Genomic DNA, 123,117 nt, shown 5'->3' with positions numbered 1-123,117 from the left:
TTTGGTTCTACTGAAACTCCATGATCATTGTGGTCTTGATTTGCATTTCCCTAATGATTAGTGATGTTGAGCATCTTTTTATGTGCTTATTGGCTATTTATATACCTTCTTTGGAGAAATGTCTATTCGCATCTTTTCCTCATTTTTTGAGTTGGTTGCTTTTAGTTGAGTTGTAGAAGTTTTTTATGTACTCTGGATATTAATCCCCTCTCAGATATATGATTTGCAAGTATCTTCTCCCATTCCATGGGTTCTCTTTTCACTCTGTTGATTGATCATGTCCTTTGATGCACACAATTTTTTAATTTTTTTTTTTATAAATTTATTTATTTATTTATTTATTTATTTTTGGCTGTGTTGGGTCTTCGTTTCTGTGCGAGGGCTTTCTCCAGTTGTGGCGAGCGGGGGCCACTCTTCATCGCGGTGCGCGGGCCTCTCACTATCATGGCCTCTCCCGTTGCGGAGCACAGGCTCCAGACGCGCAGGCTCAGTAATTGTGGCTCACGGGCCCAGTTGCTCCGTGGCATGTGGGGTCTTCCCAGACCAGGGCTCGAACCCATGTCCCCTGCATTGGCAGGCAGATTCTCAACCACTGTGCCACCAGGGAAGCCCCAGGAAGCCCCCAATTTTTTAATTTTGATGAAGCCCAATTCATCTGTTTCTTCCTTTTGTTGCCTGTGTATTTGATGTCATATCTAAGAAACCATTGCTAAATCCAGTGTCATGAAGCTTTCCACTGTATGTTTTCATCTAAGAGTTTTGTAGTTTTAGTTCTTAAGTTTAAGACTTTGATCCATTTTCAATTAATTTTTGTATAGGGTGTGAAGTAAGGGTCCAACTTAATTCTTTTGTAGATGGTTATCTAGTTTTCCCAGCACCATTTGTTGAAAGGACACTCCTTTCCCCACTGAATGGTCATTGCACCCTTGTCAGAAATCATTTGACCATATGGGCCAAGGGTTTATTTCTGGTGTCTCTATTGTATTTCATTGGTTTGTTTGTGTATCTTTATGCCAGTACCACACTATTTTGATTACTGTAGCTTTGTGGTAAGTTTTGAAATTAGGAAGTGTGAGACCTCCAACTTGGCTCTTCTTTTTCAAGATTGTTTTTGCTCTTCTGGGCCCCTTACAATTCCATATTAATTTGAGGATTGGCCTCTCCATTTCTTCACAAAGAGCTATTGGAATTTTGACAAGGATTGTGTTGAATCTGTAGATTGCTTTGGGTAATATTGATATCTTAAAAACAGTAAGTCTTCTGATCATTAACATGGGATGTCTTCCTATTTATTTGTATCTTCTTTAATTGCTTTCAGCAATGTTTTATATAAGTTTTCAGTGTACAAATATTTTGTCTCCTTGGTTAAGTTTATTCCTAGGTATTTTGTTTGTTTGATGCTATTGTATGTGGAATTATGTTCCTAATTTCCTTTTTGGATTGTTCACTCTTTTTTTTTTTTTTTTTTTAAATTCATTTATTTATTTATGGCTGTGCTGGGTCTTCATTTCTGTGCGAGGGCTTTCTCTAGTTGCGGCAAGCGGGGGCCACTCTTCATCGCAGTGCGCGGGCCTCTCACTATTGCGGCCTCTCTTGTTGCGGAGCACAGGCTCCAGACGCGCAGGCTCAGTAGTTGTGGCTCACGGGCCCAGTTGCTCTGCGGCATGTGGGATCTTCCCAGACCAGGGCTTGAACCCGTGTCCCATGCATTGGCAGGCAGATTCTCAACCACTGCGCCACCAGGGAAGCCCGGATTGTTCACTCTTAGTGTATGGAAACAAAACTGATTTTTCTGTGTTGATTCAGTATCTTGCACATTTGCTGAATTTGTTTTTTAGTTCTAACAGTTATTTGTAGAATCTTTAGAGTTCCCAAATCTTGATGATTTTACATGACATAAGATCATGTTATCTATGAACAGAAATAATTTTACTTCTTCCTTTCTAATTTGAATGCTTTTTAAATTTATTTTTCTTGCCCAATTACTCTGGCTAGAGCATCCAATAGCATGCTGAATAGAAGTGGTGAAATGGGCATCTTTCTCTTGTTCCTGATCTTAAGGGAAAAGCTTTTTTTAGTCTTTCACCATTGAGTATGATGTTTGGTTTGGGCTTTTCATATATGGCCTTTACTACACTGAAGAAGTTTCTTTCTATCCTAGTTTGTAGAGTTTTTTTGTTTGTTTGTTTGTTTATCATGAAAGGCTGTTGAATTTTGTCAAATGCTTTTTCTGCATCAATTGAGATGATTATTTTTTCCCCTTTATTCTGTTAATGTGGTCTGTATTACATTGTTTTTTGGGGTCTTTTTCTTGATTTTAAGGATGTTGAACCATCCTTGCATCCCAGGAATAAATCCCATTTGGTTAGGGTGTATGATCATTTTAATATGCTGTTGAATTTGGTTTCCTAGTATTTTGTTGAGGATTTTGCGTCAATGTTTACAAGGGATATTGTTTTGTAGTTTTCTGTTCTTGTAGAATCTTTGTCTGGCTTTTGTCAGGGTAATGCTGGCTTCAAAGAAAGGATTAGGAAGTATGCCCTCCTCTTCAGTTTTTGGGAAGAGTTTAAGAAGGATTGGTGTTAATTTTTCTTTAAATGTGTTGTAGAATTCAGCGCAGCTATCTGGTCCTGGGCTTTTCTTGGTTTTTGATTATTGATTCAATCTCCTAAATAGTTATAGATCTACTGAGATGTTCTATATCTTCATGATTCAGTTTTGGTAGGTTGTATGTTTCTAAGAATTTGTTCAGTTAATCTAGTTATCCAATGTGTTGGCACACAACTACTGCAGATGTTATAGCAGTGAACAAGGCATACACCATTCCTACCTCCAAGGAGCTCATATGCCAGAGCAGGAGACAGAAAACTAATAACTGTCTTGGGGGGAGATGTCAGAAAGGACATACTAATTCAAGGTTGGATGCGTGCGTTTCTATCAGATGAATCCATCTGATGAATGCAAAGAAAATTCTAAGAGCTTCTTGGGCTACTGGGACCATGGTGATCAGAACCAGAACCAATTGAAATGAACAGTAAGCCACAGGAATTTTGAAAGCCTTCTGGATTTTTCTGATGGGTACGAAAGTGTGCCCTTCTTGTTGTCCATCTCTAGGATGGCCCTGTGATGTTTGGAAGCAGTGAGTTTGTAGACCAAACTCACTCAGCTGGATGACCATATAATTTATTATCCAAAAGGGTGCTATTAATAAAATACCAGAACAGGGGCAAACAAGGCTATCCTGGTCAAACTGGGACCAGGGTGGCCCTCCTATAGCCCACACTGGGTCACTCAGGTCTGCAGGGATGGACATACACAAATGCCACGAGGGGGTGTGGCGCGATGAGGTCTGGCTAGGTCTGCTGTGGGTGCCGGTGCCTGCCAGATGCAGCAGGCTAAGGCCAACCAGGGTACCCACCCTGATGCAGCTCAAACTCTGCCTGGGTAATTCCCACCTGGCTTCCAGGTCATTCGTCAGAGGATTCCCTGACACCTTCCTCCACCATAGTAAGTTCCTCCTTTCCTCTGCATTTTCCTTCATAGAGCACATTATCATTGCTGTTGCATTTTCACATGGGTTTATTTTTTCTCGTTGCATTTCCACATGACTGTCCACTCAGGTGAAGTGACACAGCACAGAGAGGTCTCTATTCTGCTCATGGCTGAGTCCTCAGCAACAAGCACAACGCCAGCCCCAGTAGACCCAGATGACCAACAGGTGGACAGAAGGACTGATGGAGATCCAGGAATCTCTCAAAGGAGGGAAGACCTAATATCTTTCTTCCCAGATGCATGGGTTTGGGAGCACTTGTATAGGATCCAACATGGTCGCTGGGTTGATACCAAGTGAGGACGAGACCCTCAGCCTGAAATCAGCCTCCATCTGTCTGAGAGGCAGGGCCATAGTTCTTGCTACCAGGCAGGTTCATTCCAGGTAGAACCTCTCACATTCAGGTCTGCCTGGGCCATTTCCAGTCACTATTCTGGGTGTCAAGAAAAAAGAAACACATGCAGCCAGAGCTAAGTCACACCCAGCTAAGGGTCTGGGGTGGTGGTGCCCGCCCCCCGCCATGGTTTCAGAGACCCCTGGGCAGAGTACAGTCTGCACTTAACAGGACGGCAGCATGCAGAGCGTATCAGCTTCCTGCGGCTGCCATGTCAAGGTACCACACTGGGTGACTTAGGACCACAGAAGTGTGTCGTCTCAGGGTTCCAGAGGCCAGAAGTCTAAGATAAAGGTGCCAGCGAGGCCATGCCCCCTCTGAAGGCCCCAAGAAGGGTCTGCTCCAAGCTTCTCTCTAGCTTCTGGTAGCTTCTTGGCCTGTGGTAGCATCAGTCCAGTCTTCACATGGCCATTTTATTCCTTTGTGCGTATCTGTTTCTGTGTCGAAATTTCCCCTTTTTATAGAGACACCAGATTTGTTGGGTTAGGGCCCACCCCACTCCAGCAGGACCTCATCCTAACCTAACTAATTACATCTGCAATAACCCTATTTCCAAATAAGGTCCCATTCTGAAGGACTGGGGTCAGGGCTCCAAAATATGAAAGTGGAGGGGACCCAGTCCAGCCCATAGCACAGGGTGAAGCATCTAGTGCAGAGCTACTCTGGCCCTGTCTACAGGTCCTCGGGTCATCTGTGGCCCAGTCTGTGCTAGGGAAGCTAATAGAGCAAGGAGCAGAGGACAAGCATTCAACAGCCTAGGCCCACATGGGCAGGGCAAAGACAGGGCTCCAGGCAAAGTGGTCTCTGCAAGGTTCATTCGACTAAGTGGGGATTAAGGAGTAAAAGGGGGTAATAAATTAGTAATTCTCAGGAAATCTGAGGGTAGAATAAGTTCCCTGGAAGAGAGAGCTACTCCTGAGGACACCTACATCAGGAAAGAACTGGCACCCAGTGCGGCAACAGGCTCCCTCTGAGGCCAAGAGGGGGGACGAGGAGGGAGGCGTCCGAAACTCTTTGTCCTTGCAGGCAATCATATGGATGAGGGTACAACTGCTGAATTATTTCTTAACATTCTTGCCTTGGCCTGGGATTTTGGAATCAGGAAAGAGCCAGGGCATTAGATGTTCTCTGTCAATTAGAAAATAGTAAACCGAGGGCACAGTAAACCTAAGAAGGGATATATCACCCTCGCTGGCAATCGAAGCAATGCAGATGAAAACCAGAAAACCATTTTCTGCGTCCTTCTAGCAAAGAGTCAGGGTCTGGTCAGCACCAAGGACCAAGACAACCTACCCTCACATCCCACCCTTAGGCAGTCCTTCTGGTGAAATGCTAACCACCTGTAGGGTGTGCATGCCTCCCAGGCTGTGACCACCTGGAGACTGGTCACAACCTCTGAAGGGCCACCAGCGTGCCCAGAACCCTCACCCTGCATCACTGGCTTTCCCTCTCACTCATGAATTCTCTCCATCCACTGCTTCCTACCCCAGGCCTAAGCCTGACCTCATTCTCCACAGACCACCATCCTTCTCATCCCCCATCCCAGAGGCCCTCCCTGCCTCGGAACCATCGCCCCGTTTTATTTTCCTCATCTTCTTGTCTGAAATAGTCTTATTTGTACACATGTATACTTCCCCCAGCCCCCAATCGTAAATGCCCATGAAGGGAGGGCCCTTGCTGTCCTCTGAGCCTCAGGGCCTAGGGCAGTACCCAACACAGATGCTCCATCAATACTGGGGGATGCCAAAGTAAAGCCATGTCCAGCCACACTGGGCAAGCAGGTACTTCATGGTGCAGCTACCCGTGGAATCGTGGGGCTATGGCAGAATATGAAATGGTAGAGAGAAAGAGCCATAAAATATTTTGTAGGTGGGGAGAAAATGTTACAAAACATGTGTAATGGTTTATTTTCTGCAAAAAAAAATTATATATTACATAGAAAAATGAAAGATAGAGGCCAAATATTAACAATATGGTGATTACGAATATTAACAATATTAACAGTATAGTGATTTTTCTTCTTTTTGTTTACTTGTATTTCTTAAAGTTACTCCAATAAACATATTACTTTTGAAACCAGAAAAAAAAAAATCAGTAGAAGCTATTTTTCAAAAAGGAAGAAAGGGAAAAGAAACCATCAGCCCAGGAGAGTATGTGAATTGTCCTAGGAGCAACGCTGGGGTCAGAATTCAGTCCCGAGCCCCAGAGTGCCACGCACAGCTGCTGGCGCCTCGCCTATTTCTGGATGCCACTCAGGCCATCCCCCGTGATCCTAGTGACGTGGGAGAGATGGCCAGCCTGTCCCCAAGCAAGCGTGGTGTCCTCGGCCTCCCTTTGCTTCCTGCCCAGGCCTGTGCCTCCGTCCCTATCCCCTCTCCAAAACACAGGGTTATTCTTCAGCGGGGAGGACCTGCTCCAGAGAGGAGGGGGCGGTGGGGAAGGGGAAGGGCAGCATCATGCAGTTGTCATGATGGGGAGGCACTGCTGGCATCTGGGGGTAGGGGCCGGTGGCACTGAGAATACAACCCTCCCTGAAAAGACATTCCAACGGAGGAAACTTGACAGGCGTTTGCAATTGACACTGGATTAAACGTGCTGGTGAGTCCTCACTGGAATTGAGGTTTCTGTAAAGCGGAAGCCCCCCCTGCTCCCCACTGCCTCGCAAAATGAGGGCAAGCAAGGACTGGGGGACCATCGTGGCCCTTGGTACTGTGGACCAGAGCATGATACGAATGCAGAGGAGCTCGAACCTACGTCCCTGAGGAACGGTGGGGCCAACACGATTGACCAGACAAGTGTCAGGGAGGAGAGGTGTGGGTGCTTCCTTTATTTCCTCCAAATCCCAGAGCCACAGCCTGTAGGAATAGAGGGTTAACAGCATTTGGAGTCTGCACACCTGTCAGAACCAGGAGAACACTCAGGGCTTGCTTGGAACAAACTGACTCAGGACAGTGCCTCGTCAGTCCCGGGCACCGGGGACCGTGGTGGGTCCCACAGAGGCATAGGTGGCTCCCAAGCTATAGGGACATGCAGTGCCGGTGCCCAGCCCCAGAACCGGAGGGTTTTCTTTTTTTTTTTGTAAGACCAGTGTAAACAACAAACATTTATTGGTGTCACTTATGGTAGAAAAAGAGTTCCTACACCAGATGCACATGACCCAATTGTTAAATAGGACATTTTCAAGGTGAACACACATCCTAACCCAGATTTTTCACCTACTTTTGATGATAGCCAATTCCTCCTCGCCCCCCACCCCAAAACATGTGAGCAACTGCTAATGAAAAACAGTAAACAGCTACTTGGGCTATAGCATTTTCAACTCCACTCCAAGATGAAGATTCCAATCACATTCGAGACTTAAGTTCTCTTAATTTTCTCCTAAGGAAAGTTCCTGAGTCCAGTTATTTACAATATTACAGCACTAGCGGAGCAGTGTCTACAACTCATCGTTGTCTGCTGGTTCTTCATCACCAGTTTGGGGAGGGCCTGCATTTCCATAGTTTGCTAATAATTGGCTGAACAATTTCTTCTAGCTCCTTCTTTTTAGCTTTGAAATCTTCGATGTCAGCACCTTGGTGACCGTGTAGGGAGCCCGGCCCAGCTCTCGCGGTCCCCGAGGATCCGGTCAGCTGTCTGCGCGCGGAATTCGGCCCCAGGAGTTGGCAGTGTGGACACCGAACCGGCCCCCGCCGACCTCCCGCGGTCGCCTCGCGCCTGGCCTGGGTAGCAGCGCTGGGACGCAGCGGAACGCGGGCCTCAAGGGTAGGAGGAAAGAGGTGCGCGCGCACCGTCAGCGCAGGGAGGAACGGGCCTCCCCTACACAAGGCCCCGCCCTGCCCCGCCCTACGCATGGCCCCACCCCTCTCCACGCAAGGCCGGAAGCGCGCATCCCGGGCGCGTCTTCCTCTGACTAGGAGGCCGGGCGGGCGGGGCCTTGAGACGGCCCTCCCCTCTCCGACCCCGGCCGAGAGCGCGCGCCCGCAGTCCCAGCATCTTTGATAACACGTCTTCTGACACCGCCCTCTGCGCCCCCGTCTCTCCCGTGTGGCCACTCCCCTCCAGCCCACCCCGCGGAGGCGGGGACACAGCCCCACCTCCCCGCACCTCCCGGAGAAGCGGTTCCGGAGGAGCTGGGCGGGCCATGTGTAGGGGCATGATGGACTAAAGGGCGCCTCAAAGGCTCTGAGCGTGGGCTCCAAAGGGCACGGACTCAGACCCTGTCTCCACCGCTCACTAGCAGTGTGGCCTCCAATAAGTTAAAAACCTTCGGTGGTGATAACAGTGTCATCCTGATAGCATTGCTGTGAGCATTAATTGAGCTAAAACACCTAGAACAGTGCTTCTAAAAAAGCACGTCCTGTTTTAGCATCATCATTGAAGGTGTTATTAGAACGTGAGAGATTTACAATGGATGTTCACAAAACAAGGACCAAAATGTATTAAATGCCTACCGTTCACCCCTGTCCTGTGCTAAGCACTCAGAACTCAATGATGTAAAAACATATGGGGAAATGGCGGAGAAGAGACAAATTTGCCACGCACAAGAATTCCAAATAATTTACTAGATAACTAAAGCATGACTCCCCACTCGTGAGTCACTCGTGAGCCACATGGTGGCTCTATCGAAGAGCACAGTATGGAAAGGAGTAGGGGCTGGCAACCTTACAGTGAAGAGACCTGACCAACACTAACTCAACCAGATGATCAAGGTCGCTATCAATGGTGATAAGGCATGTTAATTTTATGTAGCCTAACCCCAGTCCACTCATGAAAAAAAAAAAAATCAGACAAATCATAGTTACAAGACATTCAACAAAATATCTGACTACTCCTCAAGGCTGTCACAAGGTCACCAAAAACGAGGAAAGTCTGAGAAAATGTCAGAACGAAGAGCCTAAGGAGACATAACAACTAAATATAATGTGGTAGATACTAGAACAAAAAAAGACATTAAGTAAAAACGAAACAAATCTGAATATAGTATGGATCTGGTAAAAAAAAAAAAGCGGTTTAATCAAGATCAAATGTATTTCTTCCTTGGGCTTTTTTTTTTTAAATTAAATTTCTATTTCTAAGCCTGCTCTATCAGAGAATGTTTTTTTGTAACTATGAAATTCAGACATCAGCGTAACTTGCATTTTGACCACATATGTTTCTTTAGAGCTAGAAACCTGGAATTACCTGCAATGGGCAAAATATTTCTAAATTTTGGTTATTTGACTAAGCTCTTCAGTAGCTGTTTCAATTTGAATTAAACCTCAGTAAAATGTATGTTTTTACAAGGAATTTAAAAGCCGTACCATCTTTATACTAAAAGAATAAAGATTTTTATTAAGCATTGTAAGTTGCATTCAATAGCCTTCAGATACACCACACCACAACCCATCTACAATCAGTCAAACCCAACAGCAGTTCATTCTTGCACAATCCATGAGTTAGGGCAAAACTCCCTTCAACTTACAGTAAGATCCTACTCAGGTCTTGCGGGCAGGGATTGGGGAATTACATCTCATTTCTGATCACTAATGTGTGATGAAGAGCATCAGGAGAATTATATGAAAACGAATAAGAAGTGATTCTGATTTCAAAGTACATTGTTTGGAAACATTAACAAAAACATCAAAATGATATAAGTATACCTGCTTCTACTAAATTCTTGATGGGAAAGTTCTCAAGAACAAGCAATTTGTTTCCTGCTACAGAAGGGGGGGTTGTTTTTTTTTTTTTTTAAAAGATCAAAGGGATTTTTTTTTTTGTTTTTCACAGAATTTCATATTTTGCTAATATGAAGGCATAAAACAGCAACAAAGAACAATAATGCATACAGCAGTGAATACACCAGGGTAATGTTGATATTCGAAACAGCTAGATAATTTGGGGGGTTTTAGAATAAATGCAACAGAGGTCAATAATCACAAAATTTTAAGGTTAGAGCAAGATCAGTCAATGACTAAACAGAGTTAACATCTTTTATAGGACTATTACTGATTATTAGCATTTTTGTTTTGCAAATGGGCACATACTGGTAAGAATGGAAGAAAGGACAATAACATGCATAATATTAACTACACACTTTAAAAATTATGAACCATGCAGAAGTTTAGCTCAAGTAGTAGCACTAATGGTCTACGTCCGATTCAAAACCACATAGTTCATTGATCACAGATGCATGGTATTAAGTCACGAAAAGTTTCAGAACACAGTGTGTTGATTTTGAAAGGTCATTTGCATCTTCTATGATTTCAACTTTATCTCCATTTAACTTGCTTGTAAAGTATGTATGATGTACTGTATATTTAAAATCAGCAGAACGGCAATATTACTCTATAGTTTTTTTAGTTTTGATAGTTGCACTTTTTTTTTAACACAAAAGAACCACATCAACAGTGATGAAATTTAAGTAAGAAAGAAAAACTGTGGTTGTGCCTAATTTCTTTCATAATCATAAAATCAAAGCCTTAGACAAAGCTTTCTTGTGAACAGTAATGCAAAAATCAAAGATAATGGCATACATATGGTGCCAAATGCTAAAAATGATATTTTAAGCTATATATACTTAAAGACTGCCAAAATTTGTTTTCTTTATAGTTCAAGAAACACAGCTATAGGCTTTTGTCATTAACCAGTTTAAACTTTGTGTGTACTTCATTTTAAGTGTGGGAGTCAAATGCTCTTCATTTTCTTTCTCTCTTTTTGTTTTATTGTAGCATTTTGACTACAACTGGTTAAAACTAAAAATGTGTTGTTTAAATCTCTGATATCAAAGAGGGATCCGAATTTCCAAAGTCCTCATTTTTCTCTTACGGAAAGGAAAAAATGTACATAACTGTAGGCTCTCTTTCTCTCCAGATATTCCTAAATCCTTACCCTTCCAGCATCCTTCACCCTCTATAAAAAATAAGTTTACTCTTCTTTCTTTAAGACAGCTGCCTCCAGAGCATCAGCTCTACGGCAAGCACTGTCTGTACTTAGTGCATTTAAGTGAGGATTTGTATTGCACGTCTTAGAGTCATTGTTCAAGGCACTTTCCGAGTGGCTGGGGGCCCTGGTGTCGCCCGCGTTCCCATTCATCTGGGGAGCCGGCTTCTCCTCAGCCACCGCTCCGTTTTCAGCCAGGGACCCGTCTGAAGACACAGCGGAGGATTTAGATTCCCCGGATCTCGACTTCAGTTCTTTGGCCACTTCTTCTGCTGAAGCAGCATAAGGAGGCTTGCCCTATTTAAAATGAAGCACAGCAAGCGATAAGGCAGTTTTTGATAAACAGCGGGAGAGAGGAGACACCAGCTGAGGCCTGATGACACTCACTGCAGATTTAAGAACAGAACACAGCGAGTGCATGGCTGTGTCTCTCATTGTTATGTACTCTCCACCCTATGCATTTTATACTGTGTATACTCTCTATACATTCCATTATATACTCTATATCCTCCATAATCTATATTCTCTAAACTCTACATATTCTATTGTATACTCTATATACTCTCTACATTCTATTATATACTCTATGCAAGCTATTCTCTATATATTCTATTATATACTCTATACATTCTCTATACAGTTGACCCTTGAACAACATGGATTTGAACTGCGCAAGTCTGCCATTATGCGGGTTTTTTTCAATAAACACATACTACAGTACTACATGATCCACAGTTGGTTGAATCTGCGGATGTGGAACTGTGGATATGGAGGAGGGCTGACTGTAAAGTTATATGTGGATTTTCAACTGCGCAGAGAGTCGGCATTGTCCGAGGGTCAACTGTACTCTCTATACTTTACAGTCCATATACACTCTATAATCTATCCACTCTATACATTCTATTTTATACGCTATCCATTCTGTCATCTAAATTTTCTATACTCTAAACATTCTATTATATACTCTATCCACTCTGTAGTCTATATACAGAGTGGAACTGGAGGTACCTATCACCCTTACTTTAGAGACACCCTCTTGTACACCACGGGCTACCATGTTCCCCATTTGGGCTCAATTTTACACAGACCCAGACCCAGAAGGACTGTTCAACAGACCCAGAAGGACTGTTCTCATTTTAGTTTTCAATCCTATAGTTCAGAAACACTCATGTAAACTTTTCTAGAAGTCAATACTACTGTGATTCTCTTGGAACCTTGAGAAGCATAATATAAAAATACAGGAGGGCCAAGAAGCGGAGAAAAATAATACTGAAGACTTCAATTACATGCTTTCAAATCTCAAAACCCTCACTCTCTCGAGGAAAAGTCCACTTGCCAGACTAAACACACACTTGTGGCAGAGTATTGCCAGTGGTGATTAAGCAGTTCCCCCATGGGTGCCTGCTACATGAAATGTGTTGAGGCGCCTGCTTATTAGGGAACCTCCCTATAGTTATGAAGGATGCAGGAAGACTAAGACAGAAAGCCAGTCTCTACCTGTTTGGAAACAGACACTCCCTCTCTCTACAGCTAATTCTTCCCATAAGCGTAGGCCGCTGCAAGGAGTCCCCCACCACTATATGCACCACAAGCACGGGGCAGCACCGCCTCCTCTGTCCCACTGACACATCGTATCAGAACTGGCCCCATCAGGATGGCAGCAACAGAGAAAGGAAGGCCAGAGACTCTTAGGAAACAAGCTGCCCTTCATCATCTGTCCTTCTCAAGGTGCAAGAATACTACTTTCACTTAAAAACAAGCAACAGGAAGTACCAAGGAATCCACACATTATGGCAATAAAAGACGGAACAACATCCCTAAGGACAATGAAATACATCAGAAAGGCATGTCAATAAAAGACCAAGACTGCTTCCTTTGATTTTAAAACAGGCTGTGACAGGACAGGTTGAGGAAGAGGAGCACAGATTAAACCAGGAAAAGCCATAAAGTGAGGTGAAAAACTTTGGGAAGAATTTAAAATAAAGAAAAAATAATTCGAGAAATGAACACTAAACTAGAAGAAACAACGCCAAATAAACATCATAGTACCTGAAGGTGAAAGAACAAAATTTTTAAAATCAGAGAGATGAAGAAAGGGAAATGCAGATCAAAACCACAATGAGATACCATTTCATACCCACTAGGATGGCCAAACTCAACAACAGATAGTAGCAAATGTTGACATGCATGTAGAGAATTGGAATCCTCATACATTGCTGATAGGAATGGAAAATGGTGCAGCCATTTTGAAAACAGTTTTGCAGTTCCTCAAATGCTTAAACACAGAGTTACCATATGACCCAGAAATTCACTCCTACATGCATACCGAAGAGAATTGAAAATGTGTAGTTAACAGTTAACAGTACTCTTATATATTTGAAAGTTGTTAACAGTAGTTAACAACACTCTTATAGTTAACAGTACTCATATATTTGAAAGTTGCTAAAAGAGTATATCTTAAAAGATATACTCATCACAAGATATACTCATCACTTAAAAGATTTCTCATCACGAGAAGAAGAAATTTGTGATTATGTGTGGTGATGGATGTTAACTAGACTTACTGTGGTGATCATTTTGCAATAAATACAAATATCGAATCATTATGCTGTACACATGAAACTAATATAATATTATGTGTCAATTACATCTCAATAAAACCGGGGGGAAAAAACCAAACTTGTACATATATGTTCATAGCAGCATTATTCATAATAGTCAAAAAGTGGAAACAATCTAAATGTCCATCAACTGATGAACAAGTAAACAAAATGTAGTGCATCTATATAATGGAGCATCACTCAGCAATAATACAGAATGAAGTCCTGGTATGGGGCACAACATGTGCATTTACATGAAATGTACAGAGAGCAACTCCAGACAGAAAGCAGATCCACCAGAGACCATGGGGGTGGGTGTATGACTGCTCATGAATAAGGGGTTTCTTTTGGGGTGAAGAATGTTCTGGAATTAACGGTGATTGCATATGACCTTAGGAAGAGACTGAATTATACACTTTAAACAGGTGAATTGTATAGTATATGAGTTACATCTCAAAAAAGAAAGGAAGAGACGAAAAGGAATCAAGAGTATGCCAAACACTGAAGACAGACCCAGAAGGACTAGTACAACAGGAGCACCAGAGATGAAAACAAAGCAAAGCAAAAGAACTGAAATGAAAAACTAGTAATTCAAGAAAATTTTCTGACATAAAACAAATTTGAAATTGCATTTGGAAAGAAAGCATTGCATACTGAGTGCACTGACCAAGAACAACCAGCAGCAGGGCATGTCACTAAACTTTGATGGAAAAACGAAAACAATTTAGGCATTTAGGCCAAAACAGCAAATGACTTCAAAGGGAAAGACAATTCAATTATTATTAGCCTTTAACAGCAAAGCTTTATAACAGAAGAAAATCATATAATGTGTAAGTCACTTGAGAAGATGTGAACCAGTATTTCTAATTGCTAGGAAAATAAACTGTTTTCAAATTAAACACTGTTTTCCTAAGTCTTCCCTAGGAACCCACTAAAGAAAGAGCCTTAGAGGGACAAAATGGACCAGCAGACTCAAGGCTGGTGGGGCACGGGACACAATTATCTACGAACCCTGGACAAATGTGGCTGAAAGGAGTATACTTTGGACAATGTAGACCATAGTAGCAAAGCTATTTTTCAAAACTGTGAGGATGACGGGGGAAAATGGGGGAAGCATATACCAACATTTTCTTTTAATTGTTCCCAGTGATTGTGCTGTTGATGGAAGAATTAGCTATTCCTAGCAGACTGTGTATGAAATGTGGGATGAAGTAAATAATGAGTTATGGGATGTTCTAATTTAATCATCCTCCGGGTTCTTAGGAACCAAGATTCTCAGAAGGGAAGAAAAGACATACTGATATAAACAGTAAAGGTTAAGTCAAATTCCTGAAATCCTAAATTTGAATAAGAAGAGTCAGTTTAATTAGGGAGGAAAAAAGCAGCAGATTACATGTATATATGTTTGTGTGTGCATAGTATACGTGAGTGTGCATGTGTACACCTTTTCCCTCTAGCTCTGTTCATAGGAAAAGCCTAGAAATGGTGATTTGGTGTAGAAGAAAGAACATAGAGATGTAACAGAAATGAGACTAAATAAAAGCCTATAGTCCTCAGTTTGAACTGGAAACATCAGTGTGAATTCATGAGAATCATACCTTTAAAAAATACAATAAAAAGGCATATCGGTTGTGTGTGTGTTTACATATATAAAGAAACAGGACTCTGTGTGTCTGTGTACACAGAACACTAGGAACCATGACTGACCCTATGGCAGCCAGGGTCCATTGGTGCTCCTACTTGAAATGCCATTTCTCACTAAAGAAACTGAGAAACTAAGAGAAACGACTGTCACTGGTCTGCTGGGCTGGGTGATACACCACATAGGAAGCTACTGAAGACTAGAGGTCACGGCAAAGGGCTCAGTGGCCAAGGATGGGTGAGGTGAGCTACAAAAAACCATGTGTTGACCTAGTTCCGGTAAGGGCTGTAATACTCAGGCACCAAACAGAAAGCAATGGGAAGCATCTTTTTATAAAAATACCCCAATAAATAAAGAAAAAGAAATGACTGAATGAGAATATCTTCATTTTGCAATCTGCAGCATATGAATGGATTAACAGGTCCTAACATAAAAATAGATAAGCAGACATGAAAGCACTCACTACAGTCTTGCCACAGGGACAAACTGAAGTCCGAAGCAGCATCCAGATCTAGCTACCAGCGGGCAAGAAAGGTCAGAGCCACATGGGGAACAGCACCATGAGTATGAGTGTGCACTCGGCAAAAGCCAGAAGTCTGTAGGTGAAATAACCTGGGTTGTCCTTCAATAGATAAATGAAGGAAAAGAAACGGAGGGAGGGAAGCCTGGTGATTCAGAGAGACTTAGAAGACATAGCAAACTATAAGAAAATGAACACAATTCAACATCAGTGTCTAGGAACGCACATGTGAGTGATAAAACCAGAAAGAGACAAGGGAGAAATAACTGAGTGTAAAACTCCAGGGTTGTAGTTATTTTGTGCAGAGGGAGGCAGGAGGTTAGTGTTGGGATTGGGCCCGTGAGGGGCTCTTGGTATGGCTGGGAAAATGCTATTCATCACACAGGTGATGGCTACATGGCTATTTGACTTATAACTCATTAAGCTACATTTGTGTGTGTGTGTGTGGTTTTGGGTATCTAGGTTTTATATTAAAATAAAAATAAAAGTGCTTAAGCAACATAGGGACACATATTCCCCACTACCAGCTTAGGAAAGGCCCCTGTATCCACCATGTATGCCCATAACGTACAACCAGAGGCATTTTTATAGGACGAGCTCTGGAGAACCAGTAAGAATGAAGTTCTCCTCCCTCTTGTAAACCTGTCGAGAGGCCGAGAGTGCCTCTAGCTCAAAAGGGCATTTTGGTGAAGGCTGAGGAAGGTCAGGGTGGGGCTACAGGAGAGCCAGAATGAGCTGAGTACCTCCCCCTTGCTGGATGCTGTGCTGCAAAGAGGGGCTGCCTGGGCCTGCTTTCAGGAAAGAGACTGCCTCTGCACTTGACTTGCTTGATGTATTTCATCAAAACAGAAGCTACCAAGACGCTAAGATCACCTGGCAAAGGCAGAAGTTTTATTTTCTCTTGGCCAAGTAAGTTTCCAAATATGGGTTATTAATAAATGAGTCACAAGAGTGTACTCCTCTTAATGTTTACAAGGACACTATGGGAAAAAACTGTACTTTGACTAAACGCCATAATTCAGTAAGTGAGACAACATAATACATTGTTAGGGCTGATTGGTGTTTTTAAAAGATTGTTCTCAAGGGGAAGTTCATCAGAATCCAGGTCCTAAAATGGAATATCCAAAGCTGAAGAAAGTTCTAGCTCTTTCATGAAGACAGACGTGACTTTATTTTCTCATAAGCTGATCCTTTCAGGGAACAGCTAGTCACGATGGTCCAGGAGGAGAAAAAGATGCACTGTTCCAGGATTTAAAGTCACAATTTTCTTTTAAATCCTAAATGTGATTTACCTACGTAATGTTTTATAATATAAACAGCATTAATAGCTCCTGGATTATTCTCAGCTAAATTCCTATGTACAGCATTGTGAACACGAGATCATGCTCTCTTTACCACAAGTGATGCTAAAATGATCTGGGTCTGAGGGAATGTACATTTGGTAAGCACCATGTGCCGCTATTGTGTTAGAAGCTCAATAGCTACAGAAACATTCTGACACCCCTCCTGTCTGGACACAGGCACTGAAACACTGGCCTGGGACGATCAGGCACTCAGGAGTGAACTGGTACTAGCACTATGTTGTGTTATTACCTGAATCGCACCCTGGTTTTTATAGCCTCTGCCATAGTACCTTCCACCTCTTCCAAATGTTCTGATCACTGGAGTGGAAATAACTCCTCTTGGACGCCTAGACACATAAAAGAGGACGAAAACAAGCAGACTTGAATCTGTTACAGATAACATTTAAACATTTAAAATAATATCAGATGGATTTAAAGGTGTCTAGTCTATGCTATAGGAAGCACAAACTTTATTAAATCATGGTCACGCCAAAGATTTAGTCCAAGTAATCAATCTTATTTTTTTGGTATATATCCAGTGTATTCAATTTTAAAAATAATGCACTTCAAAAATGATTTTTTAAAAACATTAAAAAATGGTTAATTGAGTAATTTTTGGATAATTATTTAATAATGGTTTAAATAATTACATAATGCTATATATAATGGATTCCTATACAACCACTAAGAATGATGTGAAAGAAGAATGTATTTAATGAGGTAAAAATGTTCCTAGTAAACTCATGATTAAAGTAACAAGTAAGAGGCTGTTTTTTTAAGTTTATACAAATACATTTTCATTGTTCAGAACTTACCCTCTTGCTGGTCCTCCAACAGAAACTACCTGTAGGGGGAAAGGCCCACGGCCTCCACGGCCCCGTCTGCTCCCAGCCCAGTGGCCAACCACGGTGCCGGCTATTTCTAGCTTCCCTCCCTGAGAAGGTATAGGTTGGATTCCTGCACAAAAGTAGATGAAAAAAAAATCTTTACAATCACAGGACTAGCAAAGAGAAATAAGCAAGCAATTTCTTTTCAAATGTGGTTTCCATTTCATATGAAGCCCCTTTCTCTTGCTTTGTGAAGACTTGTTTATTATGTGAACTATCTATGTGCACAAGTTTGATTTTAATGGTTTTATTTTTAAGCTGTTGTTAAAAATACACCTGAAAGTAAGACAACTGTGTTGGCTATTTAAAGAACCCATGACAACTGAAATAGGTTACAACTGCAAAATGAGCACGGCTGTTAGGTAGAAATAGATCCAATAAAGTATTGGGTGCATATGGCACACCTTCTATATTACCAAGATGGAAATCTGCAAACTCAGAATGTCTTTCTCTTTGGGTAATTACTTACAAGTTTACTACCTTAACTAAACATTACAGAAATTAATCAGTAAAGCTAGCCTGTTACTTCTTATTGCATTATTAAACAATAATTTCCTTAGACAGGGTTACAAATATTCTTTGTATTCACTAACTTCTATTAATTACTGGTAGCCTGCATATTCTAAGGTTTTCTGACTTACCTAAGAAAATCCTCAAACAATTAGTTGGTACCAAAATTTCTGATAAAAACCAAACAAGACAGAACCTCAAGCATCTTCTTTTCTGGCACATGGAATGGATTATAATAAATTCTCCATCATCTTGGTATTAGCCATGATGATTAACAGCCAAGTAGCGCTGTTCAACAAAATCTACAACAAGCCTTACATTTTCTAGTAGCCACATTAAGAAAGTACAAAGAAACACATGAAATAAATATTAGTAATATATATTTTAGGGAGTTCCCTGGCAGTCCAGTGGTTAAGACTCTGCGCTCCCAATGCAGGGGGCATGGGTTCGATCCCTGGTCGGGGAACTGAGATGCCGCATGCCACATGGTGCAGCCAAAAAAAAAAAAAAAAAAAGTATATTTTATTTAACCCAATATACCCAAATTAACATTAATTTCAACATGTAATCAATATAAAAAACAACTACTAATGAGACATTTTACATTCTTTTTTCTGTATTAAGTCTGTAAAATTAGATGTGTGCTTAGGACACAGCTCAGTTTGGATGAGCCACAGTTCAAGTGCTCGAGAGCCACATGTGGCCAGTGGCTACTATACTGGACAGCACAGATCCGAATTCCAGACACAATTTGGTGGAAGTTAAGAAGCAGGTTCCTCTTGTCATTTCAGACTAAAAAACCACTTCTGACCAAACAATGTTCATAGTCAGAACTCCCCCCTCCTGCCCTCCCTGCCACCACAGTATTTTATCACAACTGCAGGCCAGCATAAGTTTCCAGGTAAGGGTTGCAAGAAGCTGAAGCCGATTGTGAAGCAGAGAACACACGTTACTGTGCACTGCATAATGCGCAGTAACAGGAGGAAAAGCACCCTGGACAGCCGGGAGAACTAAGGGGAGGCAGGAGAGGGGCATGCAGTAGGAGAGGAGAAGTGGCTCCTACAGCTACAGAGAGAGGGCAGCATTCATCTGTAAGAGTCTTACTGCTACAAAAGATGTCTCTAGGTAGCTTCTGTAAGTACGCAAGTAACTGAGCTGGAAAAATATTCCCGGTCAAGAAAGGCTTGCCTATCCTAAAAGTTCTTCAAAATTGTATTTGAGTGATCCTGTAACGTAGACTTGATAGCCATGTTTAGAGCCGCAGTCCCAAAATGTGGGATTTATGACAAAGTCACAAGTCATGGGCTTCAAAGTACAGCAAAATCACAAGATAGTATTTCAAGACTAAATGTTAAGACTTTTTCTCTCCCTCACAAGCCTAATACAAATAAGAAGAGAAGCAATGGGAATTTAAAATAGACTATTTATATATCTGATATTAGATCTTTCTTTAAAAATGTTTCTATGAAACAAACTGTGATAAAGTTTTTTATGCCAAGAACTGTACAATGCCCTTAGAATCTTCTATACAAGCATCATCCTCTTTACCCAGAGGGGGCTGTTAGGGAATACGACAGGAAAAAAACGTCACTGGGTATTACTGGGCAGCCTGTTCTATCACAGGAGACAGTGGTTAGGAGGCCAGGTGCACAGAAGAAGGGCTGTGTGTGGACACACACTGGCCCCTCTGGAAGGCAGAGATGGGCCACAGCAAAGCTGCTGCAGAGACCTGGGGGCAGGCAGAGGCTGGGAGAAGAGCAGCAGTGAATGCCAGAGTGGGGACCTATCAGGAAGGATATGGTGCTGGAGTCAGGACAGACGAGGAGGAAGAAGAGCCAGAAGAAGCGGGAAGCTGCTGGCGAACAGAAGCTCTAGGAGGAGGTGTGGCATAATTACCGCCCTGTGACTTGCTAGTCCTGCTGCTGTCACTGCCTGAGAAGGCTCCGCAGTGTCCTGCTGCCGTCGCCACGCGGAAGGCACGGTAAGCGCCTGTCGCTACAGTTTCCCCATAGGGGCCTCCAAAGCCACAGACTCCTGTGGGACCCGGGTGGAGAGAGATGGGAGAAGCCATGAGGAACTGGGTTCAGGGAGAGCCACCAGTGGGCTTTCAGGTAGAGCAACCCCCATGTCCTTCAGCTGTTGTTCTTACACCATCAGCTGCCAGGGAGGAGACTCCTGACCCCTCTTGTCACCAACAACACTGAAATGTCGCCTTGCCTGCTCTTGCAGGAGCCTCTGGAGACCGAACACTATTGTTGTGGGCTCTGCCACAGGCTTGGGAGGTGGCCTTGGTGGAGGAGAGCTCCGCTGACGCCACACATGAGAAAATCTTAAATCACAAACGTGGGCAGAGTTTTCAGCTGCACTGACCAATTTTAAAATCTTATCTCTGCAATAGCTTTTGTAGTTCCCGCTCCCTTTCCCATACATAATCTCTTCCGGGATCAAGTTTGCTCCTTTCTAATGTGAAGAGATGTTGCTGCAAACTTCATAACTAAGCCTGTCAATTATTTACAAGGTCTCAACACAGCAAGATATTGCCCACTAAGAAGGCCTGCACGCTGTACGTGCGTCTGTCTCCCCACTCTAGCAAGTCCCTACATACAGCGGTGGACACACTCACCTGCAAAGCCCCGCCCTCGGCCCTGTGCTGGTGGGACGGGCCCGAAGTGCCGTGGGTACACGGAGGTGGGGTAGAAAGGCAGCGCCGCTGGCGGTGGGAAGGGGAGCGGGTGGCTCTGCCGGGAGAAGTTCAGCCCTTCCAGGATGCTCTGCCGCATCTTTTCTACCTTGGCAGCTTGCTCGGCCTGGAAGTCAAGGACTGGCATGTGAAAACTTCATTCACAAGGTTTCAATTGAATTGGAAAGAACAGGAAAGAAATGAGACATGCTGACCACTGTGCCATGCCTACTTATTTACCCATAAATAACACAGTCACAATCTGCTCAGTGACACTTGTTTACAGAATGCAAACATGACCCCAAAAGCAAAAATGCAAAAAAAAAAAAAAAAAAAATTAACAGATACCTCTTCATCTCGTAATCTTAATCTTATAAAACAAGAATTTAAATTTCTACTTTCTCAGCATATCTTCAGGTGAGAACCATTTACTATAAAGTTTATTAACTGAAAATGAATTTGGTTCTCAAAATCAATGACTAAGTCCCGACAGATCATGCTCACAGCCTTCCTTCCACTTGTGGACCAGGAGGTAGATGATGCCTAGTTCACATCTTTAAAATTTACTTTCCTATCCATTTAATTTTCGGTCAGGTATTTACTGTATTTTACAGAGAAGGAACTGAGGCAGAGAGTGATAGATGCTTTTTAAGGGAAGCCTGGAGCTCTTTGAGACTGGACAGGACAACAGCCCAACTGATCTGTCTGTGGGGCTGTCTGTGAGATGACTGTTCAGTAACCTGCACAAATGTGGACAATACAACTTGTGTTATGTCAAATTCCACTGTGAATAAACATCAGAAACATTCAACTTGAGCGTCTTTTGTTAATAAATACATAAATATGTACACCAGCAACCAATCTTTAATCAGAGAAATTGAAAATCTGCTTACTCTGTAAATCTGTCTTTAGACTGAGCTTGACTAAATAAAGCAGCACGTGGGAGAATGCATGTTTTGTAGTCTAAGGTTAAAAAGCTTGCAGCACATGTGAGTTTCTCTTATACAAAGGGACAAGATAACCTCATAACCTACTTCACTTTATTTTTAAATCAGGATTTTTAAAAAGTACAGTCAATCCTCATTATTCATGAGTTCCACATCTGCACACTTACCCACTTGCTAAAATTTACTTGTAACCTCAAAATCAATACTCCTGGCATTTTCATAGTCATTTGAAGACATGTGCTAAGTGGGATAAAGTTTGAGTTGCCACCTGAGCTTGAAGAAGACAGCACTGCCTTCGTGTTTCAGCTGTTATACTGTAAACGTGTGTCCTGTTCACTGTCTCCTTAGTGCCACATTTTTCGTGTTTTTGTGAATGATTTTGTTGTTTGAAACGGCCCCAAGAGCAGTGCTGAGTACTGACTAGTGCTCCCAAGTGCTAGGCTGTGATGTGCCTTACAGAGAAAATGCACGTGTTAGTTAAATGAGCTTTGGTGAGGCTGAGTTATAGTGCTGTCGGCCATAAGCCCAACGTGAGTGAATTAGTAGTATATATGCATTAAGAAGTATTTAAACAGAAACACACTTAAAACAAGGTTATGTATCGACTGTTTGACAAAGATGATGTGACGGGAGGCTTGCAGGAACCTAACCGTATATTTCCCCTAAGAGCAAAGGTTCAGTATTTGCTAATTCAGTGTTCAAGGCGAATATATAGAATATAATTACCGTGAATAATGAGAACCAAGTGCACATCCTGAGCTGGGCACTGAGCTGGCATTTAGTTACACACTGGGCTGGGCCCAATCTAAATCAAATTCCTGTCACACAGGCTCATTACAAATTCGGTAGGAAAGACGACAGATTAGCCAGTGAGCGTTATTTCATTCTGGTTGTAGGTGGCCACCCGCTCCTCCCTGCCCCAACCAGCCTGCTTTCTTGCAACTGACCTGACCATCACAGAGGTCGATGAGTGGGGTCTTTTCCCGGCTTGCTTTGAGGAGTTTGGACTGGAAGAGCTTCCCATCAAAATACATCCAAGGACAGCAGTGTTCCCAGGGCACTGGCTGGCCACACGCGTCGTTCGCAAACAGGGCCATGTCCACGCCACTCATGAAGAGAGCTGACAGCTGAATGCCGCGGGGGTCGAGGTTCTCAATCTTTAAATGGAAAAGAGTGATTTCTATGGAGTAAGAGTACTACAGTATCCAATTCTTGCAATGTCTGACTACAACTCTCCACACGTAATGAGCACACCCCTCAACCAAATGCCCCATAAGCAGCCCTATCACTACCTTACGGTGACTTAACACTGACTTGTCTGAACAGAAAGACTTATGTTATTTAACAAATTTAAATTTAAGAGACTGTTTTATAAACATACTGAAATATTTCAATTTGGAATTTGTAAAGAGTTACACAAGTATAAAGTAATACTGTATTTAAGGTGGACACATGACAAAGTAACAAATTATTAATAGTCTCCTTAGCAGTTAAGAAGCCCACAATTCATTTACGAAATAAAATTTTACACTGAAGATTCTAAACACTGGTAATATATTAATAGAAATGTTGTAAAAAGGAATATTCTACTAAGATTCTGCATTTTTCGAGCAGTTATCTTAAAAAATTACTTGGTATAATTTCATTCTAAAGTTTGTACTTTATGTTTACATTATTTTATATGTTAATATTTTAGATAGCAACTTATTAATGAGACTGTCAAAATGTTTTAGGAGAAATGGATAGCTTATAAATGAAAGAACACAACAGCAAAAACATTGTATTTGAACCATGCAGACTACCAGAATCTAAAGACTTGTATCTGTGGGTTCTGCTCACTCAGTCGTTAGTGTTGTGAGCCTTCCTTTGTACACACAGCCCTTTCTTCTAGCATCTAATGTGTAGGATAAGAAACACTGACAAATACAGTCAACTCTTGATTATCTGTGAAGGACCTTGTTTGTGGATTATCCAGGACTGAGTTTTAACTGTCCTGGTTTCTGTCTTCCCACCTTCCACGCTATTTTCTAAGGTGATGGTATCTTGAGAATGCAGTCTTTATGGGTACCAAACTAAGCAATGCCTAATTGTGGCAGGTAAACTGGCTTTTCATTAAAGATAAAAAAGATGACTCCAGTGCCAAATACTAATGAATTTATGATTATCTGATGTTTTGTGCTGTCAGTGTCAACATTCCCCATTATCAGCTAACACTGTGTTTTCCAACCCCCTCCCCCCCCCCTTTTTTTTTTTTAAATTTGAAGTCAATGCAGTAAAGAACTTCCTGAACCTGGAGAAGTCTGTCCACCCCTCCCAGCCCACCTCTGCTGGCTCCTGCTTCTCTAATGTAGTGTCAGAAAATGGAACTAATAAACATGTTCAGTTGAGGGCAGGTGGGGTCAGGATGATAGAATTTGATGCCTTTTTACATTTATGAGCAGAAAGGGGAGAGAAAGAGGGTCAAAATGGAAAAAAAAAAAATAAAAGTCACCTAACTTACTTAGATCCCCACTGGCCTTGCCTTTCTCTGCACTGCAGAAAGGAAGTGGAAACTCCCTTCTTCTGAGTCCTGAGGCAGAAAGAGGGAGTTTCTCCTCCCTAAACACTGACGCTGTGGGAAAGTGGCACAGCAGCGATGCCAGTCCAAGCGCGGAGGCTGCCTGTGCAGAAACCCATCCCCCGGCCCCTCTGCAGGGACGATGGCAACCAGGCCTCTAGCCGCTCTCTCACTGTCAGCCCACAGCCTTCCAGGCCAGAGGAGGGAGGACCAGGTCAAGGCTGAGGGGAAGGGAACGATGGTGCCGATGGATGCTGCTCTAAAGACGTCTGCTTTATAACAAAGTGCCAGCAGGGTCCTTCTGGTGAAATCCGACACTGCTGTCATTTCTTAGTCACTGGTGGTGTTGGTCATAGCCACCCTTAGCCCTTATTTAACTAATATAGCTCAAAACCATTTTGGGCAGATGGCCATCTGAGTGCTGAGGCTAAGAAATGGGAGCCAGTGCGTGGAACACGGAAGCACCCTAGTTAGAACAAGTAACCTCCCAGTGAGCGGATGGGAGGAATGGATAAATCTACATTATCCACACACATATATATTCATTTTAAATGGCCTCATCATTAGTTGAAGAACTGTGTTTTTACGGGTTTAAAAAATGATTTTCAAGTCAATTTGTTTTAGAAATAACAACTACCATTAATTCAATAGAGAAAAATTCTTAAAATAAAAACTGCCTAAATAATGTGAATAAAATCTCAATTGCTGTGTGGATTTCACTTCATTCAAAAAAACTTTTAATTACTTTACGTGGTGTTTTAGATTTCATTCCCTAAATGTTAATTACACACATAATACTATCTAATATTTACGGGGCACTTAACAAATATGTATCGGACACCACTCTAAGTATTTTTCCATATACTATTTCATTAACATCTCAACAATCTTATGTATGATACTGCTGTTAGTACTCCATTTCATAGATGGAGAAACTGAGTCACAGAGAGCTCAAGGTCACAAAACTGATCTGGTGGCACCAGAATCTGAACCCTTGATCATAGAAATGGTTGCAATATTCACATTCCAACCTCATTCTCTTATACCACGTTAAGATAAAATATTCACCATTATTCAAAGTTCCTCAACTAGAAAAATAGTGACAAAATTTTATGATCTTACAGGAAATACAAATATAGAATGTATCTCTGGCCAATTAGTTCAAGAACCAAATTCCACTGAGGTTACTTGGTCCAACTTCTAATTACTGGGCAACAGACTCTTACTTTGATTTGTCATATTTACCTATACGCACAACAATTCTTACAGGTATCACAGACATGCTGCACGTCCCTACTACTGTCTTTAAAGCTCTTCATTTTCCATCTTTTAATTCTGCACTTGGCATGTGAAACTGTTAAAAGAATTTAAGGCAATTATAGGGATGTCAAAAGCAAGGGAGAAAGAAACTGGATAAATATTAAAACTGTGCAAAGGTCCTTCTCCTCATCCTTCACCCGCCCTCCTCCAAACACAGCGTCAGTGCTGATTTTACCTTAGTCATTATGTTTGTGCTGGTAACCTAGGAGAAGCGCCACAAAAAGAAACCAGGGAAAAAGTGAGGGCTGTCAATCATTGTCATGGATCCTCAAGGAGCCACGCAGAACACTCAACTGTTCAGGGTCATGGCGGGAGGACAGAGACCGGACAAGACGAAACTCTTGCAAATTCATTTAAACCAACGGTTTCAACACCTTTTCCCACCAAACCTCCTAACAGAATAGCCATCAAGAGGCCAAACTGTTCAAAATTAGGTCTTCTCTTTCTCTTCTCCTATTTATTCTCAAAGCATATAATGGACAAAAATGGGAGCAGAAAAACAGGATCTGGGCAATCCACAAACTGGATAACGGCCCCTAAAACAACAACAAAAATCAAGAGTTGACTATATCCTCAACAGGAAAATGGTATTTTATAGAAAAGCATCGTCATTGCTTTTGAAATATCAAAACAACTTTAATGGTTAAGTGAGAAAGCAATTTTGAAATTTACTTTTCTATCACTGAATTTTGGGACCCTCAGTCTCTGTATAGGGATTTTTGTTCATTTAAATAATGATTATTCCCATCAGTTCTCTATCTGATAGCTGAGAGGATCTCTGATCTTAAAAAACCCCCAACTATCTTTCCCCCCAATGAATGCTGTTATTTTCCCTTCCAGCTCTTTCAGAATTTATGGTGCTCGTGAATGAAGCACTAACGATGCAGGCTGTCCTTGGTGAAAGGAACACAGACCTCCAGACCAGCAAGACCCAAAGGGATAGTGGTGGGCCTGAAGTAACTGCACATAAAATGGGTCTTTCTAAACACAGCTCTAGAAACGCCTGGCTTTAGATGAAGAATCAGGAGAAAATTATGAAAGCACTAAGACCTCAAAAGAACCAAAATGAAAGCTTAGAGTGCGACTGTCTTTCAAAAAGTTATATCCTATGTGTTGATCCAAAAATGAAAAGGATATGGGAGAAGATGAACTTTGAGTAAAAGCAAGTTGATGGTGAATAAGGCTTGGTGGGCATACCTGATACCTGGCGGTCTGATTTTCAGAACTGGGATGTCAATACTGATGTAATAATCTAAATAAGAGAAACAGGAAGTAGAGGTAGAGGGATGGCACCACACTCTAGTAAAAGTATTTACAACACCCCTGAGCACAGTCTGCTGATGAAGATGCTGGTGATGGCACCACACGCTAGGACACAGGGAGGGAGAGCCTGCACTTAGTACCAGCCTCTTGGGGGGACACCCGGCCAAATATTCTAGAATGAAAACTTAAATTCAAAACCATTTAAAAAAATAATTTCTGCCTAACAAACAGAAAAGCTTAAACTACAAAGAATACAATTTGAGGTAGATTCTCCTAAGTTTGGCTGTCTTTAGTTTAGCTTGTTTCAAAGTCATCAGAAGCCTAAGGCGACCACAAATGACATGGGCTCCACACAGTTCAGGGTCAACACCGGATTACTGAATTTAACTCAGTAATTTAGGGGAAACCAGAGATTTATTGAGCCCCAACAATAGAATACTGAAAACCCATCAAATGAGCCTAAAACTCTTCTGCAGGGAAAGAACGCCTTCATAAAGAATGGCAAAAAGATCTAAAAGTGAAGGCGATTTTGTCAAAAGAGATTACTTGATTACAAATCAAATTTTGTAAAAAACAAACAAAAAACACAAACAACAACAAAAAAAAACCCAAACCAATGGCAAAGAAAAAAAACAAAACCCTGTACATTAAAAAGAAAAGGCAGATCCACTAATTTAGCTAACTCTGAAAAGTCTTGAATTTTCTAAAATTTAGTGTAGAAATTAGAAAGCGAGTACAGCCATGTGGACACAGTGACTAATAAAAGTGCACTGAAAAGATAAGCACACCAAAAAATCAGGTGACAACATGGAGAAAATTAATACTGTCAAAACAATTAAAGAAAAAAAGGAATACTAGAAGGGAAAATTAAAAGGAATACGATGTTAAATGCTGACTAAAAGGGCACAGGGATGATGATATAACATTGTTCTTCAAGTGGTTTTTTTAAAAGGGATTTACAACACTAGGAGGGCAAAGACTATTTTTTAGAGAAAACGAATGTTGTATTTAGGAACAACAGAACGAAACAAGAAAAAGAATCCTGGCCAGATGTTAGTAAATTCTTAGGACCAAGCCCTCCCAGGGTTTGGGATCCCCACCTGAAATAAAAGGCAAGTTTATTTCCTGATGTGGAAAACAAGAATAAACACCCATTGGTAAACAAGGGAAAATCTTTATCGAACAAAAGTAGACTTGACTGGTTCCATAACCGGGAAGGAAATTCCTTTTGCCCTGAAGGCTCTAAGTTCACGTCATTTTTATTACTAGTTTATTAGTGCACTGAGTGACTCCTCGGTGAGGTTAGCTGTGTCTCACAGAACTCCAAAACAAGACTTCCCAAAACAAGGAATGAGGCTTGTCAATTACCTTGAGCTCCTGCAGCTGATCAGGCTCATAGAGTTTGGGGGACAACGCCTGTGCCAGGAAGGCATCCAGCTCCTGGCGACGCAGTATCCGTGCTCCAGGCCATTGCACCATATACCTACAGCGGGTAGACAGAGAAGGCCTGGTGTCAGGATGGAGCAGTCACCAGTCACATGCATAACCTGGTGTTCAGGTTCTAAGGAGACTCAGGATGACACAAGCTAAGGAGGCCTATATGGATTTCTTACCCAGCTTTTCTATTTTCACTGGATGATGCCAATTACAAGTGAAAACCTAATCCATCACCTGGGCTGATCAGAATGTTCGGAGTAATTAAAAATAACACTAAATTTAAACACACTGCAAACCAGCTGGTAAGTGATTTTTTGATACAACTTTACTTTTGTGAGGTAAAAGTTAAGCACAAGTTTTACCCTGAAACCCTGAAAATATATGTTAAGCGCAAATTTGTATGATTTATCTATTTTAATTCAAGACAGGATACCTGGGAGGCAGGCCCTAGGTCCAAATAAGCAAGATTTACCTCCTGATGAAGAGTAAGTGTTGTGCGAACCGTCTGCACAGAAGGGGCTCTGGCAGTGGCAGGTGAATGCTCTGCAGTGGAATAGGAAGGGACAGCAGGGACAAGAACTAAAGCTTCAGCCTTCAGAACTGGTACCTGCAATCCCTGGGGACACACAGACTTACTGGGGCCACTCTGGTGTGAGCAGCTAAAGGGAAATCAATTTCTACAACTTCAACTTCCATTTGTACTATCTGCCTGAGAACTGCCAGGTGTCCACAGTCCCTTTTCTCTGCCAATCATTTTCCCTTTACTCACCTTGCCGCACGGCACTGCCCCAGTGACAACCTCCAGGACATTAAGCAAAGGCACAATCCCAAATAGTATTTGGGTGTGAGAGAGTAAAGGGCTAACCACTAAGAACTTAGTCATAAGTCTCATTGCATGTCCAGTCTCTGCATTCAGCAAACTTGAAGGATGACCTAGCCAAGTTGCCAGATGATCACCAAAAATAACTTCTGGAGATACATAGATCCCTATGTGATCTCTGGCAAATAGCTTAAAAGGAGTCTGGAGAACTGTGACATGCCTAACAAAGCTCTTTCCAGTACTGTCTGCTGAGAAAGTTTTCTCAGTGCTTAAAATTTAAGTCAACAAAAATCAGCATCAGAGTTGGTACAGAGCCCGCTCTCATTTCTGTAATAATTAACATCCATCCACAGGAACATAAACTTAAAAGGTGAAGGAGGAAGTTTCATCCAGTTGATTAAGAGAAGTATTTTCAATAAAAATCCCAATAGAAAAATGAAAGTGCTTGCTGGTGCCAGGAACTAGTCTGAGCATTTACACACACTGATTCCTCAAATGGTCACAGCAACTCTGAGGCAGGAACCATTACTATCCCATTGTAGAGATGGGGAAGTGGAGGCACAGAGCTTATATACTTCATGGTAAAATTATGTAGTAGAAGCAGGAAGGGCATGCAGTTTCAAGGTAAACAAACAGTGGATGTATGGTATTTAGATTCGAGTGATATAAAAGTTTTACTTCATTAAACTGTCAACATTTACAATGACAAAAATGACACCCTTTGCAACTGTTTGAGTGCCAAAAATCTTAAATAAAAGTCTTACTGAGTTTTTACCAGGGCTTGATGCAAGAAACAGCAAATCTGAAGAAAGTCTCCCTACTTTTCTCTGAAAAAAATTACTGTGGAAAGATTTTGCTCAATATACAATGTTCTTTGCCTAAGTATCCATGTTATACAACCCTTTTATTTCTTATTTTTAAAAAATTGTGGTAAAATACACATAACATAAAATTTACCACTTTAACCATTTTTAAGTGGATAGTGCAAGGGCATGAGGTACATTCATGGTGTTGCACAGATATCCTCCCATCATCCATCATTACAACTCTTTTCATCCTGCAGATCTATGAAACACTAACTCCCCTCCTCATCCCCTAGCCCTAGGCTAGATGTTTCTTTAAAAATTATGAATCAGAAAAAGATTGTTTTGGGGACAGGCTGGTTTTCTTAAGATCTTTCCTGGTTTTTCTGGCAGCAAAGACTCTCAGCAGTCAGTTCAGCTGCAACAATGAAAAGTCTTTTGGGTTAGAATACCTACCATTTCCTCCATTTGGTTTTCCATTTACATTTTAACAAAGTCACCCTTTATCTCTTTTTCAATGTAAGTCCTCAGAAAGACTTTCTGGATGTAGAAAGAGTATGAAGTGTGTTCATAAAGATATGCATGTACATAGATAGACAGCTTAAATACCATAGAACATGGATGGCACCGATGGCACTGCAGTCGGGGGCAAAGGTGAGAGCAGCAAAAACTGACCCTTGCTTATCTCACGTGTTCACGCTCTTCCTATCTGTGCACTGACAGTGTTTTCAATCACTCTGTGTTTCTCAGTTTTCTCTAGACATTCTTTTCCATGTCTTCTTCCTGGGTCGGGCCTTAAGTTTCCTCCCCTGGAAGTCTGAGGGTATCTGCAGTTCCCCCTTAGTCACCTCTCCTCTCACTACCCTTTAGAAGCACGGAAGCTGGAACAGAAGCAGGTCTCCACGTCACTTGGGGGACCAACGTGGTCTGCCTCCTACTGGCACAGATGGGGAGCTGGACCCTGGTATGCTACTTGGGGTGTTGGAAAAGCCTGCACTTGTTTGGGGGCTCAAGCCCTCTATCTCCCTTATTTTATTTATTAAGTTCCTCCAGAACGTAACTCAGTCTGTCTTCTCAGAAGCTCTCTTGGATAAGGACCTCGTCTGTCTGGTCTCAGCTGTACCCTAGGAAAGGCTGCTTTCTGTTCTGTTCTGGACACTTGCTTCACCCTCACACTGAACCTCTGCTCAGATGCTGGCCCCTCCTCATCTTCACTACAAGGATTTCTAGAGATGTGACTGCCATTTCTTCCCCCATTCTCCTGATTGCTGTTGTATGGGTGCTGATATCGTTAGTGAAAGCATAGAGAAAACCACCACCTCCCGGCTGGGGTATGCCTGCCCCAAAGGCAGAAGCGGAATCTCATTGCGAAGGAACACAGGCAAATCTAGACGGAGAAATAGTCTACCCAGAGGTTGACAAACTGCACCCAGGGGCTGGCTGCCTGTTTTTAAACACAGTTTCCTGGAGCAGCCACACGCATCAGTTCACATGCTGTCTAAAAGACGTATGATCTGCAGATCCCTGGTCTGCAAACAAACCAGTGTTTATTCTTCAGAAACATCTCTGCATCAACCCAAAGAAACACGAGAAGCTTCCTGAGACTGGAGGAGACAAGGCACCTGAGCGCAAGCACAAGGCAAGATTTTGTTGCTAACAGAGGATGTTATTCGGATAACAGGAGAAATCTGAGTAAGATCTGTAGATCAGATGTATTAGTATTATTTTTCTGATTTTGATAATGTCCTTGTGTTTTTAGGAAACATAAAGAGTTTAGGGGTAAAGGGGTATCATACTCACAACTTCCATTCAAGGGATTAAGGACAAACACACAGACACATGGAGAGAAGAGGAGAAAGCCACTGCAGTAAAAGGTTAATATGTGGGGAATCTGGGTGAAGAATAGCCACCAACTTTTTGTACTAATCTTATAATTTCTTCAAGTTTGAAATTACGTTAAAAAAAAAAAAAGGATTAAAGGAAGGGGAGAGCCTTTGGGATGACAGCCCAACCTTGTGACTGCTGACATTTGCCCCGCCCCAGCCATCAAGGCCAAGGGTCATGCTGTGTGGCCTCCACAGGGCCTTACCATATCTGGGACACAGGCTCTGCCCTTTGTTGCCCCCTCCCCCATCCTCAGCAGACCTTTGTCACACAGCTCCAATTTCGCCAGAGAAAGACCACTGGGCCACTGGCCCCAGGCCACAGCCTGTCCTTGGCAGGCCCTTGGAGACATACACCAACCCTCTTACTCATTTGCACCGCCCCCCGCAACCCCCTGCTCCATGCCCTTCCCACTCTTCACCCCACGTTCTCAGCAGGTCATACCCATCAATCAAACAGAAGCCATGCAGGGAATCCTTCTTTACCTGCTTGTCCCTGTGGCCCAAAACACTCATGAAGGTAGAACAAATTCTCTTAGCAGAAGTGGACCAACCCATTTACTGGTGTCCTGGCCCCAAATCCCCGAGACTGGTCCCATAAGCCATTCTCTCTCATCTCTCCCCAACCACCTCGCCTCAACAAGCCCCTCCTCCTCAGGATCTGAAACTGTGAGTCTTTCCCAGTGGGAAACTCCATGGCTCCAAGCCCACAATGCACACAACAGTCTGCACAACCAAGCATGTCTTCTGGCTTCCACCAGAGTAGCAAGTACGAGGGAACCTGCGCTGCACTCACTGTAGCTTCTCGACACCACAGAGATAAGCACAGGAGGAGGTTTGGTGAAATGAGAGATTACTAGCTGCATTTATTAACCTTTTCAAGTTCTAAAATGAGTACGTTTTTTATAAACAACACACAAAAATAAAAACAGGGACCAGGACAATCCTGAAATCTGGAAAGACTTTCCAAAGGCCATCTGAACAGTGCCTAAAAGAAGCAGAGCTGTTTCTGGGGTAATGACCAAGGAAGGGCCACAAGGACAAAGACAAAGAGTGGGGCCCAGTAATATATCTGGAGAAAAACATGGTCCGAAAGGATACATGCACCCCAATGTTCATTGCAGCACTGTTTACAGTAACCAAGACATGGAAGCAACCTAAATGTCCATCAACAGAGGAATGGATAAAGAAGATATATACAATGGAATATTACTCAGCCATAAAAAAGAATGAAATAATGCCATTTGCAGCAACATGGATGGACCAAGAGACTGTCATGTGGACTGAAGTAAGTCAGACAGAGAAAGAGAAATATCGTATGATATTGCTTATATGAGGAATCTAAAAAGAAATTACACAAATGAATGTATTTACAATACAGAAGTGGACTCACAGACTTAGAGAATGAACTTATGGTTACCAGTGGGGGAAGGGTGGAGGGAAGGGATTGTTAGGGAGTTTGTGATTGACATGTACACACTGCTACATTTAAAAAGGATAACCAACAAGGACCTACTGTATAGCGCAGGGAACTCTGCTCAATGTTGTGGCAGCCTGGATGGGAGGGGCGTATGGGGGAGAATGGACACATGTATGTGTATGGTTGAGTTGCTTTGCTGTGCACCTGAAACTATCACAACACTGTTAATTGGCTATACTCCAATATAAAATAAAAAGACCACCAGGCAACCCAGTGTCCCAGGAGGCCCAGTGCATGGAGAAACAAGACGTGAAGGCACCGCCATCCCAAGGAGCATGAAATAATGTGAGCACTGTGCTCACATCAACACAGCAGTGGCTTGTCCTGCACTAATGTACAGCTGCTTCTGGCCAAGAGGCAGCCAAACAAGCCTTAGGCACAGCACACATCGTCCTCACTCAGTGCCCAGCGGGACCTTCAGGTCAGGTACATGGTAGACAGTTAGCTGTCCACCCACTAGATTAAAGGCCACACATCATTTTAAACTTGGAAGACACACAAACAAAGTAACCAAAATCATTACTGCTAATTTGATCTTAGAGCACCCAAAGTCTTAATCTTAACGTTTTGGCTAATATAAAATGAACTCTCCATCAGAGGAAACCAGAAGAGGATTCTAAAACCAAAACAAAAAAACTAGTCTTTCCCACTAGCTAATCCTCAATGGAGATAAAGATAAGAAACTGATACAGTATGCTAATTTTAGTCAACCTCAATTTAATTAAGGAAAGGCTTCTAAATAAGTTATTGGCCTTAAAGTCGGTTATGAATGTAAGAAACTTCAGGAAATAAACACCTGACTAAAGCTCTGCCCCCGTCCTCAGGAAGCAGGTGAGACCCAGTGGGGGTCAGGGGACCATGGAGAAGGGGCCAGCCCAGGGGGATGGGACACACAGGGCTGGGGCAGGTGACGACCTGTATGGCAGCTGGGCCCCAGGCTCTCACTGTCTGTCAGGGCCAGAGACCATACACATGGGAAGGGAGAGCTAGGATGGGCAGGTTGAAGATATCAGAAAGCGGAAGTCTACAAACATGCAGTTGTTTGTGTGCCTGTATGCACACTGGGGAAGGTCTGGGAGCAGCAAAGTTGCTGTCAAGAGCCTGGTGTCCAATACTGACCCCATCACTAGAAACCAGGGCTGCTGGGAAAAGGGGGCATCCACGGTAAGGTCAGAATCTCTGCACAGAAGTGCTCACATGGAGGCCAGACTGACAAGGCCCACAACTGGCCCAACAGGTGACAGTGGAGCACCAAATTACACGATGGCAGTAGTGGACCACAAGTCATTGATGAAGCCAGGAGCCCATGTTGCTATAAATACACTGAAGTCTGAGGAGGAATGGCATGTTTACACAAAGTGCCTCCCATGAAATCGTATTAGTTACAAGGGGGACAGAACGGCCTTGCTGGAGAGGCCAGGCAGACACCCCCTTTGCCAAGCGGTCAGAGCACAGATGCACAGCATGGATGAGACAGGAGGAGCAGAGGAACAGCTCTGCCCTCTACCAGCATCTGCTGAAGACCAATGGGACTTCACCTCCAACTACAAAGGGAGGCGCTGCAACAAACCCTGAAGTTAAGATAGAAATAAAGTATTAATGTTGATTGATCCTGATGGTTGTATTGTGGTTACATAGGACAGTGTCCTTGTTTGTTATAAAATCACAAGTATTTTTTTTTTAAATCAAGTATTTAAAAAAAAAAGCTCTTTGTATTATACTTGCAACTTTTTCCTAAGTTTGAAATTGGTTCCAAAAAAAAACCCTCAAAAAACTAATTCACCTGATTCAAGTATGCATGCCAATTCAAATTAACTCCAAAACGCCAACAGTGTCCACATAGGCATTTGTGGCCCATTGGCTGAGAGGGTCTGGAAGCACAGAGTGCCCACATCTAGGTTTTTAAACCCCTCTCTCCAAGGCAGGAGCCAGCCCCTTAGAGATGGCAGGTTCCAGGGCAGGGCAGATATAGGACAGCCTGGGCATCTTGTGGTGCCAGAAAGCAAGGACATCCTGGGGGGACAAGGGACATAGGAGCCACTGAACGAACTCCCAAGGTCTGAGCTGGAACAAACTGAACAACCAAATAACAAGGTTATATCAGGTTATAACCCTAGGAAGAGAGATAACCACGAGTCCATACTGATCTACATATGGTTAAATAAATGAAGGAGGAAGAAGACACACATTTTCCCTAAAGAATAATTACAAATAATACATAATATAGTTCCCCAATAGCCTTCAAAAGCTTTAACATTTAAAGGATAAACTATGTTTAAAATCATTATGATATTTGCATAAAATACAGGTTCATCAAATATACCTATTTTATAAACATACTATATAGCATCAATTCAAATCCACATTGCATTTACATGGCCTATATTTCTATAATATATGAAAATATGAGATGAGGACAAACTTCAACCGACAACATGATTCATCTGGAATAACCCCCACCTACTTCATACAGAAAGCGTCTTTGAGAGGCATTTGTACAAGCACCTGCTAGAGAACACACAGCGGCTGAGGCAACGGCCAGCAGCACCTACCGTAGGACGCAGCACAGCACCGTGAGATGAGTGGGCACGCTGGCTGGGTTGAGCATGGCTGGTGTGTCTGACCTCATGCAGGCCAGGAAGGCCCTCATTCTGCGGTTCTTGTCCTCCACTGCCTTCCCCAGCCAGAGTCTCTTCAGATTGGGGCAGGTCCACTCCCTGAAGGCAAGAGCTTCCACCAATTCTGGGGTTTGCGGAGATTTCCCTTTGTAAGCTGCCCACTCTTTAATGATCACTGGTGAAACTACAGGAAGGAAAATCAGAGAACCATTTATGCCCTATCTCAGCTACTTTAAGCCTAACAAAAACAAACAGCTCTAATAATTACAGTATGAAGATGTCATTCTGGTATAACAATGGATTCTCTCATTAGTAAGCCATCGGTCATCAATCCTCACCTCTAATCCTCATTTTGTTCTTTACTCTATGAACTTCGGTGACTCATTCAGATTTTCAGTCAGGCCACCACTAAATTTCTTCTCAATCAAATCAAGCTAGATTTCCCCATATAACTAATATGTATAAATCAAGGATGTTAGATAAAATTTGTTTTAATATTATAAATCCATTAATAGTTTTAGTAATAACAATGGGTACAACTTACAGAAAGTATGTGATTATCAAAGAAATCCATGGAAAATCCAATTTAGATAGCTAAATTGAACTACTGAGCCTAATTGAACCTTTTTCTACATGTCATACTAATTAGATCTGAGAAATAATTTGCATTTGGTAGCCACTTTACTTAAGGACCTCCTACTTTAACAAATATAACTGTTAAAGTCTATTTTAAAGATTGGCAGGGACAAACTACCATGTAGTGAGATCCCCAAGGCCCAGTGAGGTGGCAAGCGGAAGTGACAGTCCATGTTTTGAAATCCCAAGTGAAGTCGTTACCCAGTATTTCTCTTCAGCAGGACTGAAGACAAACTGTAAAATTCCCCATTTCACTTCAAAAAAAAATCAAGAAGTACTAAGTTGATTTCATACAAAAAAATGACCTTTTATCCACCGTAGCTTTACCACTATTAGCATCAATTAATTCTTAAAACACACAAACATGCACATTTTCCCACATAATTTCCAGATAACTTAAGGGAGAGACTGTGACGGGGGAAGGAAAACAATGGAGATAAAGCATACTGCAGAGAAATATGTTAAAATTTCTCACCGAAGTGCACTGATGTAAACAATTTCATCAGATTTGGGTGTGAATTTTGTAACAAACAGCTCACTGTGGTCAATAAACATCAGAACTGAAGCAGGGCCCCATGGAGCCCCTGGCCCAGAGAGTTGCTAGCATACCCCACCCTCCCCTCACATGGCTGACAGCTGATACAGAAACCAGGATGGTGCTATGATTCTAACGTGATCTTGGATACATCAATTATATCCAAAGAACCATACCCCCTTCCTGGGCTCATTTTCCCTAAAGGAACACCTGAGGCAAACCGAGACTGTGAAGAACCCAAATCCTGACAAAATTAAATGATTAACTGGCTCATCTCTAGCTCCACCCCAAGTCTGAACAGAATCAGGCAAGACAATCATCTCTTCCAATGTCACGAAGAACTTCAGGAGTCAGATACCTGGATATACACAGCTGTTAGCAACAGGGAAAGCAAGCTTTTGCACAATCAACCCCAGTCAAGTCAGGTGACAGTGTGCTGCAGAGGAGTGCCACGCGGCCATTCTGCACGGACCCCAACTCCCAGGAGCAGGCTGCTTGAGCAGGGGTGCAAGTCAGGACAGTTTCTGAAAATTTTCTTACAAAAAAGTAACTGTTCTGTCATTGGGAAATCCCTTTAATTTACATTTGGATACCTTAGTGTTTAAATGTTAAAAAAAAAATTTAAACTTAAAATGTTTGTTTTAAAATCCATCAAGTCAAAACAGAGATATACATGTATATATAAATACATGTGTCTTTGAATTTATCTATATTTTAGGTGCCAGACACAAACTCATAAGGTCCCCAGCATCCAGCAGACCCTGTCCTCGGACTCACAATCTAGCACTCACCCCCATTCCTGCCGACCTCCGGCGCGCACAGCTCCACACGTCGCCCACCCGTACGCAGAGGGTGGCCGTCACCACCGCAGGGCCCTCCTAGGTGCAGTACACCCCACCCACCTTTGTCCCAACTACAGTCTGAGAGGCTGGCACATTGTCAGCCCCAAGAAAACAGGTGGAAGGAGGTTACAAGACAACCAGTAATGTTATGTTTCTATTAGGTCAGTTCACAAAGTTCATTTTCACGCCCCCCCAAGCAAAAATGCATAAATCTATTTTTTCTATGTAACATCTTCATTTTGATGGCAAAGATTTATTTAATGGAACTAATTAGATTTTATCTTTGGTTGTTAATCTGGGTTAATAACCTAGTTAATCTAAGGTCTCTCACTTTCTTCCCCCAAAATACAAACACACACACACCCACCACACACGCATGCACACAGAGCATAAGTTTACTGCATCTTAAAAAACTCAGATTATAGTGCCAGGAGTCTCCCTTGAGTTTTCTCAAGAGAGGCATTCTTATTAAAGCTGTCTTCATCTTCATCCATTTATTTCTTTCCCCTTTGTCAGCTCTGCTCTTGTCTCTCTTTAATAATTTTTAGCAATCATTTTATTACATTGTTTTCATTCTAGAAATAAATTTTTGGTGGAGGATTTTCATTCTCAAGTTCAGAATGCTTAGACCTATACATACTTTATGTTCCATGTCCTACATCGAAGATAAGTGGAGGTCAGAGGTACCAGCAGTCCCTTCACAAGCGGGTCTGTTCACTTGAGTGTTCCCTGAAGCTGCCCTAGACAGCTGTGTCCACACTAGTTGGGGCTCTGAGGGACCTAAGTATGCCTGAATTTACCTGGCATGATGCTGTGTGCTCAGATCCTGTTCAGCCTGTAGAGGCTACAGATGAGAGCACACTCGTGCCTGAGGACCGCCAGCTGATGCTCATGAACTCCCGTGTCCTAGAGAAAGGACTGCCCCAATACTAGCAGGGACATGCAGTCCATACCCACCAGGAGCACAGGACAGGGCAGGGGAGGCTGCAGCTGTAAAGGAGGTATCAGATATAGTAGCTTCCTTATCTGCACTATTCATGACAAGAATTGCTCATATCTAATTTAGGAAATACATGTCTTTATCAGAGAAAATAAATGTGCAGTAACAAAAAGCTTTGTTCCAAAAGCAAAGATGCTTCCAATTTGCTTTATTTTTTTTAACATTTATCTGTTTTTAAACTGAAAACTTGGAGATCTTTTGCGTATACCACCACTTAATAGCTGTGGAACCTTTGGCCAATCACCTAACAGATATTTATTGAGCACCTACTATGCACTGGGTGAGGCAGGAAAGGCACCCAGGGCTCAGGTGCCAACTCCCACGTGCCAGTGTGAGAACAAGGGTCTCCTTAAATTCTGAGGCCTGGGTCCCTCACTTGCCTCACCCTGGCCCAGCCCTGGAACTAGGCACTAAAAAAAGAGGCCAACAACTCACTCTGTAGCACAATCCAGATGAGGAAACACAAAGGCATCTTGCACCTGTTATGTGCTTTCAACTGTGTGAGATCAACTTATGTTGTATAGGCTCATTACATTAGATTAATTAAAGGTTAGTGTTTTATAGATTAATTAATTCCAAGGGACATCCCATTTTCGGGTTGACACATGGCAGCCTCTGTGTTACAAGCTTGCCCGTTGGGGTGGCTGGTACACACACGGTACCTTCTCTCCCTCTGGCTCCAGGCTTCTCCCCAAGTCGCTGCTGCCCAGGAGGGAAGGCTCGGTCTCTGATTCAGCTCACAGGAATAAGCAGATGCAAAGTAGCCAGCTAACAGCAAGTAATCTGGGCTCTTATCATTTTTGCAAAACCCACTGGTTATACAGGGATTATCCAGATGGTACGGGGCGGCTGGATTATGAGAACACTCCAAGTGCATGCAGACAAGAGCACTGGGGTATAAAACCCTCTCTGTGAAGGCACCATTTTGGAAAGACATGTTCATGCTGCCTTGTTAAAACAAGAATAAGAGAATCCTAGAGGTTAGCTAATCCAGCTACTGTCCATGAATAAATGTTCTGTGTGTCACCATCAATAAATATTTATCTCGTCTTTTCTACTGACAGGAAAACTCATGATTTCAAGTGGACAACTTCAAAAAAACTGAATATTAGATTGTCTTCCTTACCTGAAACTAAACTGAATTTTTACACTGGCAAAAACAACTCCAGGGCACAAGTTTTCTGTATTACTGGAAGCTAAATTTATAATGCAGCTTCTTTACTGGAAGTACCTCTTCAAATACAATTTCCAGACATAAAACACTATTAAAACTTAAGCTGTCCGTAAAAACCCAATGTTTTCCATCAGACGTTAATCATCTACTATTTTCACATTTACGCATACAACAACCAGCTACCTTAGAAATCTGTTACAATGCTGAATTTGGGATCCATCCCAGACCAGGAATAATGAACGTTTCATTTTGTAAGCCTGTTCCAACTGACTGGTGGCGGCTGCCTATAATGCCATATGATGAAGTATGTCTCTAAGCTCAGTGCCAGAGCACCATGAGCAACTAGCAGTGCCTGCTGTAAGGGCTTAGGAGTGAGAGTTGTAGCACACACACAATATGGTTACAGGTAAGGAAAAAGATGGAGACAACTTCCAATACTATGGCCAACTGGACCCTTTGGTCTGTGTCTGTGCAAGTGTGTGTATCTGGGGGAGGAGCCATTGTTCTATACCCTGAGCTCTCCTCTGGAGTTATAGAAAAAAAACAAAACCACACAAATAAATAAAAACAAAACTCTAGTTCCTTCGTATCACGGCAGAAACAGAAAAATGGATGCAATGACAGCTGGTCAATCCTTCCAATGGGAAAACTGCTGGTTAACTACCAAGCAGCACTGTGTACAGGCTGTGGGGTTCCAACTAGCTAGTCCCCCATTTCCTCAAGCTGACGCATCTGTGAGCACCCTCCACGACTCTCAAAAGTAAAAGACTATGAATTTTTTCCTTAAACCTTTCATATCTGAGGCTGGGGGTATCCTACTGTCCACAAACATATACATGCTCAGTAGGCCACAGGGCACATAGAACATGGTGTTACGTGGTGTTATAGACATGTGGTAAATACTATTCTTAGTCTTCATTCTTCCCATTTATGTCATTCCTACTATATTAAAAACTCCAAAGCTCAAGGAACTATGACATAAACATTAATCCAAAAGAGTACCATCAAACACTGCCTGTCACACAACAGTGCCTTCCCCAACAGCTGTCTCTCGAGCTCAGCTGCTCAAAGTTCTGTGAGGAAAAGGCAGTTTGCTAATGCTACTTCTGGAAAGCTTTGAAGAATAAAGAAATTCAGATTAATATATAAACAGCCTTCATAAAATCATAAGAAAAAAATGATAATGGTAACCAATTTTCACACATATTGAAACAGCATGCTAATTAATATTGGTCATGTTATAGTATTCTGCTTTATAATGTAATTCACAATGAACAAATTTAACTTATTTATTTTCAATTAGCAGTCCCAATTATTTGGCACTAACAAAATTTCTAAAGCAAAGTGGACCAGGAAAAAGAAATCAATGTTCCTTTTGGCTTTTCTTGATAGTTTAAAAAGTAGAGAATAAATATGGGGAAATACAAATATAGCATAAGTATAGTAAATATAAACATAGTATAATAGTATAATATAAACTTGCTTTCTATTTCCATAACTACATCTCACGTGTCTATAATTTATGTCCATCTATTTTCTACAAGCCTGCTTTTTTTTTTTTTTTTTTTTTTTTTTGGCTGCACCGCATGGCTTGCAGGGTCTTAGTTCCCTGACTAGGGACTGAACCCGTGCCCCCTGCAGTGGAATCCTAACCACTGGACCGCCAGGGAATTCCCAAGCCTGGTTTTTTTTTACTTAATTTTGAGGAACTGAAGAGACTTGCAGAAAACAGAAGCCAGTTTTATTAAGTGGATAATAATTTTTAAATTCACAAATCACTTCCTGGAATTTTAGCAGTTCAGCTATAGATGAGGTGACTCCTTATCCTATAGTCTTTCTAGAACCTGATCCCTTTCTTCTGGCCCCTTCACCATTGGGGAGTACCTGGGGGAACCCCAGTGCCCAGGTGGCTGAGGAGCGCCCCCAGGGAGAAGAGTCAATAGGGCACTCAAGGCCAGAGCCGACTCCAGGGCAGAAGTGCATCTGAGAAGCAGCCACGCCATCTGGATTTCACACACAAAGGCCTCGAGGCCAGGGCTGGCTCAGACCCAGGCGCCTGTCTCCAGGCCCAGCCTTTATTCCAGCAGCTACAGAGACAGCTAGGTCCCTGTTCCCATCTCTCCCCAAAGCAACTGCCACCATCACCATCCAACACATCTGGGTGAGTCTGTTTGTGTTGGGTCAACAGTCTTCTGATTGGACTGGTAGGATTTCGAATTCCACAATAGTGACTTCAGTAGCGTGCTGCCACAATAAAACAAGTATTCTTATTAATTTCCTAAAAGCAAAATGATAGAACCTAGAAATGGACAGAAAAGAATAGAAAAATAAACTGCCAGCATGTAATTCAATATGATTTTCAAAGGCTGGAATTTTTTAAGGATCCAACTATAGCTATCCTACTTTAATCATATAATGACTTTAAAAATCAAAGCCCTCTTGGGAAAACTCTTGGTTGTCACAGTGACCACACCAGGGAAATGCATCTGTGCGCGCAGCATTCTGAAGCCACGTTAGATCGAAACCCTCACATTCAGAAGCAGCTGCATCACCTACTTGAGTAGGTGGGTTTACCTGGAACCCACATAGCTTGGTTTTGGTTACCAGACTACCAAAGTGGAAAGCAAAGCCAGCGGGCATGTGGAAAACAAACTTGTCCCAAGGACCTTACGGTGCACTTTCACGTGGTTTATGAATCTCCTGCAAAGTGCCATTGATTTCGTTTCATCTACATATGGTCTAAGAATAAGTGTAGGTAAAACAAGATTTCAACATATTTTCAAATCTTGTCAACCAAGAACTCCTGAGAAAATGCTCTTTTTGGCATGATCAGACATTGTTGCTTTCCCATCTCATCCAGACCATCAGGAAGCTACAGCATTTTCTCAGTAAGAATAGTAAAATGCATCGTCACTTAGTAGATGTTTCAGGCTTGGAAACCTAAATCAGTGGCATCATAAGAGTCAGTGTTTCCCATTAGCCAAAAGTAACATAGCAGTGACAAACAACTGTGTCTGTCCCATCCTTAAAAAGAAGTCAGAGGAGTGGGGAGGGGAGTGGAGGCAGGAGGAAAGGAAAAAGACATGCCTGCCAACTTCTCTTTGAAGCTACGGCCTTCTCCCACTCACCTCACCCTTCGCCCGTCCACCTCACACTAGTACACCTTTCTCCTCCTTTCCTCTGTATTCCCCTGTGCCTCCCCCCCTCCAAATGAAGTCAAGGCACCTCCATCCAGAGCCTCACAGAGCTCATCTGAGTCACCCAGACTATACCACCCTTCTTCTCTTCTTCTCTTTGATCATGCCATTCCCCATGCCCTCCAGCCCCGGCCAGAACTAGCCTGCCACAGGCAAACTGACCCTGTCATTTCTCTGCGAGAGCAGCATCAGGCCCTATGGTGTGGTTTGCACACTCAGCCCTTCACCACAATGTGCCTCTCTCTTGCTTATGTTCAGAGGATGCTGGTCCATTTAGTTAATACTCTCCCCTGGGTTCTGCTTCCCCTATCGTCTGCTAACAGGCCAGCCTTTCCCAGGCCAGTAAGACACCTGTACCACCCAGGTACAAATTAAATGATGAGGGAGTGGAGCATGCTGTGTGCTGCCAGCTCTGTGTTCCACAGTGTTTTAAACCCTCAGACTGGCAGCAGGGCAGAAAAGACCAAGACTCTTACTTCCTGAGAGCGCCTGGCACCTGCAGCTCACCTGTGACACAGAACTCCCTGAACCAGACATGAGGGATGCACACTGCCGACCGCTGAGGGCATGAACAGAGCACACCAGCCATATTCAGGCTGCTGTATGAAGCTGTGAATACTGCAAAGGGGAGCCCGACCTGGGATCTACCTGAGGGTCTCCAGGTTGTGACCACTGAAAGCTCCCGAGGAGTCTCTGCATAAAGATAACTATGTTTCTGGAACATACAAGCAAATGAAAGAAACAGTCTTTCACCATGAAAGCCAATGTGGTGCTGTGGAGCTGAGGATATGGCAGGAAGTGGGGCTGCATGGGACCCTGCAGCACTCAGCATTCTACGCCCAACAGAGACCCAAGGGGCTATAGGGACGAAGACGGAGGTGAACTGAAGTGGACGTCACAGCTGCGGAGCCAGGGTGGCCTGGGTGGGCCAGCACAGAAAACTGACCAATCCCATGCAAAGTTAGAAAGGTCCTTCTTTTCTGAGCAAATAAATCACACAGCGTGAGAAAAGAATGAGGATTTGTACATCTGGAACGTACTGGGCCCTTGAAAAGAGTGTCCATTGACAACACTCGGTATTCACATGGTGCCTACAGCCCTGATCAAGGCAGTAGGAGCATCAGCTAGAGGTGGCCCTGCAGAGCCGGCATCACCTTCTCCAGCTACAGTCACACGCCACTCTCAGTACGACTATCTTCAAGTAAGGGTAGTGACAGATGGCTTCATTTTAAAGGCTTACAGAATCACAATTGTCTCATAGTAATTAGAAATAGAAACCTTAGGAATCTATAGTACTGAGTTTTTAGCATTGGAGAATCTCTCTAGTTTTGAGTTCCAAAGGTAAGACCCACTCCCACACTTGTCCCTGAACTGGTCAGCTTCACCCATGTTACCAGGCCTGCACTGAGCTGCCATACAAGAAGGTGATTTGTCAGTAAATAGCCTTAGTTTAGAGGACGATCTAGTAATCTACAATTTCCACACTTCATAATATTCTTATTTTAGACTGCATGTTTTGTGAAACTTTTCTATATTTCCTACTAAATATACAGTGACTTTTACATTCCCTACATTAGTAGATAAAGTTACCTAGAACAGAAAGGCATGATTTTCCCCCCAAAATTACACTGGCTCACTAGAAGAGGGAATACTCTGACCTCAACTTTTGCCAAAATTTCAAACAACATTTTCTGTCTTTCCACTTCTCCCTCCACCCCCAGAGTTGATCAGTCAGAGGTCTCTGAGGGAAATCATTACAAGTCCCCTCTCAGCTTCAGGGATGTGTGCAGCAATACACCAACTGCACAGAAGCGGCCCTGTGGACAGCTGGTGGGACCTCCCCAGGAACACTGACTTCTGGAAAGAGCGGACCATATCTCGTGGACAGCAGAGCAGACACTGCTGTTGCTCTGCCTGGGACATGCTAACCACAGCAGGACAGCAATCATCAGGACTGTTTCCAGATCAAAGTTCAGTTTAAAGCATGCACCTGCTGTTTCATCATTTTACTGAATGAACACCATTGCTGGGATGCTACTGAGGAAAACAGCCTGTGGCTTGTCCTCCTTTCCTAAGAGCCCCAATGAAGCCCACCTCCTTTATGTGGGGACTCTCAGGGCGAACTCAAGTTACGATCCTTCTAATGCTTTAAAAATGCACAAGAGATTACGAGGTACCGAGGAAAACAAACAATGGATTTTACAGTACATACATTCTGGTGGAAGTCTGTTCTTTCTAAAAGCAAGTCTCTCAGTTTTCTTTCTGCTTTCTGCCAAGCTAAACAGGACTCCGTAAACATACTGACGAACTGGCCTATAGAGCAGGGCGGCGGGAGGCAGGTCTTTGCTGGCTTCATCTTCAATAGAAACAGCAATTTTGATTTCACCCTTTGCATGGAAGAAAGCAGAATAATATTGCACGTTTTTCATGTTGAATTTACAATAAACTCACAGAAATATACTGTATTATCTCCAGTTAACGAAATTGCAATTCTATTCCAAATCAATTGCTTAATAAGTTGCCTACATCAAGATGTGTAGGAAGAGTTCATTTAGCAGGTTGTCGTCAAAACGTATGCTCAAAGAGTCAAAATAAAATCTACATTGTTTTATTTTTAATCTGGAACCAAGAACTAAAGAAAACCATGTAGATGATCCCAAAGTCTTTGAAACAGTCTAGATAGATAACATCAGACAACAAATAGAATAGAAAACGCTGAGAAGTGGCAAATTTTATTTGAGTCAAGATAGCCATATGTAATGAAATTCATAATTTTCAATGACCTATATAAAATCCAAGAAATGAGCATCCTGAAAATAAAACAGTCACAAATTTCCTTTACCAAGCTCTTCCATAAAAAATTACCATACACAAAAATGATCTACCTAAGAGAACTCTTTTAAGCGTTATTCATTTTTAAAGTGTTCGGCATGTATCAGGCCTCTGCCCCAGTGCACCAAGTACTCAACAGACGCGTCACACTGAATGAGAGGGCATGATGGTCACTAGGGGCAGAAAACGAAGGAAGCCCCGTTCTGTTCATCACCCCCATCCACCTCTGCCAACACAGCAGGGGCTCTGTTGTGGCTCCAGGAGACAAATGACTGCTACGACCACCTGCACCTGAGACCCTGGTCCTGTCTTGAATATTTTATGCTATCAAGGTACGTCTCAAGAGATTTCACAAGGAATTTTATTTATGTATATTCATAACATAAAAATATATTTATGACCTCCAATGTATATTAACTCTATTGGTACATACTTTTAATTATGTCATTGCATTTACTCTTTCTTTCACATAAATTTAATTTCAAAATTGGTCTTTTCCCTTATCAGAACCTTCATACTCATTAATCTAGTACCTACATGTGGTTAACACTCATCTAGTGAGTTATTACTCTCTCAATATTATGAGGCTTTGATAATTCTCTACATTCTTACTATGAAGCTTCACTTCACTGCAAATGTCTCAGCCTGGACAATTTAATACCAGAGCTACTCAGCTCCCAGAAAACAGCACACATTTTAGTCTAAACTTTTCCCAAATATATTGAAAAATTTTAGGTGGCACCTTAAAATCAGAAGATAGTCGAGTTCACTTTTCTCAACCACAGTGATTTTATCAGTATTTGCCCTTGAAATCAGTGAGTACCGAAGAGGAGGACAGGCAGTTTGCATCACTCAGACTGATTTAACCGACAGTCCCCAAGTCAGATCCACCAGCATGGTAAGGCACAAACAGCAGGGAGTCCAGGGACCTCATATTCCAAACAACCACAAAGAGAAAGAGCACAATCTTCCCCAAACTCAGGTCCCTTTAAGCTTAGCAAAATCCTTTTCCTGCAACAGTAACTTTCACTTACCCTTATAAATTATGTTGGACCTGAAAAATAAAATGTTTACTTTATAACCATAATCTGAGAAGTGATACCACACATGCATACCCATGTCAATAACAGATGAGACTTGGAGGCAATTACAATTTAAAAATACGTTAAAGGACCTGAATAAGTAGTACTGGTCTTCTTTTCCTTTATTTTATAAAATATAATATTTTTCTTTATTTTATAAAATATAATATTCTTCATGTCCTTTAATTTATAAAATATAAAAGTAAGCAGTTCAAATTAGTCAATTAACAGTTAAAGTCCAGCTCAGGAGTGCTGTGGAATGGGAGTGACTTTTGTATTTACTGACTCCATTCTACAAACCATAGATGGACTACAGAAAATAGGAAGAAAAAAGTTTGATCATATATGGTGGTATAGATACTGATGAAAACATGTTAAATATACATACAGTAATGAACCAATTCTGCATGAGAAATCTGGTCACCAAGTTAACTTGTTAAACTGTAGGTCTGTGATTATAAACATAAAGACTACAAATCATTGAGGAAATTTAAGTACACATAGATCTATTCAAGACACTAAGATTCAGAAACAATTACTACCACACTGTATATCTATTTAAGCATACATTTAGTAAGATAATAATAAATCGACGAGGTCCTGTATTCCATTTTTTGCTATAAGTGCTCAGTGAGGTAGAGGAACAAGTCGAATTACATGAACTGCTATCAGCCACTCAGAAGTTGGGTATTTCTAGGACAGATGATAAATCAGATATTGAATGTGACATCACAATTTAACTTGACACTATAGCATAAATATGATGTAGGAAATTTTGAAATTAGAAATAAAAAGAGTAAAATTACAAATTAGAAAATGACATGACGTGCCGTTAATTAGAAGTTTCAAAAATATTTTGTATTAAATTGAAGAGGAAAATAAGACTTTTCCCAAGTTCTTCTTTTATTATAAGTATAAATTTCTATCTTTTTTCTCAAAGTTTAGAAAAGGGAAAATGAACTTTGTTTCGAGTAGCTTGTAAGATAAAAAGCAGTTCCAAAAGGAACAAGGACACACTCCACCGGAGTGACCACTGTGAGATGACGGCCACACCCACAGCCCCTGTGCATACCTTTGTCAGGACGTGGAAGATGTAGGGGTACATCAGCCCCTTCTTGTGCCGGTGCTCGGCCACTCTCAGAACCTCAGGCGCGACGGGGGGCAGGGGCGGGGTGGTGATGTCCATGTGGTTCCTGGTGGGCATGGACAGGAGGCACGGGATTGGCTGAACAGTGCCAATCTGGCTCCCCTTTCCCTCAGCAAGCTGGCTGCCCGAAGAGGCAGTGGACGAACCTTCTGCCTACAGAGCAATGGGTGAGAGGGGAAAATGGTTTCATGTCACATTTCCACTCCTTTAACCTGTCTGTCCATTTGCAACACAGAGTCCTATCCAGAGAGATGTGATTAACAACTTCGCCAATGAGGACAAGGGAACTATGACCCACTCCCTCCTTGGACGGTGGAAGTGGTAAACGGACACCCGCTATGCCTGTGTTGGGGGTGGGAGCCTGGAGGACTGCTGCAGCTTCTGCTGGGTGACCCCCACCCATGGCTCCTCCCTTGGGATCCCCGTGGGGTGAGTGGCCTCCTGTGGTTGCTAACCCTGGTCCCACCTGGCTCTCCCCATGTGGTCAACTCCTGTGTTTCTGCTTTCCTTGGAGACCCTTCCTAAACTAAATAGGCATCATCCTCTCTACAGATAAAAAAACTAATGCTCTGAGAGGGTACGTCTTTCGTCCGTGGTAACAAGACCAGTAACTCATGGACCTGGGGCTCAAAACGAGGCTCGAGTCAGGCCTGCTCTTCACCACCACCACCAGCTGTTATTTAAAGAAGAAACAAAAAACAAACCTCAGGCATTCTCTTAGGTCATTAAAAGCCCCAAATTAAGTATATGTAGAGAACTATCTACCAAAAATTAAAACCAAAGAACAAGCTGATACCATTAAAAATGATGAGTCAGATCTATATATACTAACATAGAAATATGTGCATGGTAAACTGTCAGGTGAAAAATACCCATTCTGTAACAATCAATCACCAAAATACAGAATGTATGTACATGAACAGGAAAGAGTGTGGACACCAAATGATTACCTCAGTGCTGGATTGCTGCAAGGCAGCAGGACCAAGGGGAGGAAAGGCAAAGGGAGAGTCTTAGTTTTCTCTTTACAAATTTTAGCAAAGTCCTAATTGTTTACCAAGAGCAATTATTATTTTTGCAGTAAACTGTTTTTTCTCACAGTAAATCCTAGTAATAATAATTGCTCACTGATTTTGTGGCACCTTAAAAAATATACATTTTTCTGTTTTGAAACGAAATGTATTCTTTACAGTGGTATGCAACAAGTGCTTAATTTTATCCATTAAAACATAAAGTGCCAAAATTAGTCTTAAGATGAATAACTCATGGATAACTCACGAGTGTTTTGTACACTTTCCATTCCATAGAATGTAGACATGAACAACTGAAAATGCTTTGGGAGGTACTTTGCAAATAGTAGGCATCCAGAAAGCATTTCTGTTACCTATTTGCAGGATAATCATTCAACAGTGAGAATATTTCAGAGTTTTAAACAGATTTCTAATATTCCATCACCTTATATAAAACAAGCCCTCTTCCAGCCTCACATGTGGGGACAGATGTGGCTTTGTAAGTTAAACAGATATTTCTAGAGATGAATATTAACAGGTAGAAATAGGAAAAAAAAGGAAAGTAAAATTTAGTTTATCTTTTTCATTTTTAATGTATACATCCCAGGTGGTTTTCTCACTTAATCACCACAAAAACCCTACAAGAAATGAGGGCTCTGGAAGGCTATGCAGAGAGCAGAGAGAAGAGGATCTCTACTAGGTCACCACCCTGCCTTGTGAAAGAAAGCAGGCTGGCGGCAGCACAGCCCTGGGGTTCCTCCTTCCTCTCTCACCCCTGCCAATGTATTACTCATAAACAACATGCTTAAAAAAAGAGAGAGAGCATTTTACTTTAAACCAATCCCTGGCACTACATGCTGAGAGAAGGAGAATTTGAAAGAATAAAAGGCATAGACTTACTACCTTTGTTTGGTCTCCTGAGTCTCCCCGTGCTTGAGGTTCTGAATGGCTTCCTGTCTTCTCCCAGCCAATTTTGTTCCCACTGATATGGCTGAACATAAAATGAACAAGAATACTGATTAGCGTCGACCACTTCCCACACATGCTCATAATAATAAGGGCCTGCACTAAGCCTACAGACTCAGTGATACCTTATGCTTTCCTGATCTCACCTCCCCCAACAACCTATCTCCAGAGAGAATCCTATCACGGGAACACTTTCCACCTACTTCAAACAGGTAGGTGGTAACCACCCACTGTAGAAGAGAAATCAAGCACCTAACTTATGCCTCACTGCTCGGCTTAAAGATGGTCTAGGATGTGCTAGTGCCTCAGGATACAGAGGAGACAAATGCAGACCTCGCCTTTGGGAGCTCAGTCATCTTGGAGAAGTAAGATTAAAAAAATCATATTTAATTGATAATTATCAGGCAGTAGAAGACTGAATGTTATCTGGGTCACACGTTACTCAATTTATAAATAAATGTAAGGTATTACATGTCAAGTGACAATTCAGGGGGGCATTCCTATTCATGGAAAGGGGCATGGGAGCTAAGGCTCGGGATAACTCACACGAACAAGTCAGAGGTGGGAGGGCGCCTTCCAGGCCCAAGGAGAGGGAATGGATTTAGTAAGCTCAGAGAACAGGGAGTTAACTGAATCTTATTTGGGGAATAACTTTATTTGGCAAAGTAAAAGTGGGAAAAAGAGATGGGGAAGATTACAGAGTATCTTAAATGCCAGAATGAGGTATTTCAATCAGTGTTGTTAAAAAACTGTGGGTTGTGATCCATTAGTAGCCTGAGAAAACAATGTAGTGGATTTAACACGCATTTTTAAAAAAATGAAATGGGGACTTCCCTGGCGGTCTAGTGGTTAAGACTCCGCGCTTCCACTGCAGGGGGCACAGGTTTGATCCCTGGTCAAGGAACTAAGGTCCCACATGGTGTGTAGGTGCAGCCAAAAAAAAAAAAAAAGAAATGGAATAGACCAGATGCAGTGAATGTGGTATGAATGTTATTATTTCAAAAACTCTTTGTGCATTTGTGTATTATGGGCCACACTGTAAAAGAAAATTTACTTCGGTACCTGGGCAAATTTTGTGAAAAGCACTATCCTGGAGGAGGAGAGAATCTAGAGGGGCTTGAGCAGGGATGTAATGCTGGTGAGCTGTAGGGATGGCCTGGGCCACTACAGGCATCCACCCTTCACTTGTCCCTTCCCCTGCAGGGCTCCACGCCAAAGTTACCTTCTAAAACCAGTGCTGGCCACAAGGCAAGCCAAGCCAACGTAGAAAGCTTTTACTTGGTTTGCCTTTCTGACTCGCCTGACAAACAGAGATTTTAAGACTTGGTAATTCTATCTTCCAAGCGACTTCATTTTAGTTCTACTTAAAAAAAAAAAAAAAAAAAAGAAAAAAAAAAGCAGTTGCAAAACAGAGGAGAGATGAGAAGCCTGTCCCATCTTAAACCAAGAATCGTGTCCCATGTTGTGATATTTTGGAGTCTAATTCTAGCTCCTTGATCCCAGTCACGGGATGGGATACCCCAATACCTCCGCATGAAACAAGGTCGCCCAGATGCCCAGTTATCCAGCATCCGGGCTCCCTATCTTCAGTGAGGACTCAGAGAAACCACTGTTCTGTCCAAGTTTGCTACTCATGTGTGCAAGCTCAGGCTACAACTTTGCAAAACCAGAGGAAACCCAAGTGATGAGAAGGCATAAAAATAAATCTAAGTATTCCAAAAGCATAGTGATCCATCCTGTTTAAAATCTGAGAGAAAAGCAGCTACTACATGAGTGAGCAGATAAGAAGCTGGACAAATTGATTCGTGAATCAATTATTTGCTGAGTGTCTACTGGTCAGGACATGTTATGTGATAACTGTGCCAGGACCTGTGAAATAGGGAAACAGACAGTGGACAATCTTGTCATACATACATCCAAAGTGAGTATTCCATTAGAATGTGGTATAGAGCTGCTTAAAAGGTTGGTGACTTTTATTCTGTGAAATTTTAGAACAAATTATTTGGATATTTACATGTTTTATAAAGAAACATAACATTTGTTACCTACAATCTTAAACATTTAAGTATAACATATCAATAAAATGCACACGTGAACAGCTTAATGAATGTCCACAAACTGAACACATCATGTAAGCAACCAAATCAAGACTCAGGGCTGACATCCCAGGATCCCCTTCTTGACCTGCTCCAGACACTGCCTCAAGGGCAACGGTTATTCTGACTTCTAACAGCAAAGACTTCTTCTATCTGGTTTTGAACGCGATATAAAAAGAATCATGCGATTGTACACTTTTTGTGTCCAGGTGTCTTGGCTCAACAATACTATTGTACACAGTGCTGGTTCGGTCTCAGTGCTGCATGCATTCCATTGTGGGGGCACGCCACAGTTGGATCTGTAATCCAGCCCTGCAGGAGATCCCTGCCCTTGATGCACTTAGTATTTTGTTGTTCTTGTGTTAGCCTTTTGGGAGGGAATGCAGTGAATCTCAGCATAGTCTAATTTGCACTTCTCTGATAATGATGAAGATAAGCATCTCTCCATGTGTGACATCTTCTTCTGTGTTGTGCCTGTTCAAACATTCTACAATAGGTGGAGAATGTACAGGATGTTCTTATGGACTTATAGGAAGAAATTATACGTTCTGGATACAAGTTCTTGGTCAGGTGTATGGACTGCAATTATCTTCCATGACCTACTGGACTGCCACCCTTCCCTCTTTACAACAGATTGACGTTTTTGTATACATGTGATGCCTCATCTTGTACGACTTGGCTGCAACTGGGTGCAGCCTTCCCTGACCACCCCATCCTTGCTATTCTCATTTCTGTGTTTCCTTCATGGCATGCATCATATTCAGCACTATTTCTAATTACTGTCCATTTTCATCATTCAATTATAAACTCCATGAAGATAATAAGACCTTATAGTCACTACTAAACAGGTGTCCAACAGTTGAATGAATAAATCACATAACTGTAGCCTACAGGTATATGGCAAAGAAGGTATAAAACCTGGGTTTTATATGGGTACAGTGTGGTGGGGAGACCATACCAACACTACTCAAGTGGAAAGCTTGTCCCACTTAAGATCACATAGAATTTTTATTTATAAATCTTAGTTTTGTTTTATATAGATTATCAAACTAAAAATAATGTAATAATCTAAATGCTCATAAGACCTTTTATTTTTATTTATTTATTTATTTATTTAAATTTATTTTTTTGGCTGTGTTGGGTCTTCACTGCTGCGTGAGGTCTTTCTCTAGTTGTGGCGAGTGGGGGTTACTCTTCGTTGTGGTGTGCAGGCCTCTCTTGTTGCGGAGCACGGGCTCTAGGCACGCGGGCTTCAGTAGTTGCAGCATGCAGGCTCAGTAGCTGTGGTGTGCGGGCTCTAGGGCATGTGGGCTTCAGTAGCTGTGGCTCGCGGGCTCTAGAGCGCAGGCTCAGTAGTTGTGGCGCACGGGCTTAGTTGCTCCGCGGCATGTGGGATCTTCCTGGACCAGGGCTCGAACCCGTATCCCCTGCATTGGCAGGTGGATTCTTAACCACTGCACCACCTGGGAAGTCCTTCATAAGACCTTTTAATACTGTACTATAAAATCTAAAATTCTGCCTGAAAATAATCTTGACAATGGCCAATTTTTTTAAAGTCCAGAATATTTCAATAGGATAACTATATCACTTTACAACTTAAGAAAACAAAATATTTGAATATAACAAATGCCTTGCTTTGAAGAACAAGATAGATTAGAGATTTCAGAATTATTTGTATATTCAGTTAGGTTCCATTCTATACAACTGCTCCCACCTCATAATCACATTTGGAACTGCTAATGTCGATGTGAAGTTTCATCAGCTGTGCCCTGGGGAGACCTGCTGAGACCCATGCAGGCCACAGGGAATTCTGCATGTGTTCTCAAGTTGAATTTTCCTGCTCACCCCAAGGCAAAACTCTCTGCTGGTAAAATTCAGGTTGAGAGAGAAGGAATCCACTCACAGCCACAGCAAAAGTGACTGGATTCAAACCCAGACCCACCATTCCAGACATTACCACATGCTATTACCAAAAAGCCATAAGATGCACTTATGACGCAGCAGGCAATCAACAGAAAAGAACTACCCTCATACCAGATTGGTGGCAAGGAGAAAGGCCAGCATCACACCACTAGGTTCTGCGGACTCTCAGGAGGTGATGCAAGGCCTCACTGCATTCCAGGACACCTGGGGCTTTTTCTGCAGTAAAGCTGGTTGAAAGTAGCCAACTCTCCTAACTACTGAATTCTCTCCTACACATTTTTGTAGTCAGCAGGTTGGTGATGCTAGGATGGAAATAGACTGGTGTCCATTTACACCAAGTGTAAAAGTGTCTGACCGGTCACATGCCCCCCTGCCATGGGTGTGGTTTGTTTTTATGGAACAGAAAAGGAAGATAGCATCGACCACAAGCTGACTTACTTGTCAATAGGAAAGAAAGAAAAGTCAAATAAAACTAAAGGGAAGGGCTCCCCTGGTGGCGCAGTGGTTGAGAATCTGCCTGCCAATGCAGGGGACACGGGTTCGAGCCCTGGTCTGGGAAGATCCCACATGCCGCGGAGCAACTAGGCCCGTGAGCCACAATTACTGAGCCTGCGCGTCTGGAGCCTGTAATCCAAAACAAGAAAGTCCGCGATAGTGAGAGGCCCGCGCACCGCGATGAAGAGTGGCCCCCACTTGCCACAACAAGAGAAAGCCCTCGCACAGAAACGAAGACCCAACACGGCCATAAATAAAAAAAAAAAAAAAAAAAAAAAAAAAAACTAAAGGGAAGAAGCAAAAGATGAAAGATCAAATCTTCAGTAGCACTATCTAGTATATGTGTGTAAGGTCACAGATATGGTTAAATCATGTAAAGCTTCAACAAGCATGCATACATTTTCATTTCCATATGCTCCCTAACTCGGGAATGGAAAGGAGACTTGATCCACAGCCTGTTCTCATTCAACAGACCCCCAAGAATTCTGAGGAAGGGACCTGGCAGTCAGGTGCTCCTACGACAGAGGGTGAAGATTTGAGCTCCCTGACAAGGGAAGCCACAAGATTATCACATACAAACACCCTAGGTACAGTCTCCCTGTGCCCCAAATTAAGCTAGCGTCACACATTCAGATTCTTTCATAAAAAGCTGGTAACAGAGAAGTACTGGTCTTGTTCCTATGCAGCAGTCAGATGGGCCTCTTGTCCCGAATGCTACTCTTTCGTGTTTGTCAGGACTTCTCATGCTTTTCCCACCCAAGTGAAGGTTCAGAGACACCCGAGTCAGATGAGCTCGACATAAAATGCCTACACGGGTCAGTAGGTGGCTAGAACAAATACAGACCCTTTCCCTATGATGGCATAGATAATTATTAATATTTACCAAACATAAAAATTCAGAATAGTTTTTCTGAGAAGATATTAGAAATGTTACCTTATATTAAAAAATCAAAATATAAATGTAAAGTAGCCATTTGTCTGGCACAACAGCGTAACAATCTGAAAGGAAAATGTGCAGCTGTATTTAGCCTGTCTGGGACTGGGTACCCTAGGGCAGGGTAACATGTAATTGTCTTTGCAAATCACACAGTTTCTTTGGAGAGGAAGCCTGACAGGACTCAGAGTAGAACACCAATACCACTTAAAGGAAAAAAGATGCATTAGAAGAAGCATGTTTCCTAGGACACCAGATCAAGGGCGCTAAATGAAATTCTTTAGGTATTTTACATTAAGAATGAAGTCATATGTTTTGGTATTTTACTGGACCACAGTTAGTTTTTAAATAATAGTGATAGCTGTCACTTACTGTGGTTACTCATCAACTGATTTAAATCACAAACAACCCAGAGCCCTCCCATTCACATTGGGCACATTGGGCCCAGGGAGCTCTAGGTCACATAACCCCAAGTGGCAACTGGTATCTAGCAAGACAAGCCATGGGAGCTTGGGGTATTGGGTCCTGACAGCACTGGGTCTCTGCACTGGTTAACAGTCTCTCAGGCGCTGACAGCGACCTTCTATAGCCCAGATCTGGTCCCACAGGGACCACATGGGGGCATGCAAAGCTTATACAACTGATGCCGCCATGACACGATACCTCGAAATCGATGTGTACGTAAATGTACAGGGAAAGAGAACAAATCTATACAAATGAAGTCACAAAGTGGAGAAAAATTAAGTTAGTCTTCTCTCCTAATAGGACTTTTAAATATCCATTTAAAAATGTCAGTAATGACACGCAAAAACACTGAAGCAATATTCAGTGTACACATACATATTTACACTTATACATACAAATAAGAATACATACTTACAGAAGTGTAGTCAGTATAAAAAGGAAAAAAGGTAAGTTGCTGTCCCTAAGATAAGATCTCATTATTGTAAAAACCCTATGTTAGTATATGCAGTAAAAGATAAGGTGTTTGAATATTCACCAATCTTTTGAAAACAGTTGTCTCTCTAGAGGTGGGATCACGGGGGAGTTCCTATATTGTATTTTCTAATGTTTGAATTCTATAACTGTGTATTGAAATGGTAATTAGAAAGAAGATACAAAATAACTGAAAACTGAAAATTAGCAACCTGAGATCAGACTCAAATTCTAAAAGCCAATAAATCTATGAAAATAATATAAACACCTCCACAAGAATTCAACTGTAATTCTTAATTCAACCAAAATAGAATTACAAAGATTTGACAAAGACCAGGAAAGAAGAAAAGAAAAACAAGAATACAGCCTGAGGTTTGGTTTGGTTTTGTTTTTTACATTTTAACCAATAATAGAGAAAGAAGTATATGTTGATGATACTCTAAGGAATAGGAAAAAAAAGTTATTTTGTTAGAAGGCAACACATTCCTTTCTTATTTTACTTCAAAATAATTGTCCTGGAATAGCTGCCCAGGCACCGGCCTATGTCCTTTGACACACAAAGAACCACAGCAAGAGCAGCAGGCTGCGTTTCTACAGAAGCGAAGCCACCAAGGAGACTCGGGACAGCTTTAGCCCTGGCCCGGACACCCGACTCACCAGAGCTGTGTGCAGGGGGCCTCTCGTAGCCTAAGACTCCTTGTCTGGCACAGACCTGCAAACCCTGCAGGGACACGTGCTGACTTCAAGAGAACAACAACCCAGGAAGTCCATTCCAGCAGTGTGATGGGAAAGACACCTGAACACTCCCAGCTGAGGAGACTAAAACGCCAGGTAAGGTATTAAAAAAAGGGAGGGAGATAAAGGACAGGGCCTGCCGAATGCATACGTACACACATACAGCAAAGGTGCCACCATCTGAACCTGAAGACCAGCCAAGAGGCACTTTCACACCTGGCAACTCCTCCATAGGACACCTTAGCACGTACTTCCTTTCACATCAGGACATTCTTTGGAGTGGCTCCACGGTATTCCCTATAAGGAATGTCTCTATTGTCTGCATTTGGGGCATACACACATCTTTCGCTCTTAAATGCTCCCCCACACCCACCTTTGCACACAGATGGTGCAAACCCTCCCAGGAGGAAGATCCACAGCCCTCAGACACCTGTGGGTCATGGTGACCACAGAGACCGAGGACCTGCCAGGAGAGCCTAAACCTCGTGTCCCACCAACTCCACCGATGTCCCCCACTGAACTTTATCTTTAAAAACCAATGTTTGCCAATTTTATAGGTTAAAGAAAGGTACCTTGTTATGTTTTAAGTTGCATGCCTTTGATTTTTTTTTTAGTGAGAGTGAACAACATTCTTTCGTGTTATTGACCATCTGTGTTTCCTCTGTGAACTGCATGTGTATATTCTTTGCCATATAAAGCAGTTATCTTTTTAACTTGTAGGAAGCTGGGTGGTTTTTTGGGGGGAGGGGCTTATTTGGGGGGGTATTTTGGGGAGGCTTATTCTGTAACAGGCTCCATTACCCGTCAGCACCATCCTTTAAAAAAAATGCTACTGCTTTTCCACTGGGGAAATGAGGTCATTTATTTTGTGATCTCCCATATTCAGGATTATTTCCCGGTACTGCAGGGAATATGGTGGAAGGAGTGCAAATGCCTGAGGGAACTGAACAGGAAAGGGCACACCCAGCCAGGGCCGGTGCAGGCCTCCCTCCTCTCTATTGTACAAGTCGGTGTCTTAGGGTAGGGCAATTAAAAATGTTTCTACAGTCAATCTGCAGAAGGTGGTATGACCAGAGGCACTTCAGTTCAACTGTGCAGTAATTTCCCCAGCCAAATGGCCTGGCCACCCAGACACCTGCCCATCCCCAGGACAAAGAGCACCCAGATTGGAGCAAATTCATTTCCAAAGAAACACTGGGATCTTTCTAGCCCCAGGACCATTCCAAGCAAACACTGTGGATGTTTCCCATCACTCTCAGAACAGAATTCAGAATGTACGCCACCCAGCCTCCACCTCACTCGACACCGCAGCCACACTGGCTTCCCCTTCCTCCACCCCGCACTCGTCCAGCTCTCTCCCCGCTCCGTCACAGCTCGAATCCTGCCTCTCAGGAAGCAATCCCTCCTCCAGACCAACTTGTCTGGTGTCTGCCTCGCATACTCACCACTTGGGTTATCTGTTCGTTTGTCTACTCACTTCTTTGCAGGCCTCCATCAGCACGCCATGTCTGCGCTGCCTGCCACTATGCTCACCGGTAGATGGCAAGGGCTCAGGTGTTGCTTGGCTAAATGAATGGATGATTTCTTTCCCTTAAGACCATCCTGAGAGCACAGTGCAGATCCAGGAGTCCCAATTTCAGTCCAAACCAAAGGTAAACCAAATCCTGACTTACTGCCCCTACTTAGTTTCTGAACTAGGAGGGCAATTCTCTGTCCTATGCACGGCCTCAAAAGTGTACACACATAACTTCAACCGGAATCCTCACCCTGAAGTTGTGAACGCTACCCTTCTTAGCATCCTGCCACAAGTAAGGGATGCCCATAATCAGATCCTACTCTGGCTGGCTTATGATCCTGAAGCCTCTGGTACAAGCTCCCTGTCCCCTTTTCCTTCCCTCCTCCCTCTCAGTTTTAACACACCTATCTCTTATTTGTTATAATAAACGGAAAAAGAGATTCAAGGAAATGAAAACATTGCTAAGCCACATAACTTGATCCAGGCTTAGCCATCTTTCAATTCCAGATTGTGGATGTGCTCTGCCTTTTTTACCACATTTCACACCACGAGAGGGTGAGATGCCCATGCCATCCCCACATATGGAGTTCACCTTCCAGAGGCGCCTCCAGAAAAACACAGTAAAAATGCCCCGAGTTGGGGGTATAGACAGTTAAGTGCTACAGAGCTCAGAGGTAGGAGAAATGACTAAGATTGAGGAAAAGCTCCAGGGAAGGCAACACGGATCAGAACCTTTGGGAACAGGGCAGAGTTGAGTATGCACAAGAAAAGGGAGGGGCTCTCATGCAATCTTATCCACTCAAGTTCAACTCGTATCCTAACAGGGCAGCTTGCCAAATTAAGCAGGCAACTCACATTATCTCCGCATCCCTACCCGAAGGAACAGGATCACCACTGGACCTCCCCAGACCAGGGCCTCTCCTGGCTCACAACGCTCATCACCTGCACAGGACTCCAAGCCACAAACAGTGGCTTTGTGTCTTATTTCTACCTGTGTTTCAGAGTCTAGAAAGAATGTTTCTTACTAAAATGAACCTGCCTATAGATATCTTGGTCTTGCTGACATGAGTCAATTATTAAAAGAAAACTCAGAGTTCCTTAGTGAGTGAAAGGGCTCCTGAGACATCTATCAGCTGTTCTCATACTTCTCTCTGCTGAAGAGTCACATGGTCTCATTTACACTTGCAGATTTCTAAGCCCCAACACAGCAATTCTCATTCAGTAGGTCTTAAATATATTATCTTTCTAGAAGGTTAATTTAAAAGTTTGAACGCTAAATTACAACTTTTTCCTTCATTTTAGAATTTTAGGATTGCACATACAACAACTAAATATTTATGCATTTTATGCTTCTCTGTTTCACAACAGCACACATCCCTGGCTGGCAGCAAACTCCTCAGTAACTGCCGCCCAAGGTCAGCAGACTTGGTGCCCATTTTACAGATAGAGAAAAAGAGGACAAAAGAGGAAGAATCTCTGGCTTCAGGTGACACACCCACAGAATTTGCAGGAAGACTGGAAACTGTGTCTCAGAATTTCTTACAGCAGAAACTGACAGAGCAATAACTAGCCCTGGGCATCTACTGTGAATCAGAGTTCAAACCGAGGAAAAGGAGATGCAGATGTAAAGAAAAGAAAGACTCTTCCTTTCTTCTTTCTTTTTTTGAATCAGGTTTCTTAGAAACATAAGATTATGTAAGGGGAGGAGGAGGACTGTGAATTTTAAGACTTTCTCGATCAGATTCTAACAAATTTAAGTATTTGAAAATGCATTTATTCAGGGACACACATTGTTTAAAATACTCCTTCTACAGGGAGAATTCCAACCTGGGTCTGGCAGCTTTCCATGGTTTTGGTTGGGTGAACAGTGTTATTTCAAGAACAGTCCTATGAGCTGCTGAGTTGGGGTTCAAGTTGCTGAATTCAGAAGGAAAGGAAATTCTGATTCCCCTTCAATCCAGGAGCCAAGAGACTGAAAGCCACAGGAGTCTAACTTAAAATGCTTTCTGGGGGTGGGACTAGGGGAATCACAGCCCAAAAGAGAGTAAGGGTCAGGCAGAACTTGACCAGATAACTTAACCACGTTTGGTGGTCACACAAACTAATTTTCCTAAAATTCCACCCAAAAAGAGCGGGGGTGGGGGGGGTGGTGGTGGGGGACGCCAAGGCTTTGGGCTGGCATAGTACAGATTTTCAACCTTGGAAGCCTCAAGGAAACATCTAACCTTTTCTTTCGGTCTGAGGAGTCTTGGTCCAAGCACAGAGTAACTATCACCTACCTATAACAAACAGCATACTTGAGCACAACCATCGGTGCCGTGGGCTGGCCAGCCAGAAGGCGGCTTCCCTGGGGACTACAAGCTACTTAAGAAGCTGCTACACTTCCCGGAAGCACCAACTACTCCATACACCACTCACTTTGCAGCTCCTCCACTGCCTTCATCATTGTCTGAAGATGATGACGTAGAAGAACCAGGAAAGTATGCTGAGTCCACGTGATTGGGACTGCCGCTTGGAGCTGGGTTGATCGGGGAGGACCGTTCATACAGTGGGGTATGCTTTCCTTCATGAGGAATGTTACTGTAGTTCTGCTCAGTCAGATTCTTTCCGCTGGTTTCCAAGGTGAGAGCCGGCTCAGCGAGGCTGTATGGGTGTGGACCCTGGCCCGGAGCACCTGGGCTGGGCACCTGGGGGGCCTGAAACAGAGGGTACGGATCACACATGCATACACACTGCCTGCATGGCCCGGAACACATTAGCATAACCCGGCCTTGGCCAAGTTTTAATTCAACAAACACTGTGAAGCAGGTGCTTCACATATCATGAGTTGAAGAAATTATTTTAGCATTCATCAAGATTTGATGCATATGCAGCTTTCAAGGCAGCTGTCCCGCACCAAGGCTGGGCAGACCAGCTGAGGAAGGAGAGGAAAGGCCTTACCACAGGCTTTGCTTGCAGAGAGGTCTGTGGAATGTTGAGCATCTGGGGGGGGACATACGGTGGCACTATCCCAGGCATTCCAAACGGATTTGGTCTGGCTGTTTCATGAATATGGAAAGAAAACAATAAAACAACTGTGAGCAGAAGAACATTCCCCATGACACAGCAGTGGCCAGCACACACCTCCATCTGTCTTGCACCTCCTCAGGTGCCAGCACACCACTGGCCCCACTTCCCAGAAACCTTTAGAAATTCATGTTTAACATTAAAAATACTTAATCTTATGATGACCAATTTTATACACTGGGGCTAGAATTCTAACTTCCAAGAGTTTTCAATTAACGTCTGATGGTGTTTTTGCTTTTGTTCATGTCCTTGAATGCCTGGCTTGTCTCTGTCTTTAACTTAACAGGTGTTCTTATTCTCTCTCTGCTCACTGCTGACAAAGCTGGAAGCCCTGTAGTACTCTAGGCACTAAAGGAACAAAAGAAGGACACAGCACTTCCCCTTCCATACGTGAAACAATGGAATTTTTCTATTTAAACTAAAATTAGGTTCGTAGCTACTAGCACACTTTTAAATATAAAAAGTGAAGTGTGGTAGCCACTGCCTATACTTTTGGTTTGTTTTCATCGTTAAGGAAACCATGATCAGGTTACACATGCATTATACATGCACTGCAGGGTCAGTAAAACTTGGGATTCTGTGCTCCCTTAGAAAATGACTTTATAAAACCTGTTCTGATGTATGCTGGCATTTGTTCTTCATTATCCTTGTACTAACTTCTAACAGTGAAGCACAGAATGGAAGCCACGTAGAGAAGCGGCCCCAAACACAACGTCAGGCAGGAGTGGGTCTCATGTCAGCTTAAAGACATGACATAAAGCAATCAACTCGGCCCAAGGTTCAGAAACCTCCATATCCACAACACTCAGTTTCCTTGCGGGCCTGAGGAGAGGTGGAGGTCAGCACAAGCAAGGCCAGTAGGGCAATGCCCCCAGCATGCGGTGATGGGGGATGAGTGTGGCCTTCATGTCAAAGACACTTCAAAATATCATGATTTACTAATGTGATAAGAATGAGGAGACTCTTCAGGGCTTTGTTCACTTGCTGAACAGTTAGGTGTGGCGTGCCTGAGAGGACAGGCTGCGAGGGCCAGCCCAGGGCTACTACAAGACCCGGGGGTGTCGTCAGGACTCAGACTGCAGGAGACAGAGAAAACACACCCAGTGAGAACATACAACAGACCCTACTGGTGCCCCCACGGCCACACCGTCTCTTCCTTAGGTTTCTTTTAAAAACAGAACAAAACCAAGCCTAGAGCTACCTCAACGCGAATGTCATTTATCAGGAAGAGTGCTTTTCTAACCTCAAAACCTGAGGGACATCAGGTGAGAAACACACAACCCATAAACCACTACCAACTTGTCAAGAAAAATAAACACACATTTAATTTAACTAAAAAAAATAATAAAGTGCCCCAAACCCTCCCTCTCATTCTCTGAAAGGAAACTCCCACTGATGCCTAACCTGAGGCTCCCTGAGCCAATCCAGTCCTGGGCCGCAAGGACACTGGGAGCACTGAGGTTTGGGCCGTTGCTCACTTCTTACTACCCCACAAGGCTCATGAGCCTCAGAAGCCATCATCTGTTGGAAGATCCCATCTCCAGACGCCTGGTGCTCAAGTTGGAAATGCCATAGCCCTCTGATCTCAACTCGCATGAACAGAAAGCTTGGCCCAGCTTCCACTTTCCACTGAACAGAGATGGCTGCGGGACAAGTAGCTGGGAATGGTGACGCTGGCACATGTGCATGTGGGGCTGGTGTCCCATCTACACACTTGTCCACACGCTCACATACACACAAATGTTCACCACACAGACACACATGCACATTCGCCTGCACTTGCACACACAAGGAGACACTCTTGATCAAACAGTAAGTCCATGAGTTACGAACCTCCGAGTGTGAGATAGGTGATGCCGTAACTGTTAAAGTCCCTTCTCAGGTGATTCTGAATTTTAGCCAGATTTTGGGTGAAAGAGTATTATGAAATCCACTCAAGCTCTAATACTGTAACTTAAATCACTGTAAAAAGTCTAGTATACAATCCCTTGTAGCTGACCTGCCATACTTAACTTCAGAGTAATAAGAATGAGAGACTGGACTCTTCAATTATGCAGCAGCATTCAAGTGAAGATGAACATTTATGTTTCACTCTATTTTTGGCCATTATATGCTACAAAATTCCTGAAAGCACAAACTTCCCTTAAAAAAAAAACAAACAAAAATAAAAACAAAAAGAAAGAAACCCCTCAAAACAAAAACACACACAAAACTATAACTTAAAAGCAAAGATTTCCAAGGAAAGAACATTTTCTAAAATCATACTTCAATCACTGACCTCAAATAAACCTTTGAGAACCCACAGGACTAGTTACTATTCTATCATAACCTAGTCTACTAAGTGAATTAATTTGTCTACATTTCTCTGATGGCTGCAGAAATGCCTAATAAGCGAGGGCCTGCCTCTACATACTGCATGCCTTCTTATAAATCAGTTCTTGTTCTCAATGCCCTAGTGCAGCTAAGCAGAGTCATTGTCTGTCTTCTGTGTGACAAGGACATCTTTCTCAGAACTGACACCAGTTCACAGAGTGGAGATTAACACCACCAGTTTCTCATTCTCTTCCTTTCACAAATACTTACTAAGAGAGGTAGGCCTTTGTTAGAAAAGTATGCAGAATGAAGACAGACGAAAGGGAAAAAAGTATTTAATTAGTATTTGAAAAATATTTTCATAATTAAAAAATATTTAAATATTAAAGACTTTGAGAATAAGAGAAAGAAAGCATGCATTGCAGCCCTTACAGCTGTGCTTAGTTAGCTGTGAACTCTCATAGATAAGACACTCTGTGCAGTATCCACTCCCTTGAATTACTTACTGTGCCTGTATGAAGCTAACCAGCTTTTCTCTAAATTAAAATAAGATTAAAAGAAGGAATGGTGTTAACCAAAAACTCTACTGAGAACTAGTCACCCCTACCCCAACCTAACAAATATTCATCTATTACTGGGCATGTTACTGTGAAGATGTTACATTAAACAAACAATAGTAACAAAGTAATATTTTTTTAATTCTATAATTTAGATGGGGGCTGATGCATGATTTTCAAGTGTTACACAAAAAACATAGCTTTGAAAATTTAAAGAATAAATAAACCAATATATTCCCTACCACCAACACTAGTTTTCAATGCTTGCAAAAAAACAATGCAAAACTTTCAAACTATGTTAACCATGTTGACATATTTACTCAATACCAACATTCTACAGAACTTAAGGTACAAAGTTAGATGAAGGGGAATTTTACGTAATTTGTTTTCATCCTCTCCCAAACGAATAGCTTCCGAAGGCAAGCTGGGGTGGGGGACAGTGGGAACCAACAGGACACTGGTGTGGCCTATGAAGCCTGGTAGGCCGGGCATAGCCAAGGAGGCATGGGGCTTTTGGGAAGGAGGAGACAGAAATCATCCCAGCTCTTAGAGGACTGAACCTTGTCAGTTTCTACAGAGTACCAACTCCCAAGAGCTCAGAGCTGGGGCAGCTGATGCCTACCTGGAGCCACAGTGCTGGCAAGGCCCCACAGGAAGAGTCAGAGGCCACTGTCCAGGAGAGAAGCCCTCACAATGGAAGGCTAAGTATAGGGCAAATTAAAGTAAGATCATGAATAAAGCAAGTAGGCACCTGAAAGAATTATGAGCAATGAAAAAACTTAACCTAGGGAAGCACATTTCAGGTTAATATATCAATAAATAAGACTTTTCTGAGAACTAGAGCTGTTCAACAATGACAAGGGCTGCTTTGACTGCTTGACTGTTGGTGTAGGAATATACCATGGTCAGGAGGTATCCTGGTGCTTACACAGCATCCCTGGTTATCCAAATCTCTTCTGTCCTTGAGTTTGGATAGCACGTGTGTGGAACTCAAAGGATACAGCATTATTCAAATCCACGTGATACCTGAGTCTTGAAGAGCAAGAGTCTGAATAGTGAGAAACTTATCCCAAATTTTATCCAAATCTATTAAATTCCTGAGTTCACTTAATCAGGTTTGAATCGTAGGCGTTAAACAGCAAAAGAAAAGAACTCTTAAATCTCATTCAGCCACCTACATGGTTTTATAAGTCTATGATAAATCAAGACAAAGCAGTTTCTGTCCATCTGTGAATTCTAAAAAGCACAACCTAAAAGAAAAGTCTAAAGGCCTTTATTTGGAAGTCACTGATAAACTGAACTAGCAGTCCCCTTCTGTCACTGAATACTGAGAAGCCACCAACAGACCTGATGACAAGCTGTGCCCATCTCAGGAAGACACACCTTGCAGTCTTTTAAACCAGACAGCAACCAAAAGGAGATGTATTTTCAGTTCTTCTAAAATGACTAACTTTCAGGTTTTTAAAAAAAATGACCTTTCAAAAACCCGTAAGACCAGACAGCCTATAGCACTGCATACCACATCAACTGAAATAAACTGACTAAAAACTGAATGAAAGGTCACAGGAACAGACTGAGAGAGTCCACTGATCTACATAGGAATCAAGGAGAAAGAATAAGTGGACTTCCTATTTAACGTGATAGCATCTTAGCTTCTCTTTGGCAGCATCTGTTCTGTCAGACCCCTCGGGGCTTGACATCAATGCCATTTGCATTAGCTTTAAAAAGATAAAAATTGAAAAAGATGAACATGCACACATCTCAAAAACAGCAAGTACAGAATGACAGGTACAATACAGCATTTAATTAAAAATCAAAACACTATGATTTATTATTCCATATGAGGTAAGGAACTATAAAAACCATTAGAGGGGGACAGACATGACCTTTAGAACAGCCTAATGTATTTCTTTAAAGACATTTATTTGTTAAACCTGTTTAGTGGGTACCCTAATGCTCATGATACTATCCTTTGTATTTTTCAGTTATATTTAAAGCTTTCCATAATAAGAAAATTTAAGCAAAAACCTTGGAAAGAGTGGGTTTAGTAATCAAAACTTTAAGAATGAATATTATATAACTTGCCAAATTTCAAAAACTTATTAGTAGAGTAACAGTATAATATCATATACTTGGTGACAAAAAATTTTTAAACTGATCATTATAACAGTAGAAAAACTGAAAATATTCTAGTGATGACCACAGAACATGGTTAAGTAGATTACAGCACATCCCCACTGTGGAACATTAGACAAGCTTTAAAAATACTAAGGCAAAAAAAAAAAAAACAAAACTAAGGCAAACCTTTGTGAAGTTACAGGGAAGCTCCAAAGGCACACTGTCCGGTGGGAACAGGGCAAGTTGCCTTATAGTATGTACGTCAGTCCCACTATGGGTCCTGCGGCCTGGCTACAGCCAGCACTTGCAGCAGGCCTGTGTCACCCCTGCATAGTGAGCCTGGGCACATGGATGATGGCAGGTGGACGAGGTCCTGAGGGCCATGTCACCTGGCATAACGTAGCAGTGACGCTGAGGAGTTCAACAGTTCGAGCCACAAGAGCAGCGCGGGCAGCGTTCTGATCTCTCTCACTTCTGCTCCCCGGGCACATGTGTACATGCCATCGCCCTCTATTCTGGGCAGGTCACGTTATGGACTCTGCATGACCTCTGTGTCCCACAGTGGACCCGAATGAGTGACCTTGGGTCCTGGAGACCTAACAGCCTCTTCTCATCAGCTGAGGAAGCCCAGCAGATGCCACATCCTTCTTCACAGACTGTGTCTTCATGTTCAGGGGGGACACTTCCTGACCATCCCCTCTCATGCTGGGAGTGTGTGTTGTTGGGGAGGTAGAGATGTATTTTCAAAAAGGCTGTCAAGGGCTTCCCTGGTGGCGCAGTGGTTGAGAGTCTGCCTGCCAATGCAGGGGACACGGGTTCGAGCCCTGGTCTGGGAAGATCCCACATGCCGCGGACCAACTAAGCCCGTGAGCCACAACTACTGAGCCTGCGCGTCTGGAGCCTGTGCTCCGCAACAAGAGAGGCCGCGATAGCGAGAGGCCCGCGCACCGCGATGAAGAGTGGCCCCCGCTTGCCGCAACTGGAGAAAGCCCTCGCACAGAAACGAAGACCCAACACAGCCATAAATAAATAAATAAATCAATAAATAAATCAATAAAAAAAAAAAAAAAAAAGGACTGTCAACACAACCTAGAAGCCCAGCAACAATCAACAGAACAGTTTGGTGAGCACTGTGCAGACTGTGTAGCCTCAGGGACCCACCTTCTCAAGACACCAGAAAGTGATGCCTTCCAGTAAGGCCATGGCTCAGAATGAGGGCCCACTGACTGGTCCTTGCTTCTCCCTTACACTTGAAGATGCACCTTTCTGAGCCCTGGTCCCAAGAGCTGTGGTCCAGGAGCACCAACTACGGAGTCTAATTGTTCCTGTTAAGACAGTAGGCATTTATGTTCTCTTGTAGACGGGTCACCAGCAGTTGGCACTGAAGCTTGCCATCTGGCATTTTGTGAATCAGGATCCTCTGACCCAGTCAGGTAGAACGTGGCCAGCCTTGGGGGCCTGTCAGGACACAGGCTGATGCAGGTCCCTGACCTGGGCGAGCCCGTCCAGATAAAACACCCATGGGGCCTCTCTGCCAGCACCTAGGAGGTTTCTATAGCCAGAGGTCCTTTCTTTGTGGTCACTATGTAGAATTTGTTCTTTGCTTTAGTGGTGACAGCTCCTATTTCAATATGGTTCTCTTTGCACAATTCTCTATTATTTGTTCATGGTGGCCTGCTGCCCTGAGGGATCCCTTGGTCCCCACCAGACCCTTACTCCTCTGTGCTCCGAGGGACCAGGAGTCACTATTACCTCCAACCTTCCATCTCCCTTCATAGTCCCCTCTCAGCTTTCATCATCAACCTAAAAGTTTAAGCATGTTCAAACTTCCCTCCCATTTCAAGCCCCACCCTTTATGGAAGCAATTGGAGGTGGATTTGGAGGACTGGTGCTGGCCACCTATCCCACCCTCTTCCATATTTTACAGCACAGAAGAAGCTGCAAAGCTAAAACACTATTTTTCCTAGGACCCCTTGCATCTCGTTGAGGATCACGCAGGCGCCCGCACCTGCACGGGGTCTGGGAGCTCCGAGTGCCACAGAAGCCTCCTCCTCACCTCTGCTGACAACTGTTCTTGCCACGACTCCTGTTCTGGCTGCTGCACTGCTCTCCCTGTGCCCCCAGCTCCACCTCCTTTCCCTGATCTGAGGTACACCATCTCAAGACCTCCATACAGAGTGCGCGCCACAGAAAACCTCCCCAGGGCATCCGACCTACTTCCGCTGCTCCAATTAGTACTCAGGGTACACACGCAATAAAGAAAAGCAAGGGGACCATTAATACAAAATTCAGGGTGCTGGAGTACAGGGGAACGTGACCAGGAAGAGACAGGGATAGGGCTCTGATACTAGTAATATTCCACTGATGTTTGTTTTATTTACTGTACAAGTATACTGTGTGTATGATAGTTTCAAAATAATTTAAGTTTTTACAGTGAAAAAAAATCTTTCAATGAGCTTTCATGGTCCAAAGTGTAAGTCTAAAATCTAAGGCCACGCATGGCCCGATAAGCATCACCTGACCATTCCTCCCCTTGCTTTCCTGTGCTCCAACCACATTCTTCTGTTTCTTCTACATCCTGTCCTCTCACCTCAGGACCTTTACACATTGTCTCCTCTGCATATATACTTCCGCTCTATCGCCATCTTGCTAAATTCCTACTCTACACTCAAACCTCACCTAAACATTAATTTAATTGAGCAGAACTAAACACTGGTTTAATCAAGTATTGTTTTAACCGGGTTGGTCCTCCTTGACCTTCCTGTTCACATTCCTGTATGATTCCTCGTCTCAGTCATCTACAAGCGCAAGGATGACATCTATCTTGTCTGCCACCCTGTCCAACACTCAGCATAGTGCCTGGCAGGAAGTGAATACATCAAAGGCTCATTTACATTTTTCCAAAAATAAATAGACTATTTTTTGAGCAGTTCTGCTTTACAGAAAACATAAGCAGAAAGTATACACCTTGCATTAGTGTGCTACATTTGCTACAACTGATGATCCAATATTGACGCATTACTATTAACTAAAGTCTATAGTTTACAGTAGGATTCCCTCTTGGTGTTGTGTATTCTATAGGTTTGGACAAACTTACAAGGACATAAATCCAGCATTATAGTATCATAAGGAATATTTTCACTGCTCTAAAAATCCCACGCTTTGCCTATTTATTCCTCTCTCACCCTCAAACCCTGGAACCCTTGATCATCTTACTGTCTCCATAGTTTTGCCTTTTCCAGCATGTCATACAGTTGGAATCATACAGTATGTAGCATTTTCAGATTGGCTTCTTTCACTTAGTAATGTACATTAAAGGTTTCTCCATGGGTTTTCATGGCTTAATAGCCAATTTCTTTTCAGCACTGTATAATATTCCATTGTCTGGATGTAGCAGTTTATTTATTCATTCACCTGGTGAAGGATATCTTGGTTACTTCCATGTTTTGGCAATTATGACTAAAGCTACTATAAACATCCACGTGCAGGTTTCTGTGTGAACATAAGTATTCAACTCCTTTGGGTAAATACCAAGGAGCAGGATTACTGGATCTTGTGGTAAGAGTATGTTTGGTTTTGTAAGAAACTGCCAAACTGTCTTCAGAGTGGCTGTAACATTTTGTATTCCCACCAGCAAGAAATGAGAATTTCTGTGTTTCACATCCTCACCAGCATTTGGTGGTGACAGTGTTCCGGATCGTAAGCTATTCTAGTAGGTGTGCAGTGAGAGCTCATCTATTTTTCACTGAGGAAGGCCAAGAGGACACAGTGCATGCTTCTTCAGACTAACAAGGCCTCTGTTTTATTTGCGCAGCTTCTCACAAATACACTAGGATTAGTTCACGCCTACAGAGTCCACGTTCACAGACCTGAGGCGGGCCTCTAACATCTCTGTTATTTGCTATTTTTAAATTCTGCCAATGATTTTGGAGCACAGCTAAGGTTTAAGAACTACTTGTTCAACCAGGGAGCCAAATATTGCTGACAACTCAATTCTGACATATCTTACATTTAGACTGCAGATTCTCTGGAGATGGTGGACATTAAGTGCTATGATGGAAAGGAAAAAATTATAATCATATCTAGATCCCCAATTCCCAACACAGTGTTTCTGATAGAGTAAATGCTTGAAAAATAATATTAATCTCACCTGTAACATTTTAAAAATCTATCTAGTAGATAATTCAGAAATATACATATATACAGATAGGTATTATATATTAATATATCCATAATCTATAATATGTTATATAATATAGATAATTTCTGGGAGTTCATAGTACAAAAACAGCATGGGCTGGAAAAAATTCTTTTTCCACCCTGAAAAAGACCACACACTATGCAGACCAGGCCTCCCAGCAATGGGACAGGGAGCATGTGCACTTCCTTTGTAAATTCCACACCATCCAATAACAGTATGGAGATCTGAGGTTTTTTTCTCAATGCTGCAGAGAACCACAAACTCAGAAGGAAAAGCATGGAAGACACAGCAGTCACCCCCCCAACACCAGTCCACATGGGGTCTGGCCAGGAAGGTTTTTCTTTTGAAAATACAGAGCCCTGAGGCCAATTAGGCTTCTGAAAACTGTTCTGCGGTAGAACCTAAATTCCAGCCAGATTTAGAAACCTCTGGGTAGAGTCAACTCTCCCCATTTTTCTGTAAGATTTCTTCAAAACTCTACACATATTCCAGTTTCTAAAATGATTAATACAGACAGGGTCTAATGAACAAGAAAGTTATTTTCCAATATTGGTTCTTCAAAATTCTGAATGTGTTTTCCTGTAGAATAACATAATGAACTATGGTTGGAAAAGACCACTTATGACCTACCTATTACTTATAAGAATATTTTTGTGGAAAATATGTCTTAGGTTCTCACTTGGGATGCCAAGAAAGTATTTCCCCAACTCAGTGTTGCCTCTTCTACGCTCTTGATTTCCGTTTCAGTCATCACTCTCCACTTAGTGGGTCCCTAACAGCACATATAGACGAAATCAATGAGCACTATCTCCAGATACTTTTATTTCTTTATACTTATCAGAAAAAAAAACAATAAAAGTGATTTTTACATTAATCTGTTTCTGCTGGCTCCAAATAATGTGCATCTAACTTGAAATAAACCTTCCCAATCTTGCCTCAACCTCTCTCAATTTCATCCCAATATTCCAGGCCATACACTGAACTCGACACTGCCCCAAACTTCCTGCCCTGTTGTAATTCTGTGACTGTGCTTTGTTAAGTCCCTTGCTGTACAATTCAGATTACTGCAACAGTCAGAAGCATCGGGAAATGCTTTATAGAAGGATTTGTAGGTAGTTATCACCTACATTAACCTGCTTGAAAACATCACTCTAAATACCCCAAATTCTTTACCAATTACACCACTGTTCTCCATAAACCACTGAGTGAAAGTGAAAGAGAATTCTAAGAGTATTGACTTCATTTATAAAATACTTACCTCATAATGTCCTTTGATGATTTAATAAGAACATGAAAGCACTTTAGAACTTATAGAACAGTACAGAACAGTAAATATTTTTAAGAAGTTCAAACTTAAACCTAATTTAAAACTCACCTTCCTCTTCAGGACATCTTCCAAACTGTCATCAGCTCAGATCAATGCCAAATGTTAAGTCAAGTGTCTTTCTCTATCCTTTCTCTCCCCACATTTTCCTTCTCTTTAAATGTTCTAGTCCCAAGTATACTATAATGAATGTTTAAAGTACAACTGTCATATGAGGACTAGAATGTCACTACAGACAATCTCAGGAACATGACTTCTTTCATTACATGAAATAAGCACAACTGAAACAATGGTTGGCAATATGATTTCTCATAGCTTTACTGCTCTGGAGCCTAAGAAAGGCAATCTCACTCAGGAAGGAGGCTGGTATTTAGGGTTAGTGCTTTACAACCTCCCGTGAGATATTCACTATCAAGCAGCCTTCAGGCAAACAGTTTATAACTGTTTTTTATTCCCCAATTTCAAATCTCTGAGTGAAATTTGATCTTTTGCCAAAAAAGGCAACAAAAGAGGAGACACAAATCCACTGCATTTATGAAGGCACTTATAGATCCAGAGGGTCTTCTATGTCCTTGGTGCTCTCTGCAAGAGGACACCTCACAGACAGAGATTTCAGCGTCACCGTCATCTGCTAGCCTTGGCCCTCATGGCTGCCTGCTCTTCTCCTCCAGTCTCATAAGTTTTCTCTTGCTCTTCAATACTTTCAGAAATTACCACTGAGTCTGCCCAGGAAGTTCTGCTATACTTATTTGTATAACTATAGAAATCTCAATTCAAAAGAATAAACCAACAAGATTACTGGTTGAATATTTAAATCTCTTTGGTTATTGCATGGTCAGCATCCATCACAGAGGCTTTGAGTTACTTACCTAAGTAATGTGGTGGGTGAAATGCCATAGGCTTACTAGTCGCTGAATAATATCCAATTGCTCTCTTAAATCGAATAACTTTGTCATCTGTTCTAGACTGAAATAAACGCAGGAAAACCTTTGTAAATCAGTATGCCACTGGTCATGTGTATTAATATATTTTTATAATTCAGCACATGTATAATAATCTGCGGCCTTTCAAGCTAGATGAGAGTTTAGAATGACATTAAAATCTTCAAGGAAAATCAACAGATTATCATTAGAGAAACAAATCGAACATTAACTCTCTTAGAGCAATGTACTTATCAGAGTCTGACATGGAAGTCAGGAGACCTGAGTTCTGGGATGCAGTCCTCCAACTTTTCCTTGGCCAGGTCTCTGGTGCTACCCAGAAAGGTTTTACTTTTCATCTCCAGCAAGTGGGGGAGCAGTGTTAGTTCTTCAGAGAGCAAACAGGAAGTCACACAAACTTCACCTCTTCTACTAACCCTGACCCCCCTCGCATCCTTACTTTCCAAAAAAGGAAGAAGAAATCCCTGATCATCACCTGAAGGGATGGACAAATCAGAGAGCCACAATTCCATTTGACCCATTTGATTCATCTGTCTTCTTAGTAGAAATCCCATTAAATTATGATGGCAAATCTAGGAGCAGCAGAGACCTTACCATTCATCTACCTCAATCCCTCCTCTGTGCAGGCCGGAGGGGAGGCTGGAGGAGCTAGGCGAGGTGCCAGCCCTCCTGGCTGGCAGAGGCCTGACAGCTGGGCAAGCACTCCTGGACACGGCTGGTGTGTGCCTCTCAAACCCCTTCCAAACCCAGCACACACCATAGCACAAAGCGCTACCCAGGAGCTTGTATTTCTACCTGAGAATGCTGGAAAACATCTTTAGCTATGGCATCCAAGTCCGAGGTATCCTGGATGTTGCGAACGTAGTCAGCCACAGCCTTGATCACCACATCACACGGTGGCAAGACCAGCTGGTGGGCCCGGACCTAAGAATACAAGCACACATGTCAATACACTAATTCTAAACACAGGCCCAGAAACTCCAGGTGATGTTTCCCTTCTAAGGGCCTGATTAGTATCAATTTGTGATTTCTTGGCCCCAAGACTCTGGTGGTCTGAGAGTCAAGCCCTGGATCTCCCTTTCAGTTGTTGAATATAACTCAGCTGCTTCAACCTGGCTAGGTAAAAAAAGAGCGTCTGACAGCCTTCCATTACTTCTGGGATGTCTGCAACCTGCTCATGTGAGCACAGCACAGAGAAGCCCTGGGCCACAGATGCTTCCTTTCTTTCAACACCAGGCACCAGGAGGCTGTGCTGGATGAATGCAGCCCCAAGCACCTGAGACCACTGCAAAAAGCCAAGGTAAGCTCTGAAGGGGAGGATAATGGTATCCCTGACTGCTGAGGGGCATGCCTGGTGAAAGACACATGGAATAAAGTGTAGGAATATTTTCTATCCAAGAATAGTTGATACCAGAAAAAGGTAAGTAAGCAAATTTTTTTAAAAAAGGTTTGTTTTGGACTTTTTCATGAAAACTAAAAGAAAAAAGATACCTTAATTTAACAAAATTAAGGTATGCCCATGTTCTTAGAAACAAAGATGAATCAGGTACTAACTCTGTTTATAAAAATTTTTTAAAAATTGAATGACAGTATGAAATGACATTTTATTTCCTATTTAGTCACAAAGATCATAAAGATAAAAAAGATGGCAAAACCATCTAAAGGCTTTGTGTTTCCAGAGCTGTGCACTCCTGCCCACCACACCTATGAATGTGGTACGTTGCACGGCAGGAGGGGGTAGGTTGGCTGTCTGCTAACCTCAGGCCAAGCCTGTTACCCTGGATTATTCAGATGGGCCCAATGTCATCACAGGACCCTCTAATGTAGAAAGGAAGGCAGAGGAGCAGGTTTCATACATGAGGTAGAGCAGGACTCCATCGGCCATTGCCAGCTTTGATGATGGAGGAAGGGCCATGAGCCACGGAATGCAGCACCTACAGAAGCTGGAAAAGGCAGGAAACACTCTCCCTGGAGCCTCCAGAAGAAACACTCCCCCTGGCCCTGCTGATACCTTGATTTTAGCCCAGTGAGACCCACTTTGGTTGTGACCTCTAGAACTGTAAGATATTATTTGCTGTTTTAAGACACCAAACATAAATAAATAAAAAAGGAAAAAAGGAAAGAAAAAACAAAAAAAATTAACAAATAGAATGAAAGAACTTCTGGAAAAATAGATATTTATACTATTAGGGTATCATCATGCAAATTTTCAGATGCACATGAGTATATTCAATTTCTCTTTAGAAAAGCAATGGTTTTTTTTTTTTGGGCTGTGCCGCACGGCATGCAGGATCTTAGTTCCCCGACCAGGGATCGAACCCACGCCCCCTGCAGTGGAAGTGCAGAATCTTAACCACTGGACCACCAGGGAAGTCCCAAGCAATGGTTTTCTTTTGAAATAATGTTTTCCATGTTTGAAAATGTTAGCTGCTCTGTCTCCTAGGGAAGCATGTATCTCCTTGTTCTGGTCAGTGTTCATCACAATGAACTCCAGGGAACTAGTAAAATGTCTGAGGCTGCAGACCACAAGCACATTCCTAGAAACCCAATTCCCCCTCTGCAGAATGAAAAACTACTGACACACACACGCTTCATGATGAAGAGGTCCCTGGAACAGTGCGTTCCAGCCAGTCTGGGAGAAATGGAAGTTCTGTCCACTCCCCGCCTTTTGGGGTGTTTAATAGTCCCACAGCCAGGACAGCGAGGAGGGCCAGCTTGGTGGCAGCCCCAGGAACGAGAAGTCAGGACAGAAACCCTGAGCTGTCCTACCGTCGACATTTCCCCCTTGGTGAGCACATTCCACAGGGAAGGGGACAGCCTTGCCTGAGGAGAGTCTGCAATGGCCAGTGGGCTCCAGGCCCTTGGACAACACCCTCTCTGGGCCTCGACTTTCTGTCTCTAACTACAGTTTGAGACTAGTTGCCCAAAGAATGCCCCCTGGCAGTCTGAAAGCCTAGGGTTACCTCATTATGTTGCATACAGTACTGGAAAGGCCGGCCACTGTAGAAGGAGTTTATATATAGAACAAATGACAATTAACATGGTTAGAACAGAATTTACTGGGTACATAAATGTCCAAAATATGAAAAGGGCTTTCCTCCAGAAGCTGGGAGCTAATGCGGTAGTGCAGGCAGCCTCTCCCAGCGTGTGCACCCTGACACCGGGACACCACAGACGACTGGGCAGCCGCATACTGTCCCATCCCACCTCAAGTGAAAATGACAGAGTCTGTCATTTTGGTTCCTGTGGATATCCTCGTCTTCACTACCCCCACTCCCCACAACACTAAGGCTATAAAATCCTTGAAGTGAGCAGATCCTATAATTAGAGGGCCCCTAAATCCTTCTGAGAGGCTAATTAACACCACCCTGAAACTGCGTCCTTTATAATTTCCCATGGCCCGGACTCCTCCCTCACGCCCCACCACCCCTCGCTCCCCCAGCTTCACTCCTAATCCAGCCTTCCAAATCCAGCTCAGGGTGAGCACCCACATCTTCCTCTGAGACTGTTGGTGCTACTGCTCCCAAGCCGTATCTTGGCTGCTCTTTAAATGCAAGTGAATCTAAAAACAAGTTTCACGTAATATCATTGCTGAAGCAGAAGAACCTGATCCACTTCACCGCCACTTGGAAAAGAGCAAAGCGAAAGGATTACAAATCTTGGCAATTTTCAGGAAGAAAACTAGAAACCTGATTTGATCAACATTCACTTGTGGGTAAGGTATTATTCTAGAAAATAAGAATATGGAGCAGCTCCCCAGTGTCTTGACTTCAAGAGGCTCACATTCTTATTGGAGAAAAAGTGCTGACCAGACTCCAACAGGGCCCTCAGAGGACACCCTGGAGGAATCATGGCCCAGCTGAGGAGGGTGAAAGGCTTCTGCATCCTCTGTGGTTCTCGAAGTGCAGGCCCTGAGAGCCAGCCCAGTGCCGTCTTGGAGCCCCCAAACCAACGAAAAGGGTTGTGTGAGGGGGCTCTGGCAGTTTGTTGTAATAAGTCCTCCAACCACTAAATCACTGAACACACCTTGAGGGCTAGTATTTTCTAAAAGAGTCAAGAGTAAAGGAAAACATTTAAACACCAAAACCGTTATGGCTATGCCTTGAGATTCTTGAAAAGTTATGACGTGTATCAATATCTTGTATACATTTGCTTAAATATAGCTGTGAAAAGGATGCTAAAATGCAATTAATCACAAACAATGCTAAATGTGAGCTCTGCAGGTGGAAACTGTTATGCAGATATACCGAAGGATTTAATGGATTTGAATTTAAAGTATTTAAAGTATTAAGTGTCAACAAAGAAAAATTCCATCACGTTTTATGAGCAAGGGTCACCAGTAGGCTCACAGGGAAAGGAGGGCAGGCCTGGGCTCCCTCCTGCAGAAGTGTCTGCATCCAGCTGGGGCTGTACTGTCCTGTGATTGAGTTCTTCTAGACTATATGCCACACACTGCTCTCAGTATGCATCACTTCATTTAATCCGCAAAACAATGCTGTGAGGTGTACTCTTTTTTTTTTTTTTAAATCCCTGATGCCTGGGCCCTACCCCAGTGATCTGATTTCAACTGGTCTGCAGTGGGGGAGCAGGATTTTTATTTTTTTTTTATTTTTTTAAGAAATTCACGTTCTTTTTATTTATTTATTTATTTATTTATTTATTTATTTATGACTGTGTTGAGTCTTCGTTTCTGTGCGAGGGCTTTCTCTAGTTGCGGCAAGTGGGGACCACTCTTCATCGCGGTGCGCGGGCCTCTCACCATCGCGGCCTCTCTTGTTGCGGAGCACAGGCTCCAGACGCGCAGGCTCAGCAATTGTGGCTCACAGGCCCAGTTGCTCCGCGGCATGTGGGATCTTCCCAGACCAGGGCACAAACCCGTGTCCCCTGCATTGGCAGGCAGATTCTCAACCACTGCACCACCAGGGAAGCCCTGTGAGGTGTACTCTTAAATGTACTCCCCATTTGACAGGAGTTCATTCAGGCACCCACATGAGCCAACGAGGTGAGTAGCTGGGCCACCGCCCGACCTGCAGACTGCACACCTGGCCACCACACTCTGGTCTAGTCGTCTCTAAATTATGCCTCTTTTAGCATTAAATATCCTTTTCTATGAAATGATGGTAGACGGCGAGTTCCTTTTTCCTCTAACATTCTTATTTAGAATAATTAAAAGTTGGCAACACAACAGTAGCCCTCCCAACTTTTGTCTTCCCCAACAGATCCGTGAAACCCAAACCCCTGTTGTCAACAAAAGGAGCTACAGAAAGATTTTCAACAGGAGAGGTATGAAATCAGGCCTGAGTTCCAGACACATGGAGGATGGGCATGAAGGCAGAGGAACAAAGGAGGGAACATTTAGCAGCTCCTGCGTAAACCTAAGTAACGATAACACAGGTGGTCGAGAAGGACAGGATGAGCAAGGTGGGAAAGGTCAGATGTAGAGTCAGATGCAGAGAGGAGAAGAATCAAAGACAATTCTCAATTTCTAACCTGATGACTGCAGGGACAGTGGTATCACTAGCGAGAAACAAAATACAGGAGGATAAACCTACTTAGAGAAGGTGACGACATTTCTAAGTTAGAAACATCAAATTTGGCGCACAGGTGCAGTGCCCAAGTGGAGATGACTTGGTGGACAGTGGGATACACCCTGCAGTTCAGGGAAGGGGTCTCTTGGGAGAAGTACACTGGAGAGTCATCAACATAGTAGTTGAAACCTGAAGGGCAGATGAGACGTGCCAGAAAGAAAGTGTGAGGCTCACAGCAAGGTACAGAGATGGATCCTAGGGAATGCAGATGCAACCAGAGGAAGCCAGCTCACATGAGAGACAAGGAAAGGATGTGGAAGTAAGGGACACAGAACAGAGCTGGGGTCTGGGGATCAAGGCAGGAATTTCCCCAGAGGGGTGAGGAGAGCAGGACGACTGACAGTGTCAAGTGCTCCAGAGAGGCTGAAAATCATTTGACAAAGCATTTGTCAAATCCACAGCCTTGGACAAAGACCCAACTGTGTCCACCAGAAATCGGTGGGGAGGGGCGCAGGGGGCGGTGAGGGTGGATTAAGCTGTTGGGGACATTATGGAAGGCTGCCTTCGGGAGAGTCGAGGATGAAAAAGAGAGTTAGGAGAATATGGGAGACGAGACCGCATTTACAAACTGAGGGCCAACCACCAAAAGAGGGGGGGGCGTCTACACAGGAACAAGGAGTTGATTGGACGAAGTAACGCAGGGCTCCCTGGATGTGTTCAGTGACAACAGCTCAAGAATGTCAGTATGGTCTAGTCTCAGGAAGTAAAATGGGCCTGGATGAAGAAGAATGAAAACAGGGGAACGAGAAGCTGAGGACTCTCACCATCCTCGGATAAAGGACCTCTCTGTAAGAGAAAGTGTGAAACTGAAGAGAGGTCTGAAGAAATGATGAATGTTTAAGATAAATATTAAGGAGAATAAAAGGATTAACTGCTGACACTGATAGTTTGGTTGAAGTTGGAGACCATAGTTTTAAAAATCAGTTTTACTGAGATATTTTACTTAAAGTAAAATTCATCAATTTTAAGCACATAATTCACTGAGCTCTGATAAACGCATACATTAGTGTAGGCACCGCCATAATTATGAAGTATAACGTTTCTATCACCTCAAATAGTTCCCTGTGCCCCTTCCCATCATAGCCCTAGGCAACCACTAACCTGCTTTCTATCACCATACTTTTGCCTTTTCCAGGGTTTTACATAAAAGCAATCATATATTTCTTTGGTGTTTGACTTTTCACTTAAGATAATGCTTCTAGGATTCATACATATTATAAGAAAGTAGTTGGTTCCTTTCACTGCTATCAGCATGTCATTGTATGACTGTCCCACAATTTATTCATCCATTCACCAGCTGACTACTGCTTGGTGTGTTCGAGACTACAATGGATAAAGCTGCCAGGACACTCAGGTTTAATTATTTTTGTGAACATAGGATTTCATTTCTCGTGAGTAAATGTCTAGCAGCGGGATTGCTGGGTTATATGGTAGGCATATGTTTAACTTTGTAAGAAACTACCAGACTGTTTTCAAAGTGGCCATTCTGGATTCTGCTTCCCAACAGCCACATCTCAGAGCTATGGGTGCTGGCACGCACTGACACTTGGCATCATCTGTCTCCTTCATTTGGCCCATTCCAGTGGTCAGGTAGTGCAGCTCGTGATGGCTTTAATTTGCATTCCCTAATTCCATGGAGCATCTCTTTGTGTGCTTACTGAATATTCTGTAAAACGTCTGTTCAAAATTTCACCCATCTTTTTTTGTTGTTGGGCTGTGTATCTTCTTATTGTGTTGTTCTTTACATATTCTGGATACAAGTCCTTTACCAGAGATAATATTCTGCAAATAGCTCCTCTCCCTCTGTTGTTGCTTGCTTTTCATTTTCTTAACTAAGAAATCTTTGACTAACTCAAGGTCATAAAGATCCTCTCTTATATTTTCTTCTAGAATAATTTTTATATTCTTTTAATTTTTGCATATGGATATCCAGCTATTGTAAAAACTAACCCTTCCCCATTTAGTTACTTAGGGACTTCTGGTGAAAATAATTAAATATATATATAGGTCTATTTCTGGACTCTGTTCTGCTCCACTGATCTGTTCGACTACCCTTATGTCAGTACCACACTGAGTTGATTATTATAGCTTTAAAGTGAGTCTAATACTAAGTCCTTTCACTTTGTTCTTCCTGTTCAACATCTCTGATGCTATTCTAGGTCCTTTGCAATTCCACATGAATTTTAAAATCAGTTTTTCAATTTCTACTTAAAACAAAGCTTGCTTGGATTTTGATTGGGATGCAGTAAATCTATATAACAACAGAGTCTTTTGAGCCATCAACACGTACATTTCTTCATTTATTTAGATCCTTCTTTAACTTAGACCGTAAGTTTGCAGTGGCATCCATTAGCTGTGTGGTTCTCAAATCTTCTCTAGATAGTACCTATCTAGGGTGGAGGGGTCTGCTGGGCAGGTGAGATGGAAGAAGGAGCAAGAGAAGGGTGATGTTGGTACAACCAGTTCAAGACGACCCACCAAGAGGTCCAGGCCAGCTAGGGAAGAAAGAAACAGTGAACACATAAATGGGCAGAAGGCCCCAGGGCGGGCAAAAGAGCCAAGTGTCAGCTTATGAGAATACTAAAGATAGAAGCGGTGGAGACAAAAGGGAGAAGGGATATTAAAGTGTACGATAGGAAATGGAGCTCTTCTGGGAGAAGACCCAGTGTATGACTCTGGGCCTAGAAGGCTGCAGTATAGTATACACTATTTTACTGGAAACAACATGCGGCCAAGTTGTCTGTGGGTAATCTCCAGTACTCTGACCTTGCCTGAGTCTCAGAAGAGTTATCAAAGGACACCATCATGAAAGTAAAACGACAACCCACAGAATGGGAGAAAGTGTTTGCAAATCATGTATCTGGTAAGAGACTTGTATACAGAATATATTTTTTAAAAAACTCTTACAACTCACTAATAAAAAATTTTAAAATGGACAAAAGATATGAATAGACATTTATCCAGAAAAGGTAAACAAATGGCCAGTGAGCACAGGAAAAGGTGCTCAACATCCTTAGTCATCAGAGAAATGCAAATCAAAACCACATCACACCCACTGCAACAGCTAAAAATAAAACAACAGACAATAACAAGTGTTGGTGAGGTTGTGGAAAAGTCAGAAACCTCACACATAGCTGGTAAGAGTATAAACAGTATAGCTACTGTGGAAAACAGTCTGGTAGTTCCTCAAAATGTTAGGCATAGAATTACCATGTGACCAGCAATTCCAGTCCTAGGTATACACCTGAGAGAAATGAAAACATGTCTACACAAACACTTGTACTTGAATATTCACAGCAGCATTACAAAGCCAAAAGGTGGCTGAACAACCTGAATGTCCACTGACTGATGAATGGATTAAACATGGTAGGTATACCCACACGACAGACTATTTTTTTGGCCATAAAAAGAAAAAATGAAGTGCTGATACATGCTACAGTGTGGATGAACCTTGAAACAACATTATGCTCAATGAAATAAGCCAGACACAAGAGGTCATATAATTCCACTTATGTGAAATGTCCAGAAGAGGCAAATTCATAGAGGAAAAAGTAGATTAGTGGTTGCCAGAGGGTAGAGGAGGGGGAGAAATGGGGAGTGACTGTTAACAGATAAGAGACAGGGTTTCTTTTTGAGGTGATGAAAATATTTTAAAATTAGACAGTGATGATGGTTGCACAAACTCTGTGAAAGCTAGAAACCACTGAATTGGATACTTTAAAGGAGTAGATTTTATGATATGTCATTATGTCTCAATAAAACTGTTATAAAAAGAAAATTTAAAAAACATTCTAACCAAGAATGGCAATTTGGAAGTAAACTGCCAGCAAACCCCAATTCTGTCACATGTCCTTCTGGACCCAGATTGGGCTAGTCTCAAGAAAAGTGACATCTCCGGTTGAGCTGCCTGGGAGTGCTCAGAGCAGAGAGACCACTGGCAATGTGAGGGGTGTATGTGTGCACACCCAAGACACAGTGTCGGGAAACTGCCGAAAGAGCCACATTTCCAGCAGAAGTGATCTCTTCCAGTCAGAGTGATGGAGAAGGCCTACTTATGAACAAGGCGGAGATTGTGGACCCACAGCGGGAGGAAATAAGCTTCAAAGTGTCTGCACACATTTTTAAAACTGAGAATATGCCACTTATTTAACATAAAACTAGAAGATTCCAGGTCATGAGAAGAAACAGAGAAAGCAAAAATACCCTAAGTAAGCTTCTTTTTGTTTCATCGACCCTACCACTCCCCACCCCAGGAATCAGAAGTCGGGCACTATAAACACTGTATCTTTCAGATTGCATTTGGACCACGAACCTCCCCTCCTCTGGCTAGGTCATGCATTTCAGCTCGCTCGGAAGAATTCTGCCCGCAGGCCCAGGGCAGGCCCAGTCCCTCAAGAGGAAGGAGCTAAACTGAAAGCAATCCTGTCACAACTAGGGAACACAAACCCCTCCCATGACTCTGTCCCTCCTTCCCAGCAAAGTGACCTGTGATCCACCCACAATCTGTAAAACAGAGACAGTAAAGCTATTCTTGAGTCCCAGTGATTTCAGCAGATTCCTCAGAATGCCAAGCTTTCCATCTTCACTTTATTTATTTATTTTAATATTTATTTATTTTTGATGTGGACCATTTTTAAAGTCTTTATTGAATTTGTTACAATACTGCTTCTGTTTTACGTTTTGGTTTTTTGGCCCTGAGGCAGGCGGGATCTTAGCTCCCCCACCAGGGACTGAACCCGCACCCCCTGCATTGGAAGGCGAAGTCTCAACCACTGGACTGCCAGGGAAGTCCCCCATCTTCACTTTAAAACCAACTGGGGACAGGGAAGGAAGCTCTGATGGGAAGATATAAACAAGCAAAAATCTTTTGAGTTCAGTCTTTTTATTTTCCATTTAAGGATTCCATATATAAATTTTAAATGAGCAAAGAATAAGACTTCTTACTAAAAGCAAGTTTCCACGACCTAAAAGCTTAAAGCCCAGTACCGTTAATCTGTGCACTGAAATTCCAGACTGTTAAGAATGTGCAGCTCACTGAATGCATGATGATGATGACATTATAATAATAATATTAGTAGGATGTACATTTTAAAACAATTCTGGAGTACCAAATATCAATCTGTTAAAAGTGGTTCTCTTCCACGAGTGCAATTATAAATAGCTCTCACTTCCACAATGCATAATGGTTGAATTTTTCAACCTTCCAGGCCCCTAACGTTATTTTCTCTAGAGCCCAAAAAGTCTTTAGATTTTAGGAAGTACTTCTTAGCTCTTATGAAACTATAGGATGACTTTTTGAGAAAGGAATATATTGAGTTAACTTCAATTAACTCTAACATGCAAGCAGGAATTCCTTCTTTGGAAGGTCTTAAGTGCCCAAACTGCCACCTCTTGCAATGCCTTAAAACAGCAGTCCCCAACCTTTTCGGCACCAGGGACCGGTTTCCTGGAAGACAATTTTTCCACGGACAGGGAGGGGGATGGTTTCAGGATGATTCAAGCGCATTACCGTTATTGTGCACTTTATTTCTGTTATTATTACATTTATATAATGAAATAATTATACAGCTCACCATAATGCAGAATCAGTGGGAGCCCTGAGCTTGTCTTCCTGCAAATAAGGAGCACACAACCTGGATCCCTAGCATGCGCAGTTCACAGTAGGGTTCGCGCTCCTATGAGACTCTAATGCCGCAGCTGACCTGATATGAGGAGGAGCTGAGGCGGTAATGTGAGAGATGGGGAGCAGCTGTAAATACAGTTGAAGCTTCACTTGCTGGCCCGCCGCTCATCTCCCGCTGTGTGGCCTGGTTCCTAACAGGCCACAGACCAGTCTGTGGCCCGGGGACTGGGGACCCCTGCCTTAAAAGGTGGAACTCAGAATAATTGAAGCCCATCTTTCTATTCATGCACAATTTATACTCAACTTTCTTTCAAAAAGGATCCCAGAAAGTCTGATCATCAATCTCACTCTAGTAAGGTTGCACAGTACGTTAGATATACCATAAAACTCAAAATGCCTGAAATCATGCTGCTCTTCTCTCTGGCAGCTGGCTCCACAGTGTGAAACCCAGACAGTGGCCACGTACGGTGGATATGAAGATCACTGGTTGGCTGGACACTGATCACAGCAGGTGCAGCTGCTACCCGCTTCCCCTTCAGGGAAGCCAAGAGAGAGGAGATCCTTCGAGTCCAGGCTTCATCCTGAGGGCCCACTGTGAGCCTTGCCATGTGCCCTGACCTTGGGAATGCTGGGGTTGCATGGACTGCATGGTGAGACACAGATGGCTCTTCTGTCCACCTCCACGTTCCTAGGGACCCTAACATGCTACTCACCCAGAACCAGACTCCCTCCTCCCCGGGGTCAACTGCCACATCCTGTCCCTAAAGGCATTGGTAAAAAGGATTACTCAGTGACTTCTGGTGGCATGTAAAAAATATAAAGTTAGAGATACCTTCTGGTAAAACTCTAGGTAAATTTAAAACAAAACATTCCTAATCTGACCTGACAGACTGCCCTGGTATACAGCTGCCTCAGGGAAAAGATAATGCTGGTAAAGGAAGGTGACTTGGGACTTCCCTGGTGGCGCAGTGGTTAAGAATCCGCCTGCCAATGCAGGGCACACGGGTTCGATGCCTGGTCCGGGAAAATCCCACATGCCGCAGAGCAACTAAGCCCATGCACCACAACTACTGAGCCCGTGCGCCACAACTACTGAAGCTCACGTGCCTAGAGCCCGTGCTCTACAACAAAAGAAGCCACTGCAATGAGAAGCCCACACACTACAACGGAAGAGTAGCCCCCACTCACCGCAACTAGAGAAAGCCCATGCACAGCAACGAAGACCCAACGCAGCCAAAAATAAATAAAATTTAAAAAAAAAAGGAAAGTGACTAAAAATAAGTGAACCTGAAGGTAGGGTTATATCAATAAATACTAAAGACTATTTAAATCAGAAAGAGAAATGTACAAGAGCTAGGACTTAGAGCTTTGAGAAGAGGCAGAAGCAAGCAAGGGAACTTTCAAGGACGTATTTTAATTTAATTGGACACACAGAGGGAGAAGGAGTTCAAGGGAAACCAGCACCTGCCTGGCCCGGGGCTGATGGGCAGAGCTAGGCTTGGGGGGAGTGGCGGGGGCGGGGGGGGGGAAGGCAGTGTGCCAGGGGAGGGGCACACTGCCTGCTTGCCACAATTGGGGTGGTGGTATAGAGAGACCAAAATAGAACCTGAATAGCTATACAGGAGAACAACACTTGTGGGAGGTCTGGGGAGAGGAAACGCGAGCATAAAACTTGCAAAGTAGCCTGTCCAATATGAAGGAAATGGTGAAGGGACTCCGGGGCCGGAAGTACTTGGGGGGGTCATGAATGACTGATGGGGATAAAAACTTGAAATACGTGAAACTGAATACGAAGTTTAGGAACACAAAAACCATTAAAATGAATACAATGGTTGAAATGTTGACAGGGATAAGATTATGGTATTACATGTTAAGGGGTGATTTGAATTTATTAGATAATAAGTTCATATAACACCAACCCTCTGTGAACAATAAACTAGTAGATGTGACTTTGGTGAAACACTTTGGCAAAATAAAGGATGATAAAAGGAATGCTTGAACTTGGGGGTGCAAAATCAGATATCTTTAAAAGCTGTGTATACAACATACTGTGTTAAAAAGGAACAAATGAAAATCATACGAAAGTTTCATAAACAACAACTAACCAAATTTTCAAAAGATGTAGTTAGTTTTATTACTGTGAAAAAGAAGAGACTAAAAAAGCAGATGGGATACAGATAATTCTATACAGTAGTAATGTTCATGAGAAAAAAACCACATTCAATATCCCACAGTCTTTGTTAAAATGATTAAAATGATACTATACACAGAACACTATGTATAAAAGGTCAAAACATAAAAGTTATGCAATTTTTGAACTCAAAGCTGGACATGCTTTGCTTTTCAGAATGTGACTTTAAAAATCCTACAACTTATTAACTCACTGAAAAATTATTTTGGACTGCTTCACTATGCCATAAAAACACCCAGCTAATATTTAAAATACACATGATGATAATGCAAAAAAAATCTGATTTGCTTTAAAAAAAAAACCAACAAACAATCCCATAAACAACTTTCAGAGAACAATAGAAAAATGTGAACATGGACTTAATATTAAATGACATTAGGGAATTATTGCTAATTTAGTTAATGTGATAATAGTAATATAATTAAGAGATTATCCTTATTTTTAGGTGGTGGTGATGTAAACCACAGTTTTCACAGGTGAAGTGTTACGATATCTGCAACTTACTTCCAAATAGTTGAGTTAAAAACCAAACACACAGATACAAATATACTTTAGAAGAAACTGTTAACAACTGTTTAACCAAGATGGTGGATATATTGATAGACATTTTCTATTTCAACTTTTTACATACTTAATATTTTTCTTAACAAACTACTAGGAAAAATACATGATAATGATGTTTGTAACCTATCAATAGTTTGAGTTGGTTTTCCAGTAATTCTTCAAACAGCTCCTCACTTCTAACCTCTGACACATGAAACAAGGCAAGCTCAATTTAGATATATGTATATGGTCTGGGATCCTGGGAGCCTCTCACCCCTGCTACTCAAAACTCTACAAACCTTCTAAAAAACAAGCCTTCATTTTGTCTCAACTTATAAAAGCATACTGCTTAATGAACCTAATGAGCACAATACTTCTTCTGAGTCCACCTGATTTCGGACTATACTTTTCCTATTCTGCAGTTCAATAATGGTATCACCAGGAGCTTGGAATCAAGATTACAAATTGTAGCACTCTGTAAATGAAAACACACATGAAGAACACTCTGGCCAATAGCAAATAGAAAGCTGTTCCCCTTCAAGGACAAAAAAGCAAAAGAAAACAAGTAATTTCTAACAAGAGGAGAAAAACTGACTTTTGAACAGAAGTTTTAAAGCCCCATACAAAGAACTGTTATGATAAAAAGGAAAACATCAGGACTCATCAATAAGAAATGGAAAAGAAAGGGGATTCTAGGCAGCAAGAAACAAGATGAAAGAGGCAGGAAAGGAATGCCGCTTGAACTTGCAAGTATCACAAAAGCTCACTATAAGCTAAAACACAAAAACTCCAATTTGGAGGGCAATTCTGACAACAGGAAAAAGTGCATTCAGAAACCATTCCATGCAACCTCCCTATTACTATGAGGAACTGAGGCCCAGGCTGCCAGCCAGTGTAGGTCCCGACTTCCCAGCTCCCCACCTAACAAGTGGCAGTTATGATCACAACACTAAATAGCAGAGAACACCAGAGCCACTTTACCCAGCAAAGGGAATACGGAAAATCACAGGAAGCCACTCACAAGTACAACTCCAAGTTCCCTAGTGGCTCATACCAATTTCACTACTATGTTTACATCAAACCGTAAACCTTCCCACTCTAGAAAATCAGTTAAGTGAGTCTTCTTGGATGTCCATTACTTTCACAAACAGGAAGGGGAGAAAAATAAGAAAATAAATATTAACAAAATAGTACAAATGGACCACTTCTCTAATGAACTGGGGTCTCCTCCATCATTCAAATAGCATTAAAACTGTAAATCGATTTTTACAATATTGAAAAATTAGTAAGAAAATTATGAAATTTATCAAACTATGCTAAGATGTTGATCTGAGTAACAGAAGATGGTATTATCTACTGAAAAAAATTAATATTTGTAGGTAAGAAAATTAATACATAAAAACTTTAGCTAAAAAATTTCCACCTATCTAGGTATACGGCATGAAGAATTCCTCTAAGGGAATTTTTAAGGACATTTATATATTTGCCTAAAATATAGGTGCTGGGAACAAGATAAGACAGGTTGTTTGTTTTTTAAGGCAACACAGATTCTGAAGTTAGGGGGAAGCAGAATATTGCTAATTTTGTGGTATATTTCCTTCTACAATAAAGAAACATTATTTATATTATGAAAGTAATAGCAAAATCAACAAATGTTGGAAATGAAATGAATCTGTACCTTAAGTGAGGCTAGTGGATGTTCTGGACCAAGTAAACTCCAATGAAAGGAAGCCAGATCTTCATCAGGTAGAATGTGATTTCCTGGAATACAAACAGGGATACCATAAAAGCCATCATCATGAGTGACACAGGGGAAACTCAGTATCATTGCATGTTATAATTTGTAGATTATCTTTGTTAGTTTCAGACTTTGCCATATGACTTCATAGGACCACCTCATTTGATACACCACATAAAACTTCCACACAGAAATTGAGAATATTTCCTCATCTTCTAATACAAAGCAACATACAGCAGGCAGACTTCTTGCAGCTGCCTCAAGTACAACGTGAATTTCCAGTAGAGGCTCAACAGCATTCAAACTGAATAAACTGCATAAAAACCTAAGTAATTCCCCAGCACAGTATTAAGGTCAGTCTGATAATGCCAGATGCCAAATGTCAATTTGAAACAAGTTTTCATGTGTTTATGAGAGACTATAGTTCAAACTGCATTCTGTGAAGTAGGTTCAACGGCAGAGGCAGAATCTATAGTTATAAAATCTAAGGGAGGTTAAGTGACAACGTTTGCTGCCTGTGACACGGATCAATACCCTCCTCCCATAACGTCCAGCACCACCCACAAATAGATGTACAAAGCACAGACTACAACAAGTGCCATCAAGAAGTGCCAATCAGCTCTACGCACTATCACCAGGGCTGTGTCACAAGTAAGAACTGTATTCAGCTGAGAAACTACATTTTGCGGGGAACATTCTCCCTTCAGTGTAGTGCTTGGATGCCTGATATACTAACATCTTTGGTTTGTTAGTGGTCTTGATACAATTTAAAAGCAGTAATTTCCTAAATAATTCTGTAATTTTTATATTATGATTTAGTCACCTCCACACTAAGCAGATTCATTAATCAGCTGCTAACAGAAAACAAAACAAGGTGAGTTCATTTGCAACATTGCTAATCATAATACTCTAAACACACAAATATATGATACGGATGTACCGAACTGTCATTATGTCCAGAAGAGCAAAGGTAAGTCCTAACTGTCCAGTTACCGAGTTTTGTACTGCTTTCCTCAGCTCATGGAATGTATAGAACTTTACTGTGAAGTATTAAGTATCTGAGATTTGTTTTTGAAGCTTCGATCTGAAAAGATATTAAGCCAATTCCAACATCAAGAATAGTCTGTTAAATACCATATGCTAACACATATATATGGAATCTAAAAAAAAAAAGGTTATGAAGAACCTAGGGGCAGGACAGGAATAAAGACGCAGATGTAGAGAATGGACTTGAGGACACAGGGAGGGGGAAGGGTAAGCTGGTACAAACTGAGAGAGTGGCATGGACATATATACACTACCAAACGTAAAACAGATAGCTAGTGGGAAGCAGCCACATAGCACAAGGAGATCAGCTCGGTGCTTTGTGTCCACCTAGAGGGGTGGGATAGGGAGGGTGGGAAGGAGACGCAAGAGGGAGGAGATATGGGGATATATGTATATGTATAGCTGATTCACTTTGTTATAAAGCAGAAACTAACACAACATTGTAAAGCAATTATACTCCAATAAAGATGTTAAAAAAAAAAAAAGAATAGTCTGTTAAAACTTGGGTCAAATACTTAAATGAGTATTTCACTCAACCTTTCTAAAACAAAACATCTTATATAGCTATACTTTCTATTACAAAAAGGAGAAATTATACTTTGTATTAAAAAAAGGAAAAATAATCTTTCTCATTTGAGGACGTTGAAACTTTTACACAAAATCTAAACTAAAAATGCTCACCCAATTAAGCGTTTATCTATAACTTGCCTAAATTTTCTGAAGAAATTCCAAGCCTTAACTTATTACTAAATTATTCACAATGTTACTACTGTTTTTCATTTCTTTTACTATTTCACAAAATAAGTTAGCTAGAAAAGTATTAGTTGGCATTATCTCCCAAGAAATTTATTCAATGTTTCCTTAAATAAGATAAACAAATATCCTTCCCAAATTAGTTAAGGCATCCATATTCTAAAAGCATACAATCTTCCCATTCATTTAAAGTCAATTGTGGTAACATTTAAGTAAATATGAAACATTCATAATGTGCCCATCCACTCCATCACTTTTTAACATTTGAGGAAATATCCTTTTATATTTTAATGTCTGAAAATATGAAAGTACTACATATACTTAGAAATTAGGTTTTAATCCTCCAAATCCCAAGTCCCAAGAGTTCACCAAGAAAATGGACAGAAAATAGCCAAGTACTAACTTAAACACATGTACTTGAGATTAGATCCAAATAAAGACAACTTGTAAAATCAGAAATTTTTTGACTGATTTGTAGTTATACAATTTGAAATGTCATCACCAAATAATATATGAAAAATTATGGCTCTCTCACTATAATTTCTAGTTGTATAAAACTATTTTGGAATGTTTATAAAAAATCTGATAATTAGGAATTTCTAAAAATAACCTACAATATAATCCCCCTCTTAAACATGACCAGATCAGCACTGCTAAGCACTACAGAATAGAAATTGAGAGAGTACAATAAGATCGCACTTTTCTGGAGACCACATATCTTTCAAAAAGGGCCTGTGTGTCCCAAACAGCCCTCAATCCCATCACTGAAATTCATGGATTTTACTCACAGGAGGGCTTTGCTCAGAACACATTTACTTATACTGTGGACATAATTTTTACAAACTCTGAGCAAACTAGAGCCGGATATTCAAGTAGCTAGAAACGTGTACATTCCAAGCACAAGAAAGGGAAGTGGACAGAAAAGAAAGAAATAACTATAAACTACAGACATAAAGTGATAAATAAATATATTACTTATTGCCAAGTTATTTTTAAGAGAAAGAAATTAATATATAAAATCTTAGTTGAAACCAGATTTCATCCTTTCTAGGTATTCAGCATAAGGAATTCCTCCAAGGGAGTTTTTAAAGACATTTATACATTTACTTAAGATGCAGGCATTGGAAACAGGGTAACGTAATTTTTTGTTTTTTTTTTTCCCTTTTAAAGTAGTGAGAATCCTGAAAGTGAGGGGAAAACATGACAGTGGTAACTTCACAGCATATTTTCTTCTATAACAAACATAATTTGTGCCAAAGGTTTAAATGTTTAATTTTCATAAGTGAGACTGTGTTAACATTTGTGATTTTTAAATGTTATTTTCCCCAAACTTTAAGGGCATTTTTTTTCACAAAATTAGTTTATCGGCCTAGATGGAACAATACATAAACAAACACTTAAGAACAAATGAAGCACATTTTCAGTGACACCAAAAAATAATGAGTAAAGAATGTTACGGAGGAGAAGCCCAGCCCATTCCCTGGTTCTTTTAAATTTAAGTGCGATACTATCCAAAACATTCTAGCATTGAAATTTAAAAAAAACAACAACAGTATGTTTCGAGTATAGAACTCCTTTATAAAATGAATTTTCACACTGCCCACCTACCTAACAGAGCAGCAAAGATAGGGAAGCGGTTTGGGTTCAGGTCCAGCTGCTTGGCAACCTCGTGCATCAGATATTGGCTTGTGGTGAGACTTTTCCCATTCCGGCTCAGTTTTAGGGCATGGGCACTGAAATAGTAGGGGATGTTGCACAGGGCATAATCAGAGTCGTATGCAACTAAGCCGTGGAAGCCGTTTTCTCTGCAGAAACCGATCACTTCTTGATGATGATCCTCGATGCTCTGCGCAACCTGTGCAAGTGAGAAGACCACTTCGTCAGAGGCCAGGCACCACTGCAGCGTGTGCTCAATACACAGACATATCTGTACAGAACCTGTAAATTCCAGATATGGAAGATATGCAAGAGAGCCAAACAGTCAAAACTGACAATAATAAAGTAGGCAGCACGTTGCTCAAATAAGAAATTTCAGTGGGAAATAATCTCCTGGTCAGTAACTTATGATCCCATCCAGACTGCAAATTAACTTTCAATTTCTTATCAAGTTCAAAGATCACCCTGCTTAAAAATACACAATGCCAGGTGGCCCCTGTGACAGTATTTTGAAGGAAAAGAGACAGACGGGGAAAAAAGAGACAGAAGAGGAAAATAAAGAAGTGTAAAGGAAGGAGACAGAGAGAAGCCAGCCACTCAGTGAAAACAAAATAATTTCTTCAAAGTAAATCAAAGCAAATAGGTGAAATAACCAGAAGGATTAAAAAAAAAAAAAAAAAAACCAAGTATTATCCATCACCGACCTACTAGTTACTATAGACCCTGAAGTATTCAGCATATGGGTAATAATAAGAATGAACATGTTTACCCCCAAATAATTGTCACGTGTTTATTCTGTGCAAAGGACCATGCCTGGTGGTGTGGCACCAGGTTCAGGACAACTGTGAAGGCTAGGTCTAAATTTACTGCCTTTTTAGTGATGAAAACTACAAGCTGAAGCTTCTTTACTTCTACTGGCTCTCCCATTGTGAAAGGTCAACCCCATCTATCTCAGGTGTCTGTCACATACTAAAGAGGCCAGAGAAGCAACGCCCACAGGAAAGCAAAAAGCCCCCGGAATTTCTCTATTCCAAAAAACATGCCAAAGGGCATTGAAAAACATTTTCCTAAAATTATATATATAAAGTCAAAGACAATTCCTCTCCTGCTGTTACCCACACTCATTTATCCAACTAAAATTTGGCAGGTTTTTTTTTTCCCCCTACAATGGATAAAGGTATTTTAGAAAACAGAATTTTAAACTTAATTGATTCAGCTGTGGAAAATTAACTCTCCATAGAGCCCTAAAGGTTAAAAACAAGTGCCCTTAAACATAAATTTCTAGAACTACACTGCCTGATTTGTGGCTATATTGAATTAAAATTAAAAATACATTAAAAATTAAGTTCAAGTGTTCAATGGTCACCTACTAGATGGACATCATTGTAGAGTTACTCTCATCTCTCACTGACTTTCACCAAATTTTGTTAGAAAGTTAGTTATAATGAAAACTCAGCGGCAAAGCAGTCCTTTTAAAGATGCATATTTAAAGGAAAAATAATTTTTTGCATTCTCTTGATAAGTATTTTGATAAAAATATTTTGTGTTACAAAGAAAACAATAACAACTTACTGTTCTGTCTTAGAATAGGATGATGCTGTTTTATCTCAATCTAAAAATAGAGTACTTTCACTAAAATAGAAAACTACAGTTAAATTTTTTTTTAATTAGCCCAGCTTCATCTAGAAATGATAATCTCCAAGTCCATGCCCTCTACCTCAAATCATTTTATTACACAGAACTTTATATTTACAGCAATGTCTTAAGGCATTTAAAAATCACCAGCAATTCCTGTTTTCCAGACATCTTTAATATTAAAGTCTGCACAATCGTCCTAAGAGGCCCTGAAATGAAGAGAGGTTGTGAGTTACCACCCCCTCGCTCCAGTTCCCTCGGAGGAGTTCTAGAAAAGGCAGCATCGCTGCTTGCTTCATAGAGCCAGATATCCTGTAGAGGAGATGGGGCAAAATTAAATGTATGAGTTGAGTACGGTACAAGCTATATTTTGCAAGAGAGTTTATTAATCTATTCTTCCAGGACACTGAGGCTGCCAGCAGTTCAGAACCTAGCTCTGCCCAGCTCCAGGACAAGAGCGGTCCAGAGACTCATCCTCCCTGAGCACCCACTCTCTGCATGCCTCACAACATATTACCTCATTACCCTCACAACAACCCTTGGAGGGGAAAGAAGGAGGTAGCCCTGTGTGGTTACTCAGTGGGGTGTTCAAGCAGGGGAACAGCAGGTGTACTGACTCAGAGCTGAGTGTGGTGTCCGCAGCCTCAACCCAGAGACCCAGGGGAAAGCAGTAGGTGATGGAGTCAGAGTAGGCAGGGACAGATCTAATCTGGCAGGTTTTCAAGGAAGGCTGTTGGCGTTGTAAAACAACAGGCAATATATTTCCAGAGCTGTAAAGCACTCATACTCTTTGACTCTGGAGCAATCTTACGCCAGGAAATACAGCCTAAGAAACCAACGTATCTGATAAAAAACGTTGGGAGCATAAAAAGGGTGAGGGTAGCCTTCTATGGGAAAAATAAGTTAACATTAAGGAGCTGGGTAAACACAGCAACTACACAATGTTGTGGAGAAACTTGAGAAAAGCTTAGGACAAAATATTAAACAAAACCATTTCAGAATACAATATCCGCTACATACAACCACATAAAACTGCACCTGTGGGAAAAGACTGAAAGGGAGTAAGCAAAAACTAACACAGTTGTGCAGGGTGGCACAATTATGCTTAAAAAAAAAAAAAGAAAGAGAAAAAACTTTATTTTATTTTATTATTTTTTTAACATCTTTATTGGAGTATAATTGCTTTACAATGGTGTGTTAGTTTCTGCTTTATAACAAAGTGAATCAGCTATACATATACATATATCCCCATATCTCCTCCCTCTTGTGTCTCCCTCCCACCCTCCCTATCCCACTCCTCTAGGTGGTCACAAAGCACCGAGCTGATCTCCCTGTGCTATGCGGCTGCTTCCCACTAGCTAGCTACTTTACATTTGGTAGTGTATATATGTCCATGCCAGTCTCTCACTTCGTCCCAGCTTACCCTTCCCCCTCCCCGTGTCCTCAAGTCCATTCTCTACGCCTGCATCTTTATTCCTGTCCTGTCATTAGGTTCTTCAGAACCATTTTTTTTTTTTAAGATTCCATATATGTGTTAGCATACGGTATTTGCTTTTCTCTTTCTGACTTACTTCACTCTGTATGACAGTCTCTAGGTCCATCCACCTCACTACAAATAACTCAATTTCGTTTCTTTTTATGGCTGAGTAATATTCCATTGTATATATGTGCCACATCTTCTTTATCCATTCATCTGTCGATGGACACTTAGGTTGCTTCCATGTCCTGGCTATTGTAAATAGAGCTGCAATGAACATTGTGGTACATGACTCTTTTTGAATTATGGTAGAAAAAAAACTTTTTTAAAAGAAAAAAATCTAATAAAAAGTTGAAACAGCCCTCATATAAGCCACGCCCACACTGGCCACCTCTATGCCACCGCACTGGGGGCAAATACTCCTCCTTTCACATCCATCTCCTGCCAGACAAGGCACGCAATTCGCTCATCTACATATCAAGGGTCTAGCTTGGTGCCTGGCACACAGTAAAGACTATTTATGAAATGAAAAACTCTGGGGGGGGTCCCAGTTCAGGGGCCCCAAACAGTCTTTAAATTATCTATAAAGATTACTATAAACTCTAAACAGTAGAAACCAACAGCCAGGAGAGCCTTATAGAGCAGTTTCATCTATCTCTGGAGAGTGGAATGTAGCGCTTTCCACAGTCACCTCCTTCCACTGACCCTTCCCCAAACACAATTCTTCGTTCATTCAGAACACTTGGTTTCAGCCTGGCATTAATAAGCAAAGTGAATGAACTATTAATAATTCACTACAAGACTAATTTGCAAATGTTAATAATATCTTAATCCTCCCCCAAAGCACACTTAACATTAAACAAATAGCTGTCTGCTAGAATTAATCTCCTAAAACAAAAGATAAAGGAACCCTGCCCTTAAGTAAGCACAGACTTCAAATCTAAAGCAAGGTGTATAACTGAATCACTTTGCTGTACACCAGAAACTAACAAAACATTGTGTTAGTTCAATCAACTATACTTCAGTAAAGAACAATAATAATAATAAAGCAAGGTGGAGCAATCTGTGCCCCTTGTCGTGCTCACCTTTCCTATCTCAGGTACCCTGAGTGATATGGATGGGGAGGAGAACCAAAATGTACAGGTACGAGTTCTGGCTTGATGTCCAACCTGCCTAGCTAGGAATGTAAAATTAATGAATCTTTAAGGTTCTTTCAACTTCTGAAATTCTAGTATTCTTCCCCACTGGTTAAAATCCATTTTGCCTTTATCTGAGGAAGGCTACATGGCATTAAAAACCACAAGGTAACAGAGATGCAATCCTTTCCAACAAGTGAACAGTGGAAGTGTGGTGTAGCAGTTACTCAGTTAGGGAAATAAAAACCCCACAAAACACCTAAATGAAAGAGTCTGGGTGATGGATACATGACTCTATGCATTTGTACAAGCTCACATCATTGTACATATCATACAAAGAATAAACTTTAATACACACAACTTAAAAAAAAAAATCAGCCAGCAGTCAGGGATGCTAGGTCAGAATGCAAACTGACAAATGTATCGAATTGTATTATAAACTGTCTGTCACAGGGGTGCCAATGAACAACTCTGAAATCACTTTCACATCTGTTAAGGTTGGGGTAAATGGATGGTAGATGACCTCAGTGTCTCCCTATCAGAGAACGAGCTTACAAATGTGCGAAGGGAGGAGGCTAGCATGACCCTGTGGTGTTGGGTTAGCCATGGAGATGTCCGTAAGAACCCACAAGTAGATGACAACACAGACAGACAGGCACAGAAATCATTAGCGGTAAGTGTGTGCACGTGGATTAGTCTATAAACACACACATACATCTCCCCGGAGTCAGCAGAGAACCTAGAAGCAGCAACACCCCCGGAGAAAGAACATCTGTACCCCGATATGGTTTCTAAATACCATTCTCCACTAAAAGGCATGACACTGAGCAGACGCCCAGTAGATATACGGAAGGAGGGCACTGCACCTCTGCAGCGTTCTCCTCAAATCACAAGAAAATATCAGACAGCCCAAATTGGAGGCCAACCTACAAAATGCCTGATCAGTTCTCCAAAAGTGTCGAGTCACCACAGAGACAAGCAGAGGCTGAGAAGCTGTCCCAGATCAGAGATCACTAAGTAGACAAGACGCCTAAAGGCAACAGGGAACCCAAAAAGGATACAGGTGGAAAATGGAAAAAATCTGAATGAAATACATAATGCAGTTAATGGTACTGTACCAATGCTAATTTCTTAGTTGTAACAGTTGTACTAGCTCATAGGATGCTAAGACGCATGAAAGCTGAGTGAAGGATATTCAGGAACTCTCTGTACCATTTTTGCAACTTTTCTATAAACCCCAAATTATTCCCAAGTAAGAAGTTTATTTTAAAAAGAAAAAAAAAAAAAAAAAACACAATAGTCTACAACAGCGGTCCCCAACCTTTTTGGCACCAGGGACCAGTTTCCTGAAAGACAATTTTTCCACGGATTGGAGGCGGCGGGGGGAGGAATGGTTTCGGAATGATTCAAGTGCATTACATTTATTGTGCACTTGATTTCTATTATGATTACATTGTAATATATAATGAAATAATTATACAACTCACCATAATGCAGAATCAGTGGGAGCCCTGAGCTTCCTTTACTGATAGAGTTTTGATATGAGTCTGCAAGTAATTGATTTTTTATGGTCTCTGTGCAGTCAAACCTCTCTGCTAATGATAATCTGTATTTGCAGCCACTCCCCAGTGCTAGCGTCACCGCCTCAGCTCCACCTCAGATGATCAGGCATTAGATTCTCATAAGGAGCGCACAACCTACATCCCTCACATGTGCAGTTCACAGTAGGGTTCGCACTCCTATAAAAATCTAATGCCGCAGGTGATCTCACAGGAGGCAGAGCTCAGGCAGTAATGCGAGCCATGGAGAGCAGCTGTAAATACAGATGAAGCTTCTGCTCACTCCTCCGCTGCTCACCTCCTGCTGTGCGGCCTGGCTCCTAACAGGCCATGGACCGGTACCAGTCCGTACCCCAGGGGTTGGGGACCCCTGGTCTACAAGACACTAACTGAGAGACTGTTTTAAGCTATTTCATCATGTGAACAAAGCACTGAAAGGCCTGACAGGCAAAGTCTCCGAGAGTCTATCGTGTGAAAACACAACTCTCCCCAGACAGTCCAACTAAGGGAAGTAGGAAAGCCCACCACAGACGGCATAAACCTATGAATGAAAGAATAAAGTCCAACAACCAAGAATACTTGTAAGAGGCCCACTGAACAATTCCTCAAGACTTATGTCAAAGAGCCTGGTAAAGAGTCAGGGGCAGAGAACTGGATGCGGTGCAAAGGAGACTCGATGCAAGGTTTGGGTGGGGATAGGAAAACACCTGGATTGCATCAAAACAGAACCTGAGAGGTAGTTATTTAATTAAAAATAAAAATTAAATCCCAGAGGTTAAGCTTCTAGGAATCAGGGTCTAACAGGGTATCGCTGTTCTTTCTCCTTTGAGTGTGTCTTTCTTCCGGTCTGAATGCCTTTCACTCCCGTTTCCCGTCTCTTCTACTCACCCTATTCCCCGTGTTCTGTTTCTCCAATTCCCTGGCCTTCCAGCTCCTGGCTCAGGCTGGGCACATTATGCTTAATGAAAATGGTATGTCTAGTTCTTAATTCTTATTTTAGAAGTGAGTAAAAACTATGAAATACAATGTTGGGAAGATTATTTCAATTTGAACTCCCGAAGAGTATAAAGCAAGCTAAAAAATTAAGCTGAGACCTACCTACTCACGGGTGATAAAGAAAGGGTGAAGGCCTCCTATGAGAGTGAGCCAGACTTGGAGTTATGCATAGCCTCCTCACAGAAAACCCCAGGCGAGTAACCAGACCGCCTACCACCTTAAAGGCACCAGGCCTTGACGGATTTTTTTTTTTTTTAATATTTATTTTATTATTTATTTATTTTTGGCTGTGTTGGGTCTTTGTTTCTGTGCGAGGGCTTTCTCTAGTTGTTGCAAGCGGGGGCCACTCTTCATCGCGGTGCGCGGGCCTCTCACTATCGCGGCCTCTCTTGTTGCGGAGCACAGGCTCCAGACGCGCAGGCTCAGTAGTTGTGGCTCACGGGCTTAGTTGGTCCGCGGCATGTGGGATCTTCCCAGACCAGGGCTCGAACCCGTGTCCCCTGCACTGGCAGGCGGGTTCTCAACCACTGCGCCACCAGGGAAGCCCCCTTGACGGATTTTTGCCATGGCTGCCATCCCCACTGCATCAAAATGCGACTTCGGATCAAGGGAGTGAAACCGCAGAGCTCCTGTGTACAGTGCACAGAGCATTCGTCATTTACTAATTTTTTTTATATATAAATTTATTTATTTTATTTTTTTATTTTTGGCTGTGTTGAGTCTTCGTTGCTGTGCGCGGGCTTTCTCTAGTTGAGGTGAGCAGGGGCTACTCTTTGTTGCGGTGCACGGGCTTCTCATTGCTGTGGCTTCTCTTTTTGCGGAGCACAGGCTCTAGGCGTGCGGGCTTCAGTAGTTGTGGCACGTGGGCTCAGTTGTTGTGGCTTGCGGGCTCTAGAGCTCAGGCTCAGTAGTTGTGGTGCACGGGCTTAGTTGCTCCGCGGCATGTGGGATCTTCCCGGGCCAGGGCTCGAACCTGTGTCCCTTGAATGGCAGGCAGATTCTTAACCACTGCGCCACGAGGGAAGCCCACTTGATACGTGCTTTGGTAGCCACAACCAGGCTGGGAACCACCAAACACCTCGCCTCACCTCTCCACCCATCCGTCACCAAGAAACATGGTGTATGCAATCAGTGTTGAAGATCTTCAGTAGCTGGCAAAACGCCCCACTTTTGGTCCCAATGAAGTATTTTGTATTTAGCTAGGGATAATTTTATACAACTATATATTTGCCACAGAATCCTAGTTAAATCTTTTTATCTCAATAGTTTTAAGTTTCATCATTAAAAAGGCAGATACATCAAAATTCAGTATTTTTTACAAAGAATAATGACTAAAAAATTCTCAAGCTTACTTTGTGAATGTAATTATTTATTAATGCTGAAAGCAGCTATGCGGAAAGTCCCACAAGAATGAAAATGTAACACCGTTACTTACTCCTAATCTCCAGTGAAGAAGCACTTGTACAGTGAGGTTTTGTGTCTCTGGCACCAGGTGAACTCCACTGCCTACTTTAATACTTTCTGTACTTCCATTTCTTCATCTGCAAAAATAATAGTACTCTCCTACCTCACAGGGTAGCTGTGATGATTAAATGAGTTACTACATGTAAACAGCTCAGAATCATTCATAAATAATAAGCACTTGATAAATGTCAGGTACTATTTATTTTTAAGTAAGCTATGTGAGAAAGGATCTGCTTCTTCATACTTTGCATGCAGGACCTGAAACACTATGAGTTGTCATAAAGAGATTTTCTGACACACAGATAAAAATATCATATGTGGTTTTTCTTTAGAATAATTTTACAGAAGCTCAGGGAATAATGTGACACGTCCTTCAACCAGCTACCAGCCTTAAAAGATGTAAGTTAACCTGAACATAAGAGGATAAGTCAACCTAAATTCTTTTGTTAAAAAAAAAAAAAAATCAGGCTCTGACCTTTATCCAGCAGAATTCTAGACACTATGTGTGAGGTGGGTAAAACTTACTCAGGCTACTTACTCCCTACTCAAGTCGAGCTGAAGAGTGAGAACATGAAAGTCAACGCTAACTTGGTAGAAGATTTTTATTGTTGTTGTTTACTTTAAAAGAGCAATTTTAGTGTCATGACATACATTAGCAATGTCTCTAAAAGTAAATCTCTCCTCCTCAGGAAATCTGTAATCATGGCTGAATAAACGTCTTACCTTATATAGCTCTTGGTTATTCTATAAGAATTGGTTGCAGTAGTCTTAAAAGCAAGGAAAAACAATTTCTTTTAAAATAAGGGAGTGGCACATGAAAAGATTCTCAACTTCATTAATCATAGGGAAATGTAAATCAAAACCACGAGATACCATTTCACACCAATTAAGATGGCTACTAAAAAAAAAAACAGAAATAAGCAAGTGTTGGCGAGGATGTGGAAAAATTGGAACCCTCACATATTGCTGGTAGGAATGTAAAATGGTGCAGTTGCTGTGGAAAATGGTATAACAGTTCTCAAAATATAAAATCACCATATGATCCTGCAATTCCATTTCTGGGCATATACTCAAAAGAACTGAACGCAAGGATTCAGACAGATATTTGCACCCCCATTTTCATAGCAATATTATTCACAATAGCCAAAAGGTAGAAGCAACCTAAGAGTCCACTGACAGATGAACAGATAAGCAAAATGTGTTCTATCCACACAAAAGATTATTATGCAGCCTCGAAAAGGAAGGAAATTCTGACACATGCTACAACACGGATGAACCTCGAGGACACTATGCTCAGTGAAATAAACCAGTCACAAAAAGATAAATTCTGTGTGATTCCATCCATATGAGGTGCCTTAAGTAGTCAGATTCATAGAGACAGGAAAGTGAAATGGTGGCTGCCACAGGCTGGCAGAGAGGAATGGGGAGCTAGTGCTCAATGAGGACAGTTTCACTTTGGGAAGATGAGAAAGTTCTGGAGATTGATGGTAGTGATGGGTGCACAGCAGTGTGAATGCGGTTTCGCATCCGCTGATATGGAGGGCCGACTGGACTCACTGTACTACACCATTTTACATCAGGGACTTGAGCATCCTTGGATTTTGGTATCTGAGGGGGCTCCTGGAATCAGTCCCCTACATATACCTGAGGGAAGATTGTACTTAATTCCACTGAACTTAATTCCACTTAAAAATGGTTAAAATGGGCGGGCTTCCCTGGTGGCGCAGTGGTCAAGAATCCGCCTGCCAATGCAGGGGACACGGGTTCGAGCCCTGGCCCGGGAAGATTCCACATGCTTAGCTGCGGAGCAACTAAGTCCGTGCACAACTACTGAGCCTGTGCTCTAGAGCCTGCAAGCCACAACTGCTATGCCCACCCGCCACAACTACTGAAGCCTGCGCACCTAGAGCCCGTGCTCTGCAACAAGAGAAGCCACCACAGTGAGAAGCCTGCGCAATGCAACGAAGAGCAGCCCCCGCTAGCCGCAACTAGAGAAAGCCCGTGTGCAGCAACGAAGGCCCAATGCAGCCAAAAATAAAATAAATTAATACAAAAATAAAAATAAGAAATGGTTAAAATGGTAAAACTTTTGTTATATATAGTTTACAATTACAAAAATAAAGATAAAAATTATAATAATAATAAGAGGGTGGCACCCCGTCTCCCTGTTTTCTCAGAAATCCTAGGCACTTAGCTCCAAGATATAACTTCCTCCTTGTCAAAAGAGAAGTTTTATTTTTCCTTTGGATAATGACATTAGCATATATGTAATGTATTATATCTGCCAGCCTACATAAAAGGGTGAGATTTCTTCTCTGCAATCTCTTTAGCAGGTTGCCTGTGATGCAACTGCAATCTGTTTCAATGCTTATTCAATAATAAAACTGTTTCCTTTCTCTGTTAAAAAATTAAATAAGAGAGTGAATGTCCTAAAAGAAATGCAAGTTAAACTTCATACATTTTTAAAATAAAATAATAAAAGGAATGTTGAACCAAGGGGGAAAGGGGTGGGGTGGGAGGAACTGGGAGACTGGGACTGACACATACACATTATTGATACTACGGATAAAATGGACAACTGATAGGAACATGCTATATAGCACAGGGAACTCACCTACTGCACAGTGGTAACCTAAATGGGAGGCAAGTCCAAAAGGGAGGGGATATCTGTATGTGTTTGGCTGATTCATTTCGTTGTGCAGTGGAGGCTAACACAACATTGTAAAGCAACTATACTCCAATAAAAATTAATTTTAAAAAAAAAAGGAGTGTTGAAACACCAACGTTATTTGTATTCAGTGTCTATTCAGCCTACTATATTAATCTCCTAATGATTCAGCTAACTCCTAGCAATAGTATTCTTCTTAAAAATCCAGTTCCAAAATACATCAAAATTTAACTTTTGGAATTTAGAAAAATGAATCTCAGATTGATGCAACTTATTTCAAAATGGTGACACGTGCAAACTCTTTACTGACATCTTTAATGGCTCACATAGGTACAGGAGGTTGAAAAACCATGGTGCCTGTGCTCATCCAAGCAGTCCAGGGAGGCCCTCCCAGTCTGGACTGGCTGGCACTCCTGCTCATGAAGATGAACAATACACTCCAGACCTATGAAAACCCAACCCTCCAGTAATACTCCTTCCAGTATATTTTCCTACACTAATTGGCCAACTACCAACAGGGTAGCTTCAGTTTTTCCAAAGAAATAAATTTATTCTAGAGACAAGCGGGAAATACCAAGTAACCAGGGTAAAAAAGAATCACATTTCTAGATCACAGATCCTTAATTACTGTAGATTTACCATCACCTTTGCAGATAAATCAGTGTGCCAAGTTCAACTCTATACTGGCCCTAAAATGCCGAGAAACAATGTTTGATAGAGCCACGTATAACAAGGGAGAAAAAAAAGATGGCTAAATGCAGCCCATTTCCCTAAGCAGTCACCCCTTTGATGTCTTCAACACAGCTCCTAAATTAACAAGCATAAAGGGCTTACTCAAAGATAAAGCCTCTGTGCCAGGTGGCCAAGCTGAGACTACTTATCTGTGGAACTGACTAGACTCTGGGTTTGCACACAAACTTTCTACCATCTTTCTGCCATCACTGCCTTGCACAAGGTGACTAACTGGTGAGTCTGGAATTGATTTATTTTTCCATTTCTCAAATATATTTTGAACACCTACTACATGCCAGTGTTCTAAGAGATGGATAACATAATGTTCTAAGAGGTGGTCATCCATCATAGGACTTACTTGCTAGAGAAAACATAAACATAAGTAAAAAATAAACAATTCCAGCTATATAGAGACATTTGGAGAATTTTAGAATATTTCTATCTGAACTCTGATTCATTTACATCTAACTGTTCTATTTATAAAACTTTGTCTATAAACCCATTGGAAAATAAATCTAATTTTTCAAATTCTAAAGTATCGCTTCTTTAGGGTGGGGGTGGAGAAAATGGGTGAAGGAAGTCTAAATGTACAAACTTCCAGTTACAGTTGACCCCCTGAACAATGGGGAGGGAGGTGTTTAGGCAAACCAACCCTCCACGCAGTCAAAAATCTGTGTATAACTTTATAGTTAGTCCTCCATCCACGGTTCTGCATCCATGGACTCAACCAACCACAGATTGTAATATTTACTATTGAAAAAAATCCACATATAAGTGGACCCACACTGCTCAAACACGTGTTGTTCAAGGGTCATCTGTATAAAATAAATAAGTCATGTGGATGTAATGTACAGCATGGAGAGTATAGTTAACACTGTATTGTATATTTGAAAGTCGCTAAGAGAGAGCTTAAAAATTCTCATAAGAAAAAAAGTATAACTATGTATGGTGATGGATGTTAACTAGACAATGTGGTGATCATTTCACAATATATACATATATTGAATCATTATGCTGTGCAGCTGAAACTAATATAATGCTGTATGTCCACTATATCCCAATTAAAAAAAAAAGGAACTCCTCTTCATATTACATGCTATTTATTCCTATGGTCAATTTCTTACTAAGGCTGGAATGTGTAGTATGTTTTAATTAATTTCTTTCCATTGTATAAATTCTAATTGTATAAAACAAAATGAAGAGCAATGTGGGTCTAGAAATATATAAGAGAGAAGGTGTGTGTATGTACGTATCTTATTTAGAAAACTAAGCTGTATTCTTTTTTTTTTTTTACTTCTCTCCCTGGTATACTTAGAAATCTCTATTTCAAACATTTATATGGCTTTACTAAGGCCTAAAGCTTAGAATTCTTTGACTTGTTCACACAAGGATTTCCTAGCCTTGGCACTGGTGATATTTGGGAATGGATAATTCTTTACCGTGGGGCTGTCCTGGGCATTGTAGAATGTTTAGCAGCAACCCTGGCCCCTGCCTCTAGATGCCTGCAGCCAGTATGCCCTCATCTGTGACAATCAAAAATGTCTCTAGACCTTGCCAAAATCACCAGCCCTCTAGCCCCTGTTGAGAATCACTTACTGCTCTTCACTGACTAAACAGATTGTCCTATGGCATCAAAGAAAGTTCCAAACGTGACATGGGAAAATGATGTAAACGAGCCCCCTGCTTCCACTAGAGTAAACTCCTTAAAGGATTCCATTCTTTTCTGCTATATTCACTCCTCCACACCTGGCCAATAACAGGCACTCAATGTTTGCTAAAGGGAGAATGAATCATCACTGGAAACCAGAGAAGACAGAGTAAGAAATTTAAAGTAAGAAAACAAATCTTACTTAATGGCCATTGATCCAGGTGTTGAAAGAAAATAATTAAATTTGCCTATATAAATAGAACAAAGTAAATTTATGATTAAAAAGTTGAATGACTATACTAAACATAGGAAATACAGGAGGAGTAAAATTAGTTCCTGGCCTCAAGTAGCTTAGAGTTAGTGACATATGAAGGTAGCTATAATAAAGCTGTTGAGATGGGCTTTGAGGTAGAACCAAAATTCTGACAAGCGAAAGTGGGGTAGACAGAGGGAGACATCAGTAGAGTTGGGAAATGGACATTTCTTGGGCAAACAGTGAACAGTCTGGTTGGGAGCATTTTAAAAGTATAATAGAAGAATTGTGAAACTGAAGGAAGGTAGAATGGATTCAGATTGCAGGAGGGTCTAAAAGCCTGAATAAGGAGTTTGGATTAATGGTTTTGTTGACAGTGGTTGCCAGGAGAATGACTCACCTGAGGACCCTGCAGGCTGCTCTGACATTGTGTGCAAGATGAGTTCCACTGTTGATACTAGGCATGGGGGCCTGGTCAGATCCAGAGGCAATTCTGACTACTGTCCACAGTAAGACACAGTTTAATATAATGGTATTTACCCTTAATACATGTCTTGCATTCTACTTTTTATTCTATTTTATTCTGCGTGAATTTTTCTAAATGCTAATAAACACCCAATAATTTGGTTTCACAACCCACCAGACCTTTTTGGTAAACTTGGTGAGTTCACATGTTGGGAATACTAGAAATGAGGAACAGAAGTGTAAGTAAGAGACTGCTGGGCTAGAGCTGACGTGTCATATTGCAGGGACTGGCAGGATGGAATGATAAAAATGCCAAAGATGACTCTAGGGTGGTAAGTGTAACTTTGAAATAGGTGACCATCAGGCTCAAACCAGTTAGGGCTAAAAGTGAAATCAGAACAGACTGGGAGAAGAGACAATTGTGGAAAGTGAAAGGAGAATGAAGGGTATATCAGTAGAAGTCAGGCTCTAGGGGGGACATGCAGTTTGAAGTCTTAAAGGTGGTATCATTCTTCCTGCTAATTATAGGGAACAAACCCTAGGGTAGCTAAAGTGAAATTACAATAGTCACTAGAGGTGAGTAATCTGAGATCAGATTAGAGAGGAGAATAGTCAGTTTGTGTGTTGAATGGGGTATGGGAGAAGTAATCTCTAAGTACATAAAACCAGCTGCTCAAGTCTTTGAGAACAGTAAAAGGTGCACTGGAAACTGTCAGATGTTGAAAGAATATGTGCATAGTATTAACCTCAAAAGAGGTAATATGGGTAATAATGAGAAGAGTATATAACAGAGAAGGTCCACAGAATTATGGCATTTATGGAAAGTCGTATTTCAGTAACTCCAGGAAATGGAAGTGCTTTGATAAACAAAAAAGCTTCAACAATGCAATGTTGAAGGGAAGAGGCAATGGGCTTTGGTAAGTCTAACTTTACACCTAAAAAATGGGTGATAATTGTTGATAAGTATCAGTGCTGAAGTCACAAATTGGTGGCTCAAGATCTGAATCTAGCCCGGCGTCCATTTTCCTTGGCTTAAAGGTGTTTTTTAAATGGGATAATTTCAAATAAAAATCTGGATTTCTGACTTTCTTGAAAAATCTGACGGTCTGGCAATGTTGGCTCTATAGTCTTGTAAGGCATTTAAAATGTGCACACTCTTCAATCTATCAAGTCTGTGTGTGCATACCATTTGTAGGGGATAGATAAATCATACACTATGCAGGCATTAAAAAGAATTAGAACTGTTAAGTATAGACATGAAAAGATTTTTTACATACTCAGAAAAAAACAAATTGCTGAATAATGTAGTGATCACATTAATGTTAAAAACTAAAACTATTTTGATAACATATGATATATAATATAAAATATACACAGGCAGCTGCTGTGGAAAACAGTATGGTGATTCCTCGAGAAATTAAATATAGAATTGCCAAATGATCCAGCAATTCCACTCCTCGGTACATACCCCAAAGAACTGAAAGCAGGGACTCCCAACAGGTTTTTGTACACCCATATTCACAGCAGCACTATTCATTAGTCACAACAGCCAATGGGGGAAACAACCCAAGAATCCATAAACTAAATGTGGTCCATCCACAGGATACGGTATTATTCAGCCTTATAAGGGAAGGAAATTCTGACACAACATTACAACATGGACGAACCTTGAAGACATTACGCTAGGTAAAATAAGCCAGTCACAAAACTGGTACACTTGAAGAAAATAAATATTTTAAAATAAGTATTTTAAATGTATGGCTGGTTTGAGTTATAATGTGGTCAATTCTGAATTGTAAGTATTCCCTGATCAATTAGAGAGCTTTAAGAATAACAGTATATTGCTAGTTTTCAGTGTCTCTTGGATAGAAACTGTGCCACCTGGAAAAAGCGGCAGAGGCGTTTGCTATCAGATCTGACCTGAGAGTGAACTGCAGGTAGGCACACCCCACAGCATTCTTGCACAATGAAACTGAACTTTGACTTCAGCACACCACTTCCCTCTTGAAGTTACTGGTTACTTGTCCCCAGACGTTGCTCAATCAGCAATCCCGTTTCTTCCCATATTAACAAAACACTGAGGGCTAAATGAGACAGCTCTGTGAGAGATGACCTAGCATGGGACTGGCACCCTACAAAGTATACAAAGAAAGAGATCATCATCCCAAGATCTCAGGCCACAGCCTAATCTCACATTCTTCCAGTGACTTAAAACATGAGCTCTGCTTTATGTAAGATCTCAGTAAATACCCCAGAGTACCAATTCAGGATAAGATTTCAAGGACTTCATTATAAACCTGTACACCAACACCACAAGTCTTCAGGCAGAAACATTTAGTAAAGCTCTAGGCATTTAATGCCACCAAGATTTTTAAATCAACATCAGTCCTCACCAAGTTTCAAAGGTTATGATGACTCAAGGCACACAAGAGGAAATGCTCCTAGTAACTAACAGAAGCCAAGTTCAGGCCGGGCAGTTTAATGACCTGAACAAAATTAGCTGATGTGTGGGCCAACTTCTAATGGTTAAAGAAATGCAATTATTACTTTAGCAAAGACATACTCTTCTAAGCCAAAAAAGATTTCTCTAAGCAAAGCTGACAGGAAATTAAGACTTTCTGCCAGTTTACAGAACCCTGGAGACGACCAATACGATGGTAGATTTTTATAAGAAAAATGCCTCATGTGCCCAACATTATATATAGTGAGATGTTTGCATCAATTCCTTTGCCAATTTTTATTTAACCTTTAAAAAAAGTACAAATATCATACAGTAAAATTAACTTTTATTTACTTTTGATGTATAGTCCTATGATTTTACAACATGCTACCACCACTACCTTAGGTTACAGAACAGTTCCATCACCCCAAAAAGCTCCCTCCTGCTGTCCCTTTATATTCACACCCTCAGGCAACCACTCATCGGGTCCCCATCACTACAGCCTTATCTTCAAGAGAATGTCATATGAATAGAACCATACCTTTTGAGCTTGGCTTCTTTCACTCAACATGAAGCTATAAAGACGCATCCGAGTTGTGTGTATCAGTAGTTTCTCCCTTTTTATTGCTAAGTAGTACTGCACGGTACCATAGCTTAACTATTCACCTATTAAAGGATATTTTGGTTGTTTCCAGTTTTGGCTATTATGAATAAAACTGCTATGAGGATTCAAGTTCAGTTTTTGTGTGAATAATAGTTTCATTAGGAAAATACCCAGGAGTACAATTGCTGGACCACGTGGTAAATGCATTTTATAAGAAACTAAGGGAGCTGTTTTTCAGGGTGTCGTGCCATCTTGCATTCCCACCAGCCATGTGGGACGATTCCAATTGCTCAGCATTCTCTCCAGCACTTGGCATTGCCAGAATTATTTATTTTAGCCATTCTAACAAGTATGTAGTGATATGCCATCATGGTGTTAATTCACTTAACCATTTAATGGGCATTTTTAAAAAAACAGTACACTCCCTTCACTCCCTTAGAGAATGCTGAACATAAATTTTTCTGGCTCAAAATCATCCTCAGAGAGTAAACCATACCACCCTCAGGGGCTACTGAAGTACATAGGGTTGCTTTCTTTTTTCTAAGGAAGCCCCAGAATTATGTGTGTTTTTTATAGCTTTTTCTATCTTCTCCCTTGTGAAGTGTCACTTCCTTCTATTAATGGTGCGCCTGCCTGGCAGACTTTCCTCTGCACCCTTTTCTCAAGCTAAGTTTAGAAACAGATAACTAAGCTTATCAGAATTACATCTGAAAAGGAGAGGGCAGTCTACAAGGGAGAGAAGTTGATTCTTCAATGAGGAAACAGAAAGCTTCTTTTTTTCCTTTTTGGGTCACTATACCAAAGCTTCCTGACCTCTCATTTGGCTGCTGAGAAATTTTTAGTAGTTAGATTTCTTAGGCATTTTCCAAAAAGGTGAGGCTGCCAGTTAAGTGTCCACCAGGGAATTGAGTCATTACTATATTAAACTGTACAATTAACACTATATTGTGATTCTATATAAGGAGTTAAAAGCTTATCTAAAGCAAAATAATTATAGACTCAATTATATCTTGAGTGCAGAAACCTAAGTGGAAGAAATGATCTTAAATCTAGTTTCTTACTCACTTACTCACACATTGGTCAAAATTCTGGGCACCCAGCAGGTAAGTGAGACATTTACAGGGGCACAAAGATAAACATGAAGAAATTTTACAATTAAAAAAGAATTTAGCAGTTCTTTCAAAAGATACAGAGACTGTGTACAAACACTGACTCTAATCCTAAGTAAAATTCACAGTGTTCCTTTGAAAGCCACTTGACTAGAAAGCTCATTGTCTTCCCAGTAGCAGTTTCCATCTCTGAACAAGATAAAACTGTTAACACTCAGGGCATCTTCTGGAGGTGGATCACACCTGGGAGTCGGCACTGTCTTACTTCTCAGAGAGCCCAGGCTCCAGGGCAGAAAATGCCAGCAGCAGTCCCTGGCTCTCAGCCGAACTTCCCCAGGGACGCAGGCTACGTCTCTGCCATATTCACAGACCAATCGCCGCTCTTCCAGCAGCCTCGACCCGCAGACTAAGAAACCCTGTCACCAATTGCAACAGGATCGGGGTGGGACTTCCGCTATCACTTTAGGCTTAACCACCACCATCTCAGCACAGGCAAGAGCAATCAGGAAGTTTGAATTTCACAAACTTTGGGAACAAGCACAGTTTCAAGAAGAAATAAAGGAATGACAAACACGTTGGAAAGCAGAGTGGCAAAAGTCAGAAAACCAAAACAGCCCCCCTAAAACGTTTAAACAAAGAACAATGAAAAAGGAAGCAATCAAAACTCAAGTCAAGGGTCATTGATTTGCATGTTATCTCTGCCGTGGCTGCTAGGTCCTCAAGCACTCCTTGGCCTGGGTTCAGGGAGGAGACCTCTGCCAAAAGCACAGCAGAATGCCGGACAGTCAAAGCTCTGATTACCTGAGTGCACAGCCCAAAGTGGCGGAATCCTCACTGTGCAGAGAGAAATAAATCCTGTAAACTCTGATTCACATTCTCTTTGCCCTGACTCTGAACTACTCTCTTCACATCAGATACACAGAACCAAAGACTTTTTCACGTAGACTCTTAAGTCACAGAACTGACAAAATTTCAGCATGTCAAACTTTATGATTCTTTGAAATCTAACACACACGAAAATCCGACAATTTCTCTAAAAACTGTCATCTTCCAGGGAACCTGGACCCAGCCCTGCGTTCTCAAGAGGAGGCTAACTCCACAGGCCTTGCCCAGGTCACTGCCCCCAGCTGAGCCGGGGTGACAGCAGTAGGCAGACCTTCCATCCACCCTCAGTGGCTGGAGACCCCTTCCTGTCGCCATCTATCCCACTTGCTCCCCCAAAAAACCTGTTGCTGTTCAAGCCCTGCTAAAGGAAAACCAGCGTCTCATAAAAGTTCAGGTTAGTAATCTACCTGCTTCAAAGAGTGGAGGAATACTCCGGATCTCAGCGATGGTGGCACTGCACCCTCCAAGCCTGCAGCTATCCGCTGGTCCTAAGGTTCTCGAACGGCCTGGAGCAGCCGAAGTCCCCAGACCCCGGGCACTCGCAGCCGCCGGCCGGGCTCCAGGCCGCGCGTCCATTTTGCAGCAGTTCAGACCAGGAGGGGAGAGGCGCCTGCGGTCCCCAGGACCCAGACCCCGAACCCGGCCCAGCTCCAACTTCAGACCCCGGCCCGCCCCGAGCCCAGACCCCGACCCGCTCGGACCCCAGACCCCAACCCCGGCCCAAGCCCGGACCCCAGACCCCGACTCAGGCCCAGAACTCCGGCCCGCTCCCTCTCTGGTCCCCCAAACTCCAGTCCAACCCCGACCTCGGACTCCAGATCCCGACCCACCCTGACTCTGAATTCCAGCTACTCCGGCCCCACGCCCACGCAGACCCCAGCCCAGCCCCGGCCTCCAACCCCGCCCCCGGCCCCCAGGCCCACGCGGACCCCGGCCAGCCTGCCCGCCCGGCGGGCCGCACCTTGACGTGGAAGCGGATGAGCGCCAGGCGGATGCAGTGCGCCATGCAGACGGGTGGCAGGAACCAGACCTTGGGCGGCGGGGTGCCCTTGTTCTGGACATGGCTGACGATCTGCTGCGCCGTCTGGCGCTCGTTGCCCTGCCGCTTGACCCACTCGTGCAGCCGCGCCTTCTCGAGCGCGCCGTTGAAGAAGACGAAGAGCTCGATGTTGCCGCCGAAGCAGGCCTTGGCTAGCGCGGCCAGGTAGCCGAGCATGTGGTTCCACTGGCCGCCGCTCACCCAGTCGGTGTAGAAGCCGCCGTAGAGGCGATGCAGGCAGTTGTCGGCGTCCACCAGCAGGCGCAGCGGCGTGTGCGGGGGCCGCTGCCGCCCGCCGCCCACCAGGCTGCCCCGGGCCAGCTTCTGCAGCTCCACCGGCACCACGGCGCTCGGGCAGTGCTTCTCGATGTAGTCCTGGAAGCCCTGCACGCCCATGGCGGCGGCGGCGGCGGCGGGCGCGGGGCGGCGGGGCGGCGGGGCCGGGGGCGGCGGGGCCGTGGCGCTGGCCGGGGCCGGGGCGGCGGGCTCTAGGGGGGGCCGGGCCGGGCCGCGGGCGCGCTCATGGCCGCTGCTGCCGCCATGTGCTGCCGCCTCCCAGGGCCATGGCGGGGAGGGACCTGCGCCGTGCGCCGCTCCAGGCCCAGGCCAGGCTGAGGCGGCCTCGCGCGGGCGGGCGGGCGGCGGCGGAGGGGCGGGGCGATGCCAGCTGACTTACGTGGGCCGGCGGAAGAGGCGGAAGAGGCGGTGCCGCGGCTCAGCTGCCGGTACACCGCACTGAGCGGTCGGTACACCGAGGGCCAGGACTCCGATCCTGAACCCCAGTCCGAGACCGAGGAGGACAGACCTGGGAGAGTCCGCGAGGTCCAGTCCAGGGAAGGGGGCGCCGGGCCCAAGCGGCGCCGCTGGGCCTGCGCGAGCTCCCGGGAGGTCTCAGAGCGGTGGCCTCATCTCGTCCCCTTCCTGGTCTCCCAGAGCTGGTCACCCGAGGAGGCCACATCCCCGGCTCCAGGATCTGGTCACCCCGAGACGGCCTTATCCCCGGAAGCCGGTCAGGCAGCCCTCTCCCCGTACCCGCTCGGAGCCGGTCACCCCGAAGAGTCCGCGTTCGGTCCTCGGGATCTGGTCACCCTGAAGAGGCCTCATCCCGGAAGCCGGTCACCCCGAGAAGGCCCCGTCCCGTCGTTGGTCACCCTTTGGAAGCCCCATCTTAGTCCCCGGGTCTAGTCATTCCGAGGAGGCCCTGTCTCGTCCCCAAGGACCGGTCACGCAGAGGAGGCCCCTTCCCATCCCTGTGCCCTGAGAAGCCCTAATCCCTGGGGTCTGGTCACCCCAAAGAGGTCCCGTCCTCGTCCCGGGAGGGCCAGTCATCCCGAGGTGGGACCAGTGCCCTGGCCGGGGTGGCTGCAGAGGGAAAGTGGGCAGGCTGGTTAGGAACTGGAAGTCGGGGTGCATCTGGGAGGGAGGAGGGAGCAGAAGCCACTGTCCCCAATGGAGAAAGGAATAAGTCTCTGCGCTGTGTCCCCAAGTGTAGTTACCGAGTTTTAGAAATGATCACCTGCTCTCTCAACCTTAATCGCGTTGGTATCTTTAATTAACTTGGGAAATAACTCTCCAGACTTTTGGTTGTTCACAAGGAGTGGAGTCGTAATTCTGAGGAAGTTGGAAAGGTGGCAGATTGACCCCACTGCCCGCTGGGTTTACTGCTTTTCTGGGAGAAATAGGGCGGTGTGAGCCGGGACCCTCACTGGAGCTCCCTTTTAGGTAGCACGGTTCCCTACAGGCAGATCTGACTCAACCCACTCAAAGTGGTTTCACTGTCTGAAGGAGCCTCAGGCTCCCCTTTTTCATTTTCACACCAGTAACAGATTTCATGGCCCAGACACTGAAATGACAATCTATAATGTAGTATACAAGTAGCCTTAGTGTCAGATAATCACCGAAGAGACTTTAAAAACAGTAGATCTGTTACAGCATGTGAAATGCCTCCTTTCTATTTAGTTCCAACTGTGGAATGCCTATCTTCCCTAACTCTCGCTTTCCTTAGGCTGTGCAAGCCCTCCTAAGGAAAATGATTTAAATCCTTGCTGTAGTAGCATCTTCTGGAAGGAGATCCTTTCATGACTTCTGTCCCAGAGCTCAGCAGTAATTGCTTTTTAAATGAGGTTAATATTATAAGTATATTATGCTTCGATAAAATGTTTTTTAAAACAGATTAATGTCTTACAGAATGAAGCATTTAAAAACTCAGAACTCTTTGAAGTTTGGAAGTGGCGTTTTTACTTACCTCCAATCCTCCTGTCTGTTCTTTTTTCTGGAGAAACCTCTGTAGAGGAGCAGGCCCAGACAGCAGGTGCAGAGCAGATGGAACCTGCACCCATGTAGGTTCCAAGAAGCCTCCATACTCTCTGTCCCCGAAAAGGCAAGTTGAATTTTTCCATTTCTTATAACTTCACCTCAAATATAGGCCAGTATGATATACACATAAGTAAAATGCTCTTGGTATTTTGATAAGTATGTTTAATTTTTAAAAAACAGACTTTGGTAAGTTAAGCCACTTACTCATACACAAACTTAGAGATGAAGCCAGGATTATGTTATTTAACCATTTAAAGCCACGTTAAATACTGACACCACAAATATTCAAATTTCCTTCTATAATCCACTGTAGGTACACAAGATTAGGAGTAGTAATTTTAATCACTCATTATAATTTAATTTATAGCATTGCATTCCATATATACTTTTGCTATGTACTGTTTTTATTTCTTTTAAATGTGCTTGCTTTTAACATTTTATGTGCGTTGGTGCCAGTGTCTGGGGTTCTGAGAATAAATTTATTTTCATCTTAAGACAGTATAGAGGACTAAGGTTCTGGAGTCAGACTACCAAATTTGTCTAGTCCTACCTCTGTGCCCTTGCATAAATTACTTAAACTTTTAAAACCTTGCTTTCTATCATCTGTACAATGAGGATATTAATAGTATTTACCTTCCAGATTATTATAAGGATTAAATGAGACAATTTGTATGCTTACCACAGAGTAAATGTTCAATAAATGTTGGCTTTTGTAACTATTACTTCCACATCCTATAATTGTATAAACTTTATCCTTAAGAACATGGATCAGTTATCTTACTTTTTGAAACCTTAAAATTCATTTTCATAAGTATAAAACATGAATTGATTTATGCTTACTTTCCCTATTTAAGTATGTGTTCACATTAAAAAAAAACTCTCGTATGTTTTGAGTAACATTATTAGTGGCTGGCAAGATGTTTGGCTGACAAATATTTTATATAATCTTCAAATTCAGAGGTTGGTTGAAGTTAAATTTTTTAAGTATCAAGGTAAAAGCAAACATCTGTATTTAAAATTTAATAAAAATTATAATATCTTCTTGGGTTCACAATATATGATAACTAATGGTTGGGGACTTTCCTATTTGCAACCACCTTTATCATTGAACATTTCACTTACAGCATATGAGAAAACTTTTAATTTCACTAAGAGATTGCCCCACAAGCAAGAAAAAAATCTGAAAAATAAACAAAAATGCTAAAAAGGACATGGTCCCATGCTTTATAAAAATTACAAAAAGAGATTTCGGAAAAAAGTTATGCTTAATAGACAAAGAGAGCCAGCCCATGTATGCAAAAATTACTGGTGTGTGGAAAACCAATGACAGAAATACTTATTTTCAGCTCTTTCACATTTTAGCCAATTTAGTTTTGATCAATTAATCTATAGCCCAAAGTAGGAAAATATTGTCTATCTTATTTACATGATTCTTTCCCAATTAAAGTGTTTTGTAGTAGAATGATAACTTTACTTAATATTCTACTTAGCTGAGGCTTCTATCCACTAAAAGGTTAAGCTTTCAGTGTTTCAGCTATAGTGATTGAGACCCATGTAAACATTAGCATATAGTAGGAGAACAGCAGGCTGGGGTGCAGGCTGGGGCTAAGCGTGAAATGTGTGACCCTGGAAGAGAGCAAATTAATCTCTGCTTGGGATTTGAACATGTAATGTTTACCTAGCACTAACTCTAATCTGTTAATTGATTGTCAATTTAAATTACCTGGAAGAACACACAGGTATCTCTACAGTCTTGAGGATTTTGTAGTTGTTTTTGTTTTGGTATTCTGGAATTAAAAAGTGCTTTTTGTCTTTAGTTAATGTGGATTAAAAGTCATGTTCTCTTCAGAAGTATGAATACATTTTCTCTTTCAACCATAATTTTTTAAAACAGGTATACATTATAGTTTTAAATTGTACGTCAATGGGAAAGTATAAGTGAATTTCATTAAATGCAAATTTCTGGGGCTTTTCAAGAATAGAGGGAGTTTCCAAATGCGTGGCTGACAAACACTTTATATAATCAGCTGGTTACCATCTCAGCTGAAGGGTTACTGTACTCCTTCATTACTAATTTTCTCTTCCCTATCTAACAACAACTGGGAGCTCTTTGGTGCCCATTCTTTCTGAAGTCTGTAAAGGATTGTCTGTGTCCCCTCTCCACCACTTGTGGAAATACACAGAGGCCTTCCTGGCATTTCTTGTGTATCCAAGACCTCTTCCTCTCCACATCAGTCCTTACTGACATGAGGCATCAGTCTGCCTTGACTCCCACCCTCACGTCTGGAAGGTGCTGAGGAGTAAGTAGACAAACATCCATAAGGATGCTTTGGAAGACAGTACTCAGTTGGGCATATATTCTCTCATTTGAATAGAAGAACTTTATAGTCATCCCTTACATACTACCTTATGGAATCTTCAAAAAATAATATTTTTTTTGGCCGCACCGCACCACACCGCTTGCAGGATCTTCAACCAGGTATTGAACCCACGCTGCCTGCAATGGAAGCTCAGAGTCCTAACCACTGGACCACCAGGGAATTCCCCCTCCCCAAATTGTTTTAGTAAACTAAATCTTATTTTTAAACATGAAATAAATCAAATGAAAATTTTATTTTTTTAAACCAGGAATCTCCATTCATAAGTACAAAACCATTTTAAGATTTAAGTAGAGACTAGTTATCATTAAATGGTCTATTGCATTTGATAAAAACCATAAAAATGTTTCTGGTAGGAGCAGTTCTCTCCCACCAGAATATGAAAAGCACCCAGCCCTGACAGTGCTGGAACACATGAATCTGACCTCCTCCAGGGTGTCTGGGGCCTCAGACAGGTGAGAGCACATAGTCATTCTCTGGAAACTGAGCTGAGGCTCCTGGCACAGACTCTGCTGCCAAAGGAAGAGGTCAGGCTTGCCTTTGGAACTACAAGAATGCAAGTGCCTCTGGAAGACAGGGAGAAAGTTCTGCCTTTAATGCAGATGCCCTCATGGTGGAGCAGTAGCCTGAGCTTGGGAAAGAGCTGAAGGCAAGAAACAGCCCCTCCTCCCCTGCCCATCACTGCCTCCTCCCCCTCCCTAACTCCTTGCGGGTCCCAGGTAGGTGGTACAGGCAGCACTGGCCCAGGATGGGGGACTGGGGCCTAGAGCTCCATCTTCCACTTCAGTGCAACCCGGAATAAGGATTTCAGCACAGTCATGAGACAATGCCTGTTAGTCTATCTATCTTATAACAGATACCTACAGTTTTGTCAAACCAAGAAGCACTATAAATATAATATTTTAAAATAAAAATTTCCATGTCCCTAAAAAAGAAAAGATTATATACTCAATAATCTTATCCTAACATTTATGTTCTTTGAGCTACACTGTTCAATAGAACTTTCTGTGATGAAGGGAGTGAGCTGTACTGTCTAGTATGGTAGCCACTAGCCATAGCTGGCTATTGAGCACTTGATGTATACAACTGAGGAACTAAATTTTTAATTTTATTTAATTTTAGTTTAAATAGCTACATGTGTCTAGTGGATACTGTAGCAAAAGATCTTAATTCCTAACAAACTGAACAATTGCATCAGTCTGGCCCCATATTAGATTACATTTAATGTCTCCAACCTGATGGTGAAAAGAATATGGCTCCTTTGCTGTTAATATGGTAAGCAAGTACCTGGATTGACCATTTCACCAAAACAATATACAACTTCTGAGAAAGATATCTGGATATCTTTAGGAAGGGAAAAGGAATGCTGAATGTCCAAAGTAGATATATGTTCATGACATGCATGATAAGACCCTTCCTATACCCTGTCCTTAAAAGATATAGACACTGTAAAGCCATGCCTTCTGAATTTTAAGCCACTGATTATATACTGAATCACTGGTGAGCTATGTGTCTAAAGAACATGTCCTATTTTTATTTGATCCATTTTTCTTTTTTTCTTTGCATTTATTTAACTCACTGCAAGTTCACTTAACTACCCTAAGAAATCGATATCTATATCTTAACACAAAAGTTCTCATAGGAAACATCATGGAACTCCTTGCAGCTATCAACATACACCGTGATATTTCCATGACTTACAAGTCTAGAAATCTATGCCAAGTAAGGTTAATTTTTAATAGTTTAATCCACTAAGTAGATGCTTATTAAGCAGTCATATCTTTCATATTTGTAAAGTACATATTGTGACTCAGATTTATATCTTATTCTCCACAAACTCACAGACTACTAAGAAAAGAAAATAATTGCATATATAACTTGTATTACCAAGAAAGATACTGATTAGTACCAATGGGAAGATCAGAGAATATATCCTAGGAGATCATATAAGGAAGAAACTAATTTTAAATTGAAGCTTCAAACTTTCGTTTTCAGCCAAGATGAAGTAACAGGAACTGACTACCCTCTCACCTAAAATAATAATAACCAAAAAAACCCAGACAACATATGTGAAATGATGGTTCTCAAGACATTGAACATAAGTCAATGAAGGACAGATCCTTGAGAAATGGAAAACAAAGGAGATGAGCCCTACAATTGACCCACCTCACTGCCTGTTGAGTTTTGAGACCATGATGTAAGGAAAGGAACCCACAGAGCCTGGCAGCCTCCCTAAATTGAGGGGATGAAACTGGGAATCTGGGTTGGGCAAGATGGCTAGAATTCACAGGGCAGTACTGGAAAGAGGAGTGATGTACAAAGAGAGGACTCCAGAGATCTGCAGAGACTCCTCCACAAATATTCAGCTGAGAATCAATTAGTGAATACATGTGAGCAAGCTACCTGAGGCAGAGGAAAAATCCATTGGGAAGGATGAAAGGATACAGTGCCTGAAGTTCACATGAGGCCAGAAGTAGTGCTTGTCCCAACAGATTGGAAAATCACATCATTCAAAAGTCATCAGCGGGCTTCCCTGGTGGCGCAGTGGTTGAGAGTCTGCCTGCCGGAAAGTCATCAGCTAGAGTACTAAGAAGGCTCTTCTAGTAGTGAGATAAAATTAACTCTAGACAAGGATTCTGGGAAGATAATGGAGTAGGAAGCACCAGAATCTGTCTCCCACCTAGACAACAATGACACTGGCAGACTCTGTCTGACGTAACTAATTTGGAACTCTGGAGTCTGTTGAAGACTTGCAACTTCTGGGGAAGGCTTGGATGGTAAATTTTGGTTAATTTTAGTCAATTTCAGCTCTTAGCTGACAGTAGTAGCTACACATCCCCACCTCTAGCCACATGGCAGGCACTGAGCAGCTTGCACACAGCTTGCAGGAGCCAGGGTAGACAAAAAGGACACTGTTCCCCAAATATTGGGGATCTGTGTTCTGGTCACTGATTGCTTCTTCTGATCACAGAGGTGCATGGAAAAAGACAGGCAGCCATTGTTGCTGCACCTCCCCTCACATCCCCCCCCCACCACCGCCACCTCATTGCAAGCTTCTCTCCTCTAGCTGAACAGCCTTCTAGGAAACTTAAAAGGCCAGTACCCTTTTCTCCTGTCTTAATTTTTTGCTTTTCCCCTTTTGGTAGTCAGATATTAAAGACTAGGACATTCAAAAACAACTACATATATGGGGGAAATTAGAAAGTGACTAAATGTGCTCAAAGAAGGGCTCAGAAAAGACCTAAGAAGACATTATTTTTATTTTGAAAAAATAATCAAAACGTCAAACCCTGAGGAATGGTGAGAATCTGATTTCCAGAGTTACCATATTATTAGATTCAAATGTCCAGTGTTCATTCAACAAAAACTCACACAAGGCATACAAAGAATCAGGAAAGTATGGTCAATTCAAAGGAAAAAAATATAATTCAAGAGTCTGTCCATGAAATAGACCTAATGGAATATATATTAAACAAAGACTTTAAAACAACTATCCTAAGATGCTCAAAGAACTATATGAAGATGTGGAGAAAGTCAAGAAAATGAGGTGTAAACAAAATAAAAGTATAAATAAAGAGATAGAAAGCCTAAAAAGAAATAAAAAAAATTCTGGAGCTGAAAAGTACAATAACTGAAATGAAAAATTCACTAGAGGGATTCAAAGGCATTTGAGCAGGCAAAAGAAATAATCAGTGAACTAGAAAATAAGAGAGTGGAAAGTATCCAGGCTGAAGAACAGAAAGAAAAACTGAAGAAAAGAAATGGAGCCTAAGGGAACTGTGAGACATCATAAAACATACCAACCTACTCATCATTGGAGTCCTAGAAGGAGGAGAGAGAGAGAGAAAGGCACAGAGAGAACATTGAAGAAATAATGGCTGAAAACTTACCAAATTTGATGAAAGGCATGAATATAAATATCCAAGAAGCTCAATGAACTCCAAATAAGATGAACTCAAAGAGACCCACCCTGAGACACATAATCAAACTTTCAAAAGACAAAGAATGAATCTTGCAAACAGGTAGAGAGAAGCAAATCATTACATAATACAAGGGATCTTCAATAAGATTATGTTCAGATTTCTCATCAGAGACTTTAGATGCCAGAAGACAGTGGGCTGATATATTCAAAGTGCTAAAGAAAAAAACCTGTCAACCAAGAATCTTATATCCAGCAAGACTGCTCTTCAAAAGTGAGGGAGAAATAAAGACATTCCCAGATAATCAAAAGCTGAGGGTGTAGCCACTAGACCTGCTTTGCAAGAAATGCTCAAGGGAGTCCTCCAAAGTGAAATGAAGGAACACTCAGCAGTACCCCAGAGCTGTCTGGAGAAATAAAGATCACAATAAAGGTAAATACATGGGCAATTTTTAAAGCTAGTATTATTGTAACAATGGTTTGTAATTACACTCTTTGCATTCTACATGATTCAAGAGACTACTACATTTAAAGGGAAAAAAATTAGTGTAAAAGCTAGTGTTACTGAAACACTGGTTTGTAACTCCAAACCAATGCTTTTAAAAGAATTATTAGTTTTTGTTTTGGACACACAATGTATAAAGATGTAATTTTGTGACATCAACAACTGAAAGGGGCAGAATGAAGCTACAAAGGAGCAAATATTTTGTATGTTATTGAAGTTAAGCTGCTATAAATTCAAATTAGATTGTTATAACTTCAGGATGTTAAATGTAATTCCCATGGTAACCACAAAGAAAATAGCTATAGAATATATACAAAAAGAAATTAAGAATGAATTTAAGCAATTTACTACAGAAAAGTCAACACAAAAGAAGGTAGGAATGTAGGAAATGACAGCTCCCCCCCAAAAAAACCAAAACAAAACAATAGGGCAAATAGAAAATAAATATCATCACAATGACAGAAATAATTCCTCCTTATCAGTAACTATTTTAAATATACATTGATTAAACTCTTCTGTCAAAAGATAAAGATTGCCAGAATGGATAAAAACACATGATCCAACTAGGTATTGTCTACAAGAACTCACTTCAGATCCAAAGACACAAGCAGGTTGAAAGTGAAAGGATGGGAGAAAGATTCTATGCAAATAGTAACCAAAAGAGAACATGAGTAGCTATACTAATATCAGACAAAATATATTTTAAATTAAAAAATCACAATACTGGATGGAGCGACCAGAAAGAAGATAAATAAGGAAATAGAGGATGTAAACAAACACTAAACCAACTATATCTAGCAGACATATACAGTACACTTCACCCAAGAACAATATACACATTCTTTGCAAGTGTACATGGGACATTTTCCCGGGTAGACCATATGTTAGGCCATAAATTAAGTCTCAATAGACAACAACTAGGGTGCCTGCTGGACGATGGTGGGGGACCTTGATGCCCAAGGAGATGGGAGAAACCCCTAAGTGACCGGGTAAGACGTGGGGGGA

The 123,117-nt window shown here is 42.1% G+C and overlaps 1 protein-coding gene across 4 annotated transcripts; it reads right to left on the bottom strand.

Moving 5' to 3' along the window:
* Positions 1-9,609: 9,609 nt before the first annotated feature.
* FAM120A (family with sequence similarity 120A) lies at positions 9,610-113,600 on the bottom strand. Of its 4 annotated transcripts, XM_036856771.1 has the most exons (18): positions 112,917-113,596; positions 92,837-93,083; positions 89,369-89,451; positions 74,541-74,669; positions 73,674-73,770; positions 62,166-62,263; positions 61,644-61,921; positions 50,528-50,615; positions 48,543-48,770; positions 45,769-45,943; positions 36,107-36,356; positions 28,500-28,614; positions 22,939-23,148; positions 20,988-21,171; positions 20,261-20,398; positions 17,783-17,924; positions 17,218-17,314; positions 9,610-11,159 (listed from the first exon to the last, which is right to left on the bottom strand). In XM_036856771.1, the coding sequence occupies exons 1-18, from the start codon at positions 113,388-113,390 to the stop codon at positions 10,848-10,850; spliced, it is 3,345 nt and encodes a 1,114-aa protein (XP_036712666.1). In that variant the 5' UTR covers positions 113,391-113,596; the 3' UTR covers positions 9,610-10,847. The 4 variants fall into 4 exon arrangements, with proteins under 4 accessions (XP_036712666.1, XP_036712667.1, XP_036712669.1 ...); XM_036856772.1 differs by lacking the exon at positions 20,261-20,398 and having other exon boundaries at positions 9,618-11,159; positions 112,917-113,390; XM_036856773.1 differs by lacking the exons at positions 9,610-11,159; positions 17,218-17,314; positions 17,783-17,924; positions 20,261-20,398; positions 20,988-21,171 and adding an exon at positions 27,066-27,120 and having other exon boundaries at positions 23,037-23,148; positions 112,917-113,599.
* Between the last annotated feature and the right edge of the window lie 9,517 nt (positions 113,601-123,117).

The sequence above is a fragment of the Balaenoptera musculus genome, chromosome 6 (assembly GCF_009873245.2).
Source record: "Balaenoptera musculus isolate JJ_BM4_2016_0621 chromosome 6, mBalMus1.pri.v3, whole genome shotgun sequence".
Lineage (NCBI taxonomy): Eukaryota > Metazoa > Chordata > Mammalia > Artiodactyla > Balaenopteridae > Balaenoptera > Balaenoptera musculus.
The sequence above is the reverse complement of the archived record's forward strand: the minus strand, read 5'-3'. Positions and strand labels throughout refer to the sequence as shown.

Bases quoted from the DNA above. Each gene is read 5' to 3' on its own strand.
- FAM120A (XM_036856771.1), bottom strand. From the start codon at position 113,390: ATGGGCGTGCAGGGCTTCCAGGACTACATCGAGAAGCACTGCCCGAGC. The intron at 93,084-112,916 runs GTGCGGCCCGCC...TCACTTGCACAG, and splicing joins TCATCCGCTTCCACGTCAAG to GTTGCGCAGAGCATCGAGGA. The intron at 45,944-48,542 runs GTATGCACAGGG...TTCCATGCAAAG, and splicing joins TCTTCCACGTCCTGACAAAG to GGTGAAATCAAAATTGCTGT.